The 144179-nt window shown below is 40.8% G+C and overlaps 9 protein-coding genes across 12 annotated transcripts in view; 5 read left to right on the plus strand and 4 right to left on the minus strand.

Annotated features, from left to right (window-relative positions):
• The first annotated feature begins 32867 nt into the window (after positions 1 to 32867).
• LOC122023220 (cytochrome P450 89A2-like) lies at positions 32868 to 34394 on the plus strand. Its single transcript, XM_042581295.1, has one exon. It carries the CDS (start codon positions 32868 to 32870, stop codon positions 34392 to 34394), a length of 1527 nt encoding a protein of 508 aa, XP_042437229.1.
• Positions 34395 to 51178: 16784 nt separating this feature from the next.
• Positions 51179 to 55461, minus strand: LOC122025120 (respiratory burst oxidase homolog protein B-like). Its single transcript, XM_042583882.1, has 10 exons — positions 54589 to 55461; positions 54352 to 54511; positions 54195 to 54243; positions 53978 to 54091; positions 53064 to 53882; positions 52775 to 52986; positions 52591 to 52693; positions 52455 to 52525; positions 51724 to 52328; positions 51179 to 51642 (listed from the first exon to the last, which is right to left on the minus strand). The coding sequence occupies exons 1-10, from the start codon at positions 55214 to 55216 to the stop codon at positions 51533 to 51535; spliced, it is 2871 nt and encodes a 956-aa protein (XP_042439816.1). The 5' UTR covers positions 55217 to 55461; the 3' UTR covers positions 51179 to 51532.
• Positions 55462 to 60888: 5427 nt separating this feature from the next.
• Positions 60889 to 61778, minus strand: LOC122025121 (50S ribosomal protein L10, chloroplastic-like). Its single transcript, XM_042583883.1, has one exon. It carries the CDS (start codon positions 61723 to 61725, stop codon positions 61030 to 61032), a length of 696 nt encoding a protein of 231 aa, XP_042439817.1. The 5' UTR covers positions 61726 to 61778; the 3' UTR covers positions 60889 to 61029.
• A 216-nt stretch (positions 61779 to 61994) lies between these two features.
• Positions 61995 to 63557, plus strand: LOC122025122. 2 transcript variants are annotated; one of them, XM_042583884.1, is made up of 3 exons: positions 61995 to 62078; positions 62166 to 62281; positions 63044 to 63557. In XM_042583884.1, exons 2-3 carry the CDS (start codon positions 62182 to 62184, stop codon positions 63310 to 63312), a joined length of 369 nt encoding a protein of 122 aa, XP_042439818.1. In that variant the 5' UTR covers positions 61995 to 62078; positions 62166 to 62181; the 3' UTR covers positions 63313 to 63557. The 2 variants fall into 2 exon arrangements, with proteins under 2 accessions (XP_042439818.1, XP_042439819.1); XM_042583885.1 differs by having other exon boundaries at positions 62020 to 62281.
• Positions 63558 to 87622: 24065 nt separating this feature from the next.
• Positions 87623 to 92112, plus strand: LOC122025024 (protein RETARDED ROOT GROWTH, mitochondrial-like). 2 transcript variants are annotated; one of them, XM_042583780.1, is made up of 7 exons: positions 87623 to 88124; positions 88229 to 88343; positions 89482 to 89647; positions 90576 to 90724; positions 90809 to 90960; positions 91438 to 91552; positions 91653 to 92112. In XM_042583780.1, exons 1-7 carry the CDS (start codon positions 87709 to 87711, stop codon positions 91764 to 91766), a joined length of 1227 nt encoding a protein of 408 aa, XP_042439714.1. In that variant the 5' UTR covers positions 87623 to 87708; the 3' UTR covers positions 91767 to 92112. The 2 variants fall into 2 exon arrangements, with proteins under 2 accessions (XP_042439714.1, XP_042439715.1); XM_042583781.1 differs by having other exon boundaries at positions 89485 to 89647.
• A 993-nt stretch (positions 92113 to 93105) lies between these two features.
• Positions 93106 to 94825, minus strand: LOC122024501 (cytochrome P450 89A2-like). The gene has a single exon (XM_042583143.1). It carries the CDS (start codon positions 94751 to 94753, stop codon positions 93227 to 93229), a length of 1527 nt encoding a protein of 508 aa, XP_042439077.1. The 5' UTR covers positions 94754 to 94825; the 3' UTR covers positions 93106 to 93226.
• Positions 94826 to 99652: 4827 nt separating this feature from the next.
• LOC122023221 lies at positions 99653 to 100555 on the plus strand. Its single transcript, XM_042581296.1, has 2 exons — positions 99653 to 99735; positions 99853 to 100555. The coding sequence occupies exons 1-2, from the start codon at positions 99653 to 99655 to the stop codon at positions 100553 to 100555; spliced, it is 786 nt and encodes a 261-aa protein (XP_042437230.1).
• A 26792-nt stretch (positions 100556 to 127347) lies between these two features.
• On the plus strand, positions 127348 to 139714 carry LOC122023533 (tetraspanin-3-like). The gene is made up of 2 exons (XM_042581673.1): positions 127348 to 127991; positions 139154 to 139714. The coding sequence occupies exons 1-2, from the start codon at positions 127458 to 127460 to the stop codon at positions 139499 to 139501; spliced, it is 882 nt and encodes a 293-aa protein (XP_042437607.1). The 5' UTR covers positions 127348 to 127457; the 3' UTR covers positions 139502 to 139714.
• Positions 139715 to 139972: 258 nt separating this feature from the next.
• LOC122022344 (phosphatidylinositol transfer protein 1-like) overlaps positions 139973 to 144179 on the minus strand; it is a 5032-nt gene continuing 825 nt past the window's right edge. For both annotated transcript variants that reach the window (XM_042580307.1, XM_042580306.1), the window contains exons 4-11: positions 144008 to 144156; positions 142994 to 143082; positions 142888 to 142895; positions 142741 to 142812; positions 142463 to 142630; positions 142157 to 142252; positions 141232 to 141354; positions 139973 to 140320 (exon numbers count right to left, since the gene is read on the minus strand). In XM_042580307.1, coding sequence (XP_042436241.1) covers positions 140219 to 140320; positions 141232 to 141354; positions 142157 to 142252; positions 142463 to 142630; positions 142741 to 142812; positions 142888 to 142895; positions 142994 to 143082; positions 144008 to 144156 — 807 coding nt within the window. In that variant the 3' untranslated portion in view covers positions 139973 to 140218. The remainder of the gene's footprint in view (positions 140321 to 141231; positions 141355 to 142156; positions 142253 to 142462; positions 142631 to 142740; positions 142813 to 142887; positions 142896 to 142993; positions 143083 to 144007; positions 144157 to 144179) is intronic.

Genomic DNA, 144179 nt, shown 5'->3' on the forward strand with positions numbered 1-144179 from the left:
TACTATATGGTAGTCTTGTTGTTTGTCATATCTGATTTGTGTACTTAGGTTGTTGATACCTAGACCATCGTATGATTTACTTTCTTGTAGTGCATTTTATATGGAGGGTATACGGTCTGTATCTACATGTTTAGTGTCATGCACTATCTTGCATGATTGCATGCTAGCGATGGTCAGCTCCATTATTGTTAAGCACATCGTTAGTTATATGGTATGCACACACAATCACTCATGAGCTAGTGGTACATCAGGCAGGGTGTGTGCAGCTTGCTCTGTCCGGGCTCCGCTGGTCCGCTCCTGGGTAGCGATGATTGCAGCGTGTAGCAGGCAGGGATCCCTCCCCTTGACTATGATACAGGGAGATGAGTGCATTGAGCTCCCCCACTTTGTTAGGGTAGGAGGATAGGTGTACTCCGACAACATCCTGAAAGCGTAGGGCGGCATCATGATGAATATGACCTTGAAAATAGAATTTAAAAACTACTCTCAGTAAACTGAAATTTACTAGTTTTGTAAGGTGATTTAAGCATAGGAAAGTTTCCTATCTTCTAATGGAAAGTAACTAGAAACATGGCCCCAATTGTAATGCAACATTCATATTCATAACTCTTAAAATAGAATTTAAACCTACATTTTTCATGTCCAAAATTTGCAAGGTCTATAACTTATTTTGAGCATGCATAATTCTCTAGTTCCTAAGGGTATACAATTAGTAAAATATAAAACAACTCATTGAGTAAGATCATGATGACTAAAGATCTAAAACAGGATTTAAAACTCACTACAACAGAACCAAAAGCCGTAAGGTCACAGCATAATTTCAGATTTGTCAGCAGTGGTATAAAAATTATATGTAATTCATCTTTGATCCGAAAAGGGTTCTATAAATTGGTAATGAAAATTAACTAAATTTTATACATTTCAATAGAAGACACCGAAGTGAAATTCGTTCACCCATTAAGGTTAATTTATACCACAATAGAACCAAAAGCAATAAGGTCACAGCAAAATTCAAGATTCGTTAGTTAGTGGTATAAAAATCATATGAAATTCATCTTTGATCCGAAAAGGATTTTGTAAATTGGTAATGAAAGATAACTAAATTTTCTACATTTAAACAGAAGACACCGAAGTGAAATTCGTTCACTCATTGAGGCTAATTTACACCACAATAGAACCAAAAGTAGCAGGGTCACAAAATAATTCCAGATTCGTCAGTCAGTGGTATAAAAATCATATGAAATTCATCTTTGATCCGAAAAAGGTTCTGCAAATTGGTAATGAAAGATAATTAAATTTTATACATTTCAACATAAGACACTAAAGTGAAATTCGTTCGTCCATTAAGGCTAATTTATACCAAAATAGAACCAAAAGCAGCAGGGTCACAACATAATTTCAGATTCGTCAGTCAGTGGTATAAAAATCATATGAAATTCATCTTTGATCTGAAAAGGGTTTTGTAAATTGATAATGAAAACTAACTAAATTTGCTACATTTCAACAGAAAATACTAAAGTGAAATTTGTTCACCCATTGAGGCTAATTTACACCACAACAGAACCAAAAGCAGCAGGGTCACAACATAATTCCAGAACATCTATGAAACATCAACCCAATCTACGGTACCCGAAATTCACAAGACATAGAAGCTAAATAAAACAATAACATGGTTGAGAACATGTCTTTGATTCTTTAGCTATTACCCCTCTCTTCTTGTCTTCCCTTAGGGCTATAGAACCGGTGCAACTTGATGAGGTGGGAGCTTAGGGCCAGTGGCAATAAGAAAGCCAGGTGGAGTTCTAGGTGAGGGTTTTATATAATGTGGAAGCTTTAGGACTTGGTCTAAGCCCCTAGGGCGTAGCACAGACGGTGGGCGTATGACATCTCTAGCGTAATGGCCAGGGGTCGATTCTCAGGAACTGACAACCTGGGGTTTAACCGACCATGCGCCTGACGCCTGTGTACCTATATGTACCTCCCTCCATATCTGTGGGGCTAACACTAGAGGGGTCATTAATGTAACATATCTATATTATTTTTAGGACTTGATCTAAATTTTTAATTCCTATAAATTTTATATAAAACCTCTTACTAAGTTTTTATCCCTATCCTTTATCCATATCCATAATTATATAAATTTCATATATACATATAATTTGCATGTGATAATGTAGTAGTTCTTAGTCATTATCTACAACATATACATTTTATAAGTTGTGTATACACATGAGGCATATAAGTTGATACACAAATTCTTATACTTTTATTTAAATACTAGATATATTTTATAAATGCTAATTCCTATATATTATTTTTATAAAACTAAATGCTAAGTCTAAATAGAAATCTATATTCATGGTTATATAATTTCATATATATTTTACTTAGTCATATAAATTTTATTCATGATACATAATAATGTATAATTTATAATCTTATAGTTACTTAATTTATTATGTGCAAATGCTAAGTCCTTTAATTCATATATATTAAATTTTATCCATTATTATAATTTCTTAATTATCATACATACGTTATATTAAATTTATACTCTATAATTTATTATATATATCATATATATATTATATATTATTTATATTTCATTTCCATTGTGATTTGATGAATAATTTATATACATAAATTATATAAATATTAAATCTTTATATATTACTTCCTTAATATAATTTACAAATCCAAATTTCCTATATATATATATATATAATTCATAAATTAAAATGTCATAATTTCTTAATTATCATCTACACGTTTTAATCTTATAATTATTTTTTTATTATTTATAATATATACTCTATAGTATATTATTTATATGGATCAAATTTCATATATATATATATATATATATTATTTATTCTATATACTTTATATTATATATAATATATTATTTATATTTTATTCTGGTATTAATTAGATGAATAGTAAATATAAAATCTTTATATATCTATATCTTATTATTTTCTTAACTAATCAAATGAATCCGTAATTAAATAATTCTAAATTCTAATTAAATTATAACCTAATCTAATAAATTTCCTTAATTAAATAAATAGTTCCAGAGATTACAATAATATATTTTAGGATAATAATATCTACAACCAGGGGCAGATTTACCTAATGACCCGAGGGGGCCACGGCCCCTCCAAAATTTTTAAATAATATTATTTTTATATTAATTTTTTAAAAATAATTTAGTATATATATTATTTGGCCCCCTTAAGAGGTAATATGTATTATTGGTCTAATGGTATGTATAATATTTTACCAAACGCACCTCTCAAGTTCGAATCCTTAGAAGACTTTTTTTTTCATATTTCAATTAAATATATATTATTCATGAAAGTTAGGAAGGATTATTATTATATAATATATTTAATAATTATTTTAATTTTGTCACTTGATATATGACCTCCCCAAACTTAAAATCTTAGATCCGCCCCTATCTACAACTCTTCTAAATTAGGAAAATACAGCGGGCTATAACTATAAGTCTCCCTTACTTTCTGAATGTTTTCTCTTCTAAATTTATATCAAGGTAGTTGGAAATGATTATATACATAATGTCTTTGCACAAAACCTTATGTATCTGATGATCTCTAAATAGTTATCTATGCATGCATTGGATGACTTGTGTAAACAATCTTAGACCTATTTGGGGATATTTTTGATATGATAATGCTCCTTTTTATTTAAGATATATATGGTAGTCATATAGACATGTGATATGGTGTATGATAGTGGGATCGGACAATAGACGTGGTCGGAAATCAAGTTCACGGGGCGGTCAGAAGTCAAGCTCATGAGGCAGTCAAAAGTCAAGCTCACGTGGCGGTCAGAAGTCAAGCCTACGTGGTGGTAGAAAGTCCGGCCTACGTGGATGTCAAAAGTCCGGCCTACGTGGGGTTCAAAGGGCCAGGTTATAGGATGATCCTGATCAAGCACAAGTGGCATTCCGGAGTTAAGCCTACATGTCAAGTAGGAACTCGGAAGGTAAGACCTATAGGTCAGGACTTATAGACTTGCGGAACAGGATACCCGTACCAAAGCGTACAGGTCGGGATATGCAAACCAAGGATTACATGGCAGGATTTATAGACTCGCGACACAGGATACACGAACCAAAGCGTACAGGTCGAGATATGCAAACCAAGGATTACAGGGAATGACTTATAGACTTGCGAAACAGGATATCCGGACCAAAGCGTACATGTCAGGATATGCAAACCAAATATTACAGGGCAGGATTTATAGACTCGCGACACAGGATACACGGACCAAAGCGTACAGGTCGGGATATGCAAACCAAGGATTACAGGGTTGGACTTATAGACTCGTGGCACAGGATACACGGACCAAAGCGTACAGGTCGGGATATGCAAACCAAGGATTACAAGGCAGGACTTGTAGACTTGCGACACAGGATACATGGACCAAAGTATACAGGTCGGGATATGCAAACCAAGGATTACAGGACAGGACTTGTAGACTTGCGGCACAGGATACACGGACCAAAGCGTACAGGTCGGGATATGCAAACCAAGGATTACAAGGCATGACTTATAGACTTGCGGCACAGGATACACGGACCAAAGCGTACAGATCGGGATATATAAATCAAGGGTTACAGGTCAGGACTTATAAATTTACGGAATAGGATACATGGACCCAGGCGTACAGGTCGGGACACGCAAACCAAGTATCACAGAGCAGGATATGCGGACCAAAGACATACAGGTCGAGATATGTGGACTAGGGCTTACAGGCCGGGATCTACAGGACAAGATAAACAAAACAGGATACACGGACTAAAGACGTACAGGTCAGGATATGTGGACGAAGGCTTACAGGTCAAGGTAATATACGGAACAGAGCCGTGAATATGGGACGAGACTTAAGGAACGATAAGCAAAGACCTCGATTGGCAGGGCGGTAGGCGCAGATCTGGATCTACCGAGATAGACTGAATAGCAAATGCAGGGCGAGACGTACAGATCTGGATTTGTGGAACACCAAACACAAGCTGAGGAATACGCCAGAGAAGGCAGGTCTGGGCATACAGGTCAAGATTTACAGGTACGAAGACCCGGTCTAAGGTTAACAGACCAGAGCGAACAGGCACTACGTGACAATCAAGCCAGAGAATCGTAACAACCCGTCAGAGAATAAACATCATATGTCAGGGAATATGCTAACAGTCTGTGGCTCGTTGCCTCCTGATCCCTCCTCAGACTTATAGAAAGATGCCACATGTCATTCACCGTCAGACAAATCCTGACACCTGACATTCCCTGACACTCGTCAGACTCCAGAAACATCCATTGTCATATAAAAAGAGAGGCTTTGTCTCTACGCAAGTACACTTACTCGTCTTTTCATTCTCGTCTTTTACTTTTCGTCATTTCACTGTGCTTCTGGGGAAAAAGTACCTGACTTGAGCGTAGGAGGGTCTAACTCGGGGGCTTTTTCCCTGATTCTTGGTCTCTAACGCAGAGGCGGTTTGTCTGAGTGTGCGTAGAGCCCTCGCGTCGTCGTCCCCGTCATCCGCTCGTGAGAACCCTTTCAGTAGGTGCCAAATCAACCAGGCATCTCGACGACTTTTCGTTAGTACCAGCGATAGCACAATCAGCCTATGTCCTACTCAGCTTCCGGACGGGATCAACATGTATATACTCTATAGTTATTTTAAAGAAGTATTTGGCTTGAAATATTTTACTCATGGGAATTTTGCCTCGTATGTTTTCTCAAAGGACAGAAACTACGCCCTGTTGTGACTGTTTCTTAATTTGAGGTGCAGAATTTTTCCACCATTGGATATTTGTTGGTGTCATGCGTACTTCCCAGTTGGTCGATCTTCACGGCTTCTAGTGGAAGAACACCTTTTTTTTTCCCATTAGAATGATAATTTTGAATTTGTATTGTGTCCTTGTCTCTTGATAGCAGCTATTTTTTTTTTGTCGCAAAAGAATTAAAGTTGGAATATGCTCTAGTTTTGCATCTCTTGTTTTTAAAGGGACAAGTGTAGAAGTTACCGTGAAACGGAGAAAGGATTAATCAAGCAACGTTCTTGCAGGGCATAATTGCAAGACCAGGGGCGAGTTCTCGTGGTTGCTGGATCTATTTCACTGTGCATTCCTTGTCAATTATGTGGGCGGTGTCACACTTGGACAATACTGAAGCAGGTTCCATACCTTCGGTGTGGTTTTTCGGTGCGTCACTATTTGTACGTGGAGTAGGCAGCGAGATGCTTTCTTATTGACGTTGCTCCTAATTCGTGATTTATGTCTTCTCTCTTTAGCTTTACAGAGCCACTCGCATGGTTGTCATCGGGTAACCTGTTGATGATGACAGAGATTTATTTCGGCCTTTCTTTCTCACCTCTTCAATCTTAAATCAATGGAACGTACAATCTGAGCTGATATTTCGTACGTGTTCTTGTGCATCAATGAGCAGGTTCCAGCTCGAATGCCAAAATTTCTGTCTGTTTTTTTGTTTTCCTGTTTTTTCCCCGAAGAAAATAATTTTATGACTTGCAATCGTTATCCTCATGATTGGTGTATTGTCGGGCACCATATCGATTGACACCGAAAAAGTATAAGAGAAATAGGAGATAATACCACACTCAATATCCATTACTCTAAGAAATTCATCAAAAGTTTAGAGAAATAATAAGATAATTTTCTAACAAACTTAAAAATTCAAAAATATTTTAATCTCAAAACAAATATCTTCTCTCACCAACAATAAAAAGATAATCTTTATAGATAAAACATGGATCAACCCTTCATGAGTCAAAATGTATTAAATGAGATTTATATTTCATAAGATCACATTAATTAGATTTATATTTTCTAAATCTTCAGAATAAAAGTGAATTTAATAATAAAAAAACATGTAGTGCCATTAAAGACTCATCAACCTTTTTAAATTCTAAGAAGATTACTAACCAAAAACACATGTTGAGTCTTTCCAATTCTCGAGTGGGTTCATTTTTCCTAAGCAATTCATCCTTCCCAAGTAATTTGTCTTTTCTGAGCAATTTGATTTTTCCAAACAATTTACCTTTCCTAAATAATATTATTAAGATTTTCCAAGTAACATTTTCAACCTAGCAGTCTTCAATCAAAATGATCATAACTTTCTTTGAAATATTATTTTTGAGAATCATTTTTTTTTGTTAGAAATTATACATATGTAGCTTTCTAATGATATATAGCATGCTTTGTAATGTATTTCTAATAAAATCAGATTAATTTTGGAAGTTGTTACTAAAATCTGAGATGTTTTCTAGGAATGTTTCTATATTAATCTCCCTTGGTTGGAAAAGATTCATCCTCGAATCAAGTTTGAGTTCATTAGCAATATAAGGAGAAAGGTCAGTAACATTGAAAGTTGAAGAAACACAATAATCACTGACAGCTCAATTTTGTAAGCATTATCACCGATCTTCAAGATCCTAAAAGAACCATCAGTTTTAGGCTTCAGCTTTCCACGTCGACCATGAGGAAAATGTTCCTTTCGCAAGTGAACTCAGGCCAAATCTCCCTCTTTGAAAACTAATTGTTTCCTATGCTTATTCACATTTTGTTGATATTTTTCATTCAGCTTAATAATTTCTTATCAAACTTTCTTGTCAAACTTATTTATATAATTTCTTGATGTACTGTGCATGTTCTTCTCCATTGCTACTGAAATGTTAAGTGATAGGAATGAAAGCCAAATCCAATGGAGTGATTGGATCATTGTGGCTTGTGAATACTCTAGAATGAGAATTGTATGATGAGTTAATGTTCAAGGATGAGCATTTGGACACAGAGAAGGGTACGAGACTTTCATTGTAATGTTGTGAACAACAAGTGATCAGGTTATGAACAACATGTGGATAACTATTAAGAAGAAGAGTTTTTGTTTATGTGTACCAAAAGGGAAGAATGTAGAATTTAAGTTATGAAACATTCATTACCCAAAGGTGAAGATTACCCTCTTGGAAAAGGAAAGAATGAAGGAACCCCTCATTCATACTTTAACATAAAGAAAAGTTGAAATTAAGGGATTAACCTAACTTAAATGTATTATTAAATATCAAAAAGGGAGAAATTGTTGGTGCAATTTCTCCTATATCAAAGTTGATCAGGTTGACTAAACTTGAGTTGGCTCAATCTTGAGTCTTGTTGTTTGAGTTTTAATATTTGACAATGTATGAAGATTACAGGTGTAATTATCTATATGGGAGATAGACGATCAAAAGTTGACCAGAAGAGTTAAGTAGGTCAAGGTTGACTGGATATTTGACTGGAAAGTCCTAACTAGAGGTTAGGCAAGGGTAAGTCTAATGGGAAGGTTGGTAGAAGAAGAAAATCCAAGTGGGTCAATATTGACTGGACACTTATAGTGAGGATGTTCTAGAGAGTGAAGTTAGGTAGTTAGGAAGTCCTAGTGGTGAAGCTAGGCAGATGGAAATCCTAGTAAGTGAAGCTAGGTGGGAAAGCCCTAGTGAGTGAAATTAGGCAATGAGGAAGTCCTAGTAAGTGAAGCTTGGCAGTGAGAAAGTTTTGGTGAGTGAAGCCAGGCAGTAGAAATCCAGGTGGGTGAAGTTTGACCGGACATTTAGTGAGTAGAAATCCAAATGGATTATGGATGACCAGACACTTGACACGAGACGGTAAGTTCAAGTGGGTCAAGGTTGATTGGACATTTGGCAAGAGGAGAAAAGTCCAAGTGGGTCAAAGAGTTAACTGGACACTTGGTGACGAAGTCCTAGTAGGTCAAGGTTGACCAAATGCTAGGTAATGAAGAGCCCTAACAAGTCACAGTTGACCTGATATTGGGCATGGGAACCCTAGACTTGAGCTAAGCAAGTTAGGGTTGGTCAAATGATCACCTGATCGATTGAGCCAGAGCCCAATCGATCAATCGATCAATTAGAAGATTGTTGCGAAGAAAGCTAGCCCAATCGAGCTAATCGATTAGTGATATGTCAATTGATCAGCTGATCGATTAGCATCCATTCTCATAAGCATAGAAAGGTTCCCAATCGATCAACCGATCGATTGGGCTACTCCCCAATCGATTAGTTGATCGATTGGGCTGGGTTTTCTCTCGAGATCGTGAGGTAGCCAAAATCGATTGATCAATTAATTCTGGGGTTTTTGTGAGAACACAGAGACGCTCTGAATCGATCAGTTGGTCGATTGAAACCTCCCCAATCGATTGGTCAATAGATTAGGATATAACCGTTGTGTAGGTTGCGAGCTTTGGACAGGTGTGATCGCTGGGATTTGACGTGGAAATCGATTGGGAGTAAGCCTGCTCCCAATCAATTAGGAGCCATAAAAGCACAGATATAAAGGTAATGAAAAGTTCAAACGCGACAATTCTCACTGCCGGTTCTTGAAGTTTCTTAGAGCAAAGTACTGTTGCATGTTCAAGCATCAAGAGGTGTTTCTAAATAAGAAGAGAACAAGCTAGAGTTTCATTGTTGTAAATCTTGTAAGATTTCATTTGTATGTGCTTCTCTTATATTCTTGTTATATTGAGAGTTTATACAAGGCTTCTTTGCCTTCGGAGTGTTTCTAAGAAGGAGTGTATTCATAGTGGATGTGTGAGAGAGGGTTAGATCCTTGGATTAGTCACTTTATCTTGAGGTGGATACCAAGTAAATCCTTTGTGTTAGTATTGGAGGAGTTCAGTTCATGTTTTTCGCTATAAATCATCATCGACGAAGCAGGGTGAGTTATTCACCCCCCCCCCCCCTCTAGCTCTAGAGTGTCCCAACAAATGCATCTTTTAGGAACTTTGCATAACTCGATAGTTACGGAGTCCTATTTGTTGGTGCAATTATGCCCTGAAAGTTTTAATGTGTTGACAATTATTTAAGTTTAGATTAATATATTGGATCTAACATAAGCTGCGAGTTTGCAGGAGAAGTCCTTATTGTTAGGACCAAAAGTAGCTAGAGGGGGGGTGAATAGCTCGTCGCGTGCTCGTTGCTCGGCGTTGCTTGTTTCTTCTAAGATGTGCAGCGGAAAATACAAAGAAACAAATCACACAACGCTAACAAGGTTGGTTTACTTGGTATCCACCTCACAAGAGGTGACTAGTCCAAGGATCCACACCACGCACGCACCCTCCACTATGAAAACACTCCTTTTCGGTAACAAGACTCTCAGTACAAGAAGAAAGGAAAGGGAAATAAAATACAAGCGCAAAGCTTACAATGAGTACAGAAAACCCTAACCCTAGCTTCTCTTCTTGCCTTTGATCCGCCTCTTGACTTGGAAAGCTTCCAAGATCCTTCAAGAACTGGCGATCTGATCTTTGAGAGAGCTGTGGAGGAGTTGGCGAAGATCCGGAGTTAATCGGTGAAGAGATACGCAGCCCATGCACGCCTGCGGCTTAAATCGACGCCAACGGTCTGAACCCGATCGATTCAAATGTTCCCAATCGATCGGAGGCTTTGGATCGATCCACGGATCGATCCAGCTCGATCGATCCACGGATCGATCCAACTTGATGCTGCTTCCCAATCGATCCAGCGATTGGGACATCTGGATCGATCCACGGATCGATCCGAGGCTTTCTGTTCACTGGGAAAGCCTCGATCGATCCACCGATCGATCCAGCTCCTGGATCGATCCCCTGATCGATCCAGCACTTGGTTTTTGCCCAAAACCAAGTTCCAAGACTCCCAAACCAACATCCGGTCATCCTTGACCTGTTGGTACATCATGCCTAGCATCTGGTCACTCCCTTGACCTGCCAGGACTTCCCACCAAGTGTCCGGTCAATTCCTTTGACCCACTTGGACTTTTCTCGTCATGCCAAGTATCTGGTCACTCCCTTGACCTACTTGGACTTTCCTATTCAGATGTCTGGTCAATCCCTTTGACCTATCTGTATTTCCTCGTGCCAAGTATCCAGTCAATCCTTTGACCTACTTGGACTTCCCAACACCAGATGTCCGATCATCCTTGATCCATCTGGATTTTCCCTTGCCTGGCTTCACTCACCAGGACTTTCACCTAGCTTCACTCACTAGGGTTTTCCATCTGCCTAGCTTCACTCACTAGGTCTTTCACCTGGCTTCACTTACCAGGACTTTCACCTAGCTTCACTCACTAGGGTTTTCCATCTGCCTAGCTTCACTCACTAGGTCTTTCACCTGGCTTCACTCACCAGGATTTTCCTTCTGCCTAACATCCTAGTTAGGACTTCCCAGTCAAGTATTCGGTCAACCTTGACCTACTTGACTCTTCTTCAATTAACATCTTATTGTCAAACATCTAAACTCAAACCAAGACTCAGCTTGGTCAACCAGGTCAACCTTGACCTGAGGGATGTTGCACCAACACTTATAGGTCGGAAGACTGGATGCGAGGCAAGGGAAGTCCAAGGGGGTCGAGAACCGGATTTTTGGCAAGCAAAGTCCTTGTAGGTCAAAAGACTTGATGCAAGGCAAGAGAAGTCCAAGAAGGTTAAGGACCGGATTCTTGACAAGACAAGTCTTTGCAGGTCAGAAGGTCGAATGCAAGGCAAAGAGAAGACCAAGGAGGTAGAGGACCGAGCTTTTGGTATAAAAGCCTGGAGATGAAAAAGCTCCAGGCACAAAGTCTAGGGACATATGTTCATCTGGCATGAGGTATTGTATTAAAAGAAATATGTATTAATTCACTTATTATTAAATGGGAAGCCAATAATCGATTGGTTAATCGATTGAGAAGCACGGTTATAAAACAGAGCACTCCTGGATCGATCAGCCGATAGATTGTAGGTAACCAAGCGATCGACCGTTCGATTGATCCAACCTTTGTGCAAAAGCTCAGCGCGCACAGAGCGCTCCTAGATCGATCAGCTGATCGATAGGGTTGTGGCTTGATATCTGATATTGATCTCAGTTCATGATCTTGTTTGGACCAGTCGGTGGATTCCTGCTCAAGCAGCAACCTCTGTTTCCAGCAGAGAAGTTCTCCAGCAGAATCTTGGTCCAACAGCCGTGAGGTAAGGGTTTGGTGTGTGGATTGGGTTGACATGCTCTTGATACGTGGTAAATTATAGTTCATGTTTCGAACTTGATATTCGTTAGGTATTATCATTTTTATTGTAGGTGAATTATACTCGATGGTTAGGTTGATTAGGGTTTTACCCTAATTTAGCCCTAAGGATTTTATTTAGTCATTCCTTTGAATTTTAGCTAAATAAAATGTATATATATATATATATATATATATATATATATATATATATTGGTAACTCAGGATTTTGACGTGAGATGAGCATCTCGACGTCCGAGTTGGGTCGGATTGATCTTTTCGATTGGAGGCGGGTACTTTGACTTTATGTCATTTGATATGCATAGTAATGTTTTTAACAAATAGCAATAATTGTGTTTCTTATCTGCTTCAGTTGGTCACTACCTGATCTGTTACATGCTTGCTTGTTTATTTGTTATGCACTTCATGTTAGTACCTACCTGATTATACATGCTTATAGGGGTAGTGACACAACCATGTTTTATGTTCAGGACCTAGGATTTTTATTCCTTATCTGACTTGTGTACCTAGACCATTGATTAGGTCAACTTATTCTAGGGTACACATTATATATATGGATTGGTTCAGGATATTGCCATGCTTAGTGTCATCCATCATCTCGCATGATTATATGTTGTGCGATAGTCAGCTCTATTATGGTTGAGCACATCGCCAGTTACATGGATCTGCAGACACCACCACTCATGGGTTAGTGGTATGTCAGGCAGGTATGTGGCAATTCTGCTGTTAGGCTCCGTTGGTCCGGTGACTCAGCGTGATAGCCGGCAGACAGTTCTGCTCTGTTAGGCTCCGCTGGTTTAGTGTAGCAGCGTGGTAGCCGGCAGACAGTTGGACTTTGTTAGGCTCCGTTGGTCCGCTCATGGGTAGTGCGACGCAGCGTGGTAGCTGACAGAGATTCCTCCCCGTCATCGTGTACCGGGAGATGAGAGCATTATGCTCCCCCACTTATGATTTGTGGTAGGAGGATAGGTGTACTCCAACAGCATCCCGTCCACTCGGTCACTCATCAAGAGTAGTGATATCAGAGTGCACGGTTGTCACAGTCCTACCCACTCGGTCTCACCATCGTGTGTGAGATGGCTGACTGACGTCAGGAGTGACCAGGACACATCATTGGCATCATATGCATTTATGCATTTTCTAATTGTGTTTGCTGCACTTATATGTTGCATTTGGATGGATGCATATGTTTGACATGCATACAAGATTTTGATACCTCTCGGTCTGACGACCCTGTTATACTTATATCTTGGTCCTGGTTAGTACAATTTTCTCCTGCTTATTTCAGTTGCATTTATCCTTCTTGTATCAGGAGACTGTACGCATGATTAATGCTAGTTGTTATTTTCTTTATTATGCATATCAGTTGTTACTCGTTGAGTGTTGGACTCACACCCTCCTCCGTTGCTATTTTCAGGGCGATGCTGTCTGGAGAGTTCCAGTCGCTAGTCCCCTGCAGTCCACGAGGACGTTTGTTGGTCTTTTGGTTTTTCTTTATTAGACTATGTTTAGACTTGTTCTGTTTTGATACTTTGGATTTTGTATGGATTTTTACTTGTTGATGGATTTTTATTCGATATGATCTTCTACATGCTTGCCTAGATGGCAGAAGAGGTAAGTTGACTTTATTTACGTCGTTGAGTTTTTGTGCTTTATAAGTGTAGTTGAATAGGATATCGGTTTTGTGCTTTATGAGTGTAGTTGAGTAGGATGATTTGAGATGTTTACTTGTTATTTGTTTTAGTTCACTATTTAACTGCGTGGATGGTGTGATTATTTGCTTATTTATTTGTTGTTATATACATATGTTCCGGCCGTGTTGGCCGTGTATGACATGGATGTAGAAAAGTTTCAGATTGTCACCTGTACAGGGGAGATGCTGTCGAAATTTCTTCGGACAGGGACTCTCCCGAGGCGTGATAATTTATTTAGTATCAGAGCCAAGTTGGCGATACTTGGTTGTATATCGTGTTACGGATTACGAGATTTATCTGATACCAATTTATTGGTATCAGAGCGGGTTACGAATACCTGCTTTTGGTGTTCTGGATTTTTGGGTTAGCCCAAGTTTACGAGTAAACTTGGGTACTTATTTTTCGGATTTGTATGGATTTTCGTTGGTTTTCTTGTACGAAATTCCGAAGTAAAAGGGGGACTGGACAACGACGGAACATCTCCAGACGGCAAATAGGTATAAAGGTAATTTTATAGTTTTTATATTTGTTGTGATATTTGTGTTATAACTTAACAGATATGAGGAGATTTACACGTATTACTGTAAGACGTGGTACTGGATGGCCACGTACGAGGACCTTGGGATCTCTAGACTTGCTAGAGATGTCTACTGGGGTTGAGCCTGTCAGATAAGGACAGACTCAGGATACTGCGGGCATGTCGGGCTCTCAGACCCCGATGGCTCCTTTAGAGGTATCTACCTCGGCTGCACCGGCTGTACCCACCCCTATTGTATTTATGGTACCACCAGGGGTACCACTGACATACCCCACACCTGCTCCGGCCGAGCCTACGGCATACCCGACACCACCACCACCTGGACCTACCGTGTACCTGACACCAGCGGCACCTATGCCCCCAGTACCTACAGTGTACCCAGCAGCACCTACACCAGCGGTACCGGTTGCTCCACATCCGGTGCCACTACCTACCGTTCATCTAGCCGCGGGCACCTATGTTGACCTTGCAGTGCCACCGGCGACATATGCCCCAGTTTATGCAGCAACACCGAGAGTACCTCCCCCGGTCTATTCAGTGGTACCACCTGTAGCACCAGCTCCAGTATTTCCGCCAGCTCCTGCAGCCGTCCCTACCAACCTCACTGACATTGTCGCGGCATGAGCTCGGATTCCAGCATTGGCAGAACCGATGAAGAGTCGATTCACACTCTTCCGAGGAGAGACTGATCCGAGTGTGGCCCAGTCCTGGTTAGAGACCATGGAGCGGACATTCTTCTACATAGCTTGCTCCGAGTGGGAGAAAGCGGAGCTGGCTACTTTTCACTTACGGGACGAGGTCGACACCTGGTGGGTTACTCAGCGTTCTATCATAGGCGAGCGGAACATCACTTGGGCCAGGTTCAGAGAGGTGTTTGAGAGCCGCTTCTTCCCACGAGCATATCAGATGACCCGCCGGCAGGATTTCCTGAGTCTGCGACAGAACAACCGGTCGGTGACAGAGTATAATGCAGAGTTTAACCGATTGGCCAGATTTTGTCCAGAACTAGTTGTTGAGGACAGTTCACGTATGCAGCAGTTCATTCAGGGGCTGGATGGACAGTTGCAAGTAAGGCTTGTCGGTCTTGGTAGCACATCTTATTTAGAGACGTTGGACAGAGCCCTCATGATTGAGTCAGCTCAGCAGAGAGCGTTTCCGGACAGAAAAAGGAAGCAGACGAGTCAGACATCAGGACAGACCCAGCAGGCACAGACGACCAGACAACAGCAGAGTGGTCGCAGTCGGTTTGGTCAGGGTACGTCTGGGGTATTTCGTAGGCCTCAGAAGTCAGGGCAGTCTTCCTCAAGACGTTTCCGGTCTCCTCAGCCGAATCGGAAACAACTTGCCAGCAACATTCGCTGTTTCAGATGTGGGTCCAGAGATCTCATCACCCCAGCCTGCTCTCTGGGACAGTCAGTTTGCTTTTATTGCAAACTGTCTGGGCACCAGAGCCGAGATTGTCCACTGAATACTCAGCATATGGCTTCCGGAGGGTCTGGTCATGGATGACAGCTCAATCAGTCTGGAACTTATCGAGGAGGGCGGAGAGCCAAATCTTCGTAGAGTCAGCAGATGTTCGACCCCCCTGCAGCAGCTACATTTGGCATGCTCGGACAAGAGTACCCTAGTACTCCCATAGTACCCCAGAGCTCCGTTCCGGGACCTCATTACCTGACTTAGGGGCAGTATCAGTTGCAGCCTCAGCCCCTAATCCAGTACCCGTCGCAGCCCCAGCCACATGCTCAGTATCAGACGCAGTCCCAGCCATCGGTACAGTATCAGTCGCCGCCCTCTCAGACTTCTCTGGCACAGTATCTAGCACCGCCTCAGTGGCAAGCCCCTGCCCAGACGCAGCAGTCGCAGGCAGCGTTACCACCTCTTCCTCCGCCAAAGACTGGGCGTATTCATGCGGTCACCAGAGAGGATGCGCAGCGAGCCGACGGATCCATTTTCCGCGATACGATTTTTATTTATGCCTTATCTGCATATATACTGATAGATACTGGTAGCTCTCATTCTTTTATATCTCGTACTTTTATGCAGGAGATTGGTAGATTACCCACTATTAGACTGCAGCGACTGACCATCTCTCTACCGTCCGGTGATACATTGAATGTCACCCAGGAGGTCAGAGGTTGCCCGTTAGACTTTGGCAACATGATACTTACGATAGATCTTCTAGTACTGGAGATTGTTGAGTTCGATATCATTCTAGGCATGGATTGGATGTCAGCATATCATGCTACTATTGATTTCCAGACGAGGGTAGTCACATTCCGGCCTTCGAACCAACCCTCGTGGAATTTCACTAGCATCAGAGACGACGGCATATCGACTATTTCAGCGATTCAGGCTCAGAAGCTACTGTTACATGGCTGTTAGGGTTTTCTGTTATCCTTGATTCATACTGAAGAAGGTAGTAGTTCTCAACTCTCCGACGTTCCCGTAGTCCGAGAGTATCCGGATGTATTTCCAGAGGAGCTACCAGGTTTGCCTCCCCGAAGGCAAGTGGAGTTTGCTATTGAGTTGATTCCAGGGACCGCACTGACATCGAAAGCTCCTTATCGTATGACACCAAAAGAGTTGAACGAACTGAAGGTTCAACTCCAGGAGCTTTTAGACAGGGGATTTATACACCCTAGTGCTTCACCATGGGGTTCTCCAGTATTATTTGTCAAGAAAAAGGATGGTACACTGAGGTTGTGCATTGACTACAGACAGCTAAATGCAGTGACCTTCAGAAATAAGTACCCCTTATCGTGGATCGAGGATTTGTTTGATCAGCTCAGAGGTACATCAATGTATTCTAAGATTGATCTGCGGTCCGGATATCATCAGCTGAGAGTCAGAGAATCTGATATTCAGAAGACAGCATTCCGTACCAAATACGGTCATTATGAGTTTTTGGTAATGCCATTTGGGCTTACCAATGCTCCAGCGGTGTTTATGGATTTGATGAACCGCATCTTTCAGGAGTATCTAGATCAGTTCGTTGTCATTTTCATCGATGACATATTGATCTACTCGCGTTCCGAGGAGGAACATGCACAGCATCTTCACATAGTCTTGGAGACTTTTCGACGACATCAGCTATATGCGAAGTTCAGCAAGTGTGCCTTCTGGCTACCTTCAGTCGGTTTTCTGGGACACGTGGTCTCTAGAAGAGGTATTTCAGTAGACCCTCAGAAGATCGAGGCTATCACCAGCTGGGAGCAGCCGAAGTCCGTTCAGGAGATCCGTAGTTTTCTGGGACTGGCCGGATATTACCGATGTTTTGTCGAGGGTTTCTTGCGTATTGCTATGCTGCTGACACGCCTTACTAGGAAAGGCGTGAAGTTCACGTGGTCCGAGGATTGAGAGACCAGCTTTGAGGGTTTGGTGTCGACTCCAGTTTTGGTTTTACCTTCAGGAGAGGATGGATTTGTACTCTACACTAACGCGTCTCTTCAGGGTTTGGGCGTTTTTCTGATGCAGCACGGCAGGGTAGTCTCCTATGCTTCTCGATTGTTGAAGGAGCATGAGAAGAACTACCCAGTTCATGATATGGAGCTAGCTGCCATCATTTTTGCTCTGAAGCTTTAGCGGCATCATTTGTACGGCATTACATTTGAGATTCTCACTTATCATAAGAGTCTCAAATATATTTTTACCCAGAAGGAGCTTAATCTCCGACAGAGGAGATGGATGGAGTTCCTAAAGGATTATGATTGTACCATTAGCTACCACCCTGGGAAAGCTAATGTGGTTGCCGATGCGCTCAGCAAGAAGTCCAGAGGGACTTTGGCTTTCCACCGGGCTTCAGTCATAGACTTAATTCAGGGTTTCTCTGAGTTAGGCCTTCAGGAGCAGGGACAGACAGAGCAGGGTATTCTGGTTACCATGGTTGCTCAGTCGTCGATCAGGACGAGGATCTGAGAGGCCCAGGCCGGTGATCAGCATTTGTAGTTTATTGGCAGCCAGATAGCTTCCGGGCAGCAGACCTAGTTCACATGAGATGAGGAGGGTATTATATACTACTGAGGCAGATTGTGCATACCAAAGTCTCACCCGGTCTTGCAGGAGCTACTTCAAGAGGCTCATCGCTCTCGATTTGCGATCCACCCGGACGGGATCCGCATGTATCAAGATTTGAGACGTTCTTGTAGGACCGTTAGATTCGATAGAGGGGGGGTGAATATCGATTCGAAAATATCGAGTATAAGCGCAGCGGAAAAGTAAAGTAGACACAAGGTTTTTTACTTCATTCGGAGCCTGTGACGACTCCTACTCGAAGGCTCGTACTCCTTGAGTACTTTCGTTGGGTAATTCACTAGCAATTTGGATAATTACAATTTAAGTACAAAAAGATGCTAATGAAAAGAAAAACAAAGCTGTACCGACAGACAAGGAATTTAAAAGAGCGGGATCGTGTCGTCGGAGCTTTGTGAGCGTCGTTGGAGCGCAGAGCAGCAGAGCGAGTAATCTCAGAGTTCTCAGATGTGAAAGGTTGATTTTGAAGCTCTTGCCTGGGGCTTCTTTTATATGTTGCTCCGGGCGCCTGGATTCCTTCAGGGCGCCTGGAATGTGACGTAGCTGCTCAAACCGAGATGCTCCACGTGGCGACGCGCGAGTTTGGATGAAGTTTGCCTCCGGGCCGGATCCTTTCGGCGCCGGACTCGAGTGCCGGTTCCTTCGGCGCCGGACCCCGCTGAATCCGTCTGCAAGACAAACGTTAGTCCGGAGGCAAATTTACCCAACCGCAGTTGTTAGCAAAAGCAAAGTGAATATGAATTAGCAAAAGGAGTATGACTTAGATTCCGTCCTTTCGAGATCGGAATCTAGTCACGATCTCGACTTAGATATCCGAAATGGATCTAAGCAGATCGACGCCTAATGTTCCCTTCACGAGAACCTCGCAGTCACTCCCCTCCGGTGACTTACCTTACTTACCTGCCGACTCACTCCGCCCGTCGACCCGTCTGGACTTCGTGCCAGCTATCCGGTCAGCCCGTCGACCTAGCTGGACTTCTTGCCAAGCGTCCGGTCAGCCCGTCGACCCGCTTGGACTTCTCGCCAGCTATCCGGTCAGCCCGTCGACCTAGCTGGACTTCGTGCCTAAGCGTCCGGTCAGCCCGTCGACCCGCTTGGACTTCGTGCCAGCTATCCGGTCAGCCCGTCGACCTAGATGGGCTTCGTGCCAGACATCCGGTCAGCTCGTCGACCTGTCTGGACTTCTCCTGCACACTCGATCAAAGTGTTAGACAACAACAAACTAACTTAACCTGATTTGTCATTCATCAAAACCTGGGTTAAATCGTTAGTGCTAACCGCACCAACAATCTCCCCCTTTTTGATGGAATGACAACCTGGTTAAGTTAGTGAAAACATATGGAAGAAACAACATGCATTTATGTGGTTTTAAAGTTAGTTTGTATTTTCAAATTGGTTTAGCTAACTTAACCACCTAACCCTCCCCCTTTGGCATTCATCAAAAAATAAGTAGGGGTAAACAAGCATAGTGTAGAGTAATAAAAAGTTTAGTTCAAAAATTCAAACATACTGATAAAAGTATAATTTTTAACAGCAAGTTAAAAAAATAGTCAAGTTGACTTGGGGGAGACAAAAAAAAGTATAGGTTTAAAGTTAATCAAGTTTAACTTTTCAAATGTGTAAAATTTTTCAAATCCGATTTTTCAAATTTACTTTTCAAGTTTAAGTAACATTTACTTGTCAAAAGGTAATTTCTACTTTTCAAATTCCAATTTTCAAATTTGATTTTTTTTAAAACAAAGCAAAATTTTTAATTTTTCAAAAGACAAGTAAAAATTTTATCCAAAATAAATTGTTAAGGATAATTTGATAAAAGCTAAGTTTGGAAAGTTTAAGTTTCAAGCATATGTTACAAAACTGAATAAGTTTAGATTTGTAATAATTTTCAACTTTAAAATCAAGTTCAAAGATTAAGTGGGATTTTTAAACTTCCAAAACACTCAGTTGAATTTTAACCTTTTTGAAGACTGGTGTTCAAAAATAAGTTAGTTTTAAAATAGATGTACAAAAACATACAAAATTTTAATTAATTTCTCCCCCTGAACTTGACACTTAAAATTACACAACTGTCTAACCAATTAGGTACTAACTAACTATCAGAAGATAGTAGCTTTCACTTGGTTAGTCAGATTAAGTTGATTATAAGCAGTCAGTGTTTGACTTGACTGATGAACTTAATCTGATTAATGTCTGATTTGCATTTAACGTCCAGACTTATGCTGATGCACTGAAATAAGCATCTTAAGTCCAGACAGTTGGCCTATGCATCTCACCCCTTTCTATGTTTGTCAAACACAAGCAAGGTAAACCTAAGGTGTTGGTGAGATGCTCAAAACTAGTCCTGTGGGTGCATGTTCTCTAAGGATTTTGAACTAGTCTAAGGCTAAAAGTGTTTTTGAAAATCTAAAAATGGAAAGTTTTGAAAACAAACAGGTTTAACTTATAATTTGAAAACAATTTTTGAAAATATTTTTGAAAGATCCTAGTCTATTAAGCACATCCCTAATTTTTGACGTAAGTTGCTAAATTCACTTTCAGGGAGTGGTTTTGTGAAAATGTCATCTAAATTTGATTTGGACTCAATGTACTTGAGTTCAATATCACCTTTAGTAACATGATCCCTGATAAAGTGGTGCCTAATTTCAATATGTTTGGTTCTTGAATGATGCACAGGGTTCTTGGTTAAGTTAATTGAACTTATATTGTCAATTAATACTTTTACATTTGTGATGTTTAAGTTGAAATCTTTTAGAGTATGCATCATCCATAATAATTGTGCAACGCATTCGCCTATAGCTATGTATTCTGACTCAGTTGTGGATAGAGCAACACAATGTTGCTTTCTACTAAACCAGCTGACAAGTGATGAACCTAATAATTGGCATCCACCACTTGTACTTTTGCGGTCTAATTTACATCCAGCATAATCTGAGTCAGAATACCCTATTAGTTCAAAATTATTCGTCCTAGGTTACCAAATTCCTACATTCGTTGTTCCCTTAAGATATCTAAAAATTCTTTTAACTTGTGTCAAATGAGATTCCTTAGCACAAGTTTGGTATCTAGCACACATACTAACTGCAAATAAAATATCAGGTCGACTTGCAGTTAAGTACAGTAGGCTTCCTATTGCACTCCTATAATATTTTAAGTCAATTGGTTTTCCACTTGGGTCATTGTTTAAGATTGTGTTTACTGCCATAGGTGTTTTTATTTCATTTGTATTTTCCATTCCGAATTTTTTAAGTAAGTCTTTAGTGTATTTATGTTGATAAATATAATTTCCTTCATTTGTTTGTTTGATTTGTAATCCTAAGAAATAAGTTAATTTTCCTACTAAGCTCATTTCAAATTCTTTTTCCATTAGATTAATAAATTCTTCTAAAAATTTTGAATTTGTTGAACCAAATATTATATCATCTACGTATATTTGTGCAATAAATATGTCTGTATTTAATGATTTAACAAACAAGGTTGGGTCAATTTGACCTTGGTTGAATCCTTTAGATGTTAAGTACGATGTTAGCCTTTCATACCATGCCCTGGGTGCTTGTTTAAGTCCATATAATGCTTTCTTTAACTTAAAAACATAATCAGGGTGTTCTAGACTTTCAAACCCAGGAGGCTGGCCTACATAAACTTCTTCTTTAATTAGTCTATTAAGAAAAGCAGACTTAACATCCATTTGGTATAGTTTAAATCCCTTGTAGGCTGCATAACTTAGTAACATTCTAATGGATTCTAATCTGGCTACTGGGGCATAAGTTTCATCATAGTCAAGTCCTTCAACCTGACTAAACCCTTTGGCAACTAGCCTAGCTTTATTTCTAGTAATTTCCCCAGTTTCACTTAACTTGTTTCTGAATACCCATTTTGTTTCTATTATTTTCTTATTCTTAGGTGGTGGTACTAGGTCCCAAACTTCATTACGCTCAAATTGGGCTAGTTCTTCTTGCATAGCTATAATCCAGTCTGGGTCTAGTAGGGATTCATCCACAATTTTGGGTTCAATTTTTGAAATTAGAGAAATTTGACTTAGGTTTCTAAAGGATGATCTGGTTTGAACTCTCAAGTCTGGGTCACCAATTATTTGATCAGTTGGATGGTTAGGATTTACTCTTATAGTTCTAGGGGGTTCATTTTCTTGAGTGTGTTCATCTTCTTCATAGTCTAGGGATTGATTGATTTCTTCAGAATTATTAATTTCAGTAGGTTGAAGTTGAGTTTGTCCTTGGGTTTCTTCAAATTTTACATTTGTGGTTTCCTCGATTTTTAGCGTTATTTTATTATATATTCTGTAACCCCTACTGTTTAGAGAATATCCTACAAAATTTTCATTTTCTACTTTAGAGGTGAATTTTCCTAAGTGTTCTCTAGTATTTAGGATGAATGTTGGACACCCAAATACTTTAAAATATTTTATGTTAGGTTGTTTGTTATAAAATATTTCAAAGAAGGTTTTATTATGTCTTTTATTTAATGTTGTTCTATTTTGCACATAGCAGGCTGTGCTAACAGCTTCTGCCCAGAAATATTTAGGTAGGTTATATTCATTTAACATGGTTCTAGAGGCTTCTAGTAAGGTTCTATTTTTTCTTTCTACAATTCCATTTTGTTGGGGGGTTTTAGGACATGAAAATTCGTGATGGTAGCCATTTTCAAGACAGAATTTGTTAAAATTATGATTTTTAAATTCTCCCCCATTGTCACTCATAATTCTTTTAATTTTAATATCTTTTTCGTTTTCAATTTGTTTGCAGAAATTTATAAAGATTTCAAAAGTTTCATCTTTATGTTTTAAGAATTTTACCCAAGTAAATCTAGAATAATCATCTATAATTACTAAACAATATAAGTTTCCATTTATAGATTTGACTCCATGGGAGTCAAAAAGGTCTAAATGTAGAAGTTCTAATATTGAGTTAGTTTGTGGCTGATTTGTTTGTTTGTGAGTGGATTTAGTTTGTTTACCTTGTTGACAAGCATTACATATTATTGAATCTAAGTTAGGTAATTTTGGTAAGTCTCTCACAAGTCCATTTAGTTTACTTATATTTCTAAAGTTGGTGTGAGACATCCTTCTATGCCATAACCAAGTTTCTTCTTTTTGTGTTAAATAGCACTTAATGGAAGAAGTGGTTAAGTTGATGGCATAGATGTTGTCTTTTCTAAAACCTTTTAGGCTTATGGTAGGATTGTCTAGATGTTTGATTAAACACTTTGTGGATAGAAATTTAACCTTATACCTAGTATCACACAATTGACTTATACTTAGAAGATTATATTTAAAATTTTCAACAAGTAAAACATTTGTAATTATAAAGTCTATTTTTAATTCAATATTACCTATACCAATTACCTTGAGTTTGTCGTTGTTTCCAAAGGCAACAGTTCCTAAGCTTTTGTAAGTGAGTTGAGTGAACTTGGTGTGATCTCCAGTCATATGTTTGGAGCAACCACTGTCCAAAATCCACTTGGTTTCCTACAGTAAATGGGATTTAACGTTAGTCTTTTTATTTTTGAGCAGACACTATTAAAGTTAAGTTTTAAAATTAAAGTGAGTTTTAAGTTTGAAATTGAAATTTTGAAATTAATTTTTAAGTTTAAAATTAAAATTTTGAAATTAATTTTTAAGTTTAAAGTTAAAATTTTGAAATTAATTTTTAAGTTTAAAATTAAAATTTTGAAATTAATCTTTAAGTTTAAAATTGAAATTAATTTTTAAGTTTAAAATTGAAATTAATTTTTTAAGTTTAAAATTTAAATTTTTGAAATTAATTTTTAAGTTTAAAATTAAAATTTTGAAATTAATTTTTAAGTTTGAAATTAATTTTTAAGTTTGAAATTAATTTTTAAGTTTAAAATTAAAATTTTGAAATTAATTTTTAAGTTTAAAATTAAAATTTTGAAATTAATTTTTAAGTTTAAAATTTAAAATTTTGAAATTAATTTTTAAGTTTAAAATTAAAATTTTGAAATTAATTTTTAAGTTTAAAATTTAAAATTTTGAAATTAATTTTTAAGTTTAAAATTAAAATTAATTTTTTTAAGTTTAAAATTAGAATTTTGAAATTAACTTTTAAGTTTAAAATTTAAAATTTTGAAATTAATTTTGAAGTTTAAAATTAAAATTTTGAAATTAATTTTTAAGTTTAAAATTAAAATTTTGAAACTAATTTTGAAGTTTAAAATTAAAATTTTGAAATTAATTTTTAAGTTTAAAATTTTGAAATTAATTTTTTGAGTTAACAAATTTAAGCCTTATTCATCTCACCCGATCTATATTATCAATCAGGGAATCCTATGATTTTGTGAGATGAAATTGGATTTTTAATTATGGAGTTTTGGTTTAACTTGTGTTAGATTCAGATTTAGCTTTGGTCTCCACAGATAGGCATTCTTCGGATAAACTTCTAAGCTTGGTGAGTCACATGGACGTCATTAGTAGTAACCAACCTTTCGAGGTTTTCCGAATAGTCCTATCCACGGAGCTTAGTACTAAATCTTGGTCTAACTGGTTAGGATTCATTTAAGGGTAGCTTCGGTCAGTTCCACTTGGCCAAATGCACCAGATCGAAACCATATCTTTCTAGACATGCGATGCCCAAGTTTCCCTAACGTACTATCATCCAAAAACTTCACCAGTACCATGATTCAAGTTAAACTTGGTCTCTAATCCTAATTACCCTTCCGGGTTAGTTTGTTTTAGGTTACCCTGTCGGGTAAGTTAGTTTTGGAGGTGCTAGCTATTCTGGAGCCTCCCCCTGAATTATTGGCCATTAATTTAAATTTTGGATTTAGGTTTGTGTCGATTCCTTTTATAGTTATGATTACTTGGTGATAATTTTGTTGATTTTTAAAGTGTTTAAATTTTGAATTTGATTTAGGTTTGTATTTTGGATTTTGGTTTGGTTTATTCGATTTTATATAATGTATTTTTTTTCTTTAGGTATATAATATTGATTAAGTCCTATTTGCGTGGTTAAGCACGCTTTTGGAACCCAAGCTAGATTGGTTGATTTGTATTGGGTTATTAATGATTTGAAGGTTTTATTTGAATTCGACTTATATCCTAGTCCGGTTTTATTATAGCATGCTTTTTGATTATTTAGGATTAAGTCTAGATTTTTTGATCTTGTTGTGAATTTTTCTAACATCTCTTTTAAATTGTTTATTTCATTTTTTAATGATAAATTCTCCTCCTCAAGTGTTAGATCTTGAGTTGGATTTGAATTTTTTATTTGTTCTTTGAGGTTTTGATTTTCCTCAAGAAGTGATTTGTTTTCATTTTCTAGTTTAATTAATTTACTATTTAAACAGGAAATAATTCTAAAAAAAAATTTGTTTAAATTAAAATATATCTCATTCGAGCCTTGGAAGCAATGCGGACTCGTGGCTTGTTTGAGTTCGGACCGTCTTCATCTTGACTGCTGTCTTACATTTCATGAGCCATCGCGAGGTGTCTCGATGTTTCTCTTCTTCCTCGATTCGTCAGGAGTCGTCCCACGTTGCTTTGAGGGCCTTCTTTTGTTTGGCTTGGTTTGTCGAACTTGAGTTTTGGGCATTCGTTCTTGTAGTGTCCCTTTTATTGCAACCAAGCAAGTCACGTTCCTTTGTTCTAAGGGAGAGCTGATCTTTTGATTTGCTGAAGCTCTTTTTCTCTGGTGAACATTTTTCTTACCAAGTTCACGGTGTTCTTGAGTCTTGGTCAGAATCTTCTTCATATTCAGGTTTGCTCTTCTTCTCTTTGGAGGAACCTGCAAATAAAGCTATACCTTTCTCGGCTCCAGCATTAGTTTGTTCATGTAATTCTAATTCACAGAAAAGCTCGTCTAATTTTAACTTAGAAAGATTTTTAGAAATTTTGTAGGCATCTACAATTGATGCCCACAAACTATTACGTGGAAAAGCATTTAATGCGTACCTTATTAAGTCTCTATTTTCCATTTGGTGGCCTATCGCATGAAGCCCGTTGAGGATGTCCTTGATCCTCGCGTGAAGCTGATTCGCCGTTTCACCTTCCTGTATTTTTATATTAAAAATTTTATTTAAAAACAGGTCTCGTTTTGTTACCTTGGCGTCGCTCGTTCCCTCATGTAGCTCGATCAATTTGTCTCACAGCTCTTTAGCGTTTTTATGTGGACCGACTCTGTTCAGTTCTTCTCTTGTTAGTCCGCACTGTAGAGTGTTGATCGCTTTATTTTCTGTTGACGCCTTTTTCTTCAAATATGCTGTCCAGTCTTCAGCATCCAGTATATTCCCTGAGGTGTCTGCTGGAATTTTGTAGGGTCTCGTAACGCTCATCCATTGGTCGAAGTCTGTTTTGAGGTAAACCTCCATGCGCTTCTTCCAGTACGGAAAATCGTCCCCGTTGAAGAGTGGAGGTCGTACTGTGCTGAAGCCTTCTTGTTGGGACATCCTGTGCACAAGTAAATAACCAAAAAATATCCCAAGACTTGGTCTTGGATTAGTAGTGTGGGCAGAAAAAAATAGTAGAAAAATCTAGATTGGTGTTGCACCAATTTAGATTTAATTGCAACAAAAAAATATTAAAAAAAATGATAAACCAGTTTGGAATTAAGTGTAAAACTGAAGACCGGAAAAAGAAAAAGAAAAAAAAAATTCACCCCCAGTCTGATTGGTGGTTGCACCAAATCAGAGCGGTACCTGCTCTGATACCACTTGTAGGACCGTTAGATTCGATAGAGGGGGGGTGAATATCGATTCGAAAATATCGAGTATAAGCGCAGCGGAAAAGTAAATTAGACACAAGGTTTTTTACTTCGTTCGGAGCCTGTCACGACTCCTACTCGAAGGCCCGTACTCCTTGAGTACTTTCGTTGGGCAATTCACTAGCAATTCGGATAATTACAATTTAAGTACAAAAAGATGCTAATGAAAAAAAAAACAAAGCTGTACCGACAGACAAGGAATTTAAAAGAGCGGGATCGTGTTGTCGGAGCTTTGTGAGCGTCGTTGGGCGTGAGCGGAGGCGAGTAATCTCGAGTTCTCGATGTGAAAGGTTGATTTTGAAGCTCCCCTGAGGCTTCTTTATATGTTGCTCGGGCTGGATTCCTTCGGCGCACGGAATGTAACTGCTCAAACCGAGATGCTCCGTGGCGGAGCGAGTTTGGATGAAGTTTGCCTCCGGCGCCGGATCCTTGGCGCTGACCCATTCCTCAGGTCACTGCAAGACAAGCGTTAGTCCGGAGGCAAATTTACCTGTAACAGTTGTTAGCAAAAGCAAAGTGAGTATGAATTAGCAAAGAGTATGACTTAGATTCGTCTTTCCGAGATCGGAATCTAGGCACGATCTCGACTTAGATATCCGAAATGGATCTAAGCGGATCGACGCCTAATGTTCCCTTCACGGCGCGTCCTCGCGCAGTCACTCCCCTCCAGTGACTTACCTTACTTACCTGTCAGACGTCCGGTCAGCCCGTCGACCCGTCTGGACTTCGTGCCAGCTATCCGGTCAGCCCGTCGACCTAGCTGGACTTCGTGCCTAAGCGTCCGGTCAGCCCGTCGACCCGCTTGGACTACGTGCCAGCTATCCGGTCAGCCCATCGACCTAGCTGGGCTTCGTGCCAGACATCCTGTCAGCCCGTCGACCTGTCTGGACTTCTCCTGCACACTCGATCAAAGTGTCAGACAACAACAAACTAACTTAACCTGATTTGTCATTCATCAAAACCTGGGTTAAATCGTTAGTGCTAACCTCACCAACAGTTCCTACTGGTGGAACGGTATGAAGAAAGACATCGCGGAATTTGTAGCAAGATGTCTTGTCTGTCAGCAGGTGAAGGCCGAGCACCAGAGACCTGCCGGCTTACTTCAGCGGATTCCTATTCCCGAGTCGAAATGGGAACACATTACCATGGACTTTGCGGTGGGTTTGCCGAGGGCACGACGAGGCCATGACGTGATTTGGGTAATCGTTGATCGATTAACCAAATCCGCGCACTTCTTAGCGATCCGAAAGACTGATTCCCTGGATCGATTAACAGATTTGTATTGCCGGGAGATCATCAGATTACATGGTGTCCCTTTGACTATTATTTCGGATAGAGACCCCCGGTTCACGTCTTGATTCTGGCAGAGTCTGCAGCAGGCATTGGGCACTCAGCTCCGTTTCAGTACAGCTTTCCATCCGCAGACAGATGGACAGTCAGAGCGGACCATTCAGACTCTAGAGGACTTACTGAGGTCATGTGTATTAGATTTTGGAGGCAGTTGGGAGGACCATTTGCCATTGGTAGAGTTCGCCTACAACAACAGCTTTCATTCGGCTATCCAGATGGCACCGTTTGAAGCGTTGTATGGTAGGCCTTGTCGGACACCCATCCTATGGGATGAGGTTGGGGAGGCCCAGCTGTTGGGACCTCATAGAGCTCAGCAGGAGACAGAGTTGGTCCGTACTATCAGACGGAGGATGTCAGCAGCGCAGGATCGCCAGAAGAGTTATGCTGATTGGAGACACAGACCTTTGGAGTTCTCTATTAGTGATCATGTTTTTCTGCGAGTTTCATCCACGAAAGGGGTGAAGAGATTTGGCCTCAGAGGTAAGCTAGCTCCGCGATACATTGGCCCTTTCCAGATCCTAGAGAGGATTGGAGCAGTAGCTTACAGGTTGGCACTACCACCGTCCCTGGCAGACATCCACGATGTATTCCACGTATCCATGTTGAGGAGATACATTCCCGACCCGACACATGTGTTGACAGATATCTCAGTTCCCGTTCATCCTGACGTCACTTATGAGGAGGTTCCGGTACGGATTCTGGACCGGAAGGAGCGTCAGTTGTGGAACAAGACTATCCGACTGGTTAAAGTCGGATGACGGCATCATTCAGACGAGGAGGCTACTTGGGAGCTCGAGGATACGATCCGAGCTCGATATCCCCATCTTTTCACTTGAGATATATGAGTTATTTTCCGTTTAGCATTTATGCTTTCTATCTGTTGTTAGTACTTGCTGATGGTAGACACGAAATTTGGGGACCAAATTTTTATTAGTGGGGGAGAATGTAAAATACTGAAAATGGGCGAATCACCTAAACGTAATTTTTTGGAATTTTTCGGAAATTTTTCGGAGCTCGTATGGACGGGTTTAAGGGGATGAAAACTGGGCCCCGGGAAAAACCTGTTTAGGCTACCCCACTGAACGAGGAAAAGTTTTATTTTTCTTTTCCTATTTTCTTTTTCTTTTCTTTTTATTTCCTTTATTTCTTTCCTCCGTTTCATTTCCTCCTCGCGTGCCCCCGCGTGCCCGAGCCCCTCACTGGACGTCTACTCGCGCTGAGCCGTCCCCGATGCAGATCTACCCTAACCGCCGCACACGACGGTTTCCTCGCGATTAAAGTCGCGGCCGAGGGTTTGTCGATCCCCTTCCTTCTCTTCTTCACACTCCCGATCCTTCCTCCCTCACTCTCTCGCTATGCTGACCAAGCTCTTGCTTGTCCTTCCCCTCTTCGGATCTGCGCGTCGACACAGATCACTGGCCACAAGAACCCCAGCGCCGATCGCCACCTTGTCGACGGGTTCCACCTTCCCTCTGACCTCTGCAACGCTCAAGCCACCACCGGCCGAGCCCTTCTCCGGATCCCTTCGTCCTCCACTCGACGACGCCGCTCGTTTCCCCTCTCTTCCTCGGCCACCTCCGCACGGACGCATCCCGGCATAGCACCCCTCACTGGTCTCTCCTGATCTGCCCCCTTTCATGCCCTAGTTTTGGGTTCACAGCCGCCGCTGCACCTCTGCACCTCACTGTCGCAGACCACCAGGTTTAGCCGAGCCTTAGTTGGTTTTGGAGGTAAGATGTGTGGTGTGGACTTAGGGTTGTGGCTTGATCTCTGATATTGATCTCAGTTCATGATCTTGCTTGGACCAGTCGGTGGATTCCTGCTCAAGCAACAACCTCTGTTTCCAGCAGAGAAGTTCTCCAACAGAATCTTGCTCCAGCAGCCGTGAGGTAAGGGTTTGGTGTGTGGATTGGGTTGGCACGCTCTTGATACGTGGTAAATTATAGTTCATGTTTCGAACTAGATATTCGTTAGGTATGATCAATTTTGTTATAGGTGAATTATACTCTATGGTTAGGTTGATTAGGGTTTTACCCTAATTTAGCCTTAAGGATTTTATTTAGCCATTTCTTTGAATTTTAGATAAATAAAATGTATATATTGGTGACTTAGGATTTTGACACGAGACGAGCATCTCGACGTCCGAGTTGGGCCGGATTGATCTTTTCGATTGGAGGCGGGTACTTTGACTTTATGTCATTTGATATGCATAGTAATATTTTTAACAAATAGCAATGATTGTATTTCTTATCTACTTCGGTTGGTCACTACCTGATCTATTATATGCTTGCTTGTTTATTTGTTATGCACTTCATGTTAGTACCTACCTGATTATACATGCTTATAGGGGTAGTGACACAACCATGTTTTTGTTATTATGTTCAGGACCTAGGATTTTAATTCCTTATCCGACCTGTGTACCTAGACCATTGATTAGGTCAACTTATTGTAGGGTACACATTATATATATGGATTGGTTCAGGATATTGTCATGCTTAGTGTCATCCATCATCTCGCATGATTGCATGCTGTGCGATAGTCAGCTCCATTATTATTGAGCACATCGCCAGTTACATGGATCTGCACACCACCACCACTCATGGGTTAGTGGTATGTCAGGCAGGTGTGTGACAGTTCTGCTGTTAGGCTCCGTTGGTCTGGTGACTCAGTGTGGTAGTCGGCAAACAGTTCTGCTTTGTTAGGCTCCGCTGGTTTAGTGTAGCAGCGTGGTAGCCGACAGACAGTTGGACTTTGTTAGGCTCCGATGGTCCGCTCATGGGCAGTGCGACGCAGCGTGGTAGCCGGTAGAGATTCCTCCCAGTCATCGTGTACCCGGAGATGAGAGCATTGTGCTCCCCCACTTATGATTTGGGGTAGGAGGATAGGTGTACTCCGACAGCATCCCATCCACTCGGTCACTCATCAGGAGTAGTGATATCAGAGTGCACGGTTGTCACAGTCCTACCCACTCGGTCTCACCATCGTGTGTGAGATGGCTGACTGGCGTCGGGGTGACCAGGACCCATCATTGGCATCATATGCATTTATGCATTTTCTAATTGTGTTTGCTGCACTTATATGTTGCATTTGGATGGATGCATATGTTTGACATGCATACAAGATTTTGATACCTCTCGGTCTGACGACCCTGTTATACTTATATCTTGGTCCTGGTTAGTACAATTTTCTCCTGCTTGTTTCAGTTGCATTTATCCTTCTTGTATCAGGAGACTGTACGCATGATTACTGTTGGTTGTTATTTTCTTTATTATGCATATCAGTTGTTACCTGCTGAGTGTTGGACTCACACCCTCCTCCGTTGCTATTTTCAGGTTGATGCTGTCTGGAAAGTTCTAGTCGCTAGTCTCCTGCAGTCTACGAGGACGTTTGTTGGTCTTTTGGTTTTTCTTTATTAAACTATGTTTAGACTTGTTCTGTTTTGATACTTTGGATCTTGTATGGATTTTTACTTGTTGATGGATTTTTATTCGATATGATCTTCTACATGCCTGCCTGGACGGCAGAAGAGGTAAGTTGACTTTATTTGCGTCGTTGAGTTTTTGTGCTTTATGAGTGTAGTTGAATAGGATATCGGTTTTGTGCTTTATGAGTGTAGTTGAGTAGGATGATTTGAGATGTTTACTTATCATTTGTTTTAGTTCACTATTTAACTGCGTGGATGGTGTGATTGTTTGCTTATTTATTTGTTGTTATATACATATGTTCCGGCCGTGTTGGCCGTGTATGACTATGGATGTAGAAGAGTTTCAGATTGTCACCTGTACAGGGGAGATGCTGTCGAAATTTTTTCGGACAGGGACTCTCTCGAGGCGTGACAACTTAGAATGACCATTCAAAGGTACCACCAAGATTGAGTCTTGATAAAGAGGATGAGCTATGTCGAGGGACTCCTTCTTCACGATGTGACCATTGAAGAGCCGATCAGGAGTTGTCTTAACAAAAGCAACAGGATCATCTACAGAGCCTGAATTGGGGAAACCAGATCAGTCAGGGACAGGTCAGGAACTAGTCCAGGCCGAGTCTTACGTCTCAGATCTGGGGACCTGCCTTGCCTGTGCCCGATCAAGAATTATACGGCCGATAACGCGAGACGGTCTGACTCCCGCCTTGCCTTGACTGTTGACTGTCACGTGCTCTTGATTTTTAACTGTCACATCTCCTTAACTATTGACTATTACGCCTTCTTGATTATTAACTGTCTGGTCTTAACAGATAACCCTCCTTTATACACGATATCAATAATAACAATAAAAATAATAATAATAGAGGTTTACACATCTTAATCAAGATCAACACTAGATGGATGTCATCGTATACAACTTGTGTAAAATAGGCCTTCGGTTGCCGTATTAAAATCATCTAACATTATTATTGCCTAACAATAAGATATATTGCATGGACGCGCTGGCAGAGGCGAGCGAATCATCTTTTAGACGCCATGAGCTTCCTCTTCCTCTCGCTGTTCCTCTTCATCCCGCTCTCCTACTGCTTAATCACACTCGTATTAACTCCGCGTCCATGTAATGGAACTGCGAAGGTTAGATCATTGCCGCCAGGCCCTCCTCCCCTTCCTCTGGTGGGCAACCTTCTCTGGCTTCCACCCTCTTTCTCACGAATCGGCACTCTCTTCACTCATCTCCGAGCCGCCTACGGCCCTACTGTCACACTCTACATCGGCCGCCGACCCGCCGTCTTCATCATGGAAGGACACGTCGCGCAGGCAGCATTGGTCCACCAGAGCTCCGCCTTTGCGCGCCGTCCTCCGCCCCTCGGCACCTCTCGCGCCCTCGGCAGCAACGTCCACACCGTCAATATGACCGACTACGGCCCTCACTGGCGCCTCCTCCGTCGAGCCTTCGCTTCCGTGGCTCTCCTACCGGGAGCGCGCCAGTGGGCCCTCGAAGCACTCGTCGACGACCTCACCTCGGCTTCCGTCGCCGCCAGGGAGAACGAAGTCAGCCCCAGCGAGATATTCGCGCGGGCTCTGTTTCGGTTATTCTCGCTGCTCTGCTTCGGCGAGGAGCTCGAGGAGAGTACGTTGTGGGCGGTGAGGGAGGCTCAAGTCGGAATCATAAGCCTCGCAGTTAAGCTCAGCGTCTTCAATTTACTGCCCAAGATTGTGTTGGTGGTGTTCTGGAGGAGATGGGTGCAGTTGGTCCGGCTCCGGAGGCGGCTCGATGATCTTTTAATTCCTATCATTCGAGCTCGCAGCCGGGATCAACTTGCGGTCCTTCGTTGCAGAAGTATGCCATCATACCTCGATGCACTCCTCTGCGTCGAGCTCGAGGAGGAGGTACGTCGACGTCGGCTGATCGAGGAGGAGATAGTGAATCTCTGCTCGGAATTTCTCAACGCGAGCACTGAGACCACCTCCGCCGCGTTGCAATGGATCATGGCCAATCTCGTCAAGCAATCGCACGTGCAAGACAAATTGGTGGCGGAGATCGCGAGTGTGATGGGAGCTAACAAATCAACGATCATCGGGGAGGAAGAGGTGAAAGAAATGGAGTATCTGAAGGCGGTGGTGCTGGAAGGGCTGCGACGGCACCCGCCGGCGCACCTTCTGCTGCCGCACACGGTGGCGGAGGAGAGGGAGGTGGCTGGGTACGTGATCCCGGAGGGGGCAGTGGTGAACTTCGCTGTGGCCGAGATGGGGCGAGACGAAGCGGTGTGGAAGGAGGCGATGGAGTTCCGGCCGGAGAGATTTATGGAGGGTGGGGAGGGAGAGGGAGTGGACTTGACTGGGGTTCGGGGAATCAAGATGATGCCGTTCGGGGCCGGGAAGAGATTGTGCCCAGGGATGGGCATGGCCATGCTGGTGCTGCAGTACGTGGTGGCGAATTTGGTGTGGAGATTCCGGTGGGTGGAGGTGGCGGGGAAGGAGGTGGAGCTGGCCGAAGAACCGGGCCTCACTGTGGGCATAAAGCACCCGTTTCTAGCTCGCCTGGTGCAAAGGACTCTGTGAAGAAAGGAGAAAATCAAAAGAAATTATATTTCGTTGCTATTATTGTAGTTGAATAATCTGCATGCATGCAGTACTGCTCATTTATGATACAACCTTATTAATATTAATTGTGAACGATAATTATGGTATATACTCTTAAAATTACCGTAAGAATACTTAGGGTAACTACAACTATACTACCAAAAATGAACTACGTGTTAAGATGGAAAAGTAGGTATTTTTTATTTTATTGTGATGATTCTTTCAGTGGAATTATACTTTTTTTTCATAATGTAATGCATGGACAAGAGAGCATCTAAAAGCACTCTAAGGACATGTTTGGTTCAAGGTTATCTTTGATAACCTTAGTTATTCATCGAAGGTTATCCACCAAAACCTTGTTTGGTTTTGGTAATTTATGATTCCTAAGTTATGCTACATGCCTGACACATCAGCAAGTTGGGCATATAGTCCGGAAACAGAAAACCCCATAAAACTGGGGTTATCTTTGATTCCCTGGTTAACCAAAAAATTAAGACAATATTATCCTTCGTTATTTATCCTTTGAGACATAAATAACCTTATAGATTTACCAAATTTCAATCAACCCCTCCAATATAATCCAACCCTCTCGAGTGAACACGTGAAACCCAACCCGCCGCTCCTCCTCTCGCGAACACGAGACGGAAACCCTACCTTTCGCCGCTCCTCCTCTCGCGAACAGCACGAAAACCCTAGCCTTTCGCCGCTTCTCCTCTCGCGTACACGCACGACCTTTTCCCTCTCGCGGCGACCTAGCGCCGGTTCTCTGCGACATCCTCCCTCTCGCGCACACGAAGCTCAGGCCTTCTAGCGGCGTACTCATTTTCGTCGACGATCCCCACTCGGCTTCTTGGAAAAGGTATGATCTTAGAACTGATCTTAGCGTTTCTCTGCACCGGTTGTCCGCGACATCCTCCCTCTCGCGCACACGAAGCTCAGGGCGTCTAGCGGGGTTTTTTTTAGCAATTGTTGCATCCTGATTTGGTCGATTTGAACTGATTTTATACACTGCATAAAACTGGGTCTTGGTTAGTTGTCCATGCCTCATGTCCTTGTCCTCCCCTGCAGAGGAAGCGAAACGCACTCCATTTGTTCCTCTTCTGCCTTCCACTGCCGATAAGGTTAGGGTTCTGAGTTTCCTTCGACCATCGTTTTGTACTGTGTACTGACAATTGTCATTTGGATGATGTTTTTTTTTTTTGGTGTTATGTGTTTCCTCATATTGATAAGAAGTGTGTTCTGGATGCGTAGTGTTAGTCTACTGACAAGAGTTTTATAACCTTTGATTGAAGAGTGATTCAGGAAATGGGTTCTGAGGATATAGGTTTATTAGTTGGAGGGTTCTGAATGCTGATCATTAATAAACCAAACTAATATGTTAATGAATGTAAAACGCGAAAAGTAACTTAAGATGTCTCCTAGTTATGTTTACCTCAAAGGAAATATCTTTTAACATTTCTTCACAAAAAGAGCTAATGCAGAAACCCCTGCTGATGCAGTAGAAGAGATAAATTTATGCGATGAAGAGGTCGACACATCTAATGCAGAAATATTTGCTGAAAGTTACAAAGGTGAAGAATCTAATGATGCCAACCAAACAATAAGGAAATCTGAGACTCTGGATTCATCAATTTGTCCATCAAACAAGAAGCCAACCACTAGAAAGAGAAAAGGAAAGGCTGATGATGCTTTAGATGACTTGGTGGGAGAGATTCACAAGTATGTTATTGCTGTTAATGAGGCTAATGAGGAGATGAAGGGAATTTTCACATACTTCAAGAAACAAACCGAGAGTGGTGATAGAAAAATGAAGATATATGATGAGCTAATAGAACTTTCTGATTTCTCTGAGCAAGAAATTATGGATGTCGCAGAGCATATTCTCAAGGATGAACACAAGATTGACAATTTCTTTGTAATGCCAAAGGCATTTAGGAGAAATTATGTGATAAAGCAGCTCAATGAGATCCATCCAAAATGAGCTCAATGATAAGGCTATTAGGTTCTTGGTACTTATGTTTTGATACTTTGGTTTGAACTTGAATGTACTTTTTGTTTGGATTGAACTTGGATGTACCTTTTTGTTTGGATTGAACTTGGATGAATCTTTTTTTTTGGATTGAACTTGGATGTTATTGGATTGAACTTTAATCAACTTAATGTGTTGGGTCTACCTTGGTTGTTGCCAACTTTGTGCATCCATGTGACAATCCTTATGGTGCTGTTGCCAACTTTTTTTTGGATTCACAACTTTGTGCATCCAATAATTTTGTTACTATTATCAAATAAACTTTTATTTGTTTATTGTGTTCACGAAGTTAGCAACCGAGGGAAGATTTTTTAGATATGTTTAGTTATGAGTTTACAATCAACAAATCAATATAATATTGTGCATTTAGTAGAATAAGGAGCATTTTTTATTATTCTTTGTTCTTTGACTCTGTTTTTGTGTGTATTTTGGTTGCTTCATGTGATACAAAGTGTGTTCCATCAATAGTGTGCAGTATGATCCACGAACCTTGGCTCCAACATTCAACAATGGCTAAATTAGACATTCTTATTATGTTGTGCGGATATAGTTTGTAATATAGTATGATAATAACCTTTTAGTTTTCTTATCACATTTTGTATAAAACTATTGTCCTGCCCCAAAATAGATTATCTAAAAGTGCACATATTGATGTTGCCTTACCTCATTTATTCCTTCTGTGCTTGTATGAACTGTTGGATTGCCTTTAGTAAACGTGTCATTATTGTTCTTCTTCCAGAATAAATTATAGTAAGATAAGATAATGCATTAACGTGCCATTATCATCTATGTTACATTTTACATCCACTTCTTCCTAAGATGTTCTCTTCGTCATATGTTTCAGTACCAAGGGAATAATGGGTGGCAACCTTTGAAGTATCCTGGACTTTGTGAGAAACTACTTGCAAGTCAGATCCAGAAAGAATCAAAGAAGAATGCCAAGGTAATTAGGAACTAAGGATAATGATTAATTGCATATTTAATATCCACTAGAAATAGAGAACACCAACATGATATAGCAACCTATGGTTGAGATGAATAACGCGTTAAGTACCTAGGTACAATGTTATTTCTAATTTGTATTATTAGCGTTGCTAATGTTATCTCTAACCTGATATTCCTTAATTTGAATAGTTCATGTTTTTTTATTAATTATTGTAGGTTGCTAATCTGATTATACTTTTTGATTATTAAAGTTATTAAAATTATATGATATCATATAACAAATTTGAATCTGAATCGATTTTGTTAATAGTTTTAAAATAGCTAGAACAGATTCATAGTTTGTTCTGCAGGTTCATTTATTCTACCTTTTTTGGGGGTTAAAATGTAATATACTTACTTCAATGCAGAGGGTTTTTAATTATAGCATTCCTTATTACTCTGTTATATACCAATGTCTTTAAGCATGGTTAAGCACATATCCTGGATATAAAAATGTGCTTATCAAATATTTTAATAAAACTTGGAATGTTCATAGTAGAGAATCTGAGATTTATTTGTAACTGATTCATTTAGAAGTTACTTACTTTTCTTCTGTTACTGTGCTACAGTTGTGGGATTTCTTGATGGACCGTGGTCGCACTCTCGATAACCTATAGTAAGTCTGTCTAATTGCGGAAAAAATTATTCTTTGATAGCATATATAGTTCTTTTAGACAGCAATTTTGATCTTTGCGTACCTTTTGGGTTTACCAATTCTTCTACAGTTGTACAATAGAAAATGCACAATCTAACACACTGTTGACCTGATCACAGTGGAGAAATATTTGATGCCTTCAAGGATGTATTGTTACTGCAAGATAGTGTTGATGGGCGCATGCCTAACAACACTTCAAAATGCTCCACTTTTGAGAAGAATATCTTGTCTGGAGGCACACATCATTCTGTGCTAAATGAGAAAACTACCACAATTGACGAGGAGGATTACCGCATCGATAAAAAGGAGCATTCTGATGATGACTGGGAGATGGTGGAAGATGAGGCTGAGCTATTGAGCTAATGCCTAGTTTGATCGTATTACAGATTGTATAATACATTTTACATTAGCCGCCTATGGTGTTGAACAAACTCTTCATGTTGCACAACATTTAGCTTGGTGAAAAACTACAAATTCCGTTTGCTGTAAATATAAATGGGATCAATGTTCTCAGTATGTATTATTATTGTAAAAGAAAAAGGAAAAGAAAATGTGTCTTACAAACTAATTGTGAATAAATATATATTCGCATTGCCTGCCATTTCTATATGAACTTGGCTGCTATAAAAAGAGAATAGACTGGATGGACCAGTAACAATTCAGACATTGTAATTGACTAATTGTGTACAATAAAAAACAACAAAGTTTCGTTCATTAAGAAGCAAAAGAAGACAAGATATGAAGATTTATTCTTATATCGAGCTAGTTCATGCAACATCTCAACAACATAGCTGACAAACAGCAAACATGCCAAATTATTTAGCAAACCAAACCAAACTCTTCAAGCACTAGACAGATGCTGATAAAGAAAGTTTGCCTCAAGCACAACCAAGTTCTGAAAGCAAAACTAGACCCACAAGAACACTGAAAGAGCAGATCAGTCACCCAACAAAGCGAGAAGAAAGGTCTCGTTGTCTCCAGAAGTCTTCTTAGCCACTGCATGTTCAAGGGGAACATTCTTCCTCTTATGAAACTTGTCTTTGATCTCCCCAAGATCTTTCTCGGCATGCAGTACGATAATGCATTAAAAAAATAAAAATTTAAATACTATAAAAAAATATATAAAAACATTAAAAAATAAAAAAAACATAAAAAAATAAAAAAATATACAGGAAAAAGAAAAGTAAAAAAATATTAAAAAAATAAATAATAATAATAATATTAATATTATTATTATTATTATTATTATTATTATTATTTAGTATAGTTGGTTTTGTAACTGAGGATAATACGGTAAAATATTAAACTAGGGTATTCATTAAAACCTTCAAACAAATAAGTTTTTGTTGCATTATCTAGGTTGAACCAAACAACATTGGTTATGTTTTATTCCCCATAATCTTAGTTATGTGATTACCTAGTAATCACATAACCAAGGTTATACATGATGACTTGAACCAAACGCACCCTAATTATTTGTACGAAGTTTGGAAGACCTCATAGTTGCCAGAATCAAAAGATAAGACGGGTAATATAGGTCCGGATGAGACATCAATGACAAGACATATCATATAAGTTCGGGACATCAATTGCTTCGATTTAAATTATTGAAAGTAACCCAATTCCGATATGGTACGATGTGGAATGAATTTATAATCTGATCATTGAATCGATTTCATTATTATAAATTTATATAAGTCTAGCTCATTTTTATTTTGGACGAAACAGATCTACTAATTTTTTTTATTTTAGTTATTAGTTATTAGTTATTAAGAGGAATCATAAGCTAAGAAATATGTCTAGAAGTTAATGTAGGTTCCTTGGGACTGACAATAGGGGATAAATTGCCCTACACAATTACAAACAAACACCTTTCTCAATTAGATCAGGCTCAACACAATTACACACTTAATTAAACAGAATGAAAGTAAAATAAGTAGGAGACAAGTAACGATTTACTTTATTGACAATCAGAGGATTGTTATTCCAAGGAAAATAAATTCAGTAGAAAAATCTCCTTCTCGAACAAAACGTCAGAGGTAGAGAAGCCTCGTACACAAAAGTGACGCTCAGAAATAAAGAATTTAATAGAACTTGAAGTACCAAGTATGTTATTCTGAAAGCAGAAGACCAAAACTCTATTTATAATCCACTGGTCGAAACTGACCGTTATTGATGTTGCACAGTCCGAGCGCCTCAAAGGGATTCGGGCACTTGGGTGTGGATAAAACTTTATCTATATCGCAACGGCTACGCAACGGGTGAAAGATAATATTTTATCTTGTCTAGGTGCCTGGAACAGCTTCGGGCGCTTGGACCGCCTTCGCATAGTGGCACCTTGGCCAAGGTGCTCCTAGTTGGACCAAACTGGTCCAAGCACCCGGAGTAGCTCTGGGTGCCCGAACCACAATCAACTTCTCGTTGACTTTCTGTCAGAGTCTTCCGCTCCCGCTCCGCTCGTCTAGGTGATTTTGGTCATTTGGATAAGGGATCACCAGAACCCATTTTTCGGCTTCTCAAGCATCCTTTCTCTCCGGTTTCTCGTCCCTCGTAAACGTCGCGCACTTCCTGATAAGACCTTCGGATGCGGCTAGAGAGGGGGTGTGAATAGCCGACCCCAATTTCGCGTTTCTTTCTACAAATCAAGTTAGCGCAGCGGAAATAAAAATAATATAAACGAAAGCGGAGAAATCAAACCTCAACACGCGTCGATGTAACGAGGTTCGGAGATATACTCCTACTCCTCGGCGTGTCCGTAAGGTGGACGAAGCCTATCAATCCGTCGGTGGATGAGTCCCCGGAGAACCGGCTAATATATATACTCCTTCTGGGTGGAGAAACCTCGCCACAATCTTTCTTGCACCAGCAAGAATAGGAGTACAAGAATACACAAGAAGAAGCAACAATATGAATGTATAAACAAACAATCTTGCTTTCTCGTCGGCTGTTGATGAAGCAGCAACTTCACGGGCCAAATACAGCAGCAACTGTTGGAGACCCCAGCCGAGGAAGCTCACGCGAAGCTTCAGCTAAGAAGAGCTCAGCAAAGCTCAGCAACAGCAAGCTCTTACAGAAGCAAGAGGTAGCAGCTGAGGAGAGGAAGAAGAAGAAGAATTGCTGTAGAAGTCCTCGATCTCCTTTTATAACCTGCACTGCAAAGAAGACAGTGAAGAAGACGGAGATAGCCGTTGTCACTCATAACGGCTATACCTGGACCGATCAGGCTCCACCCTGATCGGTCCGAGGCCTCCCTGATCGGTCTTGGGGACCGATCAGGACCTATGCTGATCGGTCCCCAGACCGATCAGCACTCTTCACAGAGAACTCTCTGATCGTCTCCTGATCGGTCTGTGGACCGATCAGGGTGCATGTGGATCGGTCCACAGACCGATCCCCTCCTTTTCTCTTTGCCTTCTGTTCGCTTTCTGATCGGTCTGCAGACCGATCAGATAACATACAGTAGCATACTGTTTGGTTACTGATCGGTCACCAGACCGATCAGATAACCCAGTGTATCACTGGATCGATCCACTGATCGATCCAACTCTTGGTTTTTGCCCAAACCAAGTCCCACGCCTTCCAAACCAATATCCGGTCAACCTTGACCTATTGGTATCTCATGCTTAGCATCTGGTCACTCCCTTGACCTGCTAAGACTCCCTACCAAGTGTCCGGTCAATCCCTTTGACCCACTTAGACTTTTCTCTTCGTGCCAAGTATCCGGTCACTCCCTTGACCTACTTGACCTTCACAACACCAGATGTCCGATCAGCCTTGATCCATCTGGATTTTTCCTTGCCCGGCTTCACTCACCAGGACTTCCCAACTGCCTGGCTTCACTCACCAGGACTTTCCCTTGCCTGGCTTCACTCACCAGGACTTTCACCAACTGCCTGGCTTCACTCACCAGGACTTTCACTTTCACCTAGCTTCACTCACTAGGGTTTTCACCTGGCTTCACTCACCAGGATTTCCAATCTGCCTGGCTTCACTCACGGGACTTTCCCTTCTCCCTGGCTTCACTCACCACGATTTTCACCTAGCTTCACTCACCGATTTTCCATCCGCTCTAGAGAACGAGCTACCGAGCCCTCTCTGACCTAGTCCGGAGAACGAGCTACCGAGCCCTCTCCGTCTTTCACTTCCGGTCCAGAGAACGAGCTACCGAGCCCTCTCTGACCTAGTCCGGAGAACGAGCTACCGAGCCCTCTCCGACTTCCACTTGCCAAGTTCCCATACTTGGACTTCTCCGTGCCAAGTCTCCATACTTGGACTTTCTCCCGTGCCAAGCTCCCTGCTTGGACTTTTCCCGTGCCAAGCTCCCTGCTTGGACTTTTCCGTGCCAAGTCAACTCACCTCGGGTCAACCAGGTCAACCTTGACCAAGGGTTGCACCCACAACCTCCCAAGTTTCTATTCTTGTCAAACATCAAGATACAACTTGAGTCAGGTCAACTCGAGTCAGGTCAACCAGGTCAACCTTGACCTAAGGTTGCACCAACAATCTCCCATTAAAATACAACTCTTCTGTTCTCGTCAAACATCAAAATACAACTCGAGTCAGGTCAACTCGAGTCGGGTCAATCAGGTCAACCTTGACCTAAGGTTGCACCAACACTTCCTTCTTTTCTGTCGGCATACTCTTTCGCATCGCCTCGTCCCTCGGACGCACCGAGTCCGTTGACTCTCTCCTGTGTCATCCTTCTCGCTAGCTGTGTCTTTTGCTCAACTTCACGCGCTTCTAAATTCCTGCACACTTAGACACAAGATATCAAAAAACAATAAGATCTAACTTGACTTGGTTGATCATATCAAAACTAACAGTGGGTACTTACAATTTTTCCTTTTTTATGTGAGCAAACTAAGTTAAATTTGGGTAAATTAAAAAATAAATAACAATAAAATAGTAAGTACATAATTTGAAATTCATAACATTTAATACAAAAAGAATGTACCCTTCCCTAAACTTATCTCTAATTCTCCCCTCTTGATTACATTAAAAATAGGGGAAATGTTGGAAAAAAATTGGAAATAAATCTGAATTAAGATCTAGGAAAAAATTGACTAACAAAAAAATTTAAATTTTGAAAAATCTAGATTTTTATGAATTATGAGAAAAATAATTTTAAAGTTGTTTTTAATTGTGAAAAAAATTAAAAATTTTTTATAACTGTTAAACAAATATAATCAAATATATGATAAAATTTTCATGAAATTATAAAATTGATTTAAGCTGAAATAAAATATTTTTTTATAAAAAGTTGTATTTTCAAAAAAAAAATATTTAAAATTAGTTTCTAAGCAAAAAAAATCATGAATTTTTTTTAAGAATGTAATAGAGTAATTATTTTTAGAAAAAAAAATTCAAAAATTCAATCTTCAAGAATTTTTAATATTAAAAATTATTATTTAGATAAATAATTCATAGAAAATTTAATAATAATTTAAAAAATTCAAAAATATTTCCTTGAATAGAGAATATAATAAATTTTGATAGAGAAATAAATTTTGTAAAAAATAGTTCTATAAAATATTTTTTAATTGAAGAATATGATTTTTGTTAAAAATATTCATAAGAATTAATACAACGGTAACAAAATGTTGACATTATTTTCTACAAAATGAATCCTCTTTTTTAAAAAAAATTAATATCTAATTAATTTTGAATAAAAATTATATGAAAAAAATTCTAAGCAAACAACAAAAATTAAATCAATTTAAAAGTATGACATATATAAAAATTTAATTTAAGTACGATTTTGGAATCCAATATAGGTTCCTTCCAACCAAATTAATCAAAAACTTTCTAGAGATATATTTTGGTGATAATTTTCTAATTTGACTCTTATGATATCTAAAATGTCAATTAAGTCCTAAATAATTTCTAATTTGTTGAACATGTGAGCACGCATAATTCTTCAAATTTTCTATTTCTACTTTTAATTTTTTATTTTCAATTTTTATCTTGTTGAAATTTTCTAATCGACAAGATGTTGCTAAAGTTATTTTTAATTCCTCATTTTCCTTTTTAAAATTTTCATTTTCAATTTCTAATTTATAAAAAAATTTTGACAATATTTTTATAAATTTAAATAACTTATCATGAGGTAGAGATCGTACCTGACATACCTTGTTAATCTCATTATTTGATGCTCCCCTTATAAAGCTACTTTTTTTTTTATGTTACTCCTCCTTTATTGGTGCTCTCGATGCTCATCTCTGATGAACTTGCTTTGTCATTTTCTTGGTGACTTGCCATTAGTGTAAGTCCGTCATAGTCTACGACATCCAAATCTGATGACGATATTTCATCCCATGTCGTCTTTAGATTCTTGCGCTTCTTCTGGGTCGCTCTTTTGCCTTTATCCTTGTCCTTGTCCTTGTTCTTCAGTTTTGGGCAATTGTCTTTGATGTGCCCTTCATTGCAATAATAGCACCTTACTTTCCTTTTTCTTCTTTTAGCCTTAGGGTTGTAAACAAACCGACCCGAGCCGAGCCGAGCTTTTGGGTGTTCAAGCTTGTTTGATAAGATAACCGAGTCGAGCCGAGCCGAGCCGAGCTTAAAATGAACCAAGCTTTTGAAATGAGTGTTCAAGCTTGGCTTGGTTTATTTTTTATGGGTTTGAGCTTGTTTGAAACTTGGCTTGAGCTTGGTTCGTTTAGATGTTATCAAGCTCTCAATTCAAGCTTGACTTGAGCTTGGTTTGAGCTTGGTTCGTTTAGATGTTATCAAGCTCTCAATTCAAGCTTATTTGATTGTTTGAAACTTTTAATTGTTTGATTGGTTATTAAGATTGATAATTTAAATTTATTTATTTATTTTATTGTTTATTTTGCATATTGAAAAGAGTTTTATTAATAAATATGGTTCGTGAACGTTGTTCATGAACGTTGTTCACGAACATTGTTCACGAACGTTGTTCACAAACATTGTTCACGAACGTTAACGAGCTGAACACATATGTGTTCAAGCTTATTTGTTTAGCTTAACGAGTTATTCAAGCTTGTTTGTTTAATTACTCTAATGTATATTGAACAAACATAAACAAGCTCTTACCAAGCCGGACACCAAGCTTGTTCACGAACGTTTGGTTCATTTACAACCCTATTTAGCCTACACTTGATTAAACTTATTAGCCTTAAAAAAACTTTTAAACTTCCTTACCAAAAAATGTCATTTCGTCATCGTCAAGGGATGTCTCGGAATCCGGTTTATCCATTTTTGCCTTTAAGGCAATGTTATACTTTGACTCCTTCTTTGGATCTGTATATCTTGACTTATGAATTTCAAAAATAGAGAACAATTCTTCTAAATTGCTTACCTCTAAGTCCCTAGAGATGAAATATGCATCTACTAGGGTTGCCCATTTGGAGTCTTAGGAAAAATGCTAAGCGCGTTCCTTAGCGAATCTCAGTTGGTTATCTTTTTTTTCGAGATTCGTGAGTCCGATGATGAGTTTTTTGATTCTCAAGTGGAGGTGTGCAACGATTTTGCCTTCTTCTAACCAGAGGTTGCTGATATGGTTCCGGAGCATGTCTCGTCTCATGGATTTTGCCTCCGAGGTCCCTTCGTATAGTTCTAGAAATTTATCCTAAAGCTCTTTAGCTAACTTGTAGGTTCCGATTCGGTTGACTTCTTATAGCGGTAAAACGCTTAGCAGATGGAATTTTACCTTGCCATTTGCCATGAAGTCGACTTGCTCCTTTTTCATCCATTAATATTTTTCTTTGTCATTCCCTTGCTAATCCTTCGGTGTTACAAAATCATATTTCATTATTATTAATAATTCAAAGTCAGTTTTGAAGAATACCTCTATCTTTTTTTCCAAATCACGAACTCCCCCTCAAACTTAGGCGGGTAGATACTCGGTCCGACCATCATCTTTTGTGCTTCAGTTAGCGATTGGTTCTTCTGAAACGGTTGGTCTATGATACCACTGGTAGATCCCTTGTGGCCGATCAAAGCAGGGTGAATTGCCCTGCACAATTTAAAACAAACACCTTTCTCAATTTGATCGGGCTCAACACAATTACACATGATCATGTTTGGAATCTGAGTCAGACGGACCACTAGGTGAGGTGGATGAAATATTGACCGAATCACGATGTCAAGCATCCTCATCAAGCATTGAACCAGGTCCATCTTGAGCTCGATAGGTAGATCTCTTGATATGCGGATGAGGCTCTCCGGGCGTTCGGGATAGAGCTGGACCTCCTCCTAAGGGATAGGCTCCTCTGCTATGGGCAAAGACTCCTCTGGGATGACGTGGATCCTGCCAGCCTGAGTTTGTTAAGCCTTGCGAGCTTCCACCTTCACTATGCCAATGTAACATCTGCGAGAGACCAACTGCTCACCTTTAACTTCCCCAACCTAGTCTCCCACAGGGAATTTGATCATCTGATGAAAAGTGGAGACTGCCGCCCAGAACTCGTGCAGTGCCGGTCTCCTTAAGATGACATTGTATGAGGACGGTGAATCTACCACTATAAATGTGCTCCTCCGCGTCCTCATCAGGGGCTCGCTACTCAAAGATATAGCTAGCTTGATCTGGCTCATGGGTTGTACTTCATTACTGATGAAACCATACAATGAAGTAGCCACAGGCTAGAGTTCACTAGCGTCAATTTGCATGCTCTCGAATGCACTCTTGAATAGCACGTTGACAGAGCTTCCGGTATCAACAAAAACTCTAGCCACGTGATTGTTTGCGATAATGACTTTGATTATTAGGGCATCATCGTGGGGAAGTTCCATCCCCTCCAGGTCTTGCGGCCCAAAGCTGATGATGGGCACTGCAACTTGCTCCCGACTGCATCCTACAGTGTGTATCTCCAGGCGCCGCTCATGAGACTTCCGAGCCTTAGCGGAGTCTCCATCAGTGGGCCCTCCGGAGATCATACCAATCTTGCGGATGACCGCGTTTCCCCTGTTCTCCTCTTTCCGGGCTTCTCCTGGCTCTCTACCCCGACCTGGCTGCTGACTTCCTTGACCTACATTTTCTTTCCTGGCCTATTGTCGCAGTAGGCTGATTGGCTAGCAGCCTTTGAAGCTTGGGCACGATCTCGGGCGGAGATATGCCAAGTTTGGCTGCGCGTCAAGAGTCACGAGTGAACTGGACTCAATTTCTCGTAGAATGAGTGTGAGACCGGTGGTAAGTGTAATAGTGGGGCTCCCATTGACCAGGCCTTAGGGCTTGGACAACTACCACACGTTGGGCCAGCCTAGGATCCTAACCGGGAGGGAATAGTAGTCGGGCATCCTGAGGGCGCGGAAGAGGCTAAGCTGGTGGTTGGGGTGGCCTCCTCTCTGGTTTATTGACGAGAGTAGGTGCCTTGTCTGCTTTCAGTCGAGTCTCCTAAGCCTCTTCTACGTTAATGTAACTAGCGACCCTCCCTAACATCTCATCAAAGTTCTTCACGAGGTCTCGTATGAGAGAATGTGCTCATCAGTATTTCAGAGGTAGCGGATAGGACGTCCTGGGCCACATGGTTGAAGCGTTTGATATAGCTCCTCAAGGACTCGATCGACCCTTGATTGAGGGCGAAGAGACAGTGGTCTATCTTCTGGTACTTCATACTGCTGGCGAAGTGGCGCAGGAAGACAATCTTGAAATCATGGAAACAGGTGATGAATCGTTTCGGCAGTCCGTTGAACCATTTCTGGGCTGAACCAGACAGAGTGTTCAAGAACACTCGACACTTGATGGTGTTGTAATATTGGTGCAACAACGCAGCGTTCCGAAACTTCTGAAGATGATCCTCCGGATCCTTGCTGTCGTCATACTCTCCGATGGTCGGGGGCTTGTACCCCTTCGGTAGCTTCTCCTCGAGTACCCTTAGAGAGAAGGGCACTTGCTCATCAGACTCTCCTTAGGGCTCCTCCCTAAGGACTATGGCTTTCCCCTTCTTTGAGTCCCTGGGCGGGGAGTTTTTACCATGGAGGCTTGCAGTTATTCTTTTTTATTATAACAGTCTGGGCTCTTGTGATAATAGTCTGGGCCAGGTTCCCGATAGAAGGCTGGGGGGAACTCCTCGGGTTGTTTCCTCTTAGACCCCCTGTCAGAAACATGAGTCGGGTCCTTAGAAACTACAAGCATCTTATACGGTCTCGAAGTAGTGATATATTTTTCGGAAGTCGCTCGCCTTTTAGTCTCCTTGAACAGTTCGTACTCCCCTGTCGTCATGGTCACATTAATTCGTCCAGTGTCCTCTATCTTCACACTCCATAACATGTGAAGAAAGTTCCCATAGACTACACCAAATTGATCCTGTCCAGAATCCGAGTCAGATGAAGGTCGGATGAGCTGTTGCTGGCATTGACGGAGGGGCGATTGGGACAACGTTCTCTTATGCGCCTATAAGAATGGAGCCCCACATGACACTGACGAACGACAATAACTGAGCCGGCGGTACTTGATCTCTGCGCACACTCGGACAAGCACATGGAACATTAGAGGTCAGAAACCAGGGAAATGTCCTCGGAGTAGACCCTCCGACGCTCAAGTCAGATACTTTTTCCCCAGAAGAATAGTGTACGAAGGAAAAAAGAAAAGTAGAAGACAAGTGCGAATGTGCGAGAGAACGTACCTGCGCAAGAGAGAGGACCACCCTTTTTATATGACAATGCGTACCTCTAGCGACTGACTGATGTTAGAGAATGTCGGGTGTTAGGACCTGTCGAGTGATGAAGGACACGTGACATCCTCCTGTGGACTGAAGGAAGGTTCCATTCGCAGATGACCGCCGACCATTGGAATATTCCTTGACACTCAACAGTTATCCTCTGGCAAGTGGTTACAATTCTCTGACCTTGTTGTCATGTAACACCTTTTACCCCGACCTTCTGTCCCGATCGAGTATGAATAGGGCAGCTCAGGATGATCTGTCGGGTATAATACCTGGTCTAAACCTTGAAGGTGTTGGTACAATATTCCCTAGGTCAAGGTTGACCTGGTTGACTGAGCTTGAATTGGTTCAAGTTCGAGTCCTGATGTTTGGGTTTCGATATTTGACAATACATGGAGACAAGACATGGAGATTGCAGGTGCAATTGTTCATGTGGTTAGATTGTGAATAAAAGTCAAGTAGGTCAAGGTTGACTGGATACTTGACTGGAAAATCCTAGTGAGTGAAGCTAGGTGAAAGTCCCGGTGAGTGAAGCCGGGCAGCTTGAAAGTCCTGGTGAGTGAAGCCAGGCAGAAGGAAAAACCCTAGTGAGTGAAGCTAGGTGAAAGTCCCGGTGAGTGAAGCCGGGCAGCTTGAAAGTCTGGGTGAGTGAAGCCAGGCAGAAGGAAAATCCTAGTGAGTGAAGCTAGGTGAAAGTCCTGGTGAGTGAAGTCAGGCAGAAGGGAAAACCCTAGTGAGTGAAGCTAGGTGAAAGTCTCAGTGAGTGAAGCTGGGCAACTGGAAAATCCTAGTGAGTGAAGCCAGGTGAAAGACCTAGCGAGTGAAGCTAGGCAGTATGGAAAGTCCTGGTGAGTGAAGCCAGGCACAGGAAATCCAGATGGATCAAGTTTGATTAGACATCTGGTGTTGGGAAACCCAAGTAGGTCAAAGGGATTGACCGGATACTTGGCACGGGAAATCCAGGTGGATCAAGGCTGATCGGACACCTGGCAGAGATAAGTCCAAGTGGGTCAAAGGGATTGACCGGACACTTCGTGAGGGAGTTCTAGCAAGTCAAGGATGACTGGATGCTAGACGTGATGTACCAACAAGTCATGGTTGACCGGATATTGGTTTAGGGGACTTTGGACTAGTTTTTGGGCAAAAACAAGGGTTGGATCGATCAGCCGATCGATTGGCTCATGTCCAATTGATCGGGCGATCGATTGGGAGAGTCCCCGCGACAAGCCTTCTTCCAATCGATCAGTGGATCGATTGGGAAGAAGTGTCGCACAAACAGAAAGCCTCCCAATCGATCAGTCGATCGATTGGGAGCCTCCGATCAATCAGCCGATCGATTGGGAGGTGCGATTTCGCACGATAAGCCCTGGATCGATCAACCGATCGATCTAGGCATTTCCCGAGAGCACAGAGGCGCTCTGGATCGATCGACCGATCGATCCAAAACCTCCCCGATCGATTGGGAGCAATCCAATCGATCGGGATCCGACCGTTGACGTAGGATATAGCTGTTGGTGAGCGCTTCTCTCGGTAGAACTTCCACAGCTTTCATCTCCGATTCTCACAGCGACTCCAGCCACTTCTCCACAGTTCTCACGCCAGATCTTGAAGGTTCTTGGAGATTTTTTCAAGTCAAGAGGCGGATCTACAGCAAGAAGAAGAAAGCTAGGGTTAGGGTTTTCTTGTGCAAACTTGTAAGCTTTTGCTTGTATTTTGTTCCCTTTCCTTTTCTTCTTGTACTGAGAGCTTGTAGGGTTTCTCCGCCCTCGGTAGTTACCGTAAAGAAGGTTTTTATCAGTGGAGGGTGTGTGTGTGTGGATCCTTGGATTAGTCACCTCTTGTGAGGTGGATATCAAGTAAATTCTCTTGTTAGCGTTGGGGGTGTGTTTCTTCGTATTTTTCGCTGCATATCTTTGAAGAAACAAGCAACGACGAGCACGGAATCGCGCCGAGCTATTCACCCCCCTCTAGCTACATATTTGGTCAAAACAGAGGGGCCGGGAACTGTGATGAAATCGTCCAAGAGTTGATCGGGAGTTGGCTGATTATGAGTTAACTTGCTGAGAGAATCAGACCTGGACATAACCAAGCTGTGAGAACCCGATCAGTCAAATTCGGGTCAGATATTACCCCGATTGCCTCCCATGTCTTAGACCCAGGTGTTTCAGATTTAGGATCTCAATCTGTGAGAACCCGACCGAAAATCAAGTTGCTGAGGTTGTCATACAGTCTTTTATCTTTTTTTCCTAACTATTAACTATCATATCCCTTTGACTTTTGACTGTCATATTTCTTTGATTTCTTACTGTCACGTCTTTTTAATTTTTAACGATTCAACTTTAACAGATTCCATCGTTATATACCGTCTCAGTAACCACAGTCATAAGCAGAGGCCCAATCTTATCGTACTTACGTTACAGTTACACATGTCAGTCGACGAAAAGCTAGAGACTAAAAACAAGGAAACGAGTAAAGCCAACTTGGAAATTTCCTTATAGTTGAAATAAGGACGGGCCTTCCGACCACCTCCAAATTATTTGTTACTGCACGGTTAATTAACAATCCGTTGAATCCACTGCCAAATTTTACACCGAGCCAAGGAATATAACAAAAGATCAACTGGGAAAGTTGTAACCGAGTTATTGGTGACGAACGCTGTATATCCTCCAGCCAACATTTTATTGGACATTCTCTCCGGTCGTCGATATATCGTAATATCTTATTCAGATGACAAGAGGTGTTGCTGCAAAACCAATAACCGTACAAAGAGGCTTTCGAGATAGGTGTGATATTAACATTAAGTAACATTGTTGAATGAGTGCTTTTAAAAGTTTTCTTTGTGGAAGTCGAATTTGGTGCTGGTCCTTCTTGAGAAATCCGTGGCCAGCTGACGCAGCTCTTTCGTCAGCGTTGGGGCTCCGCAGTAGAACACTCCTGCAAATCAAATTTAGGATAAGACGGCAAACTTCGCAAGGAGCAAAAACTATTGATCGAGTGTATTGATTTGGTGCGGACCGATTCGTTGTTCGCGGTGGTTGAGGGCGATGCGCTTGAAGACGTTGCGCCAGTTGGGACGGGCAAAGTGGGACTTGACGCGGGTACCGGACACGATGTCGACGCCGTTCTTGGCGTGGTTGAGCGACTGCAGCATGACGATAAGCGCCGACCGGGCGTCGCCTTCCTCGTATACGCTGGTGCAGAAGTTGTGCAGCTCGATGACGTTCTTCTTGTCCGTCTCCGCCACCTCGTTCATCACACCCCGGAACCACTCGAACGACCCCTGCTCCCGCGTCACCCAGTAGAAGTACGCCCGCCGCGTCTTGAACGATGACGACCACGACGAGCTCGACCCCGACGCCGACAGCGTCAGCCCGTGCCTCCTGCTGCCGCTCCCACTCCCGCCGCCTTCCTCCGTCACATGGTCCTCGCGGTCGGAGGAGGAGGATCCGTCGCTGTCGCTCTCGTCGGGCTCCAGCCGCTTCATGTTGTTGACGATGTCCTTGACGATGCTGATGAAGGGCGTGGCGCCGATGCCCAGCCCCACAAGCAGCACCACCTCATACTTCTTGTACTCTTGGGCTGGAGCCCCGTAAGGCCCATCGATCAATACCTTCGGGAAGCTGCACACCCAACAAAAGCTATGTTTTTACCTCGCACAAGCAGTACAATTTCTTGGAGCAAGTAATTAATTCCATGCGTTCCTGGACAATATAATCCAAGGTAAAATCGTCAACAAAATTACTTACACGGGTTTGTTGTTTTTGTCGTAGTCCGACCTCAGAAGACCGCTCTGTCCACTTGCTGCTGGCTGACACACCTATGGATAAGGATGACCATGGAAGTCAGCTTTTACAACTCAAGGGACGGAGACACGAATCCTACCTCCGAGAAGACGGCTTTAAGCTGCCGAGTCCAATCGCCCATCGTCCGTATATGGACGCTGATATAATTATCCTGCGGGGCCGACGTGATGGAGAAGGGGTGCCTGCGTACGTTTTGACGGACGGCGAGAGCTATTAATCATGGAGAATATAATTTGATGAAAAATTGGGCGTGCGTAGAATACCACTGGAAGGGAGAGACAGCTGCGCAGTTGACGAATATGTATTGCCCGCTCCTGTACTTGAAGCCTTGCGGCTTGGACATTTGGATAGTCAAAACGTTGCCTGGGTACACCGCCACCTTCAAGATTTTGACTGCCCGGACGCTGGAACGGAAGGATCGGATCAACCGCTCGCTTCCGTAGAGGATCACTGGAATCGCCAAGTACATCCATGTCTGCGAATGTTATTTATCTATCTATTAACGATCGTATGGTCGGTTACAAGGATGAACAACGCCGTCTCGCCGCGTACCGTCTTTTTGTACCATTCCCTGGTGAGGTAGAGGAAGGTTCCGTGGACGATGAGGAGGACGTAGACGACGACGAAGAGGTGGTGGGAGTACCAGAAAGCGTTGAAGCCGGTGAGGCGCTTGAAGGGGTTGGGCAGGCGGAGACGGTTGCGGCGGAACCAGGGGGTCGCGAGCGTGAAGGCAATGGTCATGAGGACGACCATTATAATCCCGGTCCAGCCCTCCGTGCCCTTCACGAACCACCAGTAGTCGCCGGGCCGCGAGTTGCCGAAGAAGCGCTTCATGGGTTGGTACTCCTGGTCCGTCTCGTGGAGCACTCGCGGGAAGTCGCACGTCAAGTGCGAGACGGCGTGGAGGCAGACTCCGACGGCAACGCCCACCGAGATGACCTTGTGGAAGTTGAGGTTGTCGTCGAAGGGAAGGGCCTTGCCGAGGCGAGTGTGGGTGCGGAGCCAGGTGATGGTGTTGCGGCAGACGGGGAGAAGGATGAGGGCCATGTTGAACTTGAGTGTCTCGGCGGCGCCCTTGGCCAGGCAGACGCAGTAGCCCATGACGTGGTACACTGCCCGATGCCGGTACTGGACGAACTTCCAGCAGAAGAGACCGACGCAGATGCAGAGCCACAGCACTACCACCCACACCCGCTTCCAGTGATCCTCCAGGAAGTAACGCACTTCATGGTACCACCGCACCAGGGGATTCGGCTCCCTTGTCGGCCTCAGCTTCTGGCTCAGCATCTGGCTCAGGTTTCGGCTGTTTGTGGTGCCGATCTGCGACGAGTAACTCGGTGCCTGGAGAAGCAGCATCTCCAGGTTGTATATCTGTAATCCTCATCACCATCAATAACTCCGGCCACACTGCAACGAATTAATCACAAGGGGCATGTTTCGATTAAAGAACAGGTCCTGCGCCTTACATCGATGTATCCCAGATTGTCCGGGTCCAATTCCTCCATGATCAGCGCAGCGTACTCCTCTGCTTGCTCGTGAATCTTCGAGAGATTGTTGGCTGACGCGCTCAACGTGATAATCTGCATGCAAATTATGTGTTTGCTCAAATAACAGTGCCCAAATTAACTGATGATGAATAACGGAATGCTAGAATACTCAGTACAGAGTATTGAGCTAGTTTACCTCTTTCACTTCCTCTTCTGTGATTCTCCCGTCGGCGTTCTTATCAACCCTGTGCATTGGACGAAGCAATTAGGATGTCGCATGAATTCGGTCAATTTATTCTACTTTTATGCATGGTCGGGAAAGGTGGAAAACAGGGGATTCATTCTTGAATTACATGTCAAAGAAGATCTGAAGCCTGGAATCGAAACTCTGGTCGGAAATTTGATCCCAAAACTCTTTCAACTCGTATTTTGTTATCTTATCTCCATTGATGCGTCTCCTCCTCGTCAATGCATCAAACAGCTCTCCAGCGAACTCCTTGGAATCCTTCATTCCTGTTAATGGAAAATTTCAAACTTTACAGGCAGTGTTTCTTTCAAGAGGAGAAGGGAGAAATAGATAGAGAACGGACCGATGCACTGGCCGAAGCGAGAGCGGTGAATCATGCCGTCAACAGAGAGCTCTTCGACGCGCTTTTCGACGACTGCCCACCCGGCGGCACCGTCGGCCTTGCTGATGAACTTGAGGCCTCTGAGGGCGTGGGCGGCGGCTGTCTTAGTCCGGTCGAACTTCCCCGGCCCCTGCCGCCGTGTGAACGACGCCAGCCGCCGGAGCTCCTGCGACACCTGCTTGAACTTGGACGACGCCGTGCGCATCATCGACTTTCCGAGCCCGGCGCGTCTCTCCAGCTCCCTAGCCAGCGCGGCCACGTCAGGGTCCACCTCCGCGTCCCCTCGGCCGGCCGCCGCCGCCTTCAGGCTGTGGAATGCCACCTCGTCGTCGCGCACGTCCAGGGTGATCTCCACATACGTCTCGTCATCATCGTCGTCGTGATCGCTCTTCCCCTTCAAGGAGGCGGAGGACGGCGAAGGCGGGTAACTGAACCGGGGGCTCTTCTTACCGCCACCCCGCTGGTTGATCGGGCTGATCAGGGGGCCACTCAGAGGACCGCTGAAGGGAATTCCTGGGCTCTCCACCTCGATCCCATCCACGGGGCTCTCTCCGCCCCTTCCGTCCAGGCTCGACGCCGTACTCCTCATCTCCCGACCTCCAACCCGTGCTTCCACAATCCAAAAAAAAGACTTCACCAGCAACGTAACGACTCCATCAACCTCAAAATGTCTAGAAGAAAAGTAGCGATGAAACAGGAGAGAATTGGACGAGCAAATCCAGGGAGCCGCTGCTACTACCACCTTCACTCAATCCTGCACATATCATTTGTGCGGGAGCAAGCAAGTAATGCACAAACATCTGTGGATGGGATTGTGGCAACGAGAGTCAAAAGTCCACCGTCACTGTAGCCGTTTCCGTAGTATTTGACGGGATGATCGTTGAAGCGGCTACTATTCGTTCGATCTTGATTGATTAGCTGAGGAAATGAGCAATTGCTGATTCAGCAATGACAAAAGGTGAGATATTTATTTTAATTTTATTGAGATTTGAATTTTAGATTTCATGATGATAATATTTTATGTGTTAATTACTGGACCATCCAGAGGAGATGAGCAATTGCTAATTCACGAACACTATATATGTGGTACAAAAGAGATTCATTCACCCTTAGCGTCTCCATCCCTAGATAATATAAAAGAAGTAAATCATAAATGATTAGTAACTATTAGTGTAAGTCGTTAAAGCATGGAAAAAGATACGTCACCACTCCAAGAGAGATAGAGAGTTCTCGATTGAGCTCGTTGATTTCTGATATTCATTTGCTTGTTTATTTTACATGTACGTACGTATCCACAAGTACAACCCTATCTAACTATGTATCCAGTTGATCAATTTCAAAAGCATCTTCTTCAAGTGGCAAAAAAGATAAATACGCTCTAACATATAAAGGAGACATTTATCTCAATTTTGTCAAAATTCAAATCCTAAATCTCATAATAATAACATCTCATACGTTAGTCACTAGACCCATTTAAAAATATCCTTATCAAATATTCTATTTAAAAAATTTAGCTTACAGTTTAAATAGAGTAATTAAAAATCTTTTATGTCAGCTACCTCTATTGATTCCTTAAATTATATATTTATAAATAGTATTTTTTTAATTTAAAAAATGAATTTCATTACCAGAGGGAGAAGAAATGAAAAAAATTTATATATGAGGTATTGAAAAATAAATATCAATATTTAATAAAATAAATTTTTTATTTTAAATTATAAATTTTAGATAGAAAAACGAGTATGGATGCTTTAACCCTGTAAATTGATTTATAACTCACACCAACCAACAAACTTAATTATAGATCACCTCGTGACGTCTTTTCAATCTATGATTTTTCATTTTAGCATCTGATACAGCTTGTTTTTTTGTTGCATTAAAGGAAGAAGTAAAGTAAAATTAAGGTGTAGAAAATTTTGAGACTCATTGATTGAAAAAAAAATGATATAATTGTGTGATTTGGTGAAATGTCCAAAATAAAAAAAGCCAACGTCTTTGGCGGAGAGACATTGACAATTTCGCAATTCAGAGAGAAGTTTATAAAGGCACGACATGGATTGCTACTCTACAAACACAAAGTTATCTCAATAGATATATTTAATAATTTGGTAGCTATTTAGGAGAAGCATAACCAGCACTTACTGTCAAGATCAAGTGGTTGGTCCTTCTTCTATCGACCTACTTTTACGCCTTCAATTAGCATCTTGATCTTCTTCGTCCAGATGGCAGAAGTTCAAGAAGGGAAAACAAAAACAAAGATGGACAAAAATTTTGAAGTTGTAAATGTTAGTGGAAACTAAGATATAACTGATAGATGATTCCTCTTCAATTGACAAAAACCAAATCATTAAAGAAAAGGATAGATGCAAATTTAAAAACTAAGTTACAATTGCACAAGGGTACAGCTTGGTGCCCTTACAATTAGCCTATTCCTTGGTTCATGTGGTTTCCCATGAAACGATTGGAGGAATCCTAATGTCGCTCTCAAAAAGTGAAATAAAAAATAGATACCATATCCAGAATAATTGACTCATCAGCGACGATGTGACACGCAGGAAGGACAACTATGTATCTCACACACTGGGCTGGCCTGGTGATGTGTTTCATGAGGAACCTTGCCTATGAATTTGCCATGGAATTAAGACATTTTCTCTTACTATTATGCAACTACATTTGTTGCACAAGGACTAAAGCTGCCTCTAAGCTAAAGATGGTCCACATCGGAAGGTGCCTTCCTCTTACATTCCAAGATTTCTAGTGGATAGCAATGCCCTCCTAGTAAGGGAAGGTCAGATCGAAGTGATCATGACTTGTCACAGAGAGTGCTACTTCGCTATTTCGTAGACCGACCGCCCTCACAATGGATGACTTGGCGACGAGGAACAACCATTTTATACTCCACTTTCATTTAAATAATATACCTACTTATTCTATTTAATAATCATAAAACCGCAACGAGGAATACAAAATAATCGTAAAATAATAAGCTACAGTCAATTCACAGGCAAATACAATAGTACTGTGGTAGAGCACTAGAACCTAGGGATGTCAATTCAGATGGATCAGATCGGATTGGGTCAGATTAAGTTTTTTTTTTTTTTTTAACCCAACCCGAACCCGAATTCAACCCAAAACACCTTAACCCGAACCCGAACCCGACCAACCCGATCAATCCGAACCTGACCCATATAATCTGAAAATTCAATTCAAAACGACTTTTTTAAGCTATTTTCCTTATAATTCTTCACTTTTATCTCAATACTCCATCATTATCATATAAACATGATATTAATATACATAAAAACATCTAAATTTTTAAAATAAAATTTGATTTAACCCTAAAAAATCCACAAAACCCTATATTTAAGTCAACCCGGGTCAACCTGAACCCGACCCGACCCAATCCGAAACTCTTTTACTCTCCAACCCTCCAACCCGAATCCGAAAATGCCCAACCCGAACCTGATTTTTTTCGGGTCGACTCGGGTTGGGTCGTCGGGTCGGATTCATTTTTGACACCCCTACTAGAACCCCGTTACTATTATTAATATTATTTAGAATTGGCAACTGCCACCTGTGTGTAATAAGACATGATAAGTACGAATATGGTGTTGATAATTACTTGATAATGAAAAGTAATTCCAGGTAATCAAGAGGGGAAAGCAACTGCTCTAGAATTTGTCAATGGTTGGTGAGATCATTCCATCAAAGGAACAAACAAGGAAGAAGCTAATTGCGTGTTTATATGCTGCTGACCAAGAAACTTTGACACTGATATTTCCTTCATCAGTATTGATAGACTCGGATTAATAATGACGGTGAATTACTTCTTAGCACTACACTATATCGACAACTAGTTAAATCTGCTATTTATTTTATGTTGTCACTCAACTGAAGATCTTCTATGCTATTTGGATTATCAGCAGCCTTAAATATTCACAAAATGCATCAATTTGTATATCTAAGCAACATTACGAGTGTTTCCAGGGAATGACCCAAAAGAGTCCTTGTAAAAATAAAAACTCCAAAAATGGTCTACTTTAGTCAAATTAAATTTAGGATGTCCATGAACCCTTCGCCACTCAGCTAAGCAGAATAAAGACAGTATGGAGAGCAAGTGCTACACAGTTTCTATGATTCATCCTAGGCAAACTTGAGATACTATAAGAAGAGATCTTAGTTATATTAGACGTGTTTCAAGCTTTCAGTAAAGCAAAGGCGAAGTATTCAAAAGGATTCAATTAAGAAAAGATACATGTAATTACCTTGAAAAAGGGGATGCATATAAGCATGGAAAACATGCATAGACAAATAACCTTTACGCAGTTTTCCATTCTGATAAATTTGGTAGCTAGTCTAGAAAGGAATTTCCTCAATTCCAATCTTCTTAGAAAGTAGTCTATCATTAAAAAAATGTTTGAACAATGCCTATGGGATGGATGATGTGCTATTGAACAGGTATAAGTTCCGTCTCCGTAAGGAACAAGTTGAATTTTGTAAAAGCATCTCCTAGTTAGACTTTATATTGGTAGTATAAGAAATGAGTGTTCACTCCTAAGAAGAAATACAACAAAACTAAAACAAAAGATCAACCTACATGGTGAGACTGGAAAATGCATAAAAAGAACACTGGAAAAAAGACTGCATATTCATAGAGATGATGATATTGATCACAGTATATCAGAATGGTCACTAATCGAATCATGCATCACAATCATTTTAACAAATAACCATAATAATTTATTATCTACAGATTGTCCAGTATTCTATCTAAATAAAAGTCCCTTGACTTGTGTGTTAGTCAGCTTGGATATAGTGTGGCAACATCAACACAAGTAATCAATCAAACAAAATTAAGATGATGGCATTTGGTTCCAAACTGAGTAATAAATACAGGCATAAGATAACAAACATTTTACCTTTCTATTTGCTCTCATAATCATCATGCCAACTGTTTAACGACACTATATGAATCTTACAATATTCCAGTAAGTTAAATTGTGTTTCTTTATGCTATCCATAATACCCCTTGGTTTAACCTACCTATAATATTAATGCAAATTTCATAATATAGTTACAGAATAAGAATACTAATTCATTTGATCAAGCAAAGAGAGAAATATATTACTTTATAGAATTTAGATATTGTTAAGATACTAATAGTAATTAAGATTTTATAATTTTATTTTATTAATAAAACTAATTAAACAAATTTAAAAATATCTTACAATTATATATATATTTTAATTAATATCTATTAAATACTAAAATTTCAAATATTAAATATATTTTATGTTATAATATAAAATATATTCATATCACTATAATATGTAAAAGACGCTCTCATCTAGGTTGGAAAAGTAGTACTTGGAATGTGCTACTAAATGGAAAAGCACTTAAAAGTTGAATATCAAACACAATTTACTCTACAAAGTGCTTCGGCCTTCCATAGCAGAACCAAGCTTATTTGTCCTTATACACTCTAGTCTAATTGATACAATGCATTTAAGCATGCCCATACACTCTCAGTATGTTTTCTAATTTTTAATTTTATTCTTTCTACTAACACCGCATGGCCATCTTAACTCTGCTATTTTTTTTCCCATTTGTTGCTTCCAAACAATCTAACCCTCATGGTTAAACACTACAATAAAGTAACTAATGTTATATGACACAATTGCTAGTTACTTATACAATTGGTCCATAATCTGCCATTGTTGTTTTGAATTAGAATTAAGCTCATTTTTATCATCAATTAGGTTACCCAACTTACAAATTTGTGTATGTCTATTATTTGACTGCTAAGTAAAAAACTAAGCTTGCTATCTGATCAAAACTGTGTGAACCTAGTGATCCAATTGAATTGAAAAAAAACACATAAAATAGTAAATGTAAGGTGGTGTTCTATCTGAATTAAAAAAATATCTCAAAGAAAAGAAACCTGGTTATCTAATATCTTGTTCAATGTTTGTAGGATCTAATAACCATACAGTAGCAGCTAGTTAACAAAGCCAAGCATTTTTAGTTCTCTCCTAGTCTAACCTCAGTAGTTGCAGTGGTTAAAATTATGTTTACCCTGCACTATCTCTGCCCATTATGACAACCATGAGTTTGTCAAGCTACAAAGAACACCTAATTCAACTACTTAACCCAGTCATGTTCATCATGCCTTAATAGTCCAATTCATAAAATTCAGTATAGAAAAAGGCATTTCTGTGGAATGATCTCGCATTGGTTAGTGATGTCTTCTACTCTTGTTACTGGCAGATACAACCTATGGAAAAATAAATTTGAGGTCGAAGGCGTATACAGCATCATACATTTTGAAGTTAATCAATAAATAATCTAATCATCCAAATCCAAAATGGCAAATTGAACATGTAGCAAACAGAAGGATAGGAATTACGCAGCAGCACCCTGCTCTTCGAGCTTCCTGACATAGGCCTTGAGGACGAGGACGACATCTCTGGCGGGGGCCTGAAGCGTGCTGACAAGCGAGATCGAGGGGCTCTTGATTGCGCCCAGGATCTTTCCGTAGATCTCCGCACGACTGGGCATAGTCTCGAGGGACTTGAACTCGTCAGGCGCATAGAACTTGCCCTCAAAGACGGCGCCAGTGAAGTCGTTCTCCTCGAGCTTGCGCTCGCGCTGGAAGGTGCGGTAGGGTTTGAGGGCTACGGGTATCTCTTCCGAGTGGACGAAGAGCCACGCGTTCATGCCCTGGAGGCAGGGAGCAATGGAGGCCCAGGGAGTGCCCTCGACGGCCTTGCTGACGAGGGTGTTCTTGGCGACGAGGAGGCGGGAGGTGGGGGGAAGAGCAGCACGGAGGTCCTGCAGCTCCTTGACGGTGAGGCCCTTGTAGCGGATGCCGGCGATGAGGTGGCAGCCTTCGAGTTCCTTCTTCACGATCTCCACTGTCTGTTCCTTCTTAGCGCGGCTGATGGCGGCGCGGATGGTGGTGGAGGAGGAGGGGTTTCGACGTGCGGGCCGGAAGGAGAGGGAATAGGGGTTGGACAGAGGTTTGAGGGCAAGGGATTGTGCTTGAGTGCGAAGAGGCGGCGGCGTGGAGGTGGAGGAGCAACAGAGAGAGGCCTCCATGGGAGAGAGACTCGGGAAACCTCGACGGACGAAGCGAAAGGTTTACCAGATGAGATAGCGTTGCCTTATCTTCACTTGCGGTCGGAGGAATGCAGATCCGGTGCATGGTCTCAAACGTGGTGCAGGATAATTGTCCGCAGGACAGCGGTGGGGCAAACACAGTTCCAGCGTGTCATGCTTTAATGCCAACTCGGTAGCGAATAGAAAAATAGTTTTATTTATTTGGTGTAATGAAGAACACAGCTGATAACAATCGAGAAATAAATGGACCAGGATTTCTTCCCCTACCTCATCAATCTTCGCTTCATTCGGAGGCTGCTTTGAACTCTATCGTCGATGGCGTAGCGTAGCTGGTTTCCTCCTTCTCTGAAAGCTCCTGTTGCTTCCGCTACTTTTTCTCTTCCCTATTATCGACTATACTGAGCACATTTTTGATCTAGCAATCGGGTTGGTGAGATGGATGTCGGCTTGGGGAGACTCGCAGCGCGGATTCCTCTCCGACCTCGTTGCTCCAAGAACGATCCTCGATCGCCTGATAACGGCAAGAGCGATAAAGGTCGATTTTCTCATCTCATGTTAACTTTTTTTCATTATTCTTCCTCCTTTGATGTGTTTAAATATATGAACTACGTATACGTAACATGGCAAGAGCTTTAAGACTAAGTAATAGAAAGAAGAAGAAAAAACTATATTCTTTTTAATAGGGAAGCAAATTGCCAACTTCACCAATCTGAACTTTTGGAGTTAGGATTAAGAATTCTCCTTCCTATCTTTGCAATCAAGATGATCATTGTTTACAGTGTGTCTCAGTTAACACTCTAATTCATAGCAGCGCGTGATGATCTTCAGAGCAGGTTGTTTCGACTGCAAGAAGCCTTAGATTCTTTAGGTTACTACCTTCAAGTGTGTTTTGCAGAGAGTTGTCACAACATAACACATTTTAAGGTTGAGGAGGATTTCCCAATTAGGTGTAACTTTGTTGCACACTTTTGTGGGAAGTTTGAGCGATGGAGTCTTGTTTAATTTGGTGATTCAGTTCCTTTTTGATCACCGTCAAAGATGATTTTAAGAACTTTTATCCAAATTTATACCGTATTTAGGGGATGTTTGGGATTCTCATTGCCTTTGGTGAGTAGACCTAGCAGCTATAATCACTGTTTGTTTATGTTGCAAAGTTCAAAAAACCACACAAATAAAGTTTCCAGTGCAAGTGTATCTACAGGAGGAAATAGATGGAAAACATTTGTTGTAACATCTGTTTTGTTTTTGTATCTTGATTTAGTTCCTGTGAATGTTGCTTCTTTTATTTTGTAAGCAGGTGATAGGGTGTCTACAGATTGGGACAAGGCATGGTCAAGCTTTAGGAAGCGGGGAAAGAAAACCATGTTCTCAGAGCTCAACCCCAACAAGTACGTGAGCTGGAACCCGAGGCGATCTGATTATCCATTGTCAGAAGAAGTAGATCCCATAAAAAGAACTGAAAGGTCTAACCTCATGCTATGGACTAGTCCAAAGTTCACTCTGGGAGGAGCCATCATACTGGTCTCAATGCTTCTCATCTACACACTTTTAGCCCCACTTAAGTGATCTTGATTACCCTCATCGCAAAGCTTCGAGAGATCTATCTTCATGTTATCCACAAGTATTATTATGCATTGCAGAAGCAGCATGATATATAGATTCGTCAGTAGAAAATGGACTGAAGTATATGGTTTTTCCATTTAATAGCACTGGTTTCTTCTTATCAACATTTGCTCATGAACATTGTATTATAAAACTGCATATCGAACTGTAAGCACTGATCTCTTTATATAGTACGATATTTTACTAAACCTTGTAAGCAAATTTCTATATTATTCAAATCTTCAAATTGCATATTCAATTTTTATAATACTCAAATCACATTTCATATTTTCAAAATACTCCTATGATTTTTTTAGATTCATTAGCTAGGTTGATCGAAATTGACTAATAAATTTAGAAAACTCCGAATTACTTCAAACCAATGTTCTCTTTGAAAATCTCTATAATGTATTTATATTGAAATATCTGAGTTTGATAGCTTAAATGGAGAGAATTGAATTTTTTTAGGATCGAAAGCGCTAGAAAGGGGAGGGGATGAATAGCTCTCGTGACTTTTTTATATTTTTCGAAAAACGTTTGCATAAGAGTTCGTGCAGCGGAAATAGAGAAGGAAAGAAACAAAATCAACCAACCTAACCCAATCGAGTTTTACTTGGTGTAGAGCCCATGATGACTCCTACTCCAAGGCCCTACACTCGTTGAGTATTTACTTTGAGAAATTCACTAACAATTCTGAATAATACAAAGATGAATACAGCAAGTTTAGAATTACAACTAAAAATTATACCGACAATGACGATGTTTAAATTGAGAGTTTTTGGTCGTCGAAGCAGCGTTATGACTTTGTTGGATAGTCTTTGGAACATTGGGTAAGAGAGGGATCTCGAAGATGAGTTGTATTTCACCATATGCTCGAAGACAACTTTTATAGAGGGTCGAAGGTGCCTTCAACACCATGGAAGACGCCTCTAGCTGTAGAAGTTATATCTTTCTCCTCGCACTCGATAACCTCCGCAACCTGTGTTGTTTATCCTGTTGGTTGCTACTCGGAATACCGTCCTAGTTCCCCTGTACAAAAATTTGTACAAGCGTAGAACTATCCTAGCTACCCATCTGCTCTACTGAAATTAAATTTGGATTGCAAACGATGCTTAACATTATTAATCCAAATTATCCTTCAGAAGTTAAACTTGAATTGGGAACGAAACTTAACATTCTTACTTCAAGTTTAACCGATGTGATCTTCCTAAGTTAAACCATATTACAGAAGTTATCAAATATCTATTTCAAAGATCGATTTCCAGGTTAAACATGGCGAGGTACTAGGTCTTCTTGAGTATGAGATCATCCACCACTTTCTAGACAAAGTCTCACAAAGAAATTGGATATTTAACTTCTTACAGTAAACTAGGTTTAACTATAGAGACCTCAATAGAAACACAATATTGAAACATGAAATCGAAAACATAAAATCGATAACAAAAACAATAACTTAAACCGATAACCTCTTGTGTTTAGTTTTTCAATATCTATACAAAAAGATGAACTAGTTATGATGCGGAAACTAATAACTAGTTATACCTTTTGTACCTTATAGACCTCTTGATCTTCTATTGTATTCCTCTCCTTCTCTTGGACGTCATGTGGACGACGATCTTCCAAGATGAAATCCACTTAAGCTTCTTCCAAGGCTTCCAAGATTCGGCCACCAAATAACCTCCAAGGGATGCTAGACAAGAGAGCTTCCTTCTCTTCTTCTTCTCCTTTAAGCAACCGGCCACCAAGAGATCTCCCACAATTGATGTCGCCGGCCTACAAGAGAGAAAAACAAAAGGAGAGAAGAGAAAGAACAAGGGCCGCCCACCAAGGAAGAATAAAGATGAATAGAAGATGTGTACTTCGGTGAGACATCCCCTCCTCTTTTATATTCCTTGGTCTTGTCAAAAAAAAAGTTTTATAACAAAAAATAAAACTTCCTTTTCTCCCATGACATGGCCAGCCACAAGCTTGTGCTCCAAGCAAGGAAAGATTTTAAACAAAATTAAAATCTCTCTATTAAGATCCCTTTTGTGGATAGTTATAAAAGGAATATTTTATAAATTAAAATCTCTCTTTTAAATCCTTTTATGGATATCTATAAAAGAAAAGATTTAAAATAAAACATGGATACAAAAAGGAAAGTTTTATAACAAAAATTAAAATCTTTCTTTCACATTATATATAACTACAAATAAGGAAATATTTCAAATCTCTATTTTATTCCTTTGTAGAAAGCTATAAAAGGAAATATTTTAAAATTTAAAACTCTCTTTTAAAACCATCATAAAAGGAAAGTTTTTAACAAAATAAAAACTCCTTTTATTTCCTTTTATGACCAATCTAAAAAAGAAAAGTTTTATATTAAAATCATCCTTTTAAATCCTTTTTATAGATCTCTATAAAAGGAAAGATTTTACAAAAAATAAAACTTCATTTTCTTCTTGTGTGTGGTCAGCCCCTTGCTTGGGCACCAAGCAAGGCTTGGCCGGCCCTAGCTTGGGCTCCAAGCTTAGCTTGGTCAGCCCCTTGCTTGGTCTCCAAGCAAGGCTTGGTCGGCCCTAGCTTGGACCCTAAGAAGCTAGGCTTTTGGGTGGATATAAGGCTTTATATAAGATACTACAATAGGGACCGAGAGGAGGAATTGGTTTTGGTCTTCCGATGAGCTTGAGTTTCCCGTGTTCGCCTCGAACACCCAACTCAAGTTCATCAATAATATCTCATTCCACTAAAAAGTTATTATTGCACTACCGCACCAATCCCATATTACAATATGGGTTCTTTCTTATCATGAGTGTGTTAGTCTCCTTGTGTTTAAGATATCGAATGCCCACTAATTAAATGAGTTACTGATAACTCACTTAATTAATATCTAGCTCCAAGAGTAGTATCACTCAACCTTATTGTCATGTCGGACTTAGTCCACCTGCAGGATTTACATGACAATCCTTATGAGCTCCTCAAGGGAACATTATCAACCTAGATTACTAGGACACAGTTTCATTCTATAATCAACAACACAACATATAAATAATATCATTTCCCAACTTATCGGGTCTATTGATTTAAAGAACTAAATCGTACCATTTGATAAATTAAAAAAATAAATATTAAGTATACGTGCTTGTTATTATATCATGATTAAGAGTACACACTTCCATAATAACAGAGATATTGTTCTTTTTAATAGTCAATATAAAAAGAACAATCTCAAATGATCATGCTCAATACACTCAGAGTGTACTAGTATAATTTATAGTCAAGATAAACTCATACCAAATTACACTGATCCGGTGGTAAGAATCCGGAACCCCATAACGAGGGGTCAACACCACGGGGAGGTCAAAGGGCCCAGCGGCCCACCAGAGAAGGACGAGTCGATCGGATTTAGAAGAAAGGGACAGCTGGTAGTAAAAGGCACCCTGGTAGGGACCAGGGTTCAGCTCAATAAAAGACATAATGACCAGCGGAGGGGCCTACCGACGAGAAATTAAGCCGTCCGGACGACGTTCTTCGCGGTCGGAGGACGATCCGGGGCGGTGGGTAAAGGAAGGAACACCCTCGGCGGTAGTCAAGTCGTATGGCTCGCCATACTCCTAGTCCGCAACGGGTGTCTGTTGTCCCATCGAGACATGTTCGGATCAGATGTGGTATCGGTAAGCTCTCGACAAGTGCATACGGGTGTGGGTTCTTGACACGTCGTACCTCGATGAGCGTGCATTAGTTCTCTCCTCTCTATATATATAGAGCCTCTTACTTCGCCGCAGTCGAAAAGATCATTTGGAGCCACCTTTTGCATTATTTGCTTGCACGACTTGGCGTCGAAGGCCGTCGCGGACACCCCTCCGGCCGGTTTTGCTGAGTTCGCGGAGCACTCGAAGATCCAGCAGGGGCGCCACGTGCCCAATGTCCGTTGACTCGATTCGGACAGGATCAAATTGGCGCCGTCGTGGGGCACCGGTCGGGAGCGAACCGAGAGGATGAGACAACACACGGTGGCGCTTTCAACAGAAGAACTCGATGCTCTTGTCGAGATGAGGGCCGCCAAACTTGTGGAGCAAAAACAGAGAGCGGGTGGAGCAGCAAGCAACATCTGCGTCGGGTGGCCGGGCGGAAGCACCTCCAACCACCGTCGCATTCCATCGGGCCTTATTTCGCACCGGCCGCTCGAGAGATAGAGGATCTTCTTAGCGAAATGCCTAGGCGACGAGAAGGGAAAGCTCCCGGCGGACTCATCTCGAGTGGATCAATCGCCAATTTTCGGAGGCTATTCTACGAGACCCTCCGCAGCACTACGTGCCTCCGACGATCGGCGAGTACAATGGAACCACAGACCCGGATGATCATCGGGTAAGTTCGATCTTCTGACTATGCTCCATCAATATCTGAGATGGAGTAAAGTGCCGAGTCTTTCTTATCACTCTCTGGATCGGCTCAACGATGGTTTCCAGGACGGATCCATCACTAGCTTCAAGGACTTCCGAACGACCTTCCTCCAAGCAGTCGGCGTTATCGGAAGACAAGTGTCACATTGCGCCATCAAGTAAGAGCCTAGAGAAGCGCTTCGAGCTTACATCCGGCGATTCAACCAAGTGACGATGGATATTCCAACGGCCACATCGGAGACGATGATGAATGCCTTCACACAAGGCCTAGTGGATGGGGACTTCTTCCGGTCGCTCATCCAAAGCCGCCTATGATCACATGCTGCACCGAGCCAATGAATACATCAACGTGGAAGAAGCGCAAGCCGCCTGGAAAAAACTCCACACGCCACACATCAGCCGCCTAGAGGACCAAGGGCCGAGGCCGCTCCCCTCGTGTGAGGTCCCAAGTTCAAGAAGTATCAAGCCAAAGAAGAGATGGACCCCTATGTTCGCTCCTTCCACGGACGGATCGCACAACACGAGGATTGTTGAAGTCTTCCTTCGTGGCTAATCCGTTCCTAGGAATGAGCGAGCGGTCTCCTCGATGAGAGACAAAGGGAGAGAGGCAGGCAGGCGTCTATAAGCGTCCGGCGGAAAGCGACGAGCCCGTCGTTAAAATAGGCTATAAATAACGCGCCGTCGAACCGGCGTTAAATATCGAGGAGGCGTCTATAAGCGTCCGGCCGAGCCCGTCATTAAAATCGCTATAAATAACCGTCGAGCACCGACGTTAAATATCGAGAGCCGAGCCGGCGTCTATAAAGCCCCCAATAACCGCGCCGACCGGCTATAAATAACAGCGCCGTCGAACCGGCGTTAAATATCGAGACGAGCGGCGTCTATAAGCATCCGGCGAAAGCCGGAGCCCGTCGTTAAAATCGAGCCGCCCGGCTATAAATAACCGCGTCGAACCGGCGTTAAATATCGAGGCAGGCGTCTATAAGCGTCCGGCGGAAAGCCGAGCCCGTCGTTAAAATCGAGCGCCGACCGGCTATAAATAACGTCGAGCACCGGCGTTAAATATCGAGGAGGCGGCGTCTATACCGTCGTTAAAATCGAGAATAAATAAGTCGAACGTTAAATATCGAGAGGCGTACCGGCGACTATAAACGACGAGCCCCGTCGTTAAAATCGAGAGCCGCCGGCTATAAATAACCGCGTCGAGCACCGACGTTAAATATCGAGAGACGGCGTCTATAAACGTCCGATCGGAAAGCCGACGAGCCCCGTCGTTAAAAATCGAGAGCCGCGCCGACCGGCTATAAATAACCGCACCGTCGAGCACCGACGATAAATAGCAAGAGACGAGTCGGCGGCCGAGCGGCTCTCATCCAGCGAAAACCCCTTTGAAGTAAGGCGCGAAGCAAAGGATGGTTAATCGGAATTAAAGAGGCAAACAAGTTTGCGCGCTGAGCGGCTAATCAGGCGCGTAATGAGACGTTAAAGATAATTCGCTTGTCTGGCATAGCGAGGTGCCGAGCGGGATGGTTATAAAGAATACTTAGTAAGTTCTTGCCACAATAAAAGGTGAAAGGAATAGAAGATCATCTATTACGCAAGCCAAAAAAGTCATTACAAAGATAGCCTGGGCCGAACGGCGGGAATACAAAAAAGTTTATAAAAACTCTCCTCACACATCAAAATCAAAAAGAGCGTCGGGGATGGTGTCCATCACGCTCGCTAGATCCTCGGGGGGGATGGTCAGCTCGGCAGGCAGGTGACCTTTGGTCTTTAGATATCCCACCGCCGCCTTAATCGCCTCCTCGAACGTGAGGGATATCTTGTCGGTAAACTTCTCTCCGAAGCCCTCCGAGCAAAGGAACGCTTTCCTCACTTCGTCAAAGCGGGCCGACTCCCCCCCTTGGTATTCCTTGAGCGCGGCGTGGGCGGCATCGCTGGCGGCTTGGAGCTCTGCCAAATCTCCATCGAATCTTTGGAGATCCGCCGAGCGGCCCTCCTTCTCGGTGGCCAGCAGGGCGTCCAAGTCTTTGATGCGTTGTTCCAACCCCCTGATCTCCACCTTCATATGGTCCATATCATTGATGGCCTGTTGCTTCCGAGTGTTCGCCGTTTTGAGCTCCTTCTCCCGTTGCTTGATCATCGCTTCCAGTTGAACGACTTTGCTCGCCAAATCGTTAGCCCTTTTCCGTTCGGCATCAAGCGATTTTTTGGCCTTCTCCAGAGCGGCAGTCGACTGCCCGTTGCCCCCCGCGGGCTTTTGTTTTTTCAATTCGTCCTCCAGCTCGGCCAATCGATCGCTAATAGCGATCTGCTCCACCCAGTTCTACCAACAAATGTCCACAGATTAAAAACATAATTCGAATATGCAAACAAAGAAAAGGAGAGCATACCCCGGTGGCCTGTTGAAGGTTGCTATCGCCGAGCTGCCCGGGAGTCATCTTGGCTATGCGACGCCGAGCATCTATCCAAGCTTGGGCAAGAGGGCCCGTCAGAGTAATCTGCTGCTCGGGGACCATTGGCCGATCAGCAGCAGCCATGTACGCCTCTGAGGGGAGGCGCAGAACGGTCTTTATCAAATTCTGGCCGCTCGGCTCGCTCTGAGAAGCAGAGACGCCTGATACGGCGCAGAGTTCTGGAAGGGCTGGACGGCGGCACCTCAGAGCTGGCCCTCGGAGAACCCTGAGGGGTTGGGGTACTCTCGAGGGAAACCGTCCCGGACAGCACCGGTGCGCCCGCGCTCCGCTCGAGCTGTGGCTCATCAAGTTTAGAAGCAGGGGCAGATTCTGGTCGTCGGCGCTTCCGAGTGCGTAGCGGCACATCATCGGTCGAACGGCCCTCTACCTCAGCCTCGGTAGGAGGTTCCAGGTCGCCCGCGGCCTCATTGTGAAAGGCAGGGACATCTGAGGCTTCGGGGACAATTGGTCCCCCCTCACCTTCTCCGCCGGCCGGATCAGATGGAGCAAGGCCCCGCTCGGCGGCCTCCTTGTTCGTCACCTCCTCAATCTGAGCTTTTCGGTAGCTCTGGCACGCCACATGACTTCAGCTGCAGAAGCAAAAAATAAATCAGTTAGAACAAAACAAATGGGAAGATAAGGAAACTTACTCATGCTGCAGGGCAGATCGGCTGGGATAGAGGACAAGCCGAATATATGCATTACTCCCGGAAGGAGCATCTCGTCAATATGATAGCGCTGACCGACTAGCCGTTCGGCTGCATGGAGATAGTCGGCGTCGCCTCTAAACTTGCCGAGCTCCGGTTGCGAGGGCATAGCCGTCTGCCACTTGGTGCGGAAAGTCGGCCGCTCGGGAAAACGTATATAGAAAAAATGCTCCTTCCAATGTTTGTTGGAGCTCGACATATGATCAAAAAACACGAAGCCTATCCTAGACTGGAAAACAAAGGTACCCCACTTAGCTTGCTTGGGATAGTAGAAGTAGTGGAATATTTTTGGGTCCAAGGGGATGTTGTTCAGCTTGAACAAAACTATCACTCCGCCCAGCAGCCTAATAGAGTTGGGAACTACCTGGCCGAGCGGAATGCGGAAATAGTTGCAGACTTCTAAGAAAAATTTGTGGGGTGGAAAACGCAGTCCAGCCAGAAATTGGTCTCGGAAGAAAAGCACTGTGCCGGACGGCGGTTCATGAGGCCGATCGGCCGGTGTGGCTAACACTATTTGGTGGTCGGTCGGCAGATCATAGGTCCGGACGAGACGCAATGCGTCTTCCTCATCAAAACGGCTCTCCATGGTCGTGTACCATAGACCAGGAGCGCCGCCGGTCGACTGTGAAGTGCTAGTCATGGTCAAGGGACGAGAATATAGGATTCCGAGAGAAGGGGCGAGCAAAGGATGGAGAAAAGCCGATTGCAGGAAACGAGTAACAAAAAGAAGAAAACGCTGGGAACAAGAAAAAAGACCTTACAAACAAAGAAGATGATCGACGAAGGGCTGAGGGTTGCCAAAGAGTTGAGGGGCGAGGTCGCCGGAAGAGAAAACGAGCAGAGAAGCGCCGGAGGAGAATGAAGCAGCGAGGCGGCGGCGGAAGCGGAGCCGCAAGCTTTATATTGCCGCCCGGAAGCAATCTCCACCGTCCGATCCAGGTCATTGATAACGAGGTCATCATCCAGCCGTTCATTTCAAACGGCGGCTGTCCCATCGGAAGTGACGCCACCGCCATGCGCTGACAAGCGCACGATCGCCACGCGTCAGTAAGATACTGGCCGCATTTAATGAGCTCCCCTTACCGTACGCAGTGCACGTGATAAACAGTGGGAAGGAGCATTGGACATGGATTCCAAGAGAAGCACAAGGCACGGACAAGATACTGCCGAACGGATGAGCATCCTTATGCCTGGCCGAGCGGACTAATGCAAGGATCATTGCTCAGTTAGATCGGCAGTCCAGTCAGTCGGACTTCGCCTCCTTCGACTAGACTCGAGGGGGAGGCAAGTGATCCGGTGGTAAGAATCCGGAACCCCATAACGAGGGGTCAACAACACGGGGAGGTCAAAGGGCCCAGCGGCCCACCAGAGAAGGACGAGCCGATCGGATTTAGAAGAAAGGGACAGCTGGTAGTAAAAGGCACCCTGGTAGGGACCAGGGTTCCGACGCTCAATGAAACAGTACATAATGACCAAGCGGAGGGACTGGCCGCCCGGCTGAAGGCCGTCGGACGGCGTTCTTCGCCGGTCGGACGGACGTCCGGGCGGTGGGAAGGAAGGAACACCCTCGGCGTAGTCAAGTCGATGGCTCGCCATACTCCTAGTCCGCAATGGGGTGTCCAGTTGTCCCATCGAAGACATGTTCGGACTGTAGCACTGACAAGTGCGTACCGAGGTGTGGGTTGCTGACACGTCTGTACCTCGATGAACGTGCATTAGTTCTCTCCTCGCTCTATATATAGAGCCTCTTACTTCGCCGCAGGTACACGGAAAAAGCTTGCCTGACTTGAGCGTCGGAGGGCCGTCGCCGGGACACCCCTCCCGACCCGGTTTTGCTGCAAGTTCGCCGGAGCACTCGAAGATCCAGCAGGGAGCGCCACGTGCCCAGTGTCCGTTGACTCCTGATTCGGACAGGATCATACACTATAATCATTCCAATGGTTTGTCCCATTCCATCTTGGTTGTGAGCAGCTATTTATAATTTACAAGGAACTCATAACATAATCTTCTGTGTGTCTTCTCACACCATGTTATCTACAATAAATTAAATAGACAACTACACTTAGCATAAATGTAGACATTTGACTAATGTGATTTTTATTTCAAAATGATTGTTTATACAAAAAGCTAGACTTTTAATATACACTCTAACATATCCATCCGAAAGCACCTTCAAGGCACTAGAAGGCGCCTACAACCAGGGTGTCAGAGGTGCCATTAGCACCATGGAAGGCGTCCCAAGCACTGTTCACCCCAGGCTCTTTTATGCATTCTACTTCTTGCAAGACATATTAGTCCAAAATACCAAACATACACTGCAAACCAAAGTTAGCACAATAAAATAATATAAAAATAAAATATTTGACAGTCTCCGGATTATCTGGTTCTGACCCAAAAATCTTAGGTCGAACTTGTTGGTGCAATCGACCTACGTTTTGATGTGTGTGTCAAAGAGTTTAAGTTAGGCTTTCATATATATTTGATATGTGTTTGAGTCTTGTAGGACTTGATGAAACACATGAGAACTTGGTGCGGCCAAGTGTGGGAAAGCTCATCCAAGGGCTCGGATCCTTGAGTCGGTGAAGGATGGTGTGGAAGACATCTGAGCGACCGCCGGACGAGGAGCAATGGAGTGGAGCCGAAGGAAGTGAACTTCAAGGCAGCGTGAAGGATGGCACAGAGAGGAGCCGCGGGCTCGGGTGCATCTGAGGGACGAAGACCGAGGAAGAGGACTTCGAAGGCGACTCCGAGGATGAGTGTGTGAGAATGTATTGAGACTAGTCGACTGGTCATTGGATCAGTCGACTGATCCTATTTCACAGAATGCACAGAATGATTCTGTGCTTGTCAACTACGGGGACCAGTCGACTGGTACATAGCCGTTGGTAGAAAATGGGCTCTACAGAGAGTCGTTGGCTGTGTCTAACAACTACATCAGTCGACTGGTGCATGGACCAGTCGATTGGTGCATGGACCAGTCGACTGGTGCATGGACCAGTCGACTGGTGTCGGGGTTTGAGTTGATTAGTGATCAACTCTCTCCTCTTATTTAAGGGGAGCTTTGGGGCATGAAGAAGGTTACTCATGCACATTGAATAACTTCTAGTCTCTGCCCAAAGCTTCCAAAAGTTCACTCTCTTCCTCCTAAACCTAAACTTCATCTTGTAAAGAGGGAGAGATTCTTTGTGAGAGGTTTGCTCCACCGAGAAGGAGAAGCTCTAGTGGGAGATTGTCGGGGGCTGATCCACCGAAGGATCAAGTGCTCGTCCACCTCAAGGACACGTCGTGGAGTAGGAGCAAGCAATCTCCGAACCACGTTACATCGAGCTTGTTAGCGTTTATATTTTTCCTTGATTGCTTTCATTGTTTTGTTTAGTGTATTCCGCTGCGTACTAACCTTCTTGTAGAGAAGAAATTGAGTTGAGGGTGACCTAGCTATCCAACCCCCTTCAAGTCGGCCACCAATCCTCCAACAGAACTGACGTCTACTATTCCCTCAACGAGGAACATGTCCTCACCTACTCCTCTCAGGAGAGTTTACCTGTTGGCAAACTGGTCCTCCAGATCTTTTTAGACTTTTGCTCAGTATCCGAGACATCAGGACTTTTCATTGAACGCCCACTTCCCAACCCGTCCAGTCTTCCACCTGGCGTCTGCGGCCTCCAGGATTTTCACCTAGCGTTCTCGACCCTAGGATATTGTCCAACATCCTCGACCCGTCAAGACTTTGCCCAGTCCCTTGGATCATGACTTCATTGCCTACCCGCAGCTAGGACTTTCCACCTGCCTAGCCTCAACTACGACTTTCTTGCACACTCATTTCAACTTGCTATAACAATAATAACCCTTAACTTAGAACCCTTTGTCATTATCAAAATACAGGTTCAATTGTCTAGTGCTCTCTGCACCAATAATCTCCTCTTTTTTTATTATGACAATATAGTTCAAAGTTAAGTTAAGCAAGTATATAATATTTCAAACAAGTTAAGAACAAGTAAATATTTTCACAAGTAAGAATTTTGAAAAAGCTATTTCAAAAGATTAGTTTCTAACTTTAAGATTTTAAACTCTCCTGAAATATAGCACTTTCTTAGTTTTTTTCTTAAAAAAAAGACTTAGTTGAATTCTTAGTTTTGTTAAAAACTTAGCTAAATTTGGAGCTTTGAAAAAACTTAGCTTTAACTTCAAGACAAAAACTTAAACTTTTAATTTTCAACCATAATTTGACTTGTTTTTTCACAAAAATATTTAATTTCTTTTTTAAAAAATACTTAATTTAAAAAATGCTTAATTTGAAAAAAATACTTAACTTGAAAAAAAAATACTTAACTTGAAAAATACTTTAACTTTGAATATTTAGTTTCTTTTATTCCTCTTTTGATGTATATTAAAAAAAACTTTCAGTGGAGAAAAAGTCTTTTAACTTAAGAAAATAATATTTAATTTTGAAAAATATATTTTAACTTTTAAGTTCCCCTTGATATATTAGTGCCTTAAAAGTTTTTCAACCAATTGTTTTAAATTTGAGGGGATAGTTAAAATGAATGATTTTTATCCTAGAGTCCAAGAATGGAAAAATCAAAATAAAAGGAATTTTGTAGCAAAAAAAGATCTTAAAAGTAATCATTTACTTTTCTTAGAAGAAATATCTAACCTTTAGCTATAGCTATTTACCATAAGGTATTAGCATTCACTTGGTTAGTCAAATTAAATAAGTGATTCAGTTAGTTTGACTAAATATGATAACTTAACTTGATCAATTGAATTAGTATTTATAGCTCAGATTTATATTGATGTATAGACATAAGCATTCTAAAGTCTAGGCAATATCTTATACATCTCACACTATTATAAGTACTTTTCATTCATAAGCAAGGTAATTCTAATGTGATTATTGTTGGTGCAACCTTAGGTCAAGGTTGACCTGACTCGAGTTGACCTGACTCGAGTTGTATTTTGATGTTTGACGAGAATAGAAAAGTTCTATTCTGATATTTGACGAGAATAGAAAAGTTCTATTCTGATGTTTGACGAGAATAGAAAAGTTGTATTCTGATGTTTGACAGAATACAAACTTGGGAGATTGTGGGTGCAATCTTTGGTCAAGGTTGACTTGGTTGACCCGAGGTGAGTCGACCTGATTCGGGAAATCCTTGTAAGTGAAGCCAGGTGAAAGTCCTGGTGAGTGAAGTCAGGCAAGGGAAAGTCCTGGTGAGTGAAGCCAGGCAGTTGGAAAATCCTGGTAAGTGAAGCCAGGTGAAAGTCCTGGTGAGTGAAGTCAGGCAAGGGAAAGTCCTGGTGAGTGAAGCCAGGCAAGGGAAAGTCCTGGTGAGTGAAGCCAGGCAGTTGGAAAATCCTGGTAAGTGAAGCCAGGTGAAAGTCCTGGTGAGTGAAGCCAGGCAAGGGAAAGTCCTGGTGAGTGAAGCCAGGCAGTTGGAAAGTCCTGGTGAGTGAAGCCAGGCAAGGGAAATCCAGATAGGTCAAGGTTGACCAGACATCTGGTGAAAAGTCCAAGTATGGAGACTTGGCACGAGAAAAGTCCAAGTATGGAGACTTGGCATGGAAAAGTCCAAGCAGGGAGCTTGGCACGGGAGAAGTCCAAGTATGGAAGCTTGGCATGGGAAGTCGGAGAGGGCTCGGTAGCTCGTTCTCCGGACTAGGTCAGAGAGGGCTCGGTAGCTCGTTCTCAGGACCAGGTAGGGATTAGGGCTGGGAGCTCTAAACCTGGATCGGTCTGGTGACCGATCCAGTGATACGCTGGTTGACTGATCGGTCTGGTGACCGATCAGTAACCAAACAGTGTGTTTCTGTGAATTACTTGATTGGTCTGGTGACCGATCAGTAATCATACAGAAGCGAAGAAAATATGGAGAAGAAAGAGGGGGATCGGTCTGTGGACCGATCCACCTGAGTCCTGATCGGTCCACAGACCGATCAGAGAGTTGGGCAACTCTCTGTGAAGTGTGCTGATCGGTCTGGGGACCGATCAGCATAGGTCCTGATCGGTCCCAAGACTGATCAGGGTGGAGCCTGATCGGTCCAGGTCTAGCCGTTGAGTCACAACGGCTAGATTTCTGCTGTGTCTTCTGCCCTCTTCACAGGTTCGCAGGTTCAGGGATATAAAGGGGTCGAGTGCCTCTACAGTCAAGGAGACTGCCTCTCTTTTCTTTCTGATCTTACTGCAATCAGAGCTTTGTTGAGCTCTCATTTTCCTGAAGCTTCGTGGAAGCTTCCTTCGGCTGGTTCCTGCTGTTGTAGGTGTTTCGTGAAGTTGCTGCTTCATCCAGTCGACGAGAAGGCAAGCTGTGTTTTTACATTCTTACTGCCTTTGTATTGTGTTGTATCTTTGTACTCCTATCTTGCTGTTGCAAGAAGTTTGTGGCGAGGTTTCTCCACCCAGAAGGAGTTTCTATTAGCCGGTTTTCCGGGGTCTCATCCACCGAAGGATTGATAGGCTTTGTCCACCTTACGGACACGCCGAGGAGTAGGAGTATCATCTCCGAACCTCGTTACATCATCGTGTTTGAGGTTTGATCTTCTCCACTTTCGTTTCTACTCTTTATTCCCGCTGCGCTAACCTAAATTGTAGGAAGAAACGAAAATTTGGGGTCGGCTATTCACACCCCCCTCTCTAGCCGCTATCCAAAGGTCCTAACAAGTGGTATCAGAGCAAGGTTGCTCTTTGACGGATTAACACCCGGGGGAGCACAAGCTAGAGAATGGATCGACTTGGAGAAGACGTCACGATTCCACCCTTCTACGATCGCGACGACTTCGCGTATTGGAAGTAAGAATGAAGTATTTTCTTATGACTAACCTAGTAAATTGGAATTGTGTACAAGTAGGTTTTATTCCTCCGATGGATGAAGAAGGAGAAATTCTGGAGAAGAAGAGGTGGACGATGGAACAAATCCACCAATCCGTAATCAACGACGAGGTAATGAAAATTTTTGAATTCTCATTACCTAACGATATCTTGTGTAAGATAGGTGGTTACAACAATGCCAAGGAATTGTGGAACAACTTGGCCAAGTTCCATGAGGGAAGCTCCAATTCAAGTCATGAAGAGGAGTCAAGTGAGTCAAGTAGTTCACTTCATGGAGGTAAGGAATTAGAAGTTGAGGACTACTCAACATCTAAGGAAGAAGAGGAGGAGAGTTCTTCTTCAAGATTGGAGCAAGAAGAAGAAGTCTCTACTTCCGGAAGGGATGAAGAAGAAAGCATACAATCATCCTCAACCCTAGGTAACTCAAGCAATTTAATTTTAAGTAAATTACATATAATGTACTTTGAGTGTAGGGAATTTGGGCATTACAAGAGTAAATGTCCAAAGAGGATTAGGAAGACTCCACCGGCGCCAAAGGTCAAGGCAACCGGAGTCCCGATACGCAAGGGCAAGGAGCACGTGGTGTGTTTCCAATGCAAGCAAAGGGGACACTATAGGAGCCAGTGTCCGAGGGGGAGGCAACCTCACAAGGACAAGAGACCGAGCACATCGGTAGGGGGAGCTAAGGCAAACCCTAAGGTAACTTTTAAGGCACATTCTTGTAATTTGAATAAGACACATGTTATAGTAGTTTTATTGCAATTGTCAATAAAGATAGGCATGATAACAATAGAAATCAATACATGTGCTTAGGTGCCAAACATGTTAGCCTAGGTAAGGACAATTCTAGAAATGCTAACCCTAGAATTAACTCATCTAAGGCTAAGGAGAACCTAGGTAGAAATCCCAAAACAACTAGACATATGCCTAGGAATACCTCAAAGATAAATGACAAATTAAAACTTGAGGTATTAGAGAAAGAAAATCAAGTCTTGAGGTCAAGACTTGACACCTTAGAAAAGACTCTTAAGAATTTGGAGAAGTCAACTCTAGGGTCTAAGGGCCAAAAGCAAAAGCCCAAGGACATGAGAGGTTTGAGTCACAAACCTAAGTCTCAAGTGGTCAAGCCCACTTACCATAATGTTTCATTCGATTATGGAACAAGACCTAGGGCTAGGAAGACCATCACCAAGGTCACAAGGGGAGTCACCCCTAGAGTTGATCTTGATGAGTCCCAAATGACCAAGGCTTTAAAGCCTAGGAGGGTCATTAGGAGGGTTGCTAGGGAAGTCATCCCTAGTGAATATTTAGTGAACCCAATGAGCTCAAATAGGTTTTGGGTTCCTAGGAGCATGATTTCATCACGCTAGATGGTTTAGGGTGTGCCCACCTTATTTGGATAGGTAGTTAACCTAATCATGGCAAAAGGTGGCATTTTAGGAAGTTTCAAGGTATAACCAAGCCTTGAAAATGAAATTAAAAATTATTCCTAAGGTGATTAGGATGTGCCAACCACATTTGAGGAACTTTCTAGGGTCAATCTAATTGGCACATAGTGATCTAAAAATCTTTAGTATATGATTTTAGGTCTATTACACTTAGGAATATAGAATATATGGCAAAATGATCAAAATGGCAACTAAGGCTAGAATTAGATATTTTCTATACCTTTATGTGTTATTTGTCATATATTGTTTGTCATATGCCATGTCATGACATCATATTTAGTTTATTGTCATTTGAAATGTCATGATAATGTATAGGTTAGTTATATGTCGTGCCTTATTTAAGTTTCATACTTTATGCCATGACATCATGACATTGGCACATATGTTCACTTATGATATTACTTTATGCCATGTCATCATCTCTTGCATTTATGATCAATTAAATTGATTTAAGGATAAAAACTCAATTTGATATGGAAATCAAATTATTGTCTAGAAAATACATGAGAACTTAGCTTAAGATGACCTAAACCCATATCTCACATCAAAATTGTCTTGGATGTGTTTGATACACCTTAGATGTGTGTGAGATATTAGGATCATGAGTTAGGATCAAGGTGCATAGTTCTTGTACCTAGATGAGCCTAATTCAAAATGGAGGATCATAGGGAAAGCTTGTGTACAAGTCATGTACACTTAGCCCTAAGATTGTGGTCCTAAATTGAATGGTTTAAAATCATTTCAAAATTGATTTGAAAAACCTTGATGAAGTTTTTCTAGTGATAGCATTCATCATTGAGCAAGTTGATATAAAGTTGAGTTAAACTTGAACTATTTCAAAGTTTTTAAACTTTGTATCAAGATTTGAAAATGGAAGTTATTTTCATATAAAACTATTTTTCCATGATAGTATATGTTATGAGGAATGTATCCTCAAAATTTTATAATTTTTGGAATTTTCTGTAATTTTGTAGGGGTTTCTGAATTTCGGGAGGAAGAAATTCAGAAATCAGACATGTGTGACCGATCAGGAGGTTCCCTGATCGGTCCAGGGGATGCTGGATCGGTCACTGGACCGATCCAGGGAGCTCCTGATCGGTCTGGTGACCGATCGGGCGTGCCAAATTCTGTCTGAAATTTCTGAAATATGCTGTCTGAAATTTCTGAAATTTCAGCTGAAAGTTAAAACACAGTTTGTGTTTTGGATTTCTAAAGGTTTGAAACTCTCCGAGACATTGTTGGTGCAATGGTCAAAGGGGAGTTGACCTTTAGGGGAGTTTTACCTATTGGTCAGGCGGGGAGTTGACTTTTAGGGGGAGTTTTTACTCGTCATGATTAGTGATATGGGGATTATCACTAAGTTGATTGTTGACTTTAGTATCTAGGGGGAAATTAAGGGTTTCAATGAAAGGTATGAGACTTTCATTAGAAAGAAACTCTTGACCTTGAATCACTCCTTTTGATGTGTGTCAAAAAGGGGGAGAATCGGAGAATGTCCAAAGAATGTTCAAGGTGTTGGTTGCTACTCGGAAAGCCTAGGGTTCCACTGTACAAAAATTTTGTACAAAGGTCTGAACCTTTTCCTAGCTACCATGTGTTCTTTTACATTAAATTTTGGATCGCCTGCGGAACTTAATACGTTTGATCCAAAACTTAATCTATTTGTTCTTTTAGGTTTTGACTTGGATCTTCTGTGGAACTTAACACGTTCGACCCAAATCACCTTAAGTTATTAATTCCATTAAATATTAATTTCCATAATTGGTTCCCAGTACTGACGTGGCGAGGCACATGACCTTCTTGGATATGGGAGCAACCACCACCGACTAGACAAAACCTTTTATAGAAATCTAATATTTAATTTCCTAAAATAACTTTAGGTTAACCGAAAAGAACAATCAAATCACAAGGAAAAATAAAACAAAAGAACACAACTTCGAAAAACATATTCGAAATACTAGAATCGTAAGCCTCTTGTATTTGGTATTATTTCCATAAATAACTAGCATGATGCGGAAAGAAAAATTACTAGTTATACCTTCTAGAAAGACCTCTTGATCTTCTACCGTATTTCTCTTCTAACCTCGGACGTTGTGTGTGCAACGATCTTCTGAGATGAGAAACCACCAAGCACCTTCTTCTCCTCCTAGCTAGGTTCGGCCAACACAAAGAAGCTTCACCAAGGACGAAGAACAAAACACCAACCAAGCTCCAAGGGATACAAGCTTTCTCTCCTTCTTCTTCTTCTTCTCCAAGTAGTATCCGGCCACCACAAGAGCTCCAAGCCAATAGAGAAGGTTCGGCCACCACCAAGAGGAAGAGAGGAAGAGAGGTTGGCCGGCCACAACACCAAGGAAAAGAGAAAGAAAAATAGAATAGAGTCGTTCGCTTTGAAGCCTCCTCTACCCCCTCTTTTATAATCCTTGGTCTTGGCAAATAAGGAAAATTTAATAAAAACTTCCTTAATTCTTTTGCCATTGAAAAGAAAATTTTATTTAATTAAAAATAATTTTCTTTCTCAATTTTATTTGGCCGGCCATATAAAAGCTACAAACAAGGAGAGTTTTAATTAATTAAAACTTCCTAATTTGTCTCTAGAAATTTATAAAAATTTCTCCAATAATTTTTATCCCTTCATGATTGTTAATAAAAAGGGAATTTTAAAAATTAAAATATTTCTTTTAAACATGTGGATAAAAAGAAAGTTATCTCTAAAAAAATTAAAATCTCTTTTAATCTACAAATAAGGAAAGATATCAAATCTTTTCTTAATCTTTTGTAGAAACTTATAAAAGAGAATATTTAATTTTAAACTCTCTTTTAAATCATGAACATGATTAAAATTGAAAGTTTTCTTAAAATTTAAAATCCTCCTTTAATCAACAAATAAGGAAAGATTTCAATTTTAAACTCTCTTTTAAACATGTAGATGATTTACAAATAAGAAAAGTTTTTACCAAAAATTAAAACCATCCTTTTAAACTACAAATAAGGAAAGAGATTAATCTCTTCTCTTAATCTTTTGTAGAAAGTTATAAAAGGAAATTTTTAATTTTTAAACTCTCTTTAAAATCATGATATCCACATAAGAAATAATTTTAATAAAAATCCTTTTTAATATTCTAGTGGCGGCCACCTAAGCTTGGGACCCAAGCTTTAGCCGCCACCAACATGACTCATCCACTTGGTCTTGGCGCCCTAGCTTGGGTTCCAAGCTAGCTTGGCCGGCCCCATTGGATGGGTAAGAAGGTGGTATCGGTGGGTATAAATCTCTATATACTAGAGGCTACGATAGGGACCGAGAGGAGGAATTGGTTTTGTCTCCCGATGAAATTAAGCATCCGTGTTCGCCCGAACACACAACTTAATTTCATCAATAATAATTCATTCCACTAAAGAACTATTATTGAACTACCGCACCAATCCCAAATTACATTTGGGCTCCTTCTTATTATGAGTGTGTTAGTCTCCTGTGTTTAAGATAACAATGTCCACTAATTAAGTAAGTTCTCGACAACTCACTTAATTAATATCTAGCTCAAGAGTAGTACCACTCAACTTCATCGTCATGTCGGACTAAGTCCACCTGAAGGGTTTAACATGACAATCCTTATGAGCTCCTCTTGGGGACATTCTCAACCTAGATCACTAGGACACAGTTTCCTTCTATAATCAACAACACACACTATAAGTGATATCATTTCCCAACTTATCAGGCTTATTGATTCATCGAACTAAATCTCACCCATTGATAAATTAAAGAAATAAATATCAAATATATGTGCTTGTTATTATATTAGGATTAAGAGCACACACTTCCATAATAACTGAGGTCTTTATTTCTTTATAAAGTCAGTATAAAAGAAACGACCTCTAATGGTCCTACTCAATACACTCTAAGTGTACTAGTGTAATTATATAGTTAAGATAAACTAATATCTAATTACACTACGACCTTCCAATGGTTTGTTCCTTTCCATTATGGTCGTGAGCTACTGTTTATAATTTATAAGGTACTGATAACATGATCCTCTGTGTGTGACACCACACACCATGTTATCTACAATATAAATTAATTGAACAACTACATTTATCATAAATGTAGAAATTTGACCAATGTGATTCTTATTTCTAGATAAATGTTTATACCAAAAGCTAGGCTTTTAGCATACACTCTAACACAAGGAAGAACATTAGAGTTTGAGGAGAATGTTCAAGGAAGAACATTGGAAAACCTAAGTTAGGTTATCGGGTTAACCTAACTTGATTATGGTTTTTGTCAAACATCAAAAAGGGAGAGATTGTTGGTGCAACCTTAGGTCAAGGTTGACCTGACTCGAGTTGACCTGACTCGAGTTGTATTTTGATGTTTGACGAGAATAGAAAAGTTCTATTCTGATGTTTGACGAGAATAGAAAAGTTGTATTATGATGTTTGACAGAATACAAACTTGGGAGATTGTGGGTGCAATCTTTGGTCAAGGTTGACCTGGTTGACCCGAGGTGAGTCGACCTGATTCGGGAAATCCTGGTAAGTGAAGCCAGGTGAAAGTCCTGGTGAGTGAAGCCAGGCAAGGGAAAGTCCTGGTGAGTGAAGCCAGACAGTTGGAAAATCCTGGTAAGTGAAGCCAGGTGAAAGTCCTGGTGAGTGAAGCCAGGCAAGGGAAAGTCCTGGTGAGTGAAGCCAGGCAGTTGGAAAATACTGGTAAGTGAAGCCAGGTGAAAGTCCTGGTGAGTGAAGCCAGGCAAGGGAAAGTCCTGGTGAGTGAAGCCAGGCAAGGGAAATCCAGATAGGTCAAGGTTGACCAGACATCTGGTGAAAAGTCCAAGTATGGAGACTTGGCACGAGAAAAGTCCAAGTATGGAGACTTGGCATGGAAAAGTCCAAGCAGGGAGCTTGGCACGGGAGAAGTCCAAGTATGGAAGCTTGGCATGGGAAGTCGGAGAGGGCTCGGTAGCTCGTTCTCCGGACTATGTCAGAGAGGGCTCGGTAGCTCGTTCTCAGGACTAGGTAGGGATTAGGGCTGGGAGCTCTAAACCTGGATCGGTCTGGTGACCGATCCAGTGATACGCTGGTTGACTGATCGGTCTGGTGACCGATCAGTAACCAAACAGTGTGTTTCTATGAATTACTTGATCGGTCTGGTGACCGATCAGTAATCATACAGAAGCGAAGAAAATCGGGAGAAGAAAGAGGGGGATCGGTCTGTGGACCGATCCACCTGAGTCCTGATCGGTCCACAGACCGATCACAGAGTTGGGCAACTCTTTGTGAAGCGTGCTGATTGGTCTGGGGACCGATCAACATAGGTCCTGATCGGTCCCAAGACCGATCAGAGAAGGTCTGGACCGATCAGGGTGGAGCCTGATCGGTCCAGCTCTAGCCGTTGAGTCACAACGACTAGATTTCTGCTGTGTCTTCTGCCCTCTTCACAGGTTCGCAGGTTCAGGGATATAAAGGGGTCGAGTGCCTCTACAGTCAAGGAGACTGCCTCTCTTTTCTTTCTGATTTTACTGCAATCAGAGCTTTGCTGAGCTCTCATTTTCCTGAAGCTTCGTGGAAGCTTCCTTCGGCTGGTTCCTGCTGTTGTAGGTGTTTCGTGAAGTTGCTGCTTCATCCAGTCGACGAGAAGGCAAGCTGTGTTTTTACATTCTTACTGCCTTTGTATTGTGCTGTATCTTTGTACTCCTATCTTGCTGTTGCAAGAAGTTTGTGGCGAGGTTTCTCCACCCAGAAGGAGTTTCTATTAGCCGGTTTTCCGGGGTCTCATCCACCGACGGATTGATAGGCTTCGTCCACCTTACGGACACGCCGAGGAGTAGGAGTATCATCTCCGAACCTCGTTACATCATCGTGTTTGAGGTTTGATCTTCTCCACTTTCGTTTCTACTCTTTATTTCCGCTGCGCTAACCTAAATTGTAGGAGGAAACGAAAATTTGGGGTCGGCTATTCACACCCCCCTCTCTAGCCGCTATCCGAATGTCCTAACAAGGTAATTCTAATGTGATTATGAGATGCTCTGGCTGAAACCTATGGGTACATGCTTTCTAAGGGGAAAAACCTAAGCTATGTCCAATCATTGAAAGCAGTAGTAAAGAATCTTGAAGGAAAAAAATATAGGTATTTATTCTAGAATTTTAAAAACAAACTAATTTTGAAAAAGGATAGATAGTATAATTTTAAAAAATTATAATTTTTGAAAAGAAAAAAAAAGATTTTGAAAGAATTGAAACATATTCTACTAAGCACATTCATAATTGTCTTCTAAATGCACTGAACTCAAGTTTATGTAAGGATTTTGTAAAAATATCTATTAGGTTTGACTTGGACACAACATAATCAAGTATAATATCACCCCTAGCTACATGATTCCTTACAAAGTTGTGTTTAACTTCTATGTGTTTAGTCATTGAATGATATATATATTATATTCTTTGTTAAATTAATTAAACTTATGTTTTCAATTAAATTTTTTATATTTTTATATTATCAATAATTGATAATCTTTTAAAATATGCATCATCTATAAGAGTTGAGACATACATTCCTCCATAGCTATGTACTCTGCTTGAGTAGTGAATAAGGCAATATAGTGTTACTTATTGGTGTAGGGAGCATCAGACGATCGAACTTGAGTTTTGATTATGACAAACAATTCAAAAGTTAAGATGTCTTGTGATCTAATAAGTGTGACTGAGCTTACAGAAAACTCCTAAGTGTTATTAGGCAAAAGTCCTAATGGATTCTAGGTAGGTGGAAAACCCTAAGGGGAGGTAACCTTAGGTCCTAGGAGTGGTAACCCTAGGTTATGGAAAGTCCTAGTTGCGGTTAGGCAACAAAGTCCTGGTCCGGGAGACTGGGCGAAGTTTTATCGGGTGGAGGACTTTATGTGAAATCCTAGAGTCGAGGACTCTAGGTGAAAATCCTGGGGTCATAGACACTAGATGGAAGTCTGGACGGGTCATGGAGTGGACATTCAACATGAAGTCCTAGAGTCTCAAATGCTAAGAAAAAGTTCAGATGGTCTGGAGGGCTAGTCTGACAAAATGTAAACTCTCCTGAGAGGAGTAGGTAAAGACGCGTTCCCTAAAGAGGGAATAGTAGGCGTCGATCTGACCTAAAGTTTCAGGGAAACTCAAAGTCAGGACCGAACAGTCTGAAGGCTATCAAAATTTATCTTTACATGTTATTTGCTAATTATTCTAACTCTGTTTTACATAAAACTAACAATTTTATTGGTCAAAACTTATCTTTACATTTTTATTTACAAATTTAATCCAAATTATCATAAAATATTGGTCAAAATTTAATAAAATGTTGAATTGATAAATTTAATTAGTAATAAAATTAATAATAATAGTATTAATTTGATTAGTAATAATATTATTAAAATAAATAAATATAAATATATAAAATTTATTTAGAAATTTTTAAACTTTAAAAAATTTTATATAATATTTTTAGGGTCTAATTTCTTTAGACTTTATTAAATTATTAATTAATTAAGTTGAGAATTAATTTGATTTATTAATATATATTTTATATTAAAACCTAATGTTTCAAGTTTCTCTGCCTTGTACGTACAACGTCGCCATCCAAATCGACTTTGACTTCGGCCTACTCGTAACTAGCTGATGGAAATTAGTCGCCTCAAACAATTTTTCTGTTTGTTTTTCTTCTTTCTGGCACACCGCAAGCTTCACCGGATGACACTCCTCATTGTTTCCCATCACGAGTAATAGTAGAAAAATCTCCGCATGCAGCTTGCCGCTGTGAGTCGCTGCTGGAGAAAAGGCTGTAAGCAGCTGCCATTTCATTCCAGCCATTCTGATCTATTCTTTTGCCATTATAACGTTGGAGAACGACGTTTCAGAGGACTCTCAACTTCATAGGAAATGCATGTTGAGAAGTTGATGCAAGCCGCCGAGAGGTTGAACAAGGACAGAGTCTTTAAGATCAAAGAAATAATCAAAATCGAGGAGCGGGAAGAAAAATGACTTATTTGTATAAAGTTAAGGCGATTTAAAATCTATAGAAATCTTAAAGGTGAGGCGAAGACTTTTTATTTTATTTTTAAAATTGTACCAAGTGTTTTGGAGAGCTCTTATTGGTTAAAATTTATATTCAAGGAATTCTAAAAGAATCCATGAAAATCTATTAAAATTTGAATACCAAAAGATTTTCATAGAGTTTTAAAAAATCAAGTTTGAATACCACGTACTTTTTAAAACTCTATAAAAATTTAATTTAGATATCACTATATTTCTATAAAATTTATAAAAATCTAAATTAAATTAAAAGTCATTCAAATTAATTAATTTTTTAAATTGATAAACTAAAAATATAAAAATGTACTGTTAATTTAATTTAATTTATTATTTTTAATTTATACTATCAAATGTACTTTTTAAAAATATATTAGTTTTCATTTCAAATTTAGGACAAACCGGTAGACAGAAGAGTGGTATTTCGGATAATACCGAAACGGTTCAGTAAAATGCCGTAGTTACAAAGGCCGCTCTTGATGATGTAACGCCGCCATGGCGATTTCGCCGCTCGGCGCCCTCGCCAGGCGTCTCCGGACTCTACTTTCTTACTCTTCTTCTCCTCCTACTCCTCCTTCACCCTACTTCCCATCTCCCTACAAAGCCCTCCACCGCGGCCCCACCCAAATCGTAATCCCTTTCTCTCTTCCCGGCGGTGGCCTGTCCGCTGCCGCATCCTTCCTCCTCTTTCGGTCCCATCGACGCCCCCTCCTTTTCCTTTCCCTCGTCAACAATCCCTTACCGAGGCACTATTCCTCCAGCCCTTCCGACCGCGGGGTCGAGTCTCGGGAGGATCAGCAGTCCCCCGCGCGTTCCCCGCGCCATGAGGAGCAGGGGGGCCTCCTATCGATGGCCCAGCAGGAGAAGCAGAGCCGGTTCATCCCTGTCAAGGCTTATTTCCTTTGCACTAGGTACCCTGATTCAGCTTGTCTCTTGTGTTCTTATAAAATTGCGGTTTTGATTTTTATGGGCCTTTTGTTGATTTCTACTGTGGTGGCGTTCAATTGAATTGCAGTATTGACTTGAGGAGCTTGCAGGCCCAAAATGCATTTAATATCGTCACCCCTCATACCTCTCGAGCCACCAATTACATTGTACTCCGATACCATGATGATAATAACGATTCTCAGGTAAATGACTGTTGTTTTGATTTTGCCCCCTTTATAAACTGTTTCTTTCTGCTGGAAGCTCATGTAAACAAGCTCTTCTTTGACATGATTTATGTTGTTACTACTTAATAAATGTTTATGATCACATTTCTTGGTGGATGACTACTCAGAAAGGAAATGTATACAATTTACATGAAATTGATTGGTAATTTCTGGTTCTTCCTTGCCTGTTCGTTGATGAAACTTTTAACATTAAACCCTTTACTTCATAAAATTCTGCAAAGTGTGTAACTTGTCCTTGGCAGGTTCAATTATCTAATATCTAGATTTCGGTTTTTTTTTTTTTTTTGTAAAATCAAATTTATGGAAAGTGATCAATAGGTTGATATCCATCATGACCGTCATTATCGAACAAGCTGTGCATTGCCCCACTACTATTATAATCTGACATTCATCATCTCCTAAATGTGTGATTTGTTTGATGTTTGTATCAGCAAACTGGCAATTAACTATGTAGAAGAGTTATGAAAATGGCTGAAAGCTAATAAACTACTCTCTCTCTATTTTTTTTTTCCTTTTTTTTTCTTTTGGCGATTGTTCTTTCCTTCCTTTAAAGTTTTTCCTTGAAGAAAGTTTGAAGTACTAAATATACAATGAACCATTCAAACTGATGGAATGCAATCATGCATATAAAAGCATGGCCTAGTTCTTTTCTTCTATTTTGTTCAGCATCTAAATCAGGTTTACTACAGTGGTGGCAGTGGTGGCAGCATACTTGAAGTCTGTAAAATCATTGATAGTGTGCAAAACATTAGGATTGTGGATGGTTTCCAGAGTGGAAAATGTGTGCATTCCGTTTATCTGTAGCCATCTGACATTTGGAAATTTCATTATCCCAATGATCTTGATGAATACTAGATTACCAGCCTTCCATTATAACCAGTAATTGCAGTATCATGAATAGAATGAGGAACCTAGATTCCAAGGACATCTGTCTTTATTTTAACTGAGTTCACTGCATTATGTATGTAGTATAACTGTAATTAGCTAATTTTTTGTTTTTGTGCCATGGCCATGATTGATGTTCATGTAACTTTTGTTAATCAAATCCTAGTACACTGTTTTTGCTCATGAAATCTTCGGTTTCTCTTTAATGTAGAAGGTTATGAAGACTGATTTTCCAAGTGAAGTTTCTTGCCATTATATGGTTGTGTTTCATTATGGTTCAGTTGTGTTGTTTAATGTTTCTGATCATGAAGTTGATGGGTATCTGAAGATTGTTGAAAAGCATGCTTCAGGTATACTGCCAGAAATGAGAAAGGATGGTAAGCATTCCGAAGTTGCTTCCCTTCCTAGGGAAAAATGTACCACTTAAGCATTATTTTCTTCATATGTTGGAATTAGAACACTGAACACCTTTGATGTGTGCATATCTTATATTCATCGCATGTTGCAAAAGTGGTGGTGTGCCACATTATTGTTGAACAATTAAGCTATAGGCCATCATATTGAATTTAGCATATTGGAAGAAAATACTAAAAGCTGGACAATGGAAATAGGCTGTTTAATGTAAATGCTCTTTCATCATCATATACCCTCAATTTTACTACAAATGTTACTTTTAAATCCCAATATATTGTAGATTGTATTAAGTTAGGATGTAACCATAACTCTCTTAGTTAAAAAAATAAATGCAGTGTTAGTACATGTAAAATGAAATTCTGACTTTGATTTGTCAACTTTCTTGGTGCAATTATATCAATGTGAGACAGGGAACTCTAAGAAGGCCTAGAAGGAGATGCCTTATATTCTGTCTCCTTTTTAAAGAAGAATTTATGAAACACTTGTTGTAAATTTAGGTGATTCTCAATATATGTCTTGGAGTTCATATTTAATTATCTTCGTTTCCTCTAACATGTTACACTAATTTAGTCATTGTCTTTTCCCTTTTAACTTTTAGCATTATACTGCCCTAACAAGCATCACTTTATTCAGGATAGATACTCCTAGGAAAAAAGAAATGAAAGTCTTATAGTAGTTGTATGGTATAGTTTGAAATTTGAACATCTTTCTAGTTTTCTGTTGCTGCTTTACTTGCATTGATTTACTATTCTTTCCATTACATGAATCATGTTTCATTCTACTAGGATATTAGGTATGTCCTTTTATAAAAAATAAGATTTATTGTTAAATTTGAAGAAAAAGCAATGCCTTTCAACTTCCTAAATTTGCTTTGAATTTTTGATACTCTAGATTTTGCAATAGTTGAGAAACCAACTCTTGAGAATTGGATGCAAGGTGGACTTGATTACATAGTGCTGAAGACTTTGAATATGGATGGCATACGAATCATAGGAAGAGTTCTTAGTCAAAGCATTGCTTTAGATCACTACATTCAGCAAGTACGTGGCAAGATATTTATCAGTCTCAAATTCATTGATTGCTCTTCTTCTCTTATGGAAAACTTATACTGTCACGTTTATTAGGTTGATGGAATGGTGGCCGAATTTGCAGAAATCAACCGTGTTTTGGAGAAGACTGGAATTTCTACTATGCAACGGAAGCAACTTTTCCAGTTAGTGTGGAGATCAAATTCTAACCTCACTGCTGTGATTCTCAAACTCGGGCTTTTTGAGAGGTGACCTTTATGCTTTGCATCATCAATTTATCTATTCGCTAATATAGTTTCCACAGTTATCTATCTATAACTAATATTTAAATCTATGATATTTCTATCTGGTGAATTTTGCTTCTGATCTTTAGTTGTCTTCCATTCTTCCTTTGGAATTTGAATTTCTTTTGCAGAATCATTTCTTGCAGAATTTCATTGACAAAATCCAGTGCTTTTACTGAATTTTGATATCTGCAGTTATATGCCAGTGCTAGCAATTTGTTTCTCCAATTTGCATGCAAAAAATTCTCATTAATGCTTTGTTGAGTGCGTAGACTAGAATCAGAAAATATTCAAGATCTAACGATACTTGTGCAATCCTGGATGTGGGTCACTTAATTTCCTGCTATGTATTCTTAACCTTATTGGATAGTTGAACACTGATTCAATATTTACTATAACTGGAAACTCTTTTATGAGCTTATGCTATTCTCAATTTTACAGTTCAGATATTGCTTGGAAGAATGCTAACTATGCACAGGTATGGGAGTATCTTCGGGATGAATATGAGCTATCACAGAGATTTGAAAATCTTAATTTTAAATTGAAATTTGTGGAGGTAAACCTCATGCCTCACTATTTCTGTAGTTTCTTAGATTTGTCTGCCAATGCCAATTTTACGATTTATCTATTCTCCCTGTCTTTTGCTCTTTGTGCAGCATAATATCAGTTTCATCCAGGAAATCCTTCAGAATCGAACATTTGTTTTCTTGGAGTGGCTGATCATTTTTTTGATTGCTCTAGATATCTTCCTCTCATACATTCTACATTAAAGAACCATTGCTTCCGCAATCTGACTACGGCCAGAAACTAGGCAATGAGGAAACTGTTTATTTTCAATGATTGGACTGGCGTGCTAAAACAAATTTGTTTGTCATCATCTACCAACGACAATGGGTAGATTTTGTTGAGTTCAGAAAAACAATATACCATGAACTTTGCAGTCCTAGGTAATTTTGTTTTTGCATGTAAATTCTGCATGTAAAATTTTAATTAAGTGATGGGAAGGGAAGGGGAAACGAATTGCAATCATTAACGTTGCTGAGCTGCTGAACTTGTAGTTGGAGTGCTAGTGATGCAGAACGTTGTAATCCATTAAGCAGCGAATTTTTGTTTGTTTCTATAAATCTTTAAGCAGTCTTGAGATGAGCGGAAAAATAAGTTTTTAAAAATTCTTAAGTTAATTTCGGTAAGATCTTTTATCTAGGAGTAGAATTAGTTTGAATGATTCTGGTAATAATTCAAATTTAACTTTTTAATAAGCTCTGTATGCAGTTAATTTTAGAGAGTACAATAATTCAGTTTAGTTGACGCTGAGTTTATACAAGTGTCATATCTAAATAATTTCTAGTTAATGTTTTTTTTATTCATACCAGTTTGACTGATTTTTTTATGCGAGAGTTATTTTGTGATTGTCTTAATTTTCTATATGATTTGATTCTGCATCACAATCTCTATTCACCATCAGAACAGAATAAGCATGATATCGACATTATTCATTGCACAAGGTGTTGAATGATCCATGGCGTATTCACTAGATTAATTAAGTCAAATACATTTAGCAGACTGAGCAGATCAAGCCAAAAGGTGAACGAAAAAAGTCAAGTTTACTTAAAAATAAATAAACAAAATCAAGCATAAAATAAGTCACTCTACCAATTATACTATTATTATTATAATTATCAAATAAAGGGACAAGCAAACTTTTTTTTTTTTCATTCCACTTGATCATTGCTTCCATTCAATATTGTCATTTATCGACTCTTTTGTCTCCAGCGCCGTTGCGGCTCTGATTTTATCCCATCACACGCTACATCGATGAGCTTTTACAGTCGCTTCTAATGTCGCCTTCCCCTATTCGTCTTGTCTTTTGATTCTGGTAATTGTGAGGTCTTCTAAACTTCGTCCCAACAATTAGCGTGCCTGAGCATTTTTAGGTACTCACTTGTCCGTGCATTACATCCTGAAAAAATGTATAATTCCACTTAAAAGAATCATCACTATAAAATAAAAAAATACCTACTTTTCATCTTAACATGTAATTAATTTTTGGTAATATAGTTGTAGTTGCCATAAGTCTTCTTACTATAATTTTAAGATCATACACCATAATTATCGTTCACAATTAATATTTATAAGGTTGTATCATAAATGAGCAAGTACTGCATGCTTGCAGATTATTCAACTACAATAATAGCAACGAAATATATTTTCTTTTGATTTTCTCCTTTCTTCACAGAGTCCTTGGCACCAGGCGAGCTAGAAACGGGTGCTTCATGCCCACAGTGAGGCCCGGTTCTTCGGCCAGCTCCACCTCCTTCCCCGCCACCTCCACCCACCGGAATCTCCACACCAAATTCGCCACCACGTACTGCAGCACCAGCATGGCCATGCCCATCCCTGGGCACAATCTCTTCCCGGCCCCGAACGGCATCATCTTGATTCCCCGAACCCCAGTCAAGTCCAATCCCTCTCCCTCCCCACCCTCCATAAATCTCTCCGGCCGGAACTCCATCGCCTCCTTCCACACCGCTTCGTCTTTCCCCATCTCGGCCACAGCGAAGTTCACCACTGCCCCCTCCGGGATCACGTACCCAGACACCTCCCTCTCCTCGGCCACCGTGTGCGGCAGCAGAAGGTGCGCCGGCGGGTGCCGTCGCAGCCCTTCCAGCACCACCGCCTTCAGATACTCCATTTCTTTCACCTCTTCCTCCCCGACGATCATTGATTTGTTAGCTCCCATCACACTCGCGATCTCCGCCACCAATTTGTCTTGCACGTGCGGTTGCTTGACGAGATTGGCCATGATCCATTGCAACGCGGCGGAGGTGGTCTCAGTGCTCGCGTTGAGAAATTCCGAGCAGAGATTAACTATCTCCTCCTCGATCAGCCGACGTCGACGTACCTCCTCCTCGAGCTCGACGACGAGGAGTGCATCGAGGTATGATGGCATACTTCTGCAACGAAGGACCGCAAGTTGATTCCGGCTGCGAGCTCGAATGATAGGAATTAAAAGATCATCGAGCCGCCTCCGGAGCCGGACCAACTGCACCCATCTCCTCCAGAACACCACCAACACAATCTTGGGCAGTAAATTGAAGACGCTGAGCTTAACTGCGAGGCTTATGATTCCGACTTGAGCCTCCCTCACCGCCCACAACGTACTCTCCTCGAGCTCCTCGCCAAAGCAGAGCAGAGAGAATAACCGAAACAGAGCCCGCGCGAATATCTCGCTGGGGCTGACTTCGTTCTCCCTGGCGGCGACGGAAGCCGAGGTGAGGTCGTCGACGAGTGCTTCGAGGGCCCACTGGCGCGCTCCCGGTAGGAGAGCCACGGAAGCGAAGGCTCGACGGAGGAGGCGCCAGTGAGGGCCGTAGTCGGTCATATTGACGGTGTGGACGTTGCTGCCGAGGGCGCGAGAGGTGCCGAGGGGCGGAGGACGGCGCGCAAAGGCGGAGCTCTGGTGGACCAATGCTGCCTGCGCGACGTGTCCTTCCATGATGAAGACGGCGGGTCGACGGCCGATGTAGAGTGTGACAGTAGGGCCGTAGGCGGCTCGGAGATGAGTGAAGAGAGTGCCGATTCGTGAGAAAGAGAGTGGAAGCCAGAGAAGGTTGCCCACCAGAGGAAGGGGAGGAGGGCCTGGCGGCAATGATCTAACCTTCGAAGATCCATTACATGGACGTGGAGTTAATACGAGTGTGATTAAGCAGCAGGAGAGGGGGATGAAGAGGAACAGCAAGAGGAAAAGGAAGCTCATGGCGGCGTGTAAAAGATGATTCGCTCGCCCCGATGCCTCTAGATCTTATTGTTAAAACAGGAGAGACGAAAGAAAGTTAGGCAATAATTATGTTAGGAAATTTTAATACGGCAACCGAAGGCCGAAGGCCTATTTTATACAAGTTGTATACGATGACATCCATCTCGTGTTGATCTTGATTAAGATGTATAAACCTCTATTATTATCATTATTATTATTATTATCATTATTATTATTATTATTATTATTATTATTATTGATAGGGTGCACTACAAAAAAAACATAATTTTAAGGACAAAAGTTTGGAACGAAAAAAATTCGTCCCAAAATTAGGACAAATTTCGGGTCGAAAATAAATTTCGACCTAAATAACCAACAAAATTTGCAACAAACAAATTTCGTTTCAAGTTTGCAACATAAAAAAAAATCGTTGCCAAATTCGTCCCCAAATCTGGAACGAATTAAAAATTTGTCCCAAATTTAGAGACAAATACTGGATTCGTCCCAGATTTGGGAACGAATCGAGGATTCATCCCAAACTTTGGGACGAATTCCTGGATTCGTCCCAAAATTTGGGACGAATCCAAGATTCGTGCCAAAACTGAAAATATTTTTAAATAAATAAAATCAAACACCTAAGGCTTAAATATGGACCTAGAGACATCGGAATTTGATGAAACAAGTTTTCATGCGTCCGTATCGTTGAGCTGATCCTAAATACGTCATCATCCATAATTTTTAATTAATATTTTCAGTGATTTGAATTTTTAACACCAAATTAGGTCAAATTGGGATTAAAAAATTCCAAAAAATATATATATTTGGTAAAAAATATTTTTATTGATAGATTTACAATCAGGATAATGATACGAGCACATAGAAACTTGTTTCATCAAATTCCGATGTCTCTAGGTCCGTATTTAAGGCGTCCAATTTTGTTTTTTTGTTTTTAAATAATTAAATTTTTGGGACGAATCCAGAGATTCGTCCCAAAACTGAAAATATTTTTAAATAAATAAAATCAAACACCTAAGACTTAAATACGGACCTAGAGACATTGGAATTTGATGAAACAAGTTTCTATGCGTCCGTATCATTGAGCTGATCATAAATACGTCATCATCCATAATTTTTAAATAATATTTTCAGTGATTTAAATTTCTAACACCCAATTAGGTCAAATTGGGATTAAAAAATTTTAAAAATAAATATATTTGGTCAAAAATATTTTTATTTATGTATTTACAATCAGGGCAACGATACGAACGTATAGAAACTTGTTTCATCAAATTCCGATGTCTCTAGGTATATATTTTTTAAAACATATATAGGTTGATACTAACTAAAAAGGTGGTTGTGTAGTGAACGGTTGTAAATTAGTGTCCGAAAGCTTAAATATGGATCTAGAGACATCGGAATTTGATGAAACAAGTTTCCATGCGTCCGTATCGTTGAGCTGATCCTAAATACGTCATCATCCATAATTTTTAATTAATATTTTCAGTGATTTAAATTTTTAATACCAAATTAGGTCAAATTGGGATTAAAAAATTCCAAAAATATATATATTTGGTAAAAAATATTTTTATTGATAGATTTACGATTAGGACAATGATACGAGTGCATAGAAACTTGTTTCATTAAATTCTGATATCTCTAGGTCCGTGTTTAAGGCGTCCAATTTTGTTTTTTTTTTAATAATTAAATTTTTGGGACGAATCTCTGGATTCGTCCCAAAATTTGGGACGAATCCAGATTCGTCCCAAAACTGAAAATATTTTTAAATAAATAAAATCAAACACCTAAGGCTTAAATATGGAGCTAGAGACATCGGAATTTGATGAAACAAGTTTCTATGCGTTCGTATCGTTGAGCTGATCCTAAATACGTCATCATCCATAATTTTTAATTAATATTTTCAGTGATTTGAATTTTTAACACCAAATTAGGTCAAATTGGGATTAAAAAATTCCAAAAATATATATATTTGGTAAAAAATATTTTTATTGATAGATTTACGTTCAGGATAATGATACGAGCACATAGAAACTTGTTTCATCAAATTCCGATATCTCTAGGTCCGTATTTAAGGCGTCCAATTTTGTTTTTTTTTAAATAATTAAAATTTTGGGACGAATCTCTGGATTCGGCCCAATCTTTGGGACGAATTCCTAGATTCGTCCCAAAACTGAAAATATTTGTAAATAAATAAAATCAAACACCTAAGGCTTAAATATGAACATAGAGACATCGGAATTTGATGAAACAAGTTTCTATGCATCCGTATCGTTGAGCTGATCCTAAATACGTCATCATCCATAATTTTTAATTAATATTTTCAGTGATTTGAATTTTTAACACCAAATTAGGTCAAATTGGGATTAAAAAAATTCTAAAAATAAATATATTTGGTCAAAAATATTTTTATTTATGTATTTATAATCAGGACAACGATACAAACGTATAGAAACTTGTTTCATCAAATTCCAATGTCTCTAGGTATATATTTTTTAAAACATATATAGGTTGATACTAACTAAAAAGGGGTTGTATAGTGAACGGTTGTAAATTAGACACCTAAGGCTTAAATATGGAGCTAGAGACATCAGAATTTGATGAAACAAGTTTCTATGCGTCCATATCGTTGAGCTGATCCTAAATACGTCATCATCCATAATTTTTAATTAATATTTTCAGTGATTTGAATTTTTAACACCAAATTAGGTCAAATTGGGATTAAAAAATTCCAAAAATATATATATTTGGTAAAAAAATATTTTTATTGATAGATTTAAGTTTAGGATAATGATGCGATCACATAGAAACTTGTTTCATCAAATTCCGATGTCTCTAGGTCCGTATTTAAGGCGTCCAATTTTGTTTTTTTTTTAAATAATTAAATTTTTGGGACGAATCTCTGGATTCGTCCCAAATTCTCTGGATTCGTCCCAAAATTTGGGACGAATCCAGAGATTCGTCCCAAACTTTGGGACGAATTCCTGAATTTGTCCCAAAATTTGAGACGAATCCCGGATTCGTCCCAAAACTGAAAATATTTGTAAATAAATAAAATCAAACACCTAAGGCTTAAATATGAACCTAGAGACATCGGAATTTGATGAAACAAGTTTCTATGCGTCTGTATCGTTGAACTGATCCTAAATATGTCATCATCCATAATTTTTAATTAATATTTTCAGTGATTTGAATTTTTAACACCAAATTAGGTCAAATTGGGATTAAAAAATTCTAAAAATAAATATATTTGGTCAAAAATATTTTTATTTATGTATTTACAATCAGGACAACGATACGAACGTATAGAAACTTGTTTCATCAAATTTCGATGTCTCTAGGTATATATTTTTTAAAACATATATAGGTTGATACTAACTAAAAAGGGAACGTGCATAAAGAAGATCAGACAGTTAATAGTTAAAGAAATATGACGATCAATAGTTAAGGGGACGTGACAGTCAAAAGTCAAGAGTACGTGATAATCAATAGTCAAGAGAAGGCAGGAGTCAGACCGTATCGCGTCATCAGCCGTATAATTCTTGGTCGGGCACAAGCAAAGTAGGTCCCCAAATTTAAGACATAAGACGTAGCCTGGACTAGTTCCCGACCTGCCCCTGATTGATCGGGTTTCCCCAGCTCGGGCTCTGTATATGGCCCTTGTTGCTTTTGCTAAGACAACTTCTAATCGGCTCTTCAACGATCACATCATGAAGAAGGAGTCCCTCACCATAGCTCGTCCTCTTCATCAAGGCTCAATCTTGGTAGTACCTCTGAGCGGTCATTTCGAACTGTCTGTAGCTGAACTTGGGCAGGACGGAAAGCACTAAGCGACAACAATGTCAGGAAATCATAACCTCTTGTCAGAGAATAACTGTTATACGTCAGGGAATATTCCATTGGTCTGTTATTATCTGAGAGTGGAACCTTCCTTCCACCAATAGGAGGTCGTCGTACATCCTCTCTCACCCAACAAGCCTTGACACCTAACATTCTCTGACAACGGTCAAGCTCTGGAGGTACGCAACGTCATATAAAAGGGAGGTCCTCTTCCTTGGCCATGTAGGCACACATACGCACTCATATTCAATAATTCTTTTTCCATCATACACTGTTCTTTTGGGAAAAAGATCTTGACTTGAGTGTCGGAGGGCTTGCACCGGGGACTTTTTCTTTGATTTCTAGTCTCTAACGCCCCGGGTGCTTATCTGAGTATGTGCAGAGTTCAAGTACTATCAGTCATCATACTATAGACCTAGGAGTTCCACGTGGGGATTTGCTTTTCAGATGTGCAGACACAGGGTGTGTTAAAGTCGTCTCTCCGTCAACACCAACGTCCTCTTCGTAGTCTCCGTTTGACTCAGATTCAAGACAGGATCAATTTGGCACCGTCTGTGGGAATCTTCTCCACTTGTTCTGGAACATGACGATAGAGGATACTAGTAAGATCAACATCACCATGACAGCCAGAGAATACAAACTATTCAAGAAAGTCAAGAGGAGAGCGACTTCCGAAAGGCACACATACACACTCATCTTCAACAGTTCTTTTTTTCATCGTACATTGTTCTTTTGGGAAAAAAGGACCTGACTTGACCATCGGAGGGTCTGCGCCGGAGACTTTTTCCCTGGTTTATGGTCTCTAATGTCTCAGGTGCTTGTCTGAGTGTGTGTAGAGTTCAAGTACCACCAGTCGTTATACTATAGACCTGAGAGTTCCACGTGGGGGCTTACTTTTCGGACGTGCATAAACAGGGTGCGTCAAAGTCGCCTCTCCGTCAACACCAACGCCATCTCTACCGAGCCCCGTCTAACTCAGATTTCGAACATGATCAATTTAGCGCCATCTGTGGGAATCTTCTCCACCTGTTCTGGAACGTGACGATGGAAGAAAGACACACCACCGCTTCACAACCACCTAGGTTGCCTGCAGTTTCAAAGGACCAAGCCCACGCTTCAGACAGGGGGTCTAAGAGGAAAAAACCTGAGAATTTCCCCCGAGCCTTCTATTGCGACCCCTGCCCGGATTATTACAATAAGAAGGAGCAGCACTAGGCCTCCTCTGCCGAAAGTTCCCCACCCAGAGATTCAAAAAAGGGGAAAAATATAGTCGTCAGGGAGGAGCCGAAGGAGTTGCCTGAGGAATTGCAAGTACCTTTTTCTTTGAGGGTGCTCGAGGAGAAACTACCGAAGGGGTATAAGCCCCCAGCTATCAGAGAGTATGACAGTAGCAAGGATCTAGAGGATCACCTTTGTAACTTTCAGAACGCTGCGCTGTTGCACCAGTACAATGACGCCATTAAGTGCCGGGTGTTTTTAAACACTCTATCTGGCATAGCACAAAAGTGGTTCGACAGATTGCCTGTTGGATCCATCACCTATTTTCAGGATTTCAAGAATATTTTCCTACACCATTTCGCCAGTAGCAGGAAATATCAGAAGACAAACCATTGCCTATTCACTCTCAGGCAGGGGTCTGCAGAGCCCCTCAGGGCCTACATAAAATGCTTCAACCATGTAGCCCAGGACATCCCCTCCGCTACCTCGGATATCTTGATGAGTGTCTTCTCTCATGGTCTGGTAGAAGGAGAGTTCTTCCGAGTATTCATTCAAGTGTCTGTGAAGAATTTTGATGAAATGCTGGGGAAAGTAGTAAGTTACATTAATGTAGAGGAAGCCCAGACAGCTAGGAGGAAGACAGACAGAGTGCCTGCTCATGTCAACAAGTCAGAGAAAAGACCGCCACAATCACCCGCTCGACCCTTTGCCCGCTCCAAGGATTCCTGACTGGGATTTCTGCCAGGTTAGGAATCCAGGGTGATGCAACGAGTCGAAGCGGTTCAAGCTCCTAAACTCAGCCAGTGGGGGCCTCGTTATTGTACCTATCATAAGTCTCACACCCATTGCACGGGAGATTGCGTCTAGTTCACCCGTGATTCTCGGCGGGCAGTCGAACTTGGCCTGCCTCCACCCGAGATAGCGTCCAAACTCCAGAGGCTGCTGGATAATCTACTTATCGTCGTAGGACAACCAAGCAAGCTCCTGCCCAAAAGAGGAGCTCAAGGGAGTCAGCAGGTCGACCGGGGCAAGGAGCTAATGGAATCTCCCGAGGAGGAGAATATTGGAAATATCGCCATCTGGGAGATCGACATGATCTCCGGAGGGCCCGCGGATGGAGACTTTGCTAGAGTTCAGAAGTCTCATAAACGTCGCTTAGAGATACACGCGGTAAGTTACAGTCGAGAACCAGCTGTTGGTCCCTCAATCAAGTTTGGATTGCAAGACCTGGAGGGAGTGGAGCTCCCACACGATGATGCCCTCTAAAGTTGACTTTAAGATTCGACAGGAGCTGCTGGAAGCGCCTTCAAGAATATGGAAGGCACCTTCAATACCTAATTATGAAAGGTTGATCTACTTCATAGTGTTAGGGTCGGTTTGTGATAGGGGGGTGAATAGCTCATCACGTTTCGTTGGCTTACTTCATTGTTGTTGATATGTAGTGGAAGGACTCGAAACGAGACTCACAACGCTAACACGAGGATTTACTTGGTATCCTCCTCAAGAAGAGGTAACTAATCTAAGGATCCACACACGACACGCTCATCCACTAAGAAAACACACCTTCTCAGTAACTACCGGAGGTGGAGAAACCTCGTGCAAGACTCACATAACAAGATACATTGAAACAAGAAGAAAATACACAAGTGTATAAATAAAAACCTTCTCTTGCTTGATCTTGTTGATGTAGATCGCCTTTGGACCCTTTGGAAAGCGCAACAATACTTTTCTTCCAAGCTCGAAGTCTGGCGGTGAGTGTCGGAGAGAATCGCAGTAAGATCGGGGAAGAAGCGTTGTGAAGACGAAGGCTCGCCACAACTTTATACCTTGCACTTCTAGGACTCCCAATCGATTGCCATGTCAGATTAGCGCGATCTCAGCCGTCCAAAACCTGCATCCTGTGTGACGGTCATATCCCAATCGATCGACTGATCGATTGGGGAAGCTGAATTGATCAGTTGATTAATTTATCCTTCTTCTGTGTCCTCGCGTCTAGGCGAGAAAACTTGCCCCAATCGATTGGGGAGACCAATCAATCGATCGATCTATTGGGGAACATTCTGTGCTCACGATTTCACTTCCCAATAGATCGGTCGATCGATTGGGCCAGCCTTCTTCGCAGCGCACCTAAAATTGATCGACTTATCGATTGAACCGCAGTTCAATCGATCGGTTGATCGATTGACTTCCCTTTGACTTGCTTAACTCAAGTTTAGGGTCCCTAATTCCAACATCCGATCAACCGTGACCTGTTGGAACTCCTCATGCCTAACATCCGGTCAACCTTGACCTGCCAGGACTTCTTCACCAAGTGTCCAGTCAACCCTTTGACCCACTTGAACTTTTCTCCTTGTGCCAAGTGTCCGGTCAACCTTGACCCACTTAGACTTACTGTCTCATGCCAAGTGTCCGGTCCTCCATGATCCACTTGGACTTTCACCTGATGTCCGGTCAACCTTGACCCATCTGGATTTCCTTGTGCCAAGTATCCGGTCAATTCTTTCACCTACTTGGGCTTTCCAACACCAGGTGTCCGGTCAACCTTGACCCACCTGGATCTCCACGTGTCTGACTTCACTCCCTAGGTTTTTCCTTCTACCTAGCTTCACTCACTAGGACTTTCTATCTACTTGACTTCACTCACCAGGACTTTCACCTAGCTTCACTCACTAGGATTTTCACCTAGCTTCACTCACCAAGATTTTCCCACTGCCCGGCATCACTCACCGAGACTTTCACCTGCCTAGCTTCACTCACTAGGTCTTTCACCTGGCTTCACTTATTAGGATTTTCCAACTGTCTAGCTTCACTCACTAGGTCTTTCACCTGACTTCACTCACTAGGATTTTCCCTTGACTAACCTCTAGTTAGGACTTTCTTAGTCAAGTATATAGTCAACCTTGACCCGGATTTCCTTGTGCCAAGTATTCGGTCAATCTTTTGACCTACTTGGGCTTCCCAACACCAGGTGTCCAGTCAACGTTGACCCACTTGGATCTCCACGTGCTTGGCTTCACTCGCCAGGTCTTTCTTTTTGTCTAGATTCACTCACTAGAACTTTCCATCTGCTTGGCTTCACTCACCAGGACTTTCAACTAGCTTCAGTCACTAGGATTTTCACCTGGCTTCACTCACCAGGATTTTTCCGCTACCCGGCTTCACTCACTAGGACTTTCACCTGCCTAGCTTCACTCACTAGGTCTTTCACCTGGTTTCACTTACTAGGATTTTCCAACTGCCTAGCTTCACTCACTAGGTCTTTCACTGGCTTCACTCACCAGGATTTTCCCTTACCTAACCTCCAGTTAGGACTTTCCCAATCAAGTATCTGGTCAATCTTGACCTACTTGACTCTTCTTCACATCAAACTGGTCAGTCTTAAACCAAAGGGGAATTCTACTAACAATCTCCTCAATCGGACGATTGCATCTGCAATCTCCATGTATTATCAAACATCGAAACTCAAACATCAAGACTCAAGCTTAGTCAATTAGGTCAACCTTGACCTAGGAATATTGCACCAACACATAGAAGGCGCCTCCGATGGCTTGGAATGTGCCTTGAATGAATAATACGGAGGTGCCTTCCAGCCACTTGAGGGCACCTTCAATATCCATTAGTTGAAGATAAAGTTTTATCTTCAGCGGATAAAACTTATCTTGTTGGAGGCACCTTGGACTTCCTTAGAGGTGCCTCCGAGCAATGGATAGGTTTTTCCAAGGGTTATAAAAACACTTAGAACTAGGAATTTAACAACAACCGGACTACAAGTCTTGTAATCACTTCCTAGTCTTTCTTGTGAGTTGTGAACGTTTATAAGAGGTTATTCCGCCTTCAACAAAGAAGTTTTTCTAGTAGAGCATTTTCAAAGCCTTGGATTAACAACTGCATAGGTTGTAACTAAGTGTTGGATCGAAAGCGCTAGAGAGGGGGGGGGGTGAATAGCGCTCATGGCTATTTTGTACGTTTCGAAATCGTAAATCGTTCGAGTAATTAAATGCAGCGGAATAATGAAAATAAAGTAAAGCAACACAGAAGGACATGAGGAGTTACTTGGTTCGGAGCCTGTGACGACTCCTACTCCAAGGCCCGCGATCGTTGATCGCTTCCGGTGGGCAACAACTATAAGCTCGAAAGTTAATATTACAAACAATGTACAATGTAAAAGCAGTAAACAACTTTATACCGACAATGAAATACTGAAGGATGAAGCTTTGGGTCGTCGGGATCTCGTTGCAGCACTTCGGGATCGTCTCGTAAGCAGCTTTTAGCACAAAGATCGCTTGGAAGAAGTTATTTTGAGCTGCTGTTCAAAGTCCCCTTATAAACAGAGTTGGAGACGCCTCCAAGCTTGTCCGAGGCGCCTCCAGGCCGCTGAGTCGCACAGGTGGATCAGCGCAAACCTGGTCGCGCCTCATCCCTCTGAAGGCGCCTCCAACACCTGGTCCAAGGCTCCTCCAACTTCCTCCGAGGCGCCTCCAGTTCCTTTGGACAGCTGGCTTCGGCTAGCACCCGAGGTGCCTCCAAGCTCCATGGAGGTGCCTCGGACACTGTTCATCCGAGGTCTGAGTTTCTCATTTGTTCCTGTAAATTGTGTTAGTCCCAAACACAAACCCTGCAAAACAAAGTTAGCACTTAAATATGATAGAAAAACTTGATAGTCGTCGGACTATCCGAGTCTGACTTCGGATTTCCAACCGGAAACCCTAGGTCGACCCGACGCCTACTGTTCCCTCTACGGGGAACGCGTCCTCACCTACTCCACTCAGGAGATTTACCTGTTGCCAGTGCGATCCTCCAGATCGATTGGAATTTTGCTCATCGTTAGAAGCTTCCGGACTTTCTGCTGGACTTCCGCTTCCCGGCTGATCCAATATTTCACCTGGTTCGCGACACCAGGACTTTCCACCTAGGGTTACCCCTCTAGGACTTTTGCCTGAAGCTCTCGACCCGCCAAGACTTTCCGCATAGGGTTACCACCCCCTATGACCTAGGGTTACCACCCCCTAGGGTTTTCCACCTGCCTAACCGCAGCTAGGACTTTCCTGAAACACTCAATCAAGTGCATTAGATCACAAAACAACTTAACTTTGAATTCCTTTGCCATTATCAAAACAACGGTCGATCGTAGGATGCTTCCCGCACCAACAATCTCCCCCTTTTTGATTATGACAATTGAAATTCAAAGCTAAGTAAAATAGATACATAAAGTTTAAGTATGCAAGCTTAATTGATTTTAAATGCACGCATGGTTAAGCTAAATACCTAAACTTTGTCAGGCTCCCCCTTAATAAAGGCATTCTTAAAAAATTTTATTAACCTTTCTTTTGAATTTCCCTACTCTCCCCCTTTGCCATTCATCAAAAACTAAGCATGTTTGAAAAAAATCTTAGATTTTTAGGGGAGAGAAAAAAAATCTGAACTTTATAAAAGCAACTTTTCTTATAAATCAAATTCACTAAGTTAAGACAGTTTGAGCTCGAACTTTGGTTTTCAAAAAAAAGTTAAATTTTGCTGGAGAAAGAGTTTTCTTTTGTAGTATAGCAAAAATCAATTTTAAGCAATTTTGAACCATTAGGCTTTTAATAAGAGACAAATGTAACTCTTGGTTTTGTATAATATTCTTTAGCTAAGTGAAACCAAGGTTTAAGGAGCAATTTTTCTTTCAAAAAGCTAAAAAGTTGACTTTGAAAAGTACTTAGTTAAAATTTCAAAATACTTTAGCTTTTTAAAATGGTCAGAATTTTGAAATCTTAGTCTAAAAATACTTAGCCCGAATTTTGAAAGAAGTACAAGAAAAATGATTTGATACAATCAGCGAAGACAAATAGGTGTCTGTCCAAGATACATCAAGTGATAGTCTCAAAAGGAAGGATCATCAGCTGGAAGTGGTACAAGAGGCTGCTCGGGTGCCGACTGAGGCTGTCCCTGGCACCGTAACTCACCTCGGAGAGACACGAACCCTGCAGCTATCTCGGATCGGAGGAAGCGATGGCTGTTTAGCACAACCCGTCGTGTTTGAATGGACTAGATCTCGAGCCGAGTAAGTCTGTCCTCGACGAAAGGAGGAGCCGAAGTCGAAGGCCCAGCTGATGTGGAGGGTCCGACAGAGGTGGAAGGATCTGCGAAAAACTCCTCTGCCAGGAAGTCGGGCCACTCCTCACCCTCACCTGGTACGTCCTCAGCCTCTAGAGCACCAGGAGCAGCGACTGGCGGTGGCCGACCCTTCTAGGCTAGAATCCCCTCGGCAGTGACCTCTGCACCTGCTAATCTAAGACTACGCTGACCTAACTCATCATATATAGTAAGTGGTATGAGTGTCCCTCTGGTAGTGTCTATCCTAGAGGAGGAGAAAATCTGGGTCAGGATATGACAGTAGGGCATATGGATCACTCCAGTCGTGACTGTACTAGATGCATGAATAATGTTATGAAACATATGCAGTGCAATGTCTATATCTAGGTGCTGGCTAAGAGCGTACAAAAGGAATGAGTGGGATGATGTGGGAATGTGGGAATAGGGATCACCGAAGGGTAGCTCCCTACTCGGGTAACATAAAAATGTACACTGAGACTCCCTAAGCTCTAAGCTAGTGCGAAGCAGGGAGGGTGTAAACTGAATGTCAGTGCCACCAACTCTAGTGGAATAGGTGCTATCATCAACCTTTTCAAGGTTGTGATAGAACTGGGCACACAAGTCTTGATTCACTGTAGTGGTGCAGTCAACCAGTTTAGCTAGATGATAATATTCTATCATCTGGACTGCGGGGAGACAAAATTGGGCAAAATATTCCCTACCAATATACCTAGGTTTAATGGACTCAAAGGTGAACCTCGCAAAATCTATCCTATGTTGCTCCGAGGGGAATCTAGGGTCCGTGGAAGAGGCCCTAGCCGGTGTAGGATCCACAATGCGACGCTTCCTATTTTTGACAATATATATAAAAAAATGCATAGTGACTACAAATAAGGACAATAGGAAGGTTTGAGATGTACCTAGGAGGCATTGCTAGGAGTAGAGGAGGAAAAGGTGAGTCGAAGGCGCCTTGAGGATGAAATCACCGCTTAGAAGAGGGATTTACGGAGACAAGGAAGGAATAGACAAGCCTCTGTTCGTTTCTGAAATCACGAGTTGGAGGCGCCTTATCCAGTTTTTAAGGCGCCTCCATTGCGAGGTTAGAGGCGCCTCGGAGACCATCCGAGGTGCCTTTGGTTAAGGCGGCGGGAAATTTCCCGCCGTGATTAAGGGCGCCTCCCTCTTGTGGGAGGCGCCTCCGCTGGGCGCCTGCGTGTCCCTATTTTTATTAAGGTGATTTGTTTTAAGCATTAGTTTTTTTTTAATTTTAAGTTAATTAATTTTGAAAAAATAATTTAAGTTAATTAATTTTGAAATTTTTTTTTAAGTTATTAATTAATTTTGAAAAAATAATTTAAGTTAATTAATTTTGAAAAAAAAATAATTTAAGTTAATTAATTTTGAAAAAATAATTTAAGTTAATTAATTTGAAAAAATAATTTAAGTTAATTAATTTTTAAAAAAATAATTGAAGTTAATTAATTTTTGAAAAACAATTTAAGTTAATTAATTTTTGGAAAAACAATTCAACTTAATTAATTTTTGGAAAAACAATTTAAGTTAATTAAATTTTGGAAAAACAATTTAAGTTAATTAAATTTTGAAAAATAATTTAAGTTAATTTGAGTTAATTAATTTAAAAAATAGTTTAATTTAATTAATTTGAAAAATAATTTAAGTTAATAAATTTGAAGGAATAATTTTAAGTTAATTAAATTTTGAAGAAATAATTTAAGTTAATTAATTTTGAAGAAATAATTTAAGTTAATTAAGTTTGAAAAATAATTTAAGTTAATTTATTTAAAAAAAATAGTTTAAGTTAATTAACTTTAAAAAATAATTTAAGTTAATTAATTTAAAAATAATTTAAGTTAATTAATTTAAAAATAATTTAAGTTAATTAATTTAAAAATAATTTAAGTTGATTAATTTTTGAAAAAATAATTTAAGTTAATTAAGTTGAAAAATAATTTAAATTAATTTTGAAAAATAAGTTTAAGTTAATTAATTTTAATTACGAATTTAATTATGAATTTATTTTAATTACAAATTAAATTTGATTTTAATTACGAATTTAATTTTTAATTACGAGTTTAATTATGAATTAATTTTAGTTACGAATTTAATTTTGAATTAATTTTAATTATGAATTGAATTTTGAATTAATTTTAATTCCTTAGTCATCTCAGATGATCTAAATTTTCAATTAGGGAATCCTATAATTGTTGTGAGATGAATTATGGTTCAATTTTAGGGTTTAGTTTAACTTTGTGTTAGATTCAGATTTAGTTTTGGGTTCAACAAGTAGACATTTTTTGGATAAACTTCTGGGTTATGGTGAGTCACAAGGACATCATTAAAGTAACCATGCCTTCGAGGTTTTCCAAATAGTCATACCCATTGAACTTAGTACAAAACCTTGGTCTAACTGGTTAGGATCCATAAAGGATAGCTTCGGTCAGTTCCACTTAGCCAAATGCACCAGGTCGAAGCCATATCTTCCTAGACATGCGATGACTAAGTTTCCCCAACGTACTATCATCCAATACTTCACCAGTACCGTGGGTCAAGTTAAACCTAGCCCATTTTAATCTAACCTTAATTACCTGGCAAGGTAATCTACTCTTGTTTACCCTTATCGGGTGGATTAATTTCGGAGGTGCCAGCTATTCTGGAGTCTTCCTTTGGATTTTGATTTAGTTTGATTTTATTTGAATTTAATTTTAATTTAATTTGAATTTAATTTTATTCTTAATTTAATTTGAATCTAGTTTTATTTTTATTATTTTTCTTTTAGCTCCCCCTGGATCATAACCTCGATATGGTTTATCGAGGTAATGTATTTGATCCTTAGGGACCTAGTATTGTCTAAGTCCAACTTGATTGATCAGGTTGGACTTGGGGACCCATGCTTGGACCATTTTTCTATTTGTTCTTTTTATAAGTGATAAATATGATTTATATTTCTTTTTCGATTTGAATCCTAGTCCAGTTCTATTGTAAATTGCCCTTTGTGTTCCAAGAAGTAGGTCAAGGTTCTTGGAACCCAAAGAGAATTGTTCTAATGTTTTCTCCAGATCCTTGACTTGAGTTTTCAGGCTGGAATTCTCTTCCTCAAGTTTTTTGGACTTGAGTCGAGTTTCCAATCTGAACTGGTTCAGTCAAAGATTTGGAGTTAGTCACTTCTTTAAGGACAGCTACTTCCTTTAGAAGTGACTTAATTCTAAGATTGGACTTAGCTAATTTTCGTAACAAATAATTAACTAGGTTGTTAAGCTGAGGGATACTTACAGAGGGATCGGGCCATTCGGAAATGGATACGGATCTGTGGCTTCTTTCCGATTCTGCTTCCGACTCGCTCTCGCTCTCAGACACATTGATCTAGTCTCGGGCCATCAGGGCAAGAAGGCTCGTCTGTTCGAGCTCATCGTCGGTATTGTTAGCTAGAGCCCTAGAGCCAATCATTTGATGATTGTATTTTGGACTTATTGTATCATATTCTATATAAATAAAGACATTTGGATTTTGGTTATTATACTTACTTGTATTAGTGCCAAATAAACTAAGTATAATAATGTCCTTGAGTAGATGGTTCTCACCTATATCAATCGGTTAGTTGAACCGATAGTGAGATGATATAGGGAACACTACTCTTAATCATTCCTAGTCGAGTATTAACATTCAGGGACAATGTTAATGTAATAAGACTAGCATGTAGGTCAACTCGATGACTTGATCTCACAAGTCATGGATATAGAGATATCAAGTTGACACATGGGTATACATTAGAGAATGTATACTGAATGACCCGCCATGAGAAAGTATCATGGATCGTTATATGAGTGTCATATACTTTCTCATGTGGCTATTAGTATGACTACTAGTCCTTAGACCTAAGTCACCATAATTCCCTACATAAGGAGTTATGTACTTTGGTTTCGTCAAACGTCACCCGTAACTGGGTAGACTATAAAGGCGATTACTGGGTATATAACAAATTATGCAGAGGGATGTGAGTGATGTAGATGAGATCTATCCCTCCTATATGACGGGAGAGACATCGGTATTCTTGATAGAGTGAGACCACGAAGTGCATGGTCATGCCCAAATGAGTCAATATAGGATATTGAGCTCATTTGATTTAGTGAGTCTACTTGGAGTTCAAGATTTAGATTAGTCAGAGGATGACACGGTCTATGCCTCACATTGATCAATCTAGATGTCTAGGATAGAAGGACACTTGTCATATTTTGTGAGGAGTCACAATTAGTAGTCACAAGGTGATGTCGGATCTCGACATTCTTGTAACTTGGGTAGTAATGATGTGTTGCTAGATACCGCTCATTACTTATACTCCTAAATGGGTTTAGGGCATTGCCAACGTTACAAGAACCTATAGGGTCACACACTTAGGACAATTAGATGGAGATTAGGTTCATATGATGAACCAAGAGGATTAGATTCATTTGATGAATCATATTGGATTAAGAGTAATCCTAATTGGGCTAACTTGAGTTCGACTCAAGTTGATTCATGTGTTCAATGAGTCTAATTTAGATTTTGACTCATTGAATCAATTTAATTAAATGAATTAGATTCATTATATTAAGTTAGCTTGAATCAAATGGTTGGATTCGATCAACCATAGAAGAGATTTGGTCAAATTTGACTTGACTTGAGAGGAAGATTAAAAGTCAAGTTTGACTTGACTTTATGCCACCTCATTAGTGAGTTGACATTGATGTGGACCAATGATGTTACTCCACATCATCATGGGTGCCACCTCATGGAAGTTACAAAGCCATTCTCTTTAATGGCTTCACATTAATTGCAATTAATGCAATTAATTTGGGGTTACAATGGTGTGTGGCTGGCCACTATTGTTTGAATGAGAATTCAATTTTTCATTCAAGTGTGCATTTTTCTTCCTTCTTCCTCTCAAGCTCTCCCTCTCCTCCTTCCTTGGCCGAACCACATAGGTGCTAGCACACCTTGGTTTTTGGTCATCTCCACCTAATTAGTTCGTGTGGATACTTCTAGAGGAGTGTCTATTTTGACACTCTCGAGATCCGGCACCGTTTGGACGAGCGGGAATACGAAGGGTTTCGCTACAAGGGTAAATTTCTAAACATGTAGATCTAAGTGAAGATCTAGATAGTAAACTCGTACTCGTAAGTTTTTCGTAAATTTTCTTCGCACGGATCCATGGCTAGGGGCTTTCGGGGTTTCCGCGACGCGAAAAAGCGGTTTTCGCGGCCCGAGTTTAATTTGATTTTTATGAAAAATTAAAGCTTCTGTACATTTCTATAAATTTATGTTTTTTATAGTTTTAAGAGTAATATTTCTCGTAGAAGCGAAGCACAAGTGTATATACACTTGTAGGTTTCGACTACCGAGAAGTTTTTCCTAAAACGGCATCGTTTCGACCCAAATCTTTTTGGGACAGCGGGATAAGGTGCTCTTGGATCGCTTAGGAGCAACTCGCGATTGTTAGATCGTGGGTAGGGGTACTGCCCCTAACCCCGCAAGGGGATTTGCTCCGCGATTGCGCCCGAAATCGCTAATCGGGACCGCCGGAAAAAATTTACTCATAAAATCTGTAAAATTATGAAGAATTACAGAAAAATTACAGAAATATATAATTTTGAATTATATATTAATTTTGTGATAGTCATGGCCCAAAGACCCAATTCGATTGGACAATTGTGTTGTAATTCATAATACGGCCTGAGTGCCGTTATGTGATGTATTTTATTTTTCGTGACCTGTGCGTCATGCCTTTCTTTTATTCTGGTTGTAAATTAGATTTAGACTCGAATGTAACTCGAGTTTCAAAATTGTAATGTACAAAAATTGGAGCTGTGGAAGGTCCACTCGAGACGGAGTTACGAGGAAGGCGCGAGCAACACAAGGTGGTCAAAAGGAAGGCGCTTGAGAAGTTGACCTTAGGTTGACCATCCGATCTTCTCATTGGCTTGAGAAGATCGTAGTAGGGCCATGACTAATCACAAAACTTAGTTAATTACTTGTGTATATGATGCATGTTTAATTAAGTAATTAATTAGTGCCTAGCGATTAAGATTAGATCTAAATCGTGCACAAGATGCACCCTTACGATTAGATTAGATCTACATCGTGTACAAGATGCACTCTATCGATTAGATTAGATCTATTTCGTGTATATGATACAACATCATTTAGATTAGATCTAAATCACGACAACTCAAAATGCCTACCATGCCGTGATACCTACCACTACCTCGATCGCATGATGTTGTTGAATCTGCCAAAGCAGAGCAACACATACTATCTTGGTAGGGTACGGAGGGACAATCTTGGTCCCGTCTATCAACGCATGGGTGAGTACAAACTCAATTAGATTGAGTATTCCTAGTTTACTCGGTTGGATCGAGTACAACTATAGGCATTCTTCCAATGGTTGGAAAGGTAGGACAAAATCACGTTTATATTAATTCTCGGGCGTATTAGCCAAGTTTTAATATAAATGCGGATTTCATCCTATAAACAAGAGTTGCATAGAGATGTAATTGGTAATCGTTACCTACCGATCATACTAAGTCTTGGGCGTATTAGCCAAAGCTAACTCAAGGGTTAGTATGATGTGGATCTTGTCCCACATGAATTATAGAATTTAGTGGGAGCATCATTTAGTTAAAGGCCTAATTAAATGATTAAGAATATGATACTTATTTCTGCATTTATATCTGTTGTAGAATTGCCATGACGTCGAACACGAACATCTTCTCTCTGCGTTCTGTCCTTAAGAAGGGCAAGCTCAACGGAGCAAATTTCCTGAACTGGTACAGGAATCTGAGAATAGTTCTCACTCAGGAACGTAAACTGTACGTTCTGGAGCAGCCCGACCGTGATGCTTACAAGAAGCATCAAGATGACGCATTAGATGTGTCCTGTCTTATGCTCGCGACCATGAACTCTGAGCTTCAGAAGCAACATGAGTTGATGGGCGCTTACGATATGGTTGAACATCTTTGTCACCTATATCAAGGACAAGCAAGGCACTGGAAGAGGAACTCCAAAGAATACCTGGAAGATTTTAAGAAGAAGAGAAATAAGATTTCTACTTCAGGTATACATGTTATAGAAGTCAACCTCTCTATCTTCATCATGGGTATTAGATACCGGATGTGCTCCGCACATTTGTACTAATGTACAAGCGCTGAGGAATAGCAGGGCATTGACGAAGGGTGAGATAGACCTACGAGTAGGCAATGGAGCACGGGTTGCTGCTATTGCTGTAGGAACTTACCATCTATCTCTTCCCTCTGGGCTTGTACTAGAATTAGATGATTGTTGTTATGTGCCTACCTTGACTAAGAACATAATTTCCGTTTCTTGTTTGGACAAGAAAGGATTTTCGTTTATAATAAAGAACAAATGTTGTTCCGTCTATTTAAATGATATGTTCTATTGTAGTGCACCTCTGATAAACGGACTCTATATTCTAGACCTTGAGAGCCCTATCTATAACATAAATACCAAGAGGTTCAAGTCAAATGACATGAACCAAACTCTGTCGCTTAGGTCATATAAATGACAAGCGCTATCCCACTCCATAAAGATGGTATCTTGGATTCATTTGATTTTGAATCATATGAGGTACGAGTCATGCCTACGAGGCAAGATGACCAAGACTCCTTTAGTGAGCACAGCAGATCGATTTGTTAGGACTCATACATAGTGATCTATGTGGCCCTTTCAATGTTGTTGCTAGAGGCGGTTTCACATTTACTGATGATTTCAGTAGATATGGTTATGTGTACTTGATGACATAAGTCAATCCTTTGAAAAGTTCAAAGAATTCAAGAATGAAACATACCACCTTGGCAAGAGTATTAAGATACTTGGATCGAGGTGGAGAATACCTTAGCCATGAGTTCCGTGACTATCTAGGTGAGTGTGAGATTCTATCCCAACTCACTCCTCCTGGAACACCACAGTGGAATGGTGTATCCGAAAGGAGGAATCGTACCCTATTAGATATGGTACGATCGATGATGAGTCACACAGATCTTCCGACATACCTTTGGGGCTATGCTCTAGACACGACAACTTTTATACTCAACCAAGTTCCATCCAAGGCCGTGATAAATACACCATATAGGATATGGAATGGGAGAGATGCCCAAGTGTCTTTCATGAGGATTTGGGGTTGTGAGGCTTACGTACGACGTCAAGTCTCAGACAAATTAGGACCCAAATCCGACAAGTGCTATTTCATTGGATATCCCAAGGAAACTAAGGGATATTACTTCTACATTCCCAGTCAGCACAAGGTAGTTGTGGCAAAGACTGGGGTCTTTCTAGAAAGAGACTTTGTTTCTAGAAAGATTAGTGGGAGCGCGTTCGATCTTGAAGAAGTTCAAGATGCGAACAATAGCACTGATGCCTCGATGGAAATTGAACTGAAACCACAAAGTGTTGTGGATGATGTTCCACAAGGAGTTGAGGAACAACGACCAGTTCAAGTAGACATTCCTAGGGTACGTCGTCAGCCTGAGAGATACTTATTTCTCTTGTCTGACCATGATGGCGTTGTGCTCATAGAGGGTGAGCCTACCACCTATCAGGAAGCTGTGATGAGACCAGATTTCGAGAAATGGCTAGAGGCCATGAGATCCGAGATGGAATCCATGTACACCAACCAAGTTTGGACTTTGGTTGATCCACCTGAAGGGGTAAAATCCATTGGGTGCAAGTGGGTCTTTAAGAGAAAGACTGACATGGATGGACTTATTTATAAGGGTCGCTTGGTAGCTAAAGGTTTCAAGCAGATTCATGGTATTGACTATGATGAGACCTTTTCTCCAGTAGCGATGTTTAAGTCCATTCGGATCATGCTTGCTATTGCAGCCTACCATGACTATGAGATATGGCAGATGGATGTCAAAACCGCGTTTCTGAATGGAAACCTGCTCGAGGATGTGTACATGACACAACCTGAGGGTTTTGTAGATCCACAGCATACTAGTAGAGTATGCAAGCTGCATAGGTCCATTTATGGACTAAAGCAAGCTTCTCGGAGCTGGAATCTTCGATTCGATGATGCAATCAAACAGTTTGGTTTCATCAAGAACGAAGATGAACCTTGTGTCTACAAGAAGGTTGTAGGGGATATAGTTGTCTTCCTTGTTGGTGCAACCTTAGGTCAAGGTTGACCTGGTTGACCCGACTCGAGTTGACTTGACTCGAGTTGTATTTTGATGTTTGACTTGGGAAGATTGTCGGTGCAACCTTAGGTCAATGTTGACCTAGTTGTGTTGCATGTTGATGTTTGACACTCGTGAGAGAGTTCTATTCTTGATATGGGACAAGAATAGATGTTTGGGAGATTATTGGTGCAACCGTAGGTCAAGGTTGACCTGGTTGACCTGATTCGGGAAAAAGTCCAAGTATGGAGACTTGGCAACGGAAAAGTCCAAGCAGGGAGCTTGGCACTGGAAAGTTCCAAGTATGGAGACTTGGCACTTCGCAGGGAGCTTGGCACGCGAAAAGTCCAAGTATGGAGACTTGGGAAAAGTCCAAGCGGGAGCTTGGCAGGAAAAGTCCAAGTATGAAGACTTGCACGGAGAAGTCCCGTGAGTGAAGCCGGTGGAAAGTCCTAACGGGATGTTAGGCGGTTGGAAAGTCCCGTGAGTGAAGCGAGGCGGTGGAAAGTCCTAACTGGGATGTTAGGCGGTTGGGAAGTCCCGTGAGTGAAGCCAGGCAAGGAAAGTCCCGTGAGTGAAGGATGATCGGAAAGTCCCGGTGAGTGAAGCCGGGCAGATTGGAAATCTGGTGAGTGAAGCCGGTGAAAATCTAGTGAGTGAAGCTAGGTGAATGAGAAAGTCCTAACTGGGATGTTAGGCGGTGTGAAATCTGGTGAGTGAAGCCGGTGAAAGTCCCGGTGAGTGAAGCCGGGCAGGAAAATCCAGATGGATCAAGGGTGATCGGACATCCGGTGTTGAGAAGTCCAAGTGAGTGAAGCTTGGCATATGGAGTCGGAGAGGGCTCGGTGGCTCGTTCTCGAACTAGGTTAGAGGGCACTCTAACCAGGGAGTTGGATCGATGCGGTGACCGATCGGTGATCTGCGTTTGCCACGGATCGGTGCGGTGACCGATCGAATTAGATCGATGGCTCGCGGTTGCAATCGATCGATGCGGAGACCGATCGGGGGCAACGCAACCTTGCGAGAAGAAAACCGTGGATCGGTCTGCCGACCGATCTGATTACAACTTTCAGATCGTGAAATCACGGGAGAAATCAGAGATTGATCGGTCTATGGACCGATCAGAGGTTCGATCGGTCCACGGACCGATCGGGGCTTGATCGCGACACCTGATCGATGCGGGACCGATCAGGTGACAAACGAAGCGCGCCTGGGCGATCGGTCTGCAGACCGATCAGTGTTCTAGCCGTTGCGATGCAACGGCTAGTTTCTTCGCTGTTTCTTCTTCGCAGGTATAAAGGGGCTGAGGGCTTCTACAGGGCTTCTTCTTCTTCTTTCTGGAAGTACTCTTCTGCCTGAAGCTTTTGCTTCTTCTTCCTGCTGAGCTTCGTTGAGCTCGTTGGGTGCTGAAGCTCTGCGTGAGTTTCCTGCTGGTGTTCTAGCTGCTGGATCCGAGAAGCTGCTGCTTCATCAAGGTTCCAGTCGACGACAAGAAAGCAAGCAATTGGTAGAGTGCGATTACATTCATATTGTTCTTGCTTCTTGCTGTATTTCTTGTACACTTATCTTGCTGTTGCAAGAGACTCTGTGGTGAGGTTTCTCCACCCACAAGGAGTATATTATTAGCCGGTTCTCCGGGGACTCATCCACCGACGGATTGACCGGACTCGTCCACCGTACGGACACGCCGAGGAGTAGGAGCCCTAATCTCCGAACCTCGTTACATCCATTGAGTTTGAGGTTTGATTTCTTTCCTTGTCGCTTCTATTGTTTTATTTCCGCTGCGCTAACTCGACATTGTAGAAAGAATCGAACGAATTGGGGTCGGCTATTCACACCCCCCCCTCTAGCCGTACGAAAGGATCCTAACATTCCTCATATTGTATGTGGATGACATACTACTCATTGGGAAGGACATCCCTATACTTCAGTCTGTCAAGACCTGGCTAGGGAGTTGCTTCTCAATGAAGGACTTAGGTGAGGCATCTCGTATTCTAGGGATACAGATCTATAGAGATAAATCTAAGAGATTGCTTGGCCTAAGTCAGAGTACATACATTGACAAGGTACTCCTTCGGTTTGCCATGCAGAACTCCAAGAAGGGATTTCTGCCGATGTCACATGGCGTGAGTTTTTCGAAAACTCAAGGTCCCTCTTCTAAAGAGGAGAGAGACCGCATGGATCAGATCCCTTATGCCTCAGCCATAGGATCGATCATGTACGCCATGCTATGTACTCGACCTGATGTCTCGTATGCTTTGAGCATGACGAGCAGATACCAGTCAGATCCAGGTGAAAGTCACTGGATAGCGGTCAAGAATATTCTTAAGTACTTAAGAAGGACTAAAGAATATTTCTTGATATATGGAGGCAATGATGAGCTAGCTGTAAAGGGTTACAGTGATGCTAGCTTCCAGACCGACCAGGATGACTATAGATCGCAGTCGGGGTTCGTATTTTGCATTAATGGTGGTCTTGTCACTTGGAAGAGTTGAGCGGGATCGATGGCGATTCTAAAGCCGAGTACATTCTTGCGCATCGAGGCGTGAAAGGAGCGATTTGGATCCGCAAGTTCATCATGAACTTGGGGTGGTTCCTAGCATTGTTGACCCCATTGAGCTCTATTGTGACAACAATGGAGCTATAAGACGAAGGAACCTCGCTCACACCAGCGGACCAAACACATACTACGGCGCTTCCATCTCATTTGAGAGATCATCGAGAGAGGAGATGTGAAGATTTGCAGAGTACCTACAGAGGCTAACATCGCAGATCCCTTGACCAAGGCTTTGGCATAGAAGAAGCATGATGGTCACACTAGGTCATTTGGGCTTAGAGCCTACACTGATTGGCACTAGTGCTAGTGGGAGATTGTTAGCTAGAGCCCTAGAGCCAATCATTTGATGATTGTATTTTGGACTTATTGTATCATATTCTATATAAATAAAGGCATTTGGATTTTGGTTATTATACTTGTATTGGTGCCAAATAAACTAAGTATAATAATGTCCTTGAGTAGATGGTTCTCACCTATATCAATCGGTTAGTTGAACCGATAGTGAGATGATATAGGGAACACTACTCTTAATCATTCCTAGTCGAGTATTAACATTCAGGGACAATGTTAATGCAATAAGACTAGCATGTAGGTCAACTCGATGACTTGATCTCACAAGTCATGGATATAGAGATATCAAGTTGACACGTGGGTATACATTAGAGAATGTATACTGAATGACCCGCCATAAGAAAGTATCATGGATCGTTATATGAGTGTCATATACTTTCTCATGTGGCTATTAGTATGACTACTAGTCCTTAGACCTGAAGTCACCATAGATCCCTACATAAGGAGTTATATACTTTGGTTTCGTCAAACGTCACCCGTAACTGGGTGGACTATAAAGGCGATTACTGGGTATATAACAAATTATGCAGAGGGATGTGAGTGATGTAGATGGGATCTATCCCTCCTATATGACGGGAGAGACATCGGTATTCTTGATATAGTGAGACCACGAAGTGCATGACCATGCCCAAATGAGTCAATATAGGATATTGAGCTCATTTGATTTAGTGAGTCTACTTGGAGTTCAAGATTTAGATTGGTCAGAGGATGACACGGTCTATGCCTCACATTGATCAATCTAGATGTCTAGGATAGAAGGACACTTGTCATATTTTGTGAGGAGTCACAATTAGTAGTCACAAGGTGATGTCGGATCTCGACATTCTTGTAACTTGGGTAGTAATGATGTGTTGCTAGATACCGCTCATTACTTATGCTCCTAAATGGGTTTAGGGCATTGCCAACGTTACAAGAACCTATAGGGTCACACACTTAGGACAATTAGATGGAGATTAGGTTCATATGATGAACCAAGAGGATTAGATTCATTTGATGAATCAAATTGGATTAAGAGTAATCCTAATTGGGCTAACTTGAGTTCGACTCAAGTTGATTCATGTGTTCAATGAGTCTAATTTAGATTTTGACTCATTGAATCAATTTAATTAAATGAATTAGATTCATTATATTAAGTTGGCTTGAATCAAATGGTTGGATTCGATCAACCATAGAAGAGATTTGGTCAAGTTTGACTTGACTTGAGAGGAAGATTAAAAGTCAAGTTTGACTTGACTTTATGCCACCTCATTGGTGAGTTGGCATTGATGTGGACCAATGATGTTACTCCACATCATCATGGGTGCCACCTCATGGAAGTTACAAAGCCATTCTCTTTAATGGTTTCACATTAATTGCAATTAATGCAATTAATTTGGGGTTACAATGGTGTGTGGCCGGCCACTATTGTTTGAATGAGAATTCAATTTTTCATTCAAGTGTGCATTTTTCTTCCTTCTTCCTCTCAAGCTCTCCCTCTCCTCCTTCCTTGGCCGAACCACATAGGTGCTAGCACACCTTGGTTTTTGGTCATCTCCACCTAATTAGTTCGTGTGGATACTTCTAGAGGAGTGTCTATTTTGACACTCTCGAGATCCGGCACCGTTTGGACGAGCGGGAATGAGAAGGGCTTCGCTACAAGGGTAAATTTCTAAACATGTAGATCTAAGTGTATATCTAGATAGTAAACTCGTACTCGTAAGTTTTTCGTAAATTTTCTTCACACGGATCCATGGCTAGGGGCTTTCGGGGTTTCCGCGACGCGAAAAAGCGGTTTTCGCGGCCCGAAAAACCCAACAGGTATCCTCTTCTGAAGATTCTTCAAAGGTTGCTTTTAGTACCTTCTTCTTTCTTTACTTCTTTGCATCCTTTTGATTGGGGCAATTGACCTTGATATGCCCCTTCTGGTTGCATCCGTAGCAGGTCATCTCAAATTTGACCTTCGAGCTCGGTTGACCCTCCTTTGATTGGACTGCCTTCTTTAGGTCTTTCTTGTTGAAGCCCTTCTTTTTCTTGTAGAGCTTCTTTACCAAGTTCACGAGTTCGGCTGTTAGTTCGTCGTCTTCATCGTCTAAGTCTGGTTCTGGTTCCGACTCTTGCTCGGTTCTTCTTCGTGATCTTGGTTCGCGTGTTCTACTGGTACCTGCAAGCAAAGCTACACCTTTCTCGGGTGGCTGTGTATTAGTCTGCTCATGAAGTTCAAATTCAGAAAATAATTCATCTAATCTAATTGAAGATAAATCCTTGGAGACTTTGTAGGCATCTACCATTGATGCCCACAATGTGCTCCTCGGAAAAGCATTAAGTGCGTACCTTATGATGTCTCTGTTCTCAACCTTTTGCCCGATCGCGTGGAGGGAATTTAGGATGTCTTGTATATGAGCATGAAGTTGGCTGGCCGTCTCGTCTTCCTGCATTTTCAAATTATATAATTTATTAAACAAGAGATCTCTCTTGCTTACCTTAGTGTCGGAGGTGCCCTCGTGGAGTTCAATCAGCTTCTCCCAAAGTTCTTTTGCGCTGGAGAATGGTCCAACTCTGTTGAGTTCCTCCTTGGTCAGTCCGCACTGGAGGGTGCAGGTTGCTCTGGCATCAGCTTCCACCTTCTTGATTAGGGTTGGTTCCCATTTTTCGCAGGGTGTCGGCTTGCCGTCTTCGTCGGATGGCAATTCTAGTCCAGTCTTGATAATCATCCATGTGTCGAACTGTGTCTTGAGAAAGGTTTCCATTCGCCCCTTCCAATATCCAAAGTCTTCTCCGGAGAAAAGTGGGGGGCGAACGGTGCTGAACCCTTCTTGTTGGGCCATTAGCGAGATGCAACAACAACAAAAATAGGAATATCCCAAGACTAGGTCTTGGATTAGCAGTGCGGAAAGTAAAGTTAAGAATTTGCGAACTCGAGTGGTGTTGCACCAGTCTCGAGCAAAAACCGATTCAAAAATATTAATTAGAATATAGCTATTAAGCTAATTCTAATTGACTCCGTAAAACTGAAAATACCACGAAAAAAGATTGCGTGATTGGTGGTTGCACCAGATCAACGCGACCCCACTCTGATACCAATTGTTGGATCGAAAGCGCTAGAGCGGGGTGAATAGTGCTCATGGCTATTTTGTACGTTTCGAAATCGTAAATCGTTCGAGTAATTAAATGCAGCGGAATAATGAAAAGAAAGTAAAGCAACACAGAAGGACACGAGGAGTTACTTGGTTCAGAGCCTGTGACGACTCCTACTCCAAGGCCCGCGATCGTTGATCGCTTCCGGTGGACAACAACTATAAGCTCGAAAGTTGATATTACAAACAACGTACAATGTAAAAGCAGTAAACAACTTTATACCGACAACGAAATACTGAAGGCTGAAGCTCTGGGTCATCAGGATCTCGTTGCAGCACTTCGGGATTGTCTCGTAAGCAGCTTGTAGCATAAAGATCGCTTGGAAGAAGTTATTTTGAGCTGCTGTTCGAAGTCCCCTTATAAACAGTGTTGGAGGCGCCTCCAAGACTGTTCGAGGCGCCTCCAGGCCGCCGAGTCGCACGGGTGGATCAACGCAAACCTGGTCGCGCCTCATCCCTCTGAAGGCGCCTCCAATCTTCTCCAAGGCGCCTCCAACGCCTGGTCCAAGGCGCCTCCAGCTTCCTTCGAGGCACCTCCAGCTTCCTTCGAGGCGCCTCCAGCTCCTCTGGACAGCTGGCTTCGGCTAGCACCCGAGGCGCCTCCAAGCTCCATGGAGGCGCCTCGGACACTGTTCATCCGAGGTCTGAGTTGCTCCTTTGTTCCTGCAAATTGTGTTAGTCCCAAACACAAACCCTGCACAACAAAGTTAGCACAGAAATATGATAGAAAAACTTGACAGTCGTCGGACTGTCCGAGTCTGACTTCGGATTTCCATCCGAAAACATTAGGTCGACCCGACGCCTATTGTTCCCTCTACGGGGAGCGCGTCCTCACCTACTCCACTCAGGAGATTTACCTGGACTTTTGCTCAGCGTTCGAAGCTTCCGGACTTTCTGCTAGACTTCCACTTCCCGGTTGATCCAGTCTTTCACCTGGTTCGCGACACCAGGACTTTCCACCTAGGGTTACCCCCCCTAGGACTTTTGCCTGAAGCTCTCGACCCGCCAAGACTTTCCGCATAGGGTTACCACCCCCTATGACCTAGGGTTACCATCCCCTAGGGTTTTCCACCTGCCTAACCGCAGCTAGGACTTTCCTGAAACACTCAATCAAGTGTATTAGATCACAAAACAACTTAACTTTGAATTCCTTTGCCATTATCAAAACAACGGTCGATCGTCGGATGCTTCCCACACCAACACTAAGTAATTCCTCGTCTCTTCTTTACTTTAGTTGTTCAACTTATTTTTATTTAAATTAATTGTGCTTACTAATCAAAGTCCAAAGAACGAGAAAGGAATTATTTTATTTCTACAGACAATTCACCCTCTTCTTGCCGACCGCATGGGACCAACAAGTGGTATTAGAATGAGGATGCTTTAGAAGGACTAACCGCCGATCGAATTAAATAAAACGATGAACGAACCAAGTATCTACCTACCGAAGTTTGAGGGGGAGTTCACCCTATGGAAAAAGCAAATGGAAGTATTTTTTAAAACCGACTTTGAGGTTTTTTTTAATAATTAAATATGATTTTGTAGCTCCAAAAGATCAAAATGACGAAGAAAAAGAAGAGTACCTTTAGACAAAGAAGGAGTAAACGGACTTTGTAACAAATGGATGAATCAAATTCCACTTGCTAAGTGTGTTGTCACCTCAAGAACTCACAAGGATCGACACCTACAAATAAGCAAAGGAACTTTAAGAGAAATTCCTGGAGCTACATGAAGGAACATCCGAAGCAAAGCACGCAAGACAGAACTTGCTTCGAAACCAACTAACGAACCTTCAACTGAAAGAAGGAGAGTCAGTAGCGCAACTGCATGTCAAACTGAAGGAGCTGATCATCGGACTCACGAATCTTGGAAAAAGATAACAAACCGAGATTCTCTAATGTATCCTTTGAATGCTTTCCCTAGAACACAAGAATGAACGCCCATAGTTGACTCCTACTACATTTCTAAGGATCTAGAGGGTTCATTAGAAAGTTTATTTTTAACTTTAAAACTTCACGAATCTAGATGTACAAGATTAAAGAAGGAGCCAAGCCAGACAATTGCCCTGAAGATAAGAATGGACGATCTAGACTGTAAAGCATTAATCGATGAGGACGAGACAACTTTAATGGTAAGAAATTTTAGTAAATTTCTTAAAGCTAATAAAATTATAAGTTGCAAGCGAAGAAGCACCTTCGGAACAAAAGGAAAGTTCAATGCTACAACTGCCAAGAAGAAAGGCACATCAAACATGACTGCCCTAAATTAAAGAAGAAGGAGAAAGACAAGGGCAAAAGACTAACAAGATTGAAGCACAAGAACCTGAAGGTGATATAGGATGAATCATCGTCATTAGAATCAGAGTTAGAAGAATACGTCGGATTAGCCCTGATGGTAGACCACCAGAGGAATGACGAAAGTTCCTCAGAAATGAGCATCAATAAACGAGGAGGATCTTCAAAAGAAAGCAGCAATGAAGATGAAGTATCAGACCACGAGATAAGTGAGGTACGAGTCTTACTTCCTGAAAAATCTTTTAAATTTATTAAAACACTTTCCAAAAACATGCTAAAATTAGAAAATGGAAATGCTAAGCTAAAATTAAACTTAGCAAATTCATGTCCTTTAGTAATATTTAATCATTTGAAAATTGAAAATAGAAAATTGTAAGTATAAATAGAAAAATTGAAGAATAACTATGCATGTGAAAATTTGAATATTCTTCGAAATTCAAAATTTAAGACTTATGGAGGTCTTAATTGATATTTTAGATTTCACAAGAGTCAAATTAGAAAAATTCCTAGAACCATATACCATAAAATTTTTTTATTAATGCAATAGAAAATAATTTATTTTGGATACCAAAATCATTTTTAGCTCAATAAATTAATTTTTATGCATGCTAGAAAATTAATTTACTTATTTTAGTCTTTTTGGTAAAATCAATTATTTTGTAACTTTTTGGTCATATTTTTTGCTAAAAATTTTATTTTTAAAAAATAAAAATATTATCTACAAATAAAAAAAATTCTAATTTTTTACTATTAAGTTATTTTCTATGAATTGTTAAATAAAAATCATATTTTGAAAATTAAAAATATTTTGTGAGCTTATTTTTAAATTTTTTTATTTTTCTGTGATAAAACATGATGTTCTATATCATAATAAAATGTTTTGATATGTTTTAAATATTATCTGAATTATTACAAATTTTTTACCAAAAATTAAGTTTTTATTATTAAACATTATCGTACATTATTTTTGAAAACTTTAATTTTTTTTTTCTGGATAAAAATTAAATTTTACATATTAGGAAAAATTATCACAATTTTTGGTAACTATATTATATTTTTAAGCATTTAATTGTTACAATGAATATTTTTTGCTCAAAAATATTATTCTAGTCAAAATTATTTTTTTTTGTCTTAAAATTTTTTTCATTGATCTAACTACTTCTGTTTGACTTTGACAAAAATTTTCAGATTTTTTTGAAAACTTAAATAATTTTTAAATTATTTCGGTCAAAACAGAGAATTAATTAGTGAAATTAATAAGTTTTTAAATTTTTTTTTTTTGAAAAATTTTAGTTTACTGTTAATTCTGTTAACAAATCCCTAGATTTTTTTTTAAAAAAATATTCTAACTAGTTTTGTATTTTTTCCCTGTTTTTTATATGATCAAATAGGGAGAAATAAGGAGTAAGTTAGGGGGTGATTGTTTTTTACTTAATTGTAAATTCTTGTTATAATTACAAATTTATTTACTTAGTACCAATTATTTTATTTTTAGTTAATTCTAACTTTTATTTGGGTTGATGCACATCAAAAGAGGGGAGATTATAAATATCCCGTGGTAGTTTTGATGTGGTCAACCGAGTTAAGTTAGGTTATGTTTGTGTTTGATGTCTTATGTATAAGTGTGCATAAACTAAGGAGTACAAGAATTCGAGCAGAAGACGGAGTTAGCGAGAATGATGGCACGGGGAGCTAGTTGATGGACTCGACAGTGCATTTGAGGGACTAAGTGTTGCGAAAGAGTACACTGGTGGACGAGAAGGACGTGCACGATGTTCAAGGGATTAGAAGCTAGTGGAAGTCTGTTCAAGGAGATGGTCGGAGTTAGGTTTGGGTGAGCTCAACTCCGGATGGCTAGAGTATCACCAGCATGAAAAAAAGTCAACTCCAAAGTTAACTTTAAAGTCTGACAGGAGCTGTTGGAGACGCCTTCAAGAATATGGAAGGCGCTTTCAATACGTTATGAAAGGCCGATCTACTTCATAGAAGGCGTCTCCAATGGCTTGGAATGCGCCTCGTATGAACAGTACGAAGACGTCTTCCAGCCACTTGAGGGCGCTTTCAATAGCCGTTAGCTGAAGATAAAGTTTTATCTTCAGCGGATAAAACTTATCTTGTTGGGGACGCCTTAGACCTTCTTGGAGGCGTCTCCGAGCAATGGATAGGTTTTTCCAAGGGATATAAAAAGATCCTTGGAGTTAGAAATTTAACAACAATTAACAACAAGTCTTGTAATCACTTCCTAGTCTTTCTTATGAGTTGTCAACGTCTCTACTCCGCCTTCAACAAAAGAGTTTCTTTAATGGAGCATTTTCAAATCCTTGGATTAACAACCACCTAGGTTGTAACCAAGTAATTCCCTGCCTCTTCTTTATTTTAACTGTTTAGTTTATTTTTATTTAAATTAATTGTGCTTACTAATCAAAGTCCAAACAACGAGAAAAGGAATTGTTTTGTTTCTGCCAGCAATTCACCCTCTCTTGCCGGCCGCACGAAACCAACAACAATAACAGGAGCAAAAATGGAAGTGGGTACGTGATTTGGTAATTTTGAAATTAGGGTATGTGATTTGATAATTTTGAAAACTTATCTACATGGTTTGGTAAAAAGCTATTGAATCAATCCAATTCAAGATCAACTGATTGGCTCTCAAATTGAATCAAACCGGTTTTTAAATTGAACCGGTCTTTTAATTATGAACCCTCTCCAAATTGAATCAAGTTATGAACCCTTGTGAAGGTGAATCGACCTCCACTAGGTGAACCACATCTTTTCAATCCTAGCATTTGCGTTCAATTGATTTGTTAGGTTCAAATCCACTCCAACTCTAATTTAGATCCGTCCCTGATTGAAGACATGAAGAAGGCTAGAAGTTATCATAACTGTCATCTTAATCTGAGTCCTTCAATCCAACTCCAATTTGGATATTGTCAGTGTGTTTTTTGTTCTCAAACTTTCAATAAATCTTGTATCTGTTGGTAAATAAATCTTATCTAAATCAGGGGTCCATTTGGCTTGATTTTGTCATATTTGCTATCTCGGCCATGTTACATTTTGCCAAACTGTCTATAGTGGTCTAATCCAGTGTTAATTCGGTGATGCGATTTGAAACTAATCATGCCATTTTATTACCCATACATCCTGTGATGCTGTTTGAAACTAACGTTGAACCTGTTATGAACATGATATGCTGAAACTCTGTTTTAGCAGTCTAAATCCAGTGTTAAATCAGTGATTCAACTTGAAACAAGTGATGTTATTTTACTATCCAAACTGTCTATGATACTAGTTGAAATCAGTTATGCTATTGAAAATCTCATCAGTAATTCTGAACCTGTTATGCTGAAACTTATGTAAACCTGTTATTCACCTCCATGGACATGTTCTGAACCTGTTATGCTGAAACTGTAATGAACCTGGTTACCGTCTAGTTTCTGCAACTTCCCAAATCTCAACTGTCATAGCAGCAGCTCACTAGTAATATGCTAGTCTTAATTCAACAACGATATCCAGTTCCTGAATGTTTCCAGAAAACAAATCAGAAATCTGCTTCAGCAACTCCAGTAACTAAAGCAAAGTTTCAGCAACATAGCCTGCAGAAAAAGTAGCTGAACCATTCAAACCACTATGAACACAATGAATTGTGAACAAAGAGGCAAAACTAACTATGAACACAAATTCGACAATTCAACTGATTTTGATGACTGACATTCAGCATCCAAAATAAATACATTTATGATAAAAAAAATACAATAATCAGCTAAAAAAAATACATTACTTAAGTGCCATTTGTCATTGACTTCTGTAAACACTTTTCTTCATCAGCTCAAAGTAATCAAATTCCACAGCCAACCACTTGGCACTTTCTAACTCACTTCCTCACTGTTTCATGGTCACACTAATCTTCACATTACCTGGCGATTAACGCTATTAATAAATCACTACTCATCTACCGCTAGTCGTCGTCTATATGTACACTCCTTTTCTTGCAAGAAGTTGCAGAAAAGAAGCAACAGAAGAACACTTCACCGTTGAAGAAGAAGATTTGAGGAGGAGATGTTGCGCAGTAGCAACGCCCTGATCGGGGCCATCAACTTCGTGACGTTCCTGGTGTCGATCCCCATCCTCGGCGGCGGCATATGGCTGAGCGTCAGGGCCAACAACACCGACTGCCTCCGGTTCCTCCAGTGGCCCATCATCATCATCGGCGTCGCCATCATGGTCGTCTCCCTCGTCGGATTCGCCGGCGCCTGCTACCGCCTCGCCTGGCTCCTCCGCGTCTACCTCTTCGTCATGCTCTTCGTCATCCTCGGGCTCCTCTGCTTCATCGTCTTCGCCTACGCCGTCACCGACCGCGGCCACGGCCAGGTCGTCATGGATCGGGCCTACCTCGAGTACCAGCTCAGCGACTACTCCGGATGGCTCAAGGACCGCGTCTCCGACCCCGGCTACTGGGCCAGGATTAGGGTTTGCATCCGCGACAGCCGCGTATGCCCTAAGTTGGCCAGGTACGTCCGCAATTCCATAACGGGCTTGCCCCAACCAGAGCCGGCGGAGATGTTCTACCGCAGACAGCTTTCCCCAATCGAGGTCAGTCATATTTGCCTTCTTTCATTGCTTCTTTTAGGAAAATTTTCTACTCCAAACAAGAATTAGGCATCTTTTTAATGAAAGATTAGGTTTCTAGGGATCCCTGAATTTTGGATTTATATAGATTTAGCTTTGTTATTTACTACAAAATCTGCTTTTTGATGTTAACTTTGCTGCAATTTCGCTTTTATCATAATTGATTACTTTCAATGGAGAAAGCATTTGGATTGTGAAGAGCACTGTGCAGAACGATGTATGAAATAAAAAAAAAAATCAAGATGAAAAATTCTTTTACAATTTTTTTACCAGTCTGCTTTTTTATTTTTATTTTTTATTTTTTGGTTTAAGCCTGCTACTCTATTTTAGTCCCATCTCCTTCACATCCATTCCACTTTGCCGTGCTCTATGAACCAAACAGTTTGAATAATTTAACTGCCGCTTTGAAACATAATCAACCGTAATTAAGCACAACCCAGTAAAAGAAAAACTTATCATTATTGTGAAATAAAAAATTCAAAATTTAAAAGTAATTAATCAACATGGATGCCAAACTATTTAAAATTTTAAGTAATCAGTTACCTAATAATAATTGACTACCTGCACAAAAGAAATTGAAAGGGAGAGATGGCTATTCGAAAAATTTATAATCAATGGCATAAAAATGTGGTAATCATAAAATAAAGATGTAACATATTCGTTTGCTTATTATTATCATTATTATTTTTTTTCCCCTCCTTCAAACACAAGGCAATTCCCAGGATGGACATATGATGCTTTCTCTTCCTCCCATTAATTCCTTCCAAGCAAATAAGGTATTTTAACTGTTTTTCCCTCCCTTTCTCTCCCCTTTTCCCTTACTTTCTTTTCCACTCAAGTAAACATATCGTTAGAGCTCTTTCACTAATTTCCTTATTCATTTTTTTTTATCGATGATAAAAGGAAAAACAAAAAAACAAAAAAAATTCCCTCTTTGTGGTCCACTAAATTCGTCACCCATTGGCTATATGAAAAAAAAGGAAAACTAAAAGATATTATCAGGAAGAGTGAAGTTTGTGGTTCTCATTAGAGGTCCAGAGCACATGTTTATTTGTCTTTTTTGTTTGGTTTGCTCTATTACAGTTTCAGATTCCAGTACAACAACTGTTTATGCATATGTATAGTGACTTGTAAATAAAGTTGAGGAATCATGTCAAAGTCTTAACAACATAAACATCTACAGAAGTAAATAGAGGGTTACATCTTAGATCTTTAATTAAATGTGGAGGTAGATAAGTCTTCAAGCACTAGAGCGGAAGTATATATGACAACAACCTCTCCGGAGAGGTCTTTTTCTATGCTTTTCTCTCTGCCCCAACAATAAAAAAGGACAACCAACATGGGCGCATGATTTAGAAATCCAATTGTCCTTTTCCTGATGTGGGACACCACGCAAGAGAAAATTATCGAATGGTTGGATGGTTTATATATATTGATCTCTTAAATATTAGAAAGAAATGTAGTGAACAACACATCATAGAAAAATTGTTTAGCTTAGGCAATTTGTTAGTTATCAACCTTCTTCACTTTTCCCCCTTCCTAATCAATTAAAACATTTTGGGTGATGCTGGTTCTTTGTTTGGTTGTATTAATGAAATAGAATAACTATCAGAAAGGTTCATTCTATGTTTGACCTATTCGGTTGACATAATTCTTATTATCAATTTAACTCATTCATGTGATCTGTTCCTTGGTCTCAGTAGGTATTCCTACACTATCTATGTAGACATGGTGCAACATGATTTTGAATATGAAAATGAGTTCCAGCAGGTGGACTCATCTACAATAGCAAGCGGGAGAAGAAAGACGTAAAGGAATCTTACCTACTTGAAGGCTTGCTTCATGTGGGAGGTAAATGGATATTTATATGGCGTGTAATGTGGGGCCCCCGAGGTTGGGGCCAAAGTCAAGGAAGTCGGCTGATGTGGCAGTCAAAGTTAAGGAGAGGTCAACATTCAGAGACAACATGGTCACATGTCTGGATTGGGTGTTCTTTCGGATCGGACCTCTTGTCAGATTGAATCCCGATCCCCTCAAGATTGATGAAAATCCGATCTATATAAGTGCCCTTTAGAGCCGAGTCCGCTTGGTCACTCGGGGCGCGGTTAGCACGGTTGCACCCATCGGCCAAGTATTCTAGCCGATCAGGCTTATGGTTCAATCAGATGTGCTAGGCATACGATCCGACCAGATTCAGTAGCCGAGTGAAGAGGTCGAGTTCTCGAGAGGAACATCATTCCTTAGCTGATCCGGCCCCGTCCGCAAATGAAGTCCGATCGGACGATAGGGGGGCTTGGTCAGCCTACCAACAAAGTATATCAGTGGTCATCAACCCAACAACCTAATATTCATTTTTGGCGTGTTGTGTAATAGTTGTTAGAGAAATAGAGGAATATTCCCTGTGCATTCTTTATGAGGGAAGCTTCTATTCTGCAAATCACAGAAGTGGTAAGTCCATTTTTGAAAAGTGTTCAAAATGGCCGGTCTTTTTTTGGCAATGCTTTGAGATTCATGCATAAAGGAAAGATAACACTATAAAAGGGGGTCTTTACCTAAAGGTGCAGGTACGCGAGATTACACATTCGGAGTCCATTGTTCTTTACTACTGATCCCTACATTTTTTTTTCGAGACCATTTGTCTGACTTGAGCGTTGTAGTGCCTATGCCGGGAACCCTCCCTGGTCCGGTTGCTAGCGTTTTTTCCTCTACTTTTTGTTTTGGACACGCAGGATCACTTGACGTCATTTTCTTCCAACTCACAGTCTTCTCACGATCAACATCAAAGCCCTTTACCCAGTGCACCATCGTCCCCGATTTTAGATAGGATCAAATTTGATGTCGTCTATGGGAACTTTGCCTGTATCTGAGACATGAAGATGGAAGAGGTTGGACGATTCACTACAGTTACTTTGTCATAAGAAGATTTGGAGTTGCTAATAACCGTTCGAGAGCAGAAATTGATGCAACAACAACAAGCAGCAGTCGGGTGTCCTTTGCTGAATGACTCGGTTGCATCGATGGCATGCCCTCATATTGAGCAAGGGACTCAAGTGGAAAGGCCGACTAGGTTCCAACCGACTCCTCCTACCCCGATTAGCTTCATGCAAGCACCTGTGCAGCCGATCAACCTTCTGCCCGTGCCTTCTTTTCCAGTCGCGTATTACTAGGCATTGTTCGACACTCCTTTCGAGGATATAGGCCGAGCGAAAAGGCTCCAAGGATCATCTTCTGGAAATGCATCCGCTTGGGAGGTTAGGAAGGGGAAAGTTCTAATGGACAGTAGCTACCTCGAGCGAGTGAGTATGTCGTTCTCCTAGGAAATATTGGAGGATAAATTGTCAAGCCACTTTCGACCCTTATCGATCAGAGAGTACGGAGGAACAACTGACCTAGAGGACCATTTACTCAAATTTAAGAATATCACTATCCTCCATTAATACATGGATAGCGTCAAGTGCCGAGTGTTCCTTACCACCCTCTCCAGATTGGTACAAAGATGGTTCAACCGACTACTAGCCGAGCCCATTTGTTGCTCTAAGAATTTCCATAAAGCATTCCTTCACTTCGCCAGTAATCGTCACTACTACAAGACCACATTGAGTCTATTTTCCCTTAATCAAGGGCCCAAGGAGGTGTTGAGGGCATATATTAAAAGGTTCAACTAAATGGCCATGGACGTCCCTTCAGCCACCCCAGAGATTCTAATGAGTACCTTCTCCCAAAAGCTCACCGATGAGGATTTCTTCCGGTCTCTAATCAAGAAGCCCCCTAGAGACTTCAACCATCTGCTTGGGAGAGCGACCAAGTACATCAATGTAGAGGAGGCATAGTCCGCTCGGAAAAAGGAGGTTGTCGTGCCTGCTCTCATCTCTGCCTTTGAGCACTGAGCCCCTCCCCCTCCACTGCTACACAAAGGACCTCGATCCCTCACATCCCCACAAGCAGAGGCCGAACGCAGTCCAACACATAGAAGTCGAGTGGACGCGATTCCCCAAGCCACGTCGATGGACTCCGCCATTTTGCACTTACCGCCAATTGGGAACCGACAACACTGAAGACTGTTACCAATGTAACCAAGAGATGCACCAAGTAGTCAACCAAGGTTTCACCAGCGTTTGCCATCTCCCAACAATCAATGTTAGCAACGATCTAGTGGACCGCTGGGAGAGTCCATGGGAATGTCGATTGGAACCAACAGCGGCCCCAGCAATGAAATAATCGAGCCTCGGCTCAAGTTACCTGTCGAGTCATTGTGCCAACCAACCCGAGAAGAAGAAAATTGCTACAATGCCGCTTGAGGAGATATAGGTATGATAGCGGGCGACTCAACTGACGGAGATTCTAATCGGGTCAAAAAGTCACATGCCCGTCGATTAGAGATTCATGGAATCAGGTGTAGCTGAGAGTAGTCACAGGGGCAGGGATCAGTTTCGGCCCCAAGAACTTGAAGGGGATAGATGTGCCCTATGATGATGCCTTAATCATCAAGGTTGTTATAGCCAATTACAACATCCACTAGACTTTTGTTGGCATAGGAAATTCTGTCAACATCATATTCGAAAAGGCGTTCGAGCAGCTACAGATAGAGAAGAGTGAGCTCCAACCCATGACAATGCCCCTTATACGGATTCACTAGCAACGAAGTGCAGTCGATCGAACAAATTCGATTGACTATCTCTCTAGGGAGGAGCCCCTGATAAGGACTCGTTGATCAACCTTCATTGTGGTGGACGCGCCCTCAACTTACAACGTGATTTTGGGTCGACTGGTGTTGAATGAACTTCGAGTTGTTGTCTCCACTTTTTATCAAAAGATCAGGTTCCCGGTCGATGACTCGGTGGGAGAAGTGAAGGTGACCAGCTGGTAGCACGCAAGTGCTACGTAGATGTGATCAAGACTGAAGCTCGTGTGACTCAGAAGACTCAGTGAGTGAAAGTTAACGCCATCCATGAAGCGCCCCGACACTAGTTTATGAAGAGGAGGAGATGCAGATCCATCCCAGCCGACCGGAGGCCACCACTTAAATAGGAGCTGATTTGGCCGCAGAACTCAAAGTAAAGCTAACGGCGTGTTTAACGTGCAAATGGTGCGCTGGGCAAACGGATCTGGTGTTGAGCATGAGAAGAGAGCTAGAAGAAAATGATGTTAAGCACTCCTGCATGTCCAAAACAGAAAGAAGAGGAAAAAACGTCAGTAACTGGGCTAGGGAGGGGTCCCAGCGCAAGTATTCCGAAGCTCAAGTCAGACAAATTATCTCGGGAAAAAGAATGCAAGGAACAGTAGTGACGAACAATGGACTCTGAATACGTAATCTCGCATACCTGCGCCTTTAGGTGGAGATCCCATTTTATAGTGTTACATTTCCTCTGTGCACGAATCTCAAGGCATTGCCAAAAAAGTACTGACCATTCTAAACACTTTCCAAAAAATAGACTCACCGCTTATGTGATTTGCAAAATAGAAGCTTTCCTCGTAAAGAATGCACGGGGAATATTCCTCTATTTCTCTGGCAACTGTTATGCAATACGCCAAAAAAGAATATTAGGTCGTTGGGTTGATGGACCCCTGATATGCTTTGTTGGCAGGCCGATCGAGCCCCCCCTATTGTCTGATCGGACTTTATTTGCGAACAGGGTCAGATCGGCTAAGGAATGATGTCCCTCTCGAGGACTTTATTGGTCCAGCGCGGTCGGTAGGAGAGGGGGGGGGGGGGGGGGGAATTGCCTTGAAATTCATATTCAAACTTTTTGGTTTACAACCAGGGAGGTTGTTAATCCAAGGCAATAAAAGCTCCACTCAACAGATCTCCTTTTGACGAAGGCAAAGTAGCCTTTTATAATGTTGACAACGTATAACTAAAAAGAAAGAATTACAAATAAAAACACATAGTTCATAAACTTAGTGTTGTATTGAATTTCTAAGACCAGAACTCTATTTATAACTCACTAGTTGAAATAGCCGTTTTAATGACATGGCACTTCCGGGCACTTAGACTTAATCTGGGCGCCCTAGCAGTGCAAGTTTATTAGCTTTGCAACGGCTTAGAGATAAAAATTTATCCCTGACCGGGCAATTGGACTGGTTCGGGCGCCTAGAGTGTTGATGACGTGGACCCAAGACCTATAGACGCTGCAATGGCTCGAAGAGGCGCCTTGCGCTGACCCAAGGCAGTCCGGGCGCTCGGACTCATCCGAGCGCCTGGGCAGTCCGAGCGCTCGGACTCATCCGAGCGCCAGGGCAGTCCAAGCGCCTAGACTTGGTCCATGCGCCTAAACAAGTTAACTTTGTGTTGACTTGTCTGGTTTTTACTCTGGTGGCTTGGGTGATTCTCCAACCATCCAGAGTTGAGCTCACCCGAACCTAACTCTGGCTTTCTCTTTGTGAGCAGTCTTCGACTCCAACTTTTGGTCCCTCGGAAGCGTTGCACGTGTCCTTCTCTTCTACTGATATATTCTTCTGCAGCTTCTCGTCCTTCCAATACACCGAGCCCATCGACTTGCTTCTCGTGTCATTCTTCTCGTTCGCTGTGTCTTCCGCTTGACTTCATGTGTTTCTAAGTCCCTGCACATATAGACACAAGGCTAATAGAACCTAACTTGACTTAGTTGACTATATCAAAACTAACTCGGGATACTTACAATCTCTCTCTTTTTGATGTGCATTAACCTAAGTTAAGTTAGGATTAACCAAAATATAAAATATTATTGCAATCAAGTACAAGTAAAATATTGCAATTAAATACAAGTAAAATATTACAATTATCTCCCCGTAAGCCCCTAAATTTCTTTTCCCTTTGATCACATAAAAAAATAAGGGTAAGTAGAAAAAATCTGAAAATTTTACCAAGAGTGATTGAAAGATCAAGGTAAAAAAAAATTACAAGAATTAGTTTTCAAATATTCGAATTTCTAAAATTTAAAAACAACATTTATCAAAAATAATAATAAAAATATTTTTAATTTTCGAAAATTTTTATCAACGTTAACTAAAAGTATTCGGATTAGGATAAATTTTTTCACAAAATAAGATAAATTTATTTTAATAGAAATAATTCTTTTTATACAGAAACATGTATTTTTCTATAAAAAATATTAAAATAGATTTTGATCTAAAAAAATTTTGTTAATTTTTCTGAGTATGTAAGATTTAAAATAGATTTTGATCTCAAAAAATTTTGTTAATTTTTCTGAGTATGTAAGATTGAATATATATATATAGAAAAATTAAAATTTTCAAAATTCAATTTTCAAGAATTTTTAATATTAAAAATTATTTTTTGGTAAAAAAATTCATAGGAAATTCATTGATAGTCTTAAAATTTCTAAAATTTTTATTCTAATAGAATATTTACTGTTTTATCATTATAAGAATTTTGAACTGAAAACTCTAACAAAAAGTTTGCACGAAAAAATATTTTTTAAGTAAAGAAATTCTAACCTAGCAAATCAATTAAATTAAAGAAAATTTAATCTATATAGGTTCCTACCACTGGATTAACAAGATATTTTTTAGGAATATGTTTTCGTGATACTTTTGCAATTTGACATTAGTGATATCTAAAATACCAGTTAAACTTTTGAAAATTTCTAAAAGTTTGAACATTTGAACCTGAATGATTCTTTTTCAATTTTTTTATTTAATCCTTCAACTTTTCATTTTCAACCTTCTATTTATCGAAATCTTCTCATAGACATGATTTTGCTAAGGTAATTCTTAATTCTAAATTCTTGTTTTTTAATTATGCAATTTTGTTTCTAGTTTACATGAACTTCTAGAAAACATTTTGATAAATTTATAAAATTTATTAGGAGGTAGAGAACGCACCTCTTTTATCGAGTCGATCTCATTATTCAACGCTCCTCCTTCATTGCTGCTTTCTTTTGAAGTGTCTTCTCCTTCGTTGACTATCGTCATCTTTATGGTGATCTGCTATTAGTGTTAGTTAGGCATACGCTTCCAGCTCAGACTCGGATGACGACTCGTCCCACGTTGCTCTGAGGTTCTTGTGTTTGGTTTTATTTGACCCTTTATCGTTCTCTTTTGTCTTTTTCTTCATTTTTGAGCCGTTGTCTTTTACGTGACCTTCATTGCAATTGTAGCATTTGATTTTCCTTTTGCCTCAAAGAAGTTTCGTTGCCTGTTTCTTACCAAAGTTATTAGATTTAAAAAATTTTGAAAACTTCCTTACCATAAAAGTTACTTCGTCTTCGTCGAGTGATATGTTGGAATCTGGTTCGTCTTTCTGGTTAGCTTTCAGTGCTAGGTTTTGAGCTGTCTTTTCTTCTTTATTTCTTAAACCTGCACATCTCGACTCGTGAAGTTCAAAAGTTGAAAATAGATTCTCTAAAGTACTTATCTTAAGGTCCTTGGAGATGTAGAAAGAATCTACTATGGATGTTCACTTGGGTGTTCTTGGGAAAGCATTTAGTGCATAGTTAGTGAGTCTCGGTTTGTTACCATTTCTCCGAGATTTATGAGTTCGGTAATCAACTCCTTGATTCTTGTGTGTACATAAGCTACCGATTCTTCCTTTTCCATTCGGAGGTTGCTTGATTTCAGAGTAGGTTCCGTCTTGCAAGTTTGGCCTCTGAGGTCCCTTCGTGAAACTCCAAGAACTTCTCCCAGAATTCTTTTACTGATCCGTAGGCACCGATTCCTGTTGACTTTTTGAGGTGGTAGCACACGTAGTAGGTAGAATTCCGCTCTACTGTTGGCTACGAAGTTATTTTGCTCCTTCTTGGTCCAAAGATATTATTCTTTTTCTTCTCCTTGTTAATCTTTGGGTACTACAAAGTCCTATTTGATTACTAAAAGAATTTCGAAATCGGTTTTAAAAAATACCTCCATCTGGCGTTTCCAAAGTGCGAACTCCCCCGAACTTTGGTGGGTAGATGGTTCGACCATCGTCTCCTTGCTTTAGTAGGCGGTTAGTCCTTCTACAGCGGTCTGGACTCTGATACTAATTGTTGATCCCGGTGCGGCCGACAAGAGGGGGGTGAATTGCCCTGAAATTCAAATTTAAATTTTTTTGTTTGCAATCGGGGAGGTTGTTAATCCAAAGTAGTGAAAGCTCCACTCAACATATCTCCTTTGACGAAGGCGGAGTAGCCTCTTATAACGTTGACAGTGCAAAACCGAAAAGACAGAATTACAAATGAAAGAACAGAGTTTGTAAAAATAGTGTTGTATTGAACTCTTAGGACCATGACTCTATATTTATAGCCCATTGGTCGAAATAGCCATTTTGATGACGTGGCACTTCTGGGCGCCTGGACTCGATCTAGGCATCTCCAGCGGTGCAAGTTTATGAGCTTCACAACGACTTAGAGATAAAACTTTATCCCTGCCTAGGCGCTTGGACTAGTTCGGGCGTTTGGAGTGTTGCTGATGTGGACCCAAGACCTATCCATGTGGCAACGGCTCGAAGAGGCACCTTGTGCTGACCTAGGGCGGCCCGGGCACTTGGAGTCCGGCCGCCCGAACTTGGTCCAGGCACCTGGACAAGTCAACTTCACATTGACTTGTCCGGCTTCTGCTCCGGTCGCTTGGGTGATTCTTCGGCCATCCAGAGTTGAGCTCACCCAAACTTAACTCCGGCCTTCTCTCCTCGAGTAGTCTTCTGCTTCTACTTCTTGTCCCTCGAAAGTGTTGCGCGCGTCCTTTTCGTCCGCCAGTATACTCTTCCGTAGTTTCTCGTCTCTCGGATGCACTGAACCCATCAACTTACTTTCCGTGTCATCCTTCTCGTTCACTGCATTTTCCGCTAGACTTCTTGTGTTTCTAAGTCCTTGCACACTTAGACACAAGGCATTAAACATAGCAGGACCTAACTTGACTTTGTTGACCACATCAAAATTAACCCGGGGTATTTATAGACTTGGTCTCTTCACTCGGCTACAGAATTCGGTCGGTCGTATCCTAGCACATCCGATAAGATCATAAGCCCGATCGGCTAGGATACTTGGACGATGGGTGTGACTGTGCTAGCCCCACCTCGAGTGATCAAGCGGACTCGGTTCTGAAGGGCACTTATATAGATCGGGATTTCATCAATCTTGAAGGGCTCAGGATCCGATCGGACTAGAAGTCCAATTGGATAGAACACCCAATCCAGACATATGACCGTGCTGGCCCCGAACGTTGATGTCTCTTTGACTTTGACCGCCACATCAACCGACTTCCTTAACTTTGGCACCAACCTTGGGGGCCCTACATTACACGCCATATCAGATATCGACTTTGACGGTTGTGCAAGGAGTTGTCTTGCTCGTGTCACTATGAAAGGAAGAGGAAGGAGATTGTGCAATTGTTCAATTAGGCATGACTGCATTAGTGAAATGAGGGATTCACATCGAGTGAATGAGAGAATGAATCAGTCAATTAGGTTAAAAAATTGGGATACTTTAAACTTTTAGGCCTTTTCAGATGCCCTTTAGACTTTAAACATCAGATATATGGGAAATTTTCAGAAAGTCTTCCCCATAAAACATTTAGGCCTTATCAAATTGCCCATACACTATACAGATTATATAAATTGCATACATTATGTACTACAAACATTATATTCAATTTAAATTTTCTAATATAATATCATCCACATTATTTTCTACATATACTTTATTCATTAATAGTTGTATATTTGAGAACCGTTGTATGCCCATACTTTCTTTTGATATCCTTGTGTCCCCATTTTGCGAAATCACATGATGAATTCTTGAATCCATACACATATGGGATACTTGTATAGGTTTGTTCAGCCTTCTCAATGCGCTTTGTGCAGATACATTAGTCATTATTATTCCATTCCATCCTGCCAAACACCCCTTTATTGAATGGATAATAGAGAATCTAATCAAACATCTAGGAGATTGGTCCCCTGTTTTAAATCTTTAAATGGCATAACTAAGAGGGACTCTATTTTCATGACGGCCAGAATAACTTGCATTTCTTTGTTCCTTATTTTATTTGTTGTGGACCAAAAGAAATAGGACCACTGGGTTAAACTTGTTTCACTTAAATTACAAATATCACTAGTGGTTGATTGTGTGCACAAGTGGTATGATATTTGTGTATAACTTCCCTGAAACCTTTTGTTTGCTCAATCATGTTGGTTCTTGATGTTGCAGTCGGGCTGCTGTAAGCCTCCAACTTCATGTGGCTTTACATATGTGAATGAGACCAATTGGGTTGGACAGCCTACGTCCTCAGCGAATGACTTTGACTGCAACCGGTGGAACAACCCCAATCAGCAGTGGCTGTGCTACCAGTGTGATTCGTGCAAGGCTGGGGTTCTTGCTAGCATCAGGCATAGCTGGAGGAAAGCCTCTGTAATCAACATTGTTGTGCTTGTAATCCTTGTGATCGTGTATGTCATTGCCTGTGCAGCATTCAGAAATGCAAAGAGAATAGACAATGATGAGCCCTTTGGAGAGAGCAGGGTTAGTAAATCAAGGCCAAGTAGGTTCCATCTTTAGGCAGAAAGATGGAGATTGAAGCTTTTCTTTATGATAGAAGCAAAGAAAGTTGATGCTTGCATCTTTGTTGGTTTTGGTGACTAAAGGAGAGAAGGGGAGAGAGAAAAGAAGAAGAAGAAAGCTTGCAATTTGAGTGTAACTAATGTTTCTGCTGTTTGTATAACTTATGGTTTATGTACTCTATGATTTAAGAAATGAGAGTGAGTCTGTCTACCTCGGCTGTGAATGTTGTCTTTGTTACTGGCTAGTCGATAGAGATACATGCTAATCTCTTAAACTTCAGTTATTTCCAATTGTGCTAGTTATGAGAAGTAAGACATTTGTTTAAAACAAAATCTGCTGTAAAGTGTCACATCAATATTTTTTTTTGAATGTCATATCTTTTCAATTGCCATATTTCTCATATGTTCAATTAAATAGTTATATTTACTAAGCCAGAGCCATGCGCATGGCGTTTTTAAACCACAGGAATTGGTGACTATTGCAGATATCAACTTGAAAGAATCATACATCAACTTGAAAGAATCATACAATATTGCTGTTTGTTTATGAATAATTTCGATAACCAAATTGTTAATATATATTTTCAAATGAGTCGGGCTAAAGCTTCTAAAACCAGCAGTTCCAAGCCCATGCATCAATTGCTGCAGCTAAATTCTTATCAACCAGAACCACCAAGCTTGCAATTTCAGCATCATGATCTTGAAATTATATTTTTCAGACTGGTACAATGCTTGAAACATCAACAATTTTCTGTGTTTCATGCTTGCTTTTCGTTTGGGCATCTTGCTTGCTTGTGCTAAAAGACTTTTGGAATGTCTGAACCAGGCAAGCAAATACAGATCAACTAGAGGCTGTCATGCATATGCATGATGAACACAAATAAAAAAAAAGTAATGTGGTCGAAGAAGTTATTCTCCAAAAACTGGAGAATAATTTCTGATTATCTTCTAAAGGTTTGATGGGAAACTTGAGTTTCTTTAGAAGCAAGAAATTCTTGTTGTCTTTTCAAAAAAGGTTGATGGGAAAATTGAACAACAATATAATAAATCTCTGATGATCTTCTAAAGGTTTGATCATCAATAAGTTGAACTTTTTCAATAGGAAAGTAGAAGATTTAGTTCTGTACAAAGAAGAGTAAACAGGACGAAAAAAATAATTAAACATCTTTAGAATTTGTTGGATTTACAATCACATATGATAGGAGCGATAAAGTGGGGGAAAGAAACTAATTGAACATCTTTTATGGCATTTTGATGGACAGAAAATACTGGCATGACATAAAGGTTGATAAACATTACAAGTTATAAGCTTTTCTTGAAAGGAAATTTTATATTACGGCTTAATATCCACTAACAATCAAATTAGAATAAGCTCAAATCGTTGACTTAAGAACAAAGTATACTTGTGCTTGAATGCCATGTTAACTATCTGATTTTCTGACCAAACAAGAATATAATAGGGAAAAGGTCAGGACAGGGATGATTAATGACCTGTGCTTGAATGCCATGTAAACTATCTGATTTGGTGAACATTAACTCCACGAAGTTAAGATGTTAAAGAAACATTTTCACAATGAGGGAAACATCGATGACTTTATTATATACAAAAATATATGAAGAAATTAAAACCACCAAAAAAGTCTACTTGTCAAATACGCTAGACACTACTCCTTATAGGGAAACATTGCATATCCATACATAATTCCATGTAAATAATAAGCAACTAACCTTCTGGAGCAGCAAATTGTTTTGTTTCTCCATCTCCATGATTTGTCCCATAGTCATCCCAAACCACTCATCAATCCAAGCAAAACAAAGTTTGTGGAATTCTGAAAGTAGTGCCTTCTCACTCTGAGTAGAACCAGATTAACAAACATCTTAAATAATAGAAAAGCCTGTCTCAGAAGAATTAAGATAAGGAAATAATATATCAACAATTAACTCAATCTTGTGGTCATGTAGCATACTGCATTCATCAACGAAATTAAGAATATTCAGAATATTCCCATCTCAACATTGAGATTAGATGATTTCATCAATTATATTTGTATCAATATACCTTCTGCTGCATTTGGGACTTAAAATTTTGCTGGTGAACACAAATACTACTTTATATGTGCTTTCTCTAAGATGCATGTATTTAAGTCCACCTAGCATGTGGAGTGCCTTTACTCTCCAAACTAAAGATGATGATGCCAACAATTTTTCATTGAGAAATATATGGCTCCAGCCTTACCATGGATAAGTTAAAGGCTTTGGATCTCTTTCAATCTACAATTAATATCTTACAGATGCATCTTGCTTTTAACAGATATATGTGAAACCTCTTGTGACTAGTAATAATTTCCACAAGGTTCTCACTTCCTATGCATTACATTTGAAGTCAACTAATATTCTCAATTTTTACCAACATGGATAGGTAGGCTTGCAACACTGAATTTTCTTGAAGCAAAAAGGGAAGAACATTTCCTATATGAAGTTTAGATCTACAATTAAATGTTAAATTCATAAAGATTACATCCATTTATGACTTAGTGTCCATCGAGTTTTTATAAAGTTAATATTACCAAGTTTGTAAGCAGAATCTTCTTTGAATATAATTTATATGATTGTATACAAATATTATACAGTAGTGAAAAAACATGGAACATACCGCAATCATAGCTTCCTCCAAGTGACCACCTATGCCCCAAATAGGAGCATCCATGGTCACTAGTTTGTAGGATGTCATTACTGGATTGCATGTTTCCTACAGATAAAAAAAATGTTCTGATCATATGGAATAGTACAATAAAAAGATTGCTATATTCAAAATCCTTATATGAAAATATACCAATACATAATTCATTGGAGGCTACGTTGAAGAAAAATTAGTACAATTAATGAGACAAATGAAATGCTTGAGTTCCTTTAAATACAATGATGAAACATTAAACATATCAAATAGTCGAAGGATTACCTGCCATCCTTTTGACAGTGGTCCACGCTGAGTCTTTTGTGATATGAACATGGAAAAATCTAATTTTGCAGTACCAATGATCTTACTCCAATAGTTACACGAAACTGCAGCTATATCAATAATTTCCACTTTTCGTTGTGATAGCAATTCTTTGCTTAATCCATGAACCTGTTTATCATTTATCATTTACTTTAGGTAAACAATTAAGATAGTGCACCGCAAACTGTTCTTTAAAAATTTATGTAAATTCTACTGAGGATGTCAAGAGAATCTGATACATTCTCAGTGCAACCATTGTCGGCCTTGTTAACGGTCTCAATGGTCATGGAGCATTGTTTGATCCGTGAGCACTGTTGACAAGTAATTTGATTAAGTCAACACATATACATGTTTTGTTTATACATTAGCAACAATTAATCCTTTACCTTTACAACTACAGTGCGTTTGTTGGGAATCATGGAAGTAGAGAACAAAGTTAGTATATAATTGGGTAAATTAATCAGAAACATACAACATATGAATCACATGAACCTGATTTGCTTTTGGGGAAGGCACTCCATGATTCTTCTTGTAATGTCAAGGCAGCTGGTGCAAAAGTCCTAAGCCACGGGGGGATTTTGCTGCACATTTATGTTCATTTGAGCTTGATACTTAGAAGAAGATGGATAGTAAACTCCACTTGGATGAAGCATTCAATTGCAAATTTTATACCCTAGATTTTTGTAGTGAATATTTATTTTGCATATAAGTTGTAAAATCTTCACTATCTAGAGTTGAGAAAGTACTATATTAATTTGGAAACCTCATGAAGTGTGCCAAAGTTCATCAACCAATACTATGATCCCTGTTCTTGCTGATGTCTACCATGGCAATCAATGTAACTCGGTGCTTAATGCGGTCCACTTTTCCTAGCACACTGTGTTATGATTGCCAATAATAAGTGCAGGCTTTTGTTAGCTTCTCAATCAGTCTTAGTTTAAACCTTTCTGTATATTTGTACAGAATGGAAACCAAATGTCAAGAAAACCTATGTTAATAAGCCTGCAGCTATCAACATTATGCCAGATATATCCAGCAAAGTGGGTTATAACCATAACAAGAAATAAATATATAGTTTCCTTTTTACATGGGAAGAAGATAGTTGCATTATATCCTGAATTTCTCATCATATTAAACCTACATGGAGTTTCTAATCACATAATCATTATCTACATCATTAGCATGAAGCTGTGTTTCTCCCAAAAATTTGGGGTCACCTACCCTCGTTGGACTCTATGTAAGATCTAAAGACTAGTAGAAATCAAATTAATTAAATCAGTATTATTAAGTTGACAAACTGTTTCCTTGGTCTCCCTCTAGACCTTCCACACAGATAGAATCAACTCGCTTAATTTTCTTTAAATATATGTTCATAGCATATCAACATATTTCTCATTTTACCATTTATTAGAGTTATAGCTAATTGATCTTGAATAATAGTATTTTGATTTTATTTATGCTTTCTTGGAGTAATCGAATCAAGAGTTATCCAAGGCCGACAATTACCTATCCAGATGATAAACCTTAGACGTATGTTGCCCCTTCCCTAGGTGTTCATCTTCAAATGGAATGCTCTGCAATATCTCCACCCCTTCTTTACTTGTAGTATTCTGCTGCTCCATCTTGAGGATGGTGTACAGACAAGCGATCTCATACTACATGAGATGGATTCCAAGTG

The sequence above is a fragment of the Zingiber officinale genome, chromosome 9B, assembly GCF_018446385.1.
Source record: "Zingiber officinale cultivar Zhangliang chromosome 9B, Zo_v1.1, whole genome shotgun sequence".
In the NCBI taxonomy this organism is placed as follows: Eukaryota; Viridiplantae; Streptophyta; class Magnoliopsida; order Zingiberales; family Zingiberaceae; genus Zingiber; species Zingiber officinale.

Coding starts and splice junctions, on each gene's coding strand:
- LOC122023220 (XM_042581295.1), top strand. CDS start 32,868: ATGAGCTTCCTCTTCCTCTCGCTGTTCCTCTTCATCCCGCTCTCCTAC.
- LOC122025120 (XM_042583882.1), bottom strand. CDS start 55,216: ATGAGGAGTACGGCGTCGAGCCTGGACGGAAGGGGCGGAGAGAGCCCC. Junction 54,512..54,588: donor TCGCTTCGGCCAGTGCATCG/GTCCGTTCTCTA, acceptor TTCCATTAACAG/GAATGAAGGATTCCAAGGAG. Junction 53,883..53,977: donor ACAATCTGGGATACATCGAT/GTAAGGCGCAGG, acceptor TGAGGATTACAG/ATATACAACCTGGAGATGCT.
- LOC122025121 (XM_042583883.1), bottom strand. CDS start 61,725: ATGGAGGCCTCTCTCTGTTGCTCCTCCACCTCCACGCCGCCGCCTCTT.
- LOC122025122 (XM_042583884.1), top strand. CDS start 62,182: ATGGATGTCGGCTTGGGGAGACTCGCAGCGCGGATTCCTCTCCGACCT. Junction 62,282..63,043: donor TAACGGCAAGAGCGATAAAG/GTCGATTTTCTC, acceptor TTTTGTAAGCAG/GTGATAGGGTGTCTACAGAT.
- LOC122025024 (XM_042583780.1), top strand. CDS start 87,709: ATGGCGATTTCGCCGCTCGGCGCCCTCGCCAGGCGTCTCCGGACTCTA. Junction 88,344..89,481: donor ATGATAATAACGATTCTCAG/GTAAATGACTGT, acceptor TCTTTAATGTAG/AAGGTTATGAAGACTGATTT. Junction 91,553..91,652: donor TTAAATTGAAATTTGTGGAG/GTAAACCTCATG, acceptor CTCTTTGTGCAG/CATAATATCAGTTTCATCCA.
- LOC122024501 (XM_042583143.1), bottom strand. CDS start 94,753: ATGAGCTTCCTTTTCCTCTTGCTGTTCCTCTTCATCCCCCTCTCCTGC.
- LOC122023221 (XM_042581296.1), top strand. CDS start 99,653: ATGGAAGAAAGACACACCACCGCTTCACAACCACCTAGGTTGCCTGCA. Junction 99,736..99,852: donor GCCCACGCTTCAGACAGGGG/GTCTAAGAGGAA, acceptor TTCCCCACCCAG/AGATTCAAAAAAGGGGAAAA.
- LOC122023533 (XM_042581673.1), top strand. CDS start 127,458: ATGTTGCGCAGTAGCAACGCCCTGATCGGGGCCATCAACTTCGTGACG. Junction 127,992..139,153: donor GACAGCTTTCCCCAATCGAG/GTCAGTCATATT, acceptor TTGATGTTGCAG/TCGGGCTGCTGTAAGCCTCC.